The 144,179-nt window shown below is 39.4% G+C and overlaps 3 protein-coding genes and 4 long non-coding RNA genes across 7 annotated transcripts; 3 read left to right on the top strand and 4 right to left on the bottom strand.

Moving 5' to 3' along the window:
- Positions 1 to 2,700: 2,700 nt before the first annotated feature.
- LOC309497350 (tripartite motif-containing protein 16-like protein) lies at positions 2,701 to 11,920 on the top strand. The gene is made up of 6 exons (XM_082167581.1): positions 2,701 to 3,366; positions 4,703 to 4,783; positions 4,871 to 5,104; positions 6,390 to 6,549; positions 6,701 to 6,748; positions 11,066 to 11,920. The coding sequence occupies exons 1-6, from the start codon at positions 2,797 to 2,799 to the stop codon at positions 11,620 to 11,622; spliced, it is 1,650 nt and encodes a 549-aa protein (XP_082023707.1). The 5' UTR covers positions 2,701 to 2,796; the 3' UTR covers positions 11,623 to 11,920.
- Positions 11,921 to 11,981: 61 nt separating this feature from the next.
- On the bottom strand, positions 11,982 to 15,274 carry LOC309497493. The gene is made up of 2 exons (XR_014205568.1): positions 14,639 to 15,274; positions 11,982 to 14,602 (listed from the first exon to the last, which is right to left on the bottom strand). It is a non-coding gene; the product is annotated as an uncharacterized lncRNA (long non-coding RNA).
- Positions 15,275 to 23,237: 7,963 nt separating this feature from the next.
- On the top strand, positions 23,238 to 50,137 carry LOC309497369 (uncharacterized protein). Its single transcript, XM_082167615.1, has 3 exons — positions 23,238 to 23,294; positions 23,940 to 24,112; positions 43,218 to 50,137. Exons 2-3 carry the CDS (start codon positions 23,992 to 23,994, stop codon positions 44,630 to 44,632), a joined length of 1,536 nt encoding a protein of 511 aa, XP_082023741.1. The 5' UTR covers positions 23,238 to 23,294; positions 23,940 to 23,991; the 3' UTR covers positions 44,633 to 50,137.
- A 9,946-nt stretch (positions 50,138 to 60,083) lies between these two features.
- On the bottom strand, positions 60,084 to 64,192 carry LOC309497491. Its single transcript, XR_014205565.1, has 2 exons — positions 64,140 to 64,192; positions 60,084 to 60,950 (listed from the first exon to the last, which is right to left on the bottom strand). It is a non-coding gene; the product is annotated as an uncharacterized lncRNA (long non-coding RNA).
- A 934-nt stretch (positions 64,193 to 65,126) lies between these two features.
- LOC309497527 lies at positions 65,127 to 65,684 on the bottom strand. The gene is made up of 2 exons (XR_014205603.1): positions 65,531 to 65,684; positions 65,127 to 65,498 (listed from the first exon to the last, which is right to left on the bottom strand). It is a non-coding gene; the product is annotated as an uncharacterized lncRNA (long non-coding RNA).
- A 29,501-nt stretch (positions 65,685 to 95,185) lies between these two features.
- On the top strand, positions 95,186 to 104,563 carry LOC309497392 (uncharacterized protein). The gene is made up of 8 exons (XM_082167657.1): positions 95,186 to 95,451; positions 96,807 to 96,896; positions 97,006 to 97,140; positions 97,221 to 97,372; positions 97,478 to 97,614; positions 97,941 to 98,034; positions 98,130 to 98,456; positions 104,088 to 104,563. The coding sequence occupies exons 1-8, from the start codon at positions 95,445 to 95,447 to the stop codon at positions 104,205 to 104,207; spliced, it is 1,062 nt and encodes a 353-aa protein (XP_082023783.1). The 5' UTR covers positions 95,186 to 95,444; the 3' UTR covers positions 104,208 to 104,563.
- Positions 104,564 to 127,400: 22,837 nt separating this feature from the next.
- LOC309497508 lies at positions 127,401 to 128,023 on the bottom strand. The gene is made up of 2 exons (XR_014205584.1): positions 127,851 to 128,023; positions 127,401 to 127,536 (listed from the first exon to the last, which is right to left on the bottom strand). It is a non-coding gene; the product is annotated as an uncharacterized lncRNA (long non-coding RNA).
- Positions 128,024 to 144,179: the final 16,156 nt, after the last annotated feature.

Below are 144,179 nucleotides of genomic sequence, written 5' to 3'. Positions count from 1 at the left end.
GTTAACATAATACAACCGATTTTAGTTCACAAGAACTGTAGTAGTACAGTCTGTATCTGGATCATTGGCTTCCCTGATTACAAAAGAAAATTCAAAGATTTGAAAGCATCAGGAATGTTGAAAACAGGGCTATCTTGTGACAAGTCCAATTTATAGTCTTTTTAGTCATTACTGATTCCGCTGTGAGCTTCATTAAACAATGCTATTTTCAGATGCTACATCGGTTTTTCATCAGCATTGCAAAGATTTATTTTGACACTGATTTCATCAACTCTATTGTGTCTTTTTACAGTAAATGTTTTTGTGTATCACAAATCAAGAACAGTTAATGAATTAGTTTAGCTTTTTACGCATTTGAAAATTAAGACGTTTTTTTAACATGAAAAACAAAAGGATTATAAATGAATACCTTACTTACATCATATGCTCTTTCCCACGACATAATTCCAAGTCTGACTGACTGAGTGACTGAGGTGAGGAGCACATGGTGTTGAAAACATTTTACTTCAATAGTGACAGTTGTAATAGATAATTGTTGATTGTTGTAGGGGATTTTTTTTTTTTTTACCCTTGTCAAATATGCAGTTTTGTCCATTTTGGAGGGAGCAGGGCAATTGTGTCTAGCAATGCATCAAACAGTTCGTTTTTCAGAAGACTTGCAGTGGCAGTGTTTTACCAGAGATGTTAAAGGCTGCAGTTGGCTTGGAAATGTCAGTATGTCTTTTCTTTCACACAAAAAATGTATGGAGTATGTCTTTTCTTTCTTTCTCTCTGTCTTTCTAACTAAATAATCTTTCTTTCTTTCATTCTAACTCCAAACTAAATTCAAATTTTGACAGTTGGAGAGGCTCATAAACTCCATCAGCTGCCATTCTATGTACTATTTCTAATTCATTGCCTCATTTTCCATTCTATCTAATATTTCTAAACTGAAAACCTTCAAACTTTTAAAACTTCTTCAAACTTTAGTACTAACAAACTATCTTTCTTTCATTCTTACTTTATCTATCTATCTATAAACTACTTTAAACTTCAAGTTTTTAAAACTTTCTTTCTTTCTTTCTTTCTTTCATTCTAACTCTAAACTAAATAAAAAATTTGACAGTTGGAGAGACCCATTAGACTCCATCAGCTGCCATTCTATCGAATATTTCTAATCTATCTATCTATCTATCTATCTAAACAACTTTAAACTTCAAGCTTTTAAAACTTTATTTCTCTTTCTTTCTCTCTCTCTCTCTCTCTCTCTCTCTCTCCAAACTAAATTCAAATTCTAACAGTTGGAGAGGCTCATCAGACTTCCTTAGCTGCCATTCTATGTACTATTTCTAATCCATCGAGACTCATTTTCCATTCTATCTAATATTTCTAATCTATCTATCTCATAACAACCACCCAGAACACTATGGCAACCACCTAGCAACCACCCAGAAAAATAATTTGATAATTTGATCGTTTTTCATGTGACGGCAACAAAATATTTTTAATTGTTATAAAAGGATCGAGAAAGACAAAATCAAGTAATAATGTAATACTTCAAACTACAGTACTTTAAACTTCTCGTCCAAACTTTTCCAAGCCCGCTTAAAGTTTGTCTCGACGAACTTTCGCATCTAGTTTCCTATTATCACTGTAAAGCTGCTTTAAAACAATCCATTTTGTTAAAAGCGCTATATAAATAAAGGTGACTTGTCTTGACTTAACATAACTCTGATTGTATTCGTCTGAAAGAAGAAAGTCATTTACACCTAGGATGGCTTGAGGGTGAGTAAATCATGGGCTAATTTTCATTTTAAGGTAAACTTCTCCTTTAATCTAATTCATAATCAATTATTGATATTAGTTTCAGACTAATTGCTTGTCGTTGGAATCTTATCACACATTGTGTCTATTAGGACACATTTTGTGTGAGTCATTCACCGTTATACAGTGGGGACATGGCGTCACACGCTTTCTATATATCTCAACCCTGGCATGATGTACAAACTTAACTCCTGACTTATTTTCACAAACACAGGATTGCAATGCGCATTTCTGAAAAGACTAAATATTTCATGATACTCAAAGTGAAAACATTCATGATATATTAAAGTCAATATGATACGTTACGATACGTCGCTATTGTGATGTATATCTGAGTGAAACGGCCTCTGGAACAAGAACAAATGTAGGGCGGGACTTAATGTTGTCCATGGGGAATTTATTGGATGGTTGTGGTTTGCTATTGGTGGATCTCATGTGAGTGACAGATAGCCCCACCCTCACACCAGTAAACACGTCATCAGAGAACTTCAAATAAAAACAAGATTTGGCAATTTTGATTTCATGGTGACTTTAAGGAACTGGACACAGTTTTCAGTCCTGCAGTACTAGTGTAGTATTTAGGATACAGAATTTCTGAACTTTTAAGGGTGTTGCTTGGCTTCTCTGTAACTTATATTCTTTGAGTGTGTTTATGAGATTGATTAAACACAATGTCTATGGGAACCCACATGAAAACTAAACATTTAGCAGCAATGAGGCTCTTCAGGACCAGGAATGAGGAGAAATATTATTTATTTACTGCAGTTATTAATGGTGTTGTCCTGATTCTCTGTAAGTTATATTCTTTGAGTGTGTGTCTGAGACTGACATCTAGTGGACGTTTTATGATCTGTGACTTTCCAGACTTTCAGAAATTTGCACACGTCACTAAAACACAGAACCAGGAAACAGGAATCACATGCGTTCAGGGAAACTGAAACTGAAGTGTAGTTGAGCTGTTGTGTGTTTGTGTCTCTGTATTCATGCAGTAAAATGGCCGAAGCCAGAATTACTCAGGATGAGTTCATGTGTTCAGTGTGTCTGGATCTCCTGAAGGATCCAGTGGCCATTCCCTGTGGACACAGTTACTGTAAGATCTGTATTACAGACTGCTGGGATCAGGAAGATGAGAAGAGAGTCTACAGCTGTCCTCAGTGCAGACAGACCTTCAGGCCAAGACCTGCTTTAGCTAAAAACACCATTCTGGCTGAAATGGTGGAGAAACTGAAGAAGACTAAACTTGCTGCTGACTGTTACACTGGAGCTGGAGATGTGCAGTGTGACGTCTGTACTGGAATAAAACACAGAGCCGTCAAGTCCTGTCTGGTGTGTCTGAACTCTTACTGTCAGAATCACCTTGAACAACATGAGAGTTTCTTTAAAGGAAAGAGACACAATCTGACTGATACCACTGGACGCCTGCGGGAGATGATCTGCCAGAAACACGACAAGCTCCTCGAGGGTTTCTGCCGCACTGATCAGAAGTGTATGTGTGTGCTGTGTATGGATGAACATACAAACCACGACACTGTACCAGCGGCAGCACAGAGGACAGAGAAACAGGTATGAACTTAAAGAGACGCTCATTTACAGGTTCATAATGTTGTTTATGGGATCTACTAGAATACGTTTTCATAATTTAATGTCTACTTTTTCTTTAAAACTCGCCTACTGAAAATCGCAGTCTTCTCTGATTGGTCAGCCAGTCCCAGTCTGTTGTGATTGGTCTACTGCTTAGAGTGTGTGTCGGAAATGTAACACGACTTACCGTAAACTACGAGAATCAGCTGCGGAGACGCTGCAAACACTACTGTAACTACACTAACTGTAGCTTCAGTTTTTCGGTAACACTTTATAATAACTGCACGCTATTAATCATTAGTTAAGCATTAGTAAATAAGCATTTATAAATACGGCTATAAATAAGCAGTTTATAAATACGGCTATAAATGCTTTATTCTTGATTTATAAGCATATCTATAATGTGTTTAATAATTGTATTTTCATAATTTATTAATGATAAATTTTTCATTTTTAAATGAAGTATTGCATTATTTACAAACCAGTTATTTAGGTGTTGTCATTAATTCATAAGATCACTTAGAAAGTGTAAGTAAATGTTGTAGATTCAGGTAGTTATAAAGCATTTAGTAGTGGTCAGTTAACTATTTTTGTGAGCTCATCTAATGTGAGGACTAGTTATGCCTTGTAAAGCATTTATAAAGGAGATTTAAAGGCTCATTGATCTTCTAAACAGAAAAAGGAAACAAACACAACACAGTGATACAGAACATACAAATATTTAACAGCCTTTAAATCTCCTTTATAAATGTTTTTCCTGATCAAATCTACTCAACTTAAACCAGTAGTTCACCCAAAAAATTAACAGTCATCATTTACTGGTATGACTTTATTTTTTCTAAGGAACACAAAATAAGGTAAGGAATGTTTCATCTGTCCGTATATTGAAAGTCAATAGGTTCCAAAAGTTTCAATCATCAAAAAGGACATTAAAGTGGTTTGTGGTCCACGGTTTGTGGACCTTTCCAATACCGTCCCCCCTCTAGTGAGCTAGTGAGGTTTGATGTTATTGACGTGTCATCATATTTAATTTGGGCTTTAGAAACAGCGACATTCTTTAGAATATCTTCTCTTGTGTTCTGCAAGAGAAGTTTGGAAAGACATGAGGATCAGTAAACAATGAAAGAATTTACATTTCTGAGTAAACTATCCCTATAAAACTAGGCAATGATGAAATAATACTGGCACTTATGAATGAACCTATAATTTTATCATGCAAGATCTTTAACACCACAATCTCACCACTTCACTGATACTGGATTGATATCTGTTTACTTGATTTCTGTGATGTTTCTCCTGTCATTGGTTTGTCCTTTAGCACCAGTGGTCGTTCCAGCAGAGGATCCAGCAGAGAGAGAAAGATCTTCAGCAGCTGAGAGAGGCTGTGGTGTCACATAAGGTGAGTCTGGAGAAGAAGAGAAGTTTGAGAAGTGTCTGTCAGGACTCACTGAAGCTCACTGTGTGATTGTGATGTGTGTCCTAACAGCGCTCTGCACAGACAGCAGTGGAGGACAGTGAGAGGATCTTCACTGAGCTCATCCGCTCCATTGAGAGAAGCCGCTCTGAGGTGACACAGTGGATCAGAGATCAGGAAAAGACTGCAGTGAGTCGAGCTGAAGGACGACTGGAGCGACTGGAGCAGGAGATCAATGATCTGAGGAGGAGAGACGCTGAACTGGAGCAGCTTTCACAGACACAGGATCACATCCATTTCCTACAGGTAACAGAGATCTAGAAGAACAGGGTCATAGTGGACTTGAGCAAGAGACTCACAGAGAAACATTTCATGAGAGCAGAATGAGCCGTTGACTGAAGTGTTGATCTGTGTGTTCGGTTGTTATATAATCATCAGACAGACTCATCTGATCTTCTTCTTTTGAAAGAGATGCACTTACAGTTCAGCTCTGGAAATCTCTTAGAAAAACTCTTTTTTTTCTGAAAGATATATTCAGCTTCCAGACACCAAGAGTTCACACACATTTGAACTTTTTTTCTGACATCATGGTGAAATCAGTGGACTAGTGATGGTAGCAAGTTTAGTAATGTTCACCAAAGTTGCATCAGATGATCTTCAAACTTGACACAATTGACAGTATTTTCATAATTGTTTGCCTTTAACACATGAAATTAACTTGACAGTGAAGTCCTCAAGCAGGAACTGAGGCTGTATATTAGCAATGCTTCAGCGTATTTAAAACCACAAAACCTGACCTTTGGATCGTGTCCTTGTGAATTTCAGAGCCACTAACTGCTCAAAAGTTATAAATAATGTTCAATCTACTCAACTCTGCCATGTGACGGCATTGATGCACTTGATCTGTTACATTTATGTTATTGCCAGATGTTTGATCATCCAAGAGTTTTCCTAAAACGTTCACATATGTGACCCTGGATCACAAAACCAGTCTTATGTTGCACGGATATATTTGTGGCAATAGCCAACAAAACATTGTATGGGTCAAAATTATAGATTTTACTTTTATGCCAAAAATCATTAGGATATTAAGTAAAGATCATGTTCCATGAAGATAGTTTGTAAATTTCCCACCTTAAATATATAAAACATTGATTTTTGTGAGTGGATGAACAAATGAACAACTTTAAAGGCGATTTTCTCAATGTTTCGATTTTTCTGTACCCTCAGATTCCAGATTTTCAAATAGTTGTATCTCGCCCAAATATTGTCCTATCCTAACAAACCATATACAGAACAAATGGAAAGATTATGTATTCAGCTTTCAGAGTATGTATAAATCTCAATTTTTAAAACATTACACATAAGACTGGTTTTGTGGTCCAGGGTCACATATAGTGTAAGTGTCAAAAGCAACAAGTTATAGCTGTAACATGATATAATGAATATTAGAAGAATGAAGCTGATGCTGTGAAAGTGCTGGATTGAGGAGAGTTACTAAAGATCAACAAGAGCCGCACAAATCTGACAGTAGTGCAGGTTATTGATGAAGTGTGGAGGTGATGAGATATTTTATTTCTGTTTTCTGTAGAGTTTCCAGTCTCTCTCAGTTCCTCCTGAATCTACAAACGTAAATGACAATCCCTTCAGTTCTCTCTCCTCTTTTGATGGCGTGAGAGAATCTGTCCGTCAGCTGAAAGACAAACTGGAGGATTTCTGCAAAGAGGAGCTGAAGAAGATCTCTGACAGAGGTAAAGTCCAGGAGCTTCCGCTCTCAGAAATTATCCTCCATCATCTCATAATCATGTAGAAGATCATATTAGAAATGTCTTAGGAACGGATACAGGGATCATTTTCTCTTGACATGATAATCACACTCTTCATGTCTGTTGATTTCCACAGTCACTTTCACCAACATTGTTCCCAGAACCAGGAACGACTTTCTACAATGTAAGTCAAAGCCTACAAATGTCACTAAGAAAACAAGCAGAAAACCTCTGAGCATCCGCACGTCCAGTGTCATTGATTATAATGGAGACTGTGTGCTTTTACTGTCGGTGATTTGGCGTCCAGTGTAGACAGTGTGCGACCTGCCAGTTTACACCAATGTGGCCAGATTATAATAGTCAATAGAATGTCTGTGGTGCCCCAACGACCTCCTAAGAGGGGTTTATGGGACATAATGATAATGATGATGATGATGACATGATGGCCAGAATAGATGGTGTCTCACTTCCATAGCAAAGACTATTTACTTCAGTGTTACTTTCAGCTTTCTGTAGCGTAGCTGCCAAACTTCCTGTGAAAACAACTTCTGCGTTTAGCATTCAGAAACTTTGATATGTTTTTTTTTTCTTGTTCTTGTTTACCATTGGAAAGATTAATATAAATGCTTCTTGTTTGCTGATTGGCTGCAATGTGAGATAATCTACATCATTAAGATTTCAGTGCCAAATTTCTAAAATGTTTATTAACACTCATATAAATATCATTTCTATTCACATGGCTTTTTTTATCCTTGAAATAAATCAAATGATCCTTTATCCTAAAAATAAATCAACAATGAAAGTAAAGGCGGTAGCCCCTCACTGACAACTGCCGCCACATATAAACAAAAGATAACATAAAAGTCCAGGCCTGGTCCTCTCTCGCCCTTTACTAGCTATGTTTCCATCAACACGTTTTTATCCGAATTATGTGATATCGAATGAAAAATGCCTTATGGAAACAGTAAAATTCGATTGAATTTCTTGAATATCGACTAAAATGAAATACGGTCGGTCTCATCGGATTTTATCTTGATCGATGTACGGTTTATGCGATAAACGCTGATGGAAACGTTATTTGCCGAATAAATAATGGATTGCGATTAAGTTTTAGGTCATTTTATGGGTACAACCCGCAACAAAAGAAGAAGTTTTAGTTAATTTCTGCCCAGTTTGTACCCATTATATACTGTCTGGTTTGCACACATGGCCGGTGTCAACAAAGTGGACAAACGAGGAGACGAGATACTTTTTGAATTTAATTTAACAGAAAAATAAAACGGCTATTATAGCAAAAATCTAAGAAATGCCATAGTAGTCAAATAATGTCGCTATCAGCTGTCACATAAGCACCTAGAGTCCTGCAATGGGTTGGGTACCCGCATAAAAGTGGCTAAAACGGGTGGATTGTGACATTCCTAAAATTCACAGGCGGGGATGCGGGCGGATAATGAACTCCTTGCGGGCGGGTAGCGGATGAAAAATATGTGCAATATTTGTATGTCTAAATTGCCATTACACACTCGCAAATATGTGTTTTGGGCATCCTTAAAAATATTCTTGTTTGCCGTTACCCGACCGATCCTGTCAATTTAGGACCGACCCAATACATTTTTTTCCCCCTTTAGTCCGACCGACTGGCCAGTTGTAAACTTGCGTTAAGATCGACCGAATTTTTTTTTTTTTTACTCTTCAAACAACTAATACAAATGCAATAAAATAATATTAATTATATTTTAGTAGGCCTAAGTATTGTGTAGGCTACGCTCTTTCTTTTAAATAAAAACCCGTCAATCAAGCAAAATAATATTCAATGATTGTAGGGCAGGCTAATAAGCCTATGTGTTGTAGCCCAGTCATTAAAAAACGATTTAGTTTCATATTCATGTTTAAATAAAACTATATATATATATATATATATATATATATATATATATTTGTTTAAAATTGCATGTTGATTATGAAGTGAAAAAAGCATGAATAAGATAAGATGATCCCGAATATCGGGAGACAAATGGAGTGGGCAGACATGATTTTGACCACTTTATTAAGTTTGTTTTTGTAGAAAGACTTTCTTTAAAGTGAATTTCGTTTTGTATTAATTGTATCTTAATTTTAACCAATGTTTAATCAACCATTTTCCTTGGATTTAATAAATAAGAGCTAAATATAGCAGGCAATAATCAGGACACGGAGAGGCGCCCGCGCGTGAACTGGAGGTAGCCTAGGCTACTTGAATGGCCCAAAACAAAGCGCACTTTTGCGCTCATTAGCCCATTCATGAGGCTATTGTGATGTTGAGAGAGGTGCGAGATAAAAAATAAAGCACTTTAAATGGAATGATTTTAGCTTGTGTGCGATTTATCGCGGGCACGGGTCTCCAAAAATTGACCCGTGCAGGACTCTGCACTATTACAACTTGTGCAATATTGAACATTTGTTGGTAGATGGCGCGATCCATTTTGTCTAGCAAAACTTTGTTCACAAATGTTTGCTTGAATGTTGTGCGATTCAATGCGAAAATGAATGGAAACACCTTAAAATGTCTCAAATCAATTCAATATACCAATTTGATCGCAAAACAGCATGTGACGTCATTACGCACAGGTTTTTATTCGCTTTAAAGCCGTTTGATGGAAACACACTTTCACGAGCTTTATTCGCATGATTTTTTTTTACCGAACTTCAGATAATTCGATTGACAAGTTGATGGAAACATAGCTACTGTCGTCGCTCCTCATTTTATCCTTCCTTCCGAAGCTCCTCAGTGAGATACGATAAGCTCATCACACCACTCTCACGGCCCTCGGCCTCGTCCTGCTCGCCACAATGTATTATAAATAAAAATATATAATACACATCATCAATCAAAAGTTTGGGGTCAGTAAGGTTGTCAGAAGCGTCTGTGTGTCTCAAAATGAGGGTATGGCAATAAGGATACTGGCAAAGCTCAAACACTCAAACATTTTTTTCTTTTCCAATGTGTACAGTGCCAAAGGTGAAAAGAAATCAATATTTACAAAGGAACAAATAACGATACACTAACAAGGTGGGAAGGAAATAAATAAATAAAACAAAACGCAACTAAGTTGTACCAACTAAATTAACTATCAAAAGAAAATGTAGAAAAGAAAAGTCTTCAGCATTAAAACGCCCTCACTAAACTATGCTGACTAATCAGATTAACAAAACATACAGGGGGTGGCACTCTCTCCTAAATCTACTGTGTTTAAAACAACAGGACGTCCTGGGTGCACAATGTATGTCATGTGACTGACTTGCCTGCTCCCTCCTTCCCAGCCTCACACGCAACATGGCAACTTGAGAAGACAGAACAGTGCAAATGCAACTATACACTTTACAACCACAATCCTAACAAAGAAGGTTTCAGTCAAATATCGAACATACAGTATACAAGACTCTAATAACAATAGGCGCGTTTCTATTACAGATTTGCGCAAAAATTTAGTAAATTTTTTTAAAATTTAGACAAAAAAATATTGCGAAATGGCGGCGTTTTCATTAACCAATGTTATGCGACTAAAACGTCATTTTTTCCTCTTCTGATAAGTCATTCCAAAAATCATGGCGACGGATGTTAGTAGGTTTATGTATATCCCAGCCACTGAACTGGCCATTATTATTAATCGAAGGAGACGTGTGTTATCCAAGCATTAATGGTAAGGAAAGACCCTGACACTCGTGAGCGGCACATATGAGGTGTTTCTGGGTGTTTCTCCCTCATATCTGCTTCGAGGTCTTGATTGTGGCATTTCTTTGAGGTTTAGAATCCATTATTCCTGTAATTCGTTTGTCTTTTATGAAATTAATAAAGAACTCTGTCTCGTATTCTGTCCAAACATATCGCGTAATTTACGTCAGGTGACTGTAAATGCGCAAAAACTGTTTCCATTGCAGTTTTGCTAAATATTTCTTTTTCGAATTGCCTGAAAAACCACCTCATGCAAGTGTAAAAAAAAAATTGCGACAAATGGGAGTTTTTGCAAAATTGACGTGTTTCCATTGGCCGTATCTTTAATTTGCAATTTCAATTTGCGCAGTTTGAAGGGTAATGGAAACGCGGCTAGTGATAATCACAAAACAGAGCAACAAGCAGCAGCAATCGAGCAAACAGCAGAGTGAGCAAACAGCTGGCGACACAGAGGAGATGCGGGTGTTTAAACAGGGTGACATGAGGAGACTGGCAGAGTGAACTTGGGCATCATCTTCCCTGGTGAAAAATGACAGGGTGTGGCTCCAATGAAACCTGAAACACACAAAACAGCCTAACCACACACATACACATATACAACAAGCATTCCTCCGTATAGCGTACGTAACAAAGGTTTTTGATGTTTGTGAAAGAAGTCTCTTCTGCTCACCAAGGCTGCATTTATTTGATCCAAAACATGTCTTGATGGATGATGATAATGATGGTTTGCACAGAATATCAGACAGATGATTCATAATTCCTGATTCTGATGTGTTTTCTCTCCATTAGATTCCCATCAGTTCACTCTGGATCTGAACACAGTGAATAAACGCCTCTGCCTGTCTGAGAGGAACAGAGTGATTACTAACACTTACCCAAAGCTTCAGTCGTATCCTGATCATCCAGGCAGATTTAATGATGTGCCTCAGGTGTTGTGTAGAGAGAGAGTGTGTGGACGCTGCTACTGGGAGATTGAGTGGAGTGGAGAATATGTGTGTATATCAGTGTCATATAAGAGCATCAGCAGGAAGGGGGACAGTGATGAGTGTGTGTTTGGACGTAATGATCAGTCCTGGAGTTTGTTCTGCACTCCCTCCAGATACTCATTCATACACAATAACATAAAGACTGAACTCCCTGTAAAGCCCATCATCAGTAGAATAGGAGTGTGGAGAATAGGAGTGTATGTGGATCACAGTGCAGGAATTCTGGCCTTCTACAGCGTCTCTGACACACTGAGCCTAATACACACAGTCCAGACCACATTCACTCATACACTATATCCTGGGTTTTGGATTGATCCTGGGTTTTGGGATGATTTTGCATCATCAGTGAAACTGTGTTGATAGGGTTGCCACCTTCAGGGCAAAATAAGGGACAACTATCTTTTCGGCAAACTGTGCAGTTCGCCTTAAGCCCTATTCGCACTGGATTAGTATTATCTGGGGACCTTGTGTGATTTAGAAATGACCCCCCCACATCTGAATTTTGTGTTATCGCACGGGATAAGCGAAGCCTGTGATTTTACTCAAATTTACTGACTTATCTCCCGGATATGATGTAAATAGGCTATTGCTTGGAAATGTCTTGTTATTATGGGTCTAACTGTATGAAATATTATAAACAGAAGAATGTTCTTTACCACATGCTGCTATACATGTCATCCATCTCCATCTAATCATTCTTTTTGTTTTCGCTCTTCTGATTTTAATTTTTTATTATACCTTTATTTAACCAGGGAAGAAAATCACATTGAGATACTCATTTACAAGTGAGCCCTGGCCAAGGTAGGAGCACACAGTAAACATAATAAAAACAGACTAAGTAAAATTAAGTACATAAAACAACACACACACACACACACACACACACACACACACACACACACACACACACACACACACACACACACACACACACACACACACACACACACACACACACTCACAACCACACACATACACACTCACACACACAACAATAAAACAAAATTGAAAGTTAAGAACAGGTGCAGACAGTTTGGAATGTTTGATTGAGATATAACTTAAACTTATTGATTGAAATAAATACAGTAAGTTTCAATGATCTTTGAATCTCATTCCAAGTATGAGTTTAATAATTTGTACGAGTTATAAATCTTAGAGCAGAGTTATAAACATTGTCTAATGATTGTAAAAGAGCCTTAGTGGTATTTCTATAAAAAACATCTCCATAATCTAAGACAGGTAAGAAGGTAGCTTCCACCAACTTTCTATTGGCTGACTGTGAAAAACAGGTACTATTCCGAAAATAAAACCCCAGCTGTAACCTTCACTTAATAGCAATTGTTTAACATGTAACTTGAATGATAAGTCCTCCTCCAACACAAAGCCTAGGTATATGTAGGAGGAGACCAGTTCTACAGATTTACCCTGCAGAGTGTAAAGAGGTGGTGGAAAAGATTCACACTTATGTTTCCTAAAAAAAGACCATGCATTTTGTTTTCTTATCATTCAGAACTAGTTTTAAAGAAAGGAGGTTGCGCTGAACTATTACAAATGCTTCCTGCAACTTTGAAATGCAACTATCAATGGAGGATGCAAAACAATAAATGATGGTGTCATCTGCATATAAATGAATACTTGCATCTGATAGGTTATCACCAAGATTGTTAATATATAGTGTAAATAACAGGGGACCCAAAATGGACCCCTGTGGCACACCAGATTCAATACTGAGCCTATCAGAAAGAGACCCCTTGATTTGCACCCTTTGGCACCTATTCTTTAAGTAGTTCCTAATCCAACCTAATGCGGTTTCAGAAAGACCAATACTGTGTAGACGCGATAGAAGAATACCATGAGTGACAATATCAAAAGCTTTAGTCAAATCAATAAACACTGCAACACATGATCTTCCATTATCTAGGGCGCAGGTAATGTCATTTATAACTTTCATAGTGGCAGTTACCGTACTATGATTCTTTCTGAAACCGGACTGAAACCTAGACAAAATGCTGTTACTAACCAAAAATTCCTTTAGCTGTTCGCTGACAATAGATTCTAAAATTTTGGCTATAACTGATAGCTTAGAAATCGGTCTGTAATTATTTAAATTGGTTGGATCACCACCTTTCAACAGGGGTACAACCAGAGCAGATTTCCAGACATCAGGGACAACATTCTGTTCTAATGATAAATTGAAAATATAAGCTAGTGGGCCAGCAATGATCTCAGCAGCTACTTTCAAAAAATATGGCTCAACTTCATCAGGCCCTGCAGACTTCTTAATGTCCAGGTTTTTTAAGGCCTTTAAAACTTCACTTCTTAAGATTGGAGAAAAGCTAAAAGTAGGGCTATCTTCTCTCAGAAGAGGAGATGGATTTGGTATATCACTCACTGAAATTTTGTTAAAAATAGAACCTGAAGAAATGAAATGCTTATTAAAGCTATTTACCATATCAGTCCTGTTAGTAATAAAACTATCTTTTACTAAAATTTGATCAGGAAAATCATTAGATAACGTGGAGGGAGAAAGTGATATCATGGTTTTCCAAAATTGAATAGGATTATTTAGATTTTGTGAGGTTTCATTTAGATAATATTCAGATTTTGATCTGCGTATAAGAGCTGTACATTGTTTCTCAATATTCTAAATGCTACCCAATCTCTTTCTGTATCCGATTTCCTCGCTGTGGCCCAAGCCAAGTTTCTTTCATGAAGGAGTTCAGATAATTAATTTGAGAACCATGGATTATCATGGCCTTTTACTCTGAATATCCTAACAGGTGCATGCCTATTCACAATCTTCAAAAATAAAGTGTGAAAATACTGCCATGCAGTGGTCACATCAGGTATTAAAAACAATCTATCCCAGTCAGATGCAAACAACTCATGCAGAAACCCTTGAGTATCAAACAATTTAAAGCTCCTTTTTGTAATAATTCTAGGTTTTACTTTAGGAATTTTACAATTCCTTATAGCAACTACAGTACAATGATCACTGACATCATCAGGAAAAAAAACCTGTATAGGTGTATTTATGGGGTTTATTTGTTAGTATAATATCTATTAGAGTGGACTTGCTTGGGTTCTTATGATTAGGTCGTGTAGGTGATTCAATAAGTTGAGTAAGATTCATAGAGTCACAATATGCTTTGAACTGATCTGAGTTTGATGTCAACCAATTCCAATTCAAATCACCCAATAATACAAGATCTTTAGAAAGCAGGTCAATTAAAACAGCTGACAGTGAGGTGAGAGCATCACTGATAGCTGCAGGTGGTCTATAGCAGCCAACTATACATAAATGACAATCCTTTCCATATTCCAGGTCGATAGCCAGAAACTCAAACTTTTTAGGGAGAGAAACTGATTTAAGAACAGTTGCATGAAAATTTGATTTAATATACATTGCAACCCCACCCCCCTTACTTTTACGATCAGCTCGAAACACATTATACCCTTCTAATGCAATGCCGTGGCTTGAGATAGATTTTTTAAGCCAGGTCTCAGAGATAACCAAAATATCTGCTTTGGTCGTCTTGGCCCATATTTGTACTTGGTCTAATTTTGGCAGCAGGCTACGAACATTTAAGTGTACCTTGCCAAGGCCTGATCTATTTGAGAAATCCAAAGGAGTTGAAACAATTCCAACTGGACCAGGATTTGGATTAATACCGGCCAATAAGAGCAACAACATTATCAGATATCGCTGCCTTAGATTTTTTGATGGAGGGCTACAATGTTCATTTCGAGAGTCCAATAGAGAGTTCGACAAGAAAAGAGGGTTCTTAGCAATGAGAATAAAGATGAGTGAGTTCTTTGTCCCTGTATCCATTAACACGAAATTACTAACAGCCCGAAATATGAAGATAGTATCCGTACGTTTTGATGGGAGATGCATGTGGAGACGCGACAAATGAATCGCTTTGTCTTCCGTCTTCCTTGGTATGTCCCATAGTCCCAGCATGGAGATTACCGCACAGAAAAGCAGCACCTTCATGATACCAGCGTTCAAGGGCGTAGGTTTGGCCTCAGCTTTGGTGGGGACATCCCCCTCCCCCTGGAATGAGTTTTCTATACGTAATTAAATAATGAACAAATGAATAAAATACACACGTATCATAGTATGCATTCAACACAACAAATCCATTATTATTATCTATTATTATTATCCATGATTACAGTATTCCATTAATACTAAAATTGTATCTACTATTCTATATCAAATTCTATTGATATATTCTATTCTTAAATATTAAATTCTTAGGCTACACTCACTCACAAATACATTACATAAATAGAATGTAGAAACGAAAAATGTCTCAGATCCACTGTTTATGTTGACTGCAAGATTCTAAGTTAAGGTCAGCTAATTAACATTCAGTGACTTGCTAACGCAGCATTCTATCATGATAGCGTGACTTCTATGAGTCTATCAGTGCTGCACAGCCTAATCAATACTCTTAACCTTAGTTGAAAGATTGCTGCTGCTAGGTTTAACTGTAACAACATGGTAACACATACTATCACCAATCAATACTATTTTCCACAGTAGAATCTGCATTTGAAAGCCTGGTCAGTCACTACTACTGCTAGTTTATTTGTGTGGCTAGTTATTTTGCCTACTTACACTCTGCTTTATGAAAAAGCTTCGTATGTCCCCTTTCTTCTTCTTGGGTGGCATAGCTGATCTATCTACAAAGTACAAAAAGTGGCAAAAAACGGAATATTAAAATGTTTTACTCTGGCCTTTGTATATGGCAGAGAGACAGCCCTGGTAACTTACCGTCGGCGTCGTCGACGCGCGCGCGCACACACACACACACACACACCACCCGCTCGCTGCCAGTGCAAGCACAAAAGTAGTCCCGGCCCGCGCGTGTAGCCTGTCAGATACACCGCCGCCAATCAAATTACGGCGTTTCTTGTACTGTCGTTGTTTTGGCCGTTGGAATCGATCCAAATAGCAGCGCAAAGATCCAAATAGCAGTTCAAAGGAGCTTGCTAAATATTGGTGGGGACAAATTTGTCATCTCAAAATATTGATTGGGACTAGTACCTAGCGTCCCCCCCTAAACCTACGCCCATGCCAGCGTTGAAGTGAAAATCGCACAGACAAGCTCCGAGACAAGCTCGCACAGACAGCTCCACGACCCCGACGGAAGAGCAGACAGCAGAGCGATAGTATGGAAGAAATAGGCCTCGTTTACGGGAGAACAACAGCTGGAGAGTTCAGACAAGGCGAGAAAATATCACCGACCTTACCTGCAAGTATCCCCACCGCCACGATGATCTGTAAGCTCCAGTTAGTTTAGTATCCGGGGGGTTCTTCAAGGAACAGCTGTGACTTTCCGATCGCCGTTGTTAACGCAAACGCTTTCCAAAGCGAAAACATAGTGATGGATGGCGACCCGGGGTAGTGCAACAGGCAAGCACGCTTCACCCAACGCAAAACAGGTTGTAGATAACTAAAAGTCCGTTAAAACAGGTCTGACTTTAATCCAGACTCAATGCAAGATAGAGCCCGATTTTAAAACGCCTTCTTGAAATAAAACACGCAACATTTAAACGTACGGGAGAAGACTGCAGATCAAACAAGACAAACACACTGCTGCCATCTTGGAATGTTCTTGGATGGTTTTCAGCTTTCTCTTTCTGCAAATTGTATAGTTGTATGGTGTATAGCGATATGACCCAGCACCCAAAATACTATCAAAACACTCCAACGCAGCCTCCATTCTTCACGAAAGATGGATAAAAGGCGCACAGGAAACAAAAACCTTGAAAAAAAATGATATACGACCCCGCCAAATCACAGAGATGCCGATTCGCACAGGACTAATATTATCACAGAACCTCTGTGTTCGGCGAAATATGGTAGGTCATTTGCGGGGGAATTTTTACTTTACAAATTACAGATAAGGCCGATCCGCACGGGATTAAGATCACAGACAACCTCCGCAATTATTACAAATGACTAGAGGTCACCAGGTAATACTAATCCAGTGCGAATAGGGCTATAGTTATTTGACATTGACAGACCCATTCACATTCACTCACACACTCTATCCTGCATTTTATGTTAGTTGTAAATCATCAGTGAAACTGTGTTGATGAATCAGAACAGACTGTAGAGAGATTCTACCCATAATGCTTTGAGCTGCATGATAAATCAGTAACAGTGAGGTGTAATAGAGTCTCTTATTTTCTCCTCATTACATTAATTCTACAGCTGAACTTCTGTCAGTGAAATAACGTCAGAATAAATGTGTGTAATGAATCCTCATAAAGACAGGAAGATCAGTGTATGTCTGTGAGTCACAATGAGTGACGGTGTGTATCTGTGCTTTTCTCAAGCTCTATTTGTGTTGATGGAAATCAGTCATTCAGTTCTTATTCTAGTGTCACATAAATCATTTATATTATTACTATCAAAATTATCTTTCAATAAAATGTATCATTTTATTAAAAATTGTATTGATAATTGTAAAATTATTAATAAATGTAAAATATATAAACCCATACTGTAAACACTTGATCAGTGAAAGTATGAGCATAATTATTCTAATCTAATCCAGTTTACTGTAAATAAACCTCCTCCTGAACAGAACTAAAATTGCTCCGACAACTCTGAGAAAAGATAAGAGAGTCAGGGCCTCGGTTTAACGCTTCATCCGAAGGACGCTGTTCTTTGACAGTATAGTGTCCCCATCATTATACTGCCCTACAAAGGCTAAGAGCAGTATCTCCAGTTTTTCAAAAAAGAATTTTTTTGCACAAATAAAAAGTGCAGGATCTGCTCTTCAATCTGTTAAAATTTCATATGGCTACCTAATAAATTTCTTATATAAATTTACATTTTTAGTTGCAGTATTGTATAGAAAACTAGAGTGAAACCAAGGCAGAATGCAGTATCTGCCCGTACTGCAGTCTGCCTTGGTTTCACTATGATACTGCAGTTTGCCTTTGTTGCAACTAAGTGGTTAGCAACACTGTTACAGTTATGTATGCTATAAAACCTCTCTCAGAGAAGAAAGGAACTGTCAAAATGTCTTCACTTTTACGTGGAAAAATGCTGGTGAAACTTGCCTTAAACAACAAGGAACCAAAAATTGGTAAGTTTTAAACCTCTTAACCCTTTTTTTGTCAATTTTGTCTGTTTATCTCTTTCTAGCTAGCATTAGCTTTTTTACAGCATTGGGATAGCAACGATGCCTTGAGGAATACCTTAGAGAAATTACCTTAAAGGTCAAAATTAATGTGTAATACTGACAGCTAGTGTTTAAAATAGTTACTGCAGTACAAATTCAAAATACTGGAGAGAGCCGTCTCCCCCGCTCCCTCCTCCCCAGACTCACGGGGTTCACCAGAAGTTCACGGTTGAGACCGCAGCAGCATCCATAACAATGTTGCTAGACGATAGTCTCACATAGCCAGACATTACTTCGCTGCACAGTGGAGCTGCTAACGTTCTGATGCTGGCTATATTAACAGTCATAAAAGCCCAACTGTTACCCAACTGACAGACACACTTCCTCGGCTTAGAATTACAATAGGAACCGCTAAAAATACCACTACTTTGCCGACTGAACACACTTCATTGGCTTAGAATTACGGCAACAATCGCTAAACACACTGCAAACTCACAGTCTTCTCTTCCCGATGTAAAGCCCCCCTCTCATGGCTTAAAATAACTCTGAACTACACTTTGTAAACAAGCTGCTTGCCTGGTAACGTTATCAGGGTTAACGTTAGCATGGCAGCGTTAACCAGGACCAGTCAGGATCACTTTACTGGCTGTGTCTCAATTGTTTTTGCGAGTAACCAACTCGGGTACTCTAGCTATATAATTCAATGTGAGTACACAAATGTTGAAATGACAAAAAATGCCCGTCCCTAGTAGACGTGATAAATTAGCCTGAAGCTAATGCTTGCCTGTTCAGGGGGAAAAAAGCCAACAATGTGCCGTTTTGGGCTCTAAGCTGTCTCCATCTTTCAAATACATCTCCAATATTTACCAGGGGTTTGTCACGTCTCTGGTCACGCAACTGTTAGAAACATGCCGTTTTTATTTTTAGGGCAGGTAGAATCTATCTCCGTTGATCCCGTTTGTTTGGCTGTTGATTTCAAGGCTGTAACGTTACTGATGTTACAGCTGTAGAACGCTGGGTTTACGTTTTTTTTCCCCTGACACCCCATGAAACACGTAGATGAGCGGCCCATTGGTTCTTTTCTTGATTGAAACTGGGCTAGCCCAATCAGATATTTAATGTGAAGTATAGAAATATACTTTTTCAAGTATAGAAATTAGTACAGAACTAATTATGAAAGTTTCCTTTATTTTTCAGTGCATTTGTTTTACAATATATGGCTATTACTATCATGGGATTAATATTATAACTATTATTATGTAGTAGTAATGTAGAAAGACACTGTAACTAAAAGAGTTTTGAATATTTCTTTGTTTAATTTGCACCAGATTGATGAATTTAACATTAAAAAGCACAACATTTTCTAACGGGGGAACATGCCCTCCCAACCCCCCTAGAAGGACAGAGGTCCTGGCTCACCACAGTGATCCAAAAATCCTGTGAGAAACACTGGTATTGCTATGCCAATGCAGCTTACAGGTTTTTTGGGGGGATTTGATTTTTTGCTGCCGCATCCTTCTCACCTTTTTTACCCCTGACCTGTTTTCATGCCTGACAGGTATATCTGGCAACCTGGCCTGGCTGTCAAACTGGGCAGTTGAGAACAACACACAGGCCAAAACATAAACATAAATTCCATCACAGAATGTACATTTCAAAAAGAAAAAATACTAACTAGATGATTAGCATTGTTGTCAGAAAAGATAGTATTTCAGCTTAACATGTTTCCTTAATATCTGATGAGGCATTAGTGTCATTTTTGGATTTATTACAGTATATTAAATACATTAAATATTTGACCTTTTAAGTGTGTTTTTATGTTTAGATTTTTATGTGATTGGACATATTCAAACATTAGTCATAGTTTTGTGAGTTTAGAGAAAAAAAAAATCTAATATGCCATGCATACAGTGTGTGTGTGTGTGTGTGTGTGTGTGTGTGTGTGTGTGTGTGTGTGTGTGTGTGTGTGTGTGTGTGTTAGTGTTGTCACGATACTAGAATTTCTAACTTCGATACGATACCTTGAAAATATCGATATTCGATACCATTTTCGATACCACGGAGAAAAAAACTGCCACAATATTAAGGGGGTATTTTTTTTTACTTAAAGCTAAATATAACAAGTCTAGAACATGACAATGAGGGATATTTTACATGAACAAAAGGTAGTGCACTGGTTCAAAAGCATAAATGCTGGTTAATACATTAACGTTATTTGATGAACAGATTTAAACGCAAACGTGCATCACACGCGAAAACAGTGCTCACTGGATCGACATCAAGTCAAGCACCTTTATTTATATAGTGCTTTTAACAATACAGATTGTGTCAAAGCACTTAACAGTATCAAATTGGAGGATAGCGTGTCAGTAATGTATAATAATAAGATTAAACATTCAATTTTCAGTTAAAGGCATTTCATTATTGAATACAGAGATGTCATTGTCTAGCTCAGTTTAGTTTAATTAGTATCTGTGTAATCAAATGATAATCGCTAATGAAGGCAAATTGCAGAATTAAATAAAAAAATTTTTTTAATAAAGTTAAATAAGCACAAGTCAATTTACATTTGACCACAGTTAAAATATTTACTTGTCTAAGATTCCTCAGTCAGATTATATTAACTTTAAGAATTACGAGACAACACACGAGACAACGAGACAACGAGACAACACACACTCATATCAACAACAATACTAGGCCAACTTGGTTAATGTTTCAGAAATGTTAAAATGAGAAGAGTTACCAACCTCTCGAAATTATTTATATAGATCCGGGTGTCGGTCTTTCAGGTGCTTTGCTGTATTAGGCCCCGATCACACCTAACGCGTTTTTCAGGTTCGAAAACGCGAGGCGCACAGCACTCATCATCACACAGAACGAGCAGTGCGCTGCGTTTGTTATGTTGCTAGGCAACCACTGAAACAGCTGTCCTGTCTGTCAAGTAAACGTCAAATCAGCCTTTTATTTACTTTAATTACTTTCTGTTAACATTGTGGTAGTTACGGTTCGTGAAGTCGTTAAGCTCCTGGTAACCCACGAGTGCACCACAAGTTTATCCTCCATCATCGCACTCTCCGGGCATTCAAGCAACTAGCTTTCATCACTACAGCGGAAGGCCCGCGAGGCGCATAAACAGCACTCAGAACACTCACTGGAAACCAATTGAAAATAGGCGCCTCTCACTGCAAAAAACACGTCAGGTGTGATCGGCCCCATTTACTTCACTTTTGCTATTTAATCAGAGCGAATGAGACGAGTGCGTGTGTGGTGTTTGTCAACGCGCCTTTGGAGAGAAGTGAAAGTGACAGCTCGGCTAGTATCGATACTTCGGGAAATTCGTATTGGTACCGTTCAGATATTTCAGTATCGATATTTATCGAAATATCGATATTTTTGACAACACTAGTCTGGAGTACTACATGCTTCCAAACTGGTGGATATCACGAGCTGGCCTGATGCAGATACATGTGAAGGTTATTAATCAAGCACATTTAACATGATATGTGTTTTACATCTTGAAGTTGAAACTTTTTACTGTTTGTGCAACCTTAAGTTTTCCTTGTGTGTGTCTGCAGATTTTGGAGATGCAGATGTGGAGTGTCTCATAAAGCACTTTGGCCCACTATTGGCCTCCTCTGGGGCCGATTTGGATCTGATTCCAGACCAGTGGACATTCCTCAAGAGCAGTTTGTACCAGCAGCATCCGAACATGGACCAGCTGACCTGGCCAGAGATAAATCAGAGACTTGGAGCTTGTCCTTCAGCTTGTCAATGTTTTACTGTGTATTCCAGCCTCCACAGCAGACTGAGAACGGGGTTTCAATTTAATGAAACAAGTGATGAGTGACTGGAGGTCAGGTCTGAGGTCGGACACACTATCTGACCTGCTCACAGTGCAGCTGTCCAGCCCTGACATTGAAGACTTTGATCCTGACTCAGCCATACATCTGTGGCATCAGGTCAGCGTCAGAGCGAGGAGGCCAGATTTCATGGAAAGACCCAACTTGAAGATGAGAAGGAGACGTCTGAGGAGGAAGATGATGATGACTCTGAAGAAAACTAAAGTGACACTTTAATGCTATGTTACTGAGAGATGAGTCAATATTTTTTTGTTTTGTTCATTAAACATGTAGGCCTACAATTACTGTAGAATATGACCAAACACAATTTTACCATGGTCTCGCAGGATTTTTTCACATCACTTTTTATTTGCCTATAAGCAAATGTATGTATGCAAATATATGCTATGTATGTACATCATTGATAGTACATATAATAATAAAATATGTATTAATTAAAAAGAAAAATAAGGTATAGAAGCAATTCAAAATATGCTAGTGCACTTTCTTTTATAAATCTGAATTCCGGAAAAAGTGGCTGGTAAAAAATATAAGTGGCTGGTAAAATTGGGCATCCACCAGCCACTGTGGCTTTCCCACCCTGATTCAAAGCAGTCAATGTTGTGTGTAATTTCCTTCTTTGTTCTTATTTTTAATAACAAATATTAAATAACCAAAATATCTATTGTGATATATTGTTATTGTTATCGTTATTTGAATTAATGCCTTATCTTGAAATAAGATTTTGGTCAAATATCTCCCACTCCCAAAATGACACATAATATGAACTCTTTTTTATTAAGTCATATACTGTTTTCAATATTTTTTTTACTTGTAAACACCATTTGTAGCTATTTGCATATTAATACTGTAGTATCGGGTATACATTATTTCTGCACACAAACATTACAGTTTTGCCTGTTATATAATATACAGAGAGAGAGAGAGCAGCATGTGAATGGGACTTTTATTTTGGTCTGGTGGTGTGACGTCATAAGGTTGCGCCGCGCTCTTGTGTCTGTTGTGATTCGATTGAAGAAAGGTTTGTGTTTTAACGAATTTAAAGTGTTTAAATCAATGCAAACATTCAGTCAATTAAATCGATTTATAAGCTATGTACAATAAATTAACCATTCTTGAAAGAAACATTGCAATGCTTTATTTAACAATAATGAGCGTTATTTTTGGGAGTAAATCGCATCCACTCACGAGTAACAGAAAAGGTGCGTCTCATTTCGCTCTCCATAACGTGAATCAGTTTTTGGTAAACACGAATTCATGTACTGGAAAGAAGTAGTGAGAGAAAATGAGTTTTTTTAAACCTCGAGTCAGTTGAATCAATTGATTCGTAAAATGATTCAGTGATTCGAATCACCGCACGCTGACGTCACCAGCTGCTCAAACAGTGTAAATAAACGAGAACAAACACTATGTGTGTAATGACAACTTTTACAAATCAACTGCAAATGTTTTCATGAAAGTGTAATCTATTAAATGTGATGTACAATTAATTGAATACGATATCATAAATGTGAACTTTGTATTATTATTTAATCAGGTGATTTAATTAACTCTCTCTGACTGACTCTCTTACCAGTGAACTGAACTACTGAACTAGAGCTGATTGAGACACTCAGAGATTTAGTTAGGATTTATTTTTCTTTCTGTTAATTCTCATCTTAAACAGGACACAAACACACTGAAGCGACTGAGATCCATGTGACACACTATTTAAAAATATGGCTTTTATTAAAGAGGAGATTGAAAACATAAAGATGGAGTTTATTAAAGAGGAGAGTGAAGATGTGAAGATTGAAGAAACATTCAGAGTGAAAGAAGAAGAAACTGAGGAACAAACAGGTTGGTTTCATTCTAATAGATACTACTGTCCAATGGTGAAAATGATCAAAAATGCTTCCACCGACTGGCAACTTAAAAAAATAAAATAAAAATAAAAACTGGCGGGGTGAGAGCTAAAAAAAATAAATAGATGATTGTTCTAAATAGTCAGTAATGTTAAGCATTGAGCTGAAGCTGAAGGGGCTGTTTACACCTGGCCACTTCATGCGTTTATAATATAATGCGGATATAAAGCTGGAGATCGCTCAAACCACTTCAGGAGAGGATCTGGGGCGCATTCCCGATGAAACTGGACAAGTGTAAATGCATCTGGTTGTTGAAACCACATATGGAAATTGTACTCCTCCCAACAATGCTAAATAATAAACATGTGAGAGCGTGTTATAGGCTATATATCATGTTATAGCCAGATTTGACGACGCTACTGCAACACGCATCGCCGCAGATGAGCATCTGAGCATCTGAGCATCTATTCATCAAGCCAATGCGCAAACTATCGCAAATCAAAGTGGAAGTAAATCGCAGACGCTTAAAACAACAATCATCTTCATTAAAAGTAAAGAAACTAAATGATCTTCCCAGTGCTGTTGCCACTCTCTCCTATTGCTGTATTTGATTTTGAAATTATCTGATGATCAATAAAATGCATCTCATATCTGTTGCTTTCGGTGACGTGAAATCCATTAAATCTGCATATGGCGAGGGAATTGAAGATCGGATTTATATCCGTTTTGCGAAAACACAGTTATGTGACCAGGTGTAAATGGAATCGTTTTGATGAATCAGCAATATAGAAAATACAGAAAGCAGAGAGTGTAATAGGCGTGAAGAGAGGATGAACACACTGAAGCGCTTTGGAAAAACTCAACCAAACGCATCCTGTAAGAGATTATATACAACAGAAAAAACATAATATTACAACTGACATCTCCAGAAAAGGACGCAAATGCACAAGTGAACTCAACCTTGGTAGTCAGAATGTGCAGCTCTTCTTAGGGTGGTTTCACACTTGGTCCTTTTCAGGGGTCTGAGTGTGGTTCGCGTGATTTTTGGCCCATATGTGAAATACTCCAAACGATCTCAGACCCCTTTAAAGCGAACCGAACCGAGACCATCTGGGGAGGTGGTTCGAGTGCCTTATGGTACGGTTCGCTAAAAACACACAATCTGAACACAAACCGCTCTGGGCCCATTTTTTTCTCGTTTGCATATTTTGCTCAAACGGGTGAAAAATATCCAACTGTGTCGGATACGGGTGCGGGTCGGGTCGGACACGGGGGAAACACGGGTCTAAACACGGGTTCAAAACAATCACATGCAAACGTAAAAATATATGCATATTTTTAGGAACACATCTACAAAAATATTCCTGTATTTCAAGTTGATAAAATAATTTAAAATCCACATCAGTTTATTTGTGCCGACGCGCCACGCCCTCCCAGGATCTATAACGTTACCTAGGCTACTTTCAGTTTTAAAAATTCCTCATAACCGCGCGCGCGATCTGCTTGCAGTCGTCGAGATGGATGCTGAGGAGTAGAAGAAAAGAATAACTAGTGGAGATTGTAAAGTTGTCGACAATACGTCATCAAAAGGCAAGTCCAGTGTGTGGGAGAAATTTGGAGTTATCTGAAGAAAACAATATTGTGAAAGGCTTTGCTGCATGCATTTCGTGTTGGATAGCCGCAAATGGAACTTCATCGCCGAGGAAGCACGCAGATAACTGTGGTAACAAACCAAGCAGTTCTATCAAACAGTATTTTTCAAATTTAACACTGTTCAGTATGTGTGGTGTGCAGGGCGTGTTTGAACCCAAAATTGTCAGATGTAGGCTAGACGAAATTGCGTGGCAGATATAGTGTTGTAGCCGCGTCTGCTAGGCTACTCAGTTTTGTGGTAACGTTAGACATGTTCTATGTACCGGCCTTTTGACAGTTTCGGCTGAAGTTGTCCTTGTGTTAACTGTCGTTATAAATTCTGTATGACCTGGCAATAAACATTTTTGTAATTGTGTCTATAATGTGATTGGCTAAACTGATTTTATTTCGGGTGCGGGTCGGGTGTCGGTTCTATTTTAGGCGGGTCGGGTCGGGTGCGGATTTTAATTAGTGCTGTTGACGGATAACGGGTCGGATGCGGTTTGAAGCACTGCGGGTACGGGTGGGTGCGGATTTACAAAATCGGACCCGTGCAGGACTCTGCCTCGCACTATTCAACATGGCAGAGGAAGAGGGGTGTTATGGACCGATGAGGAAACAACAATAGGCCTACTTCTCCAAATTTGGAAGGAAGACTATATAAAGCAACAACTATCAACCACTCACAGAAATGCAAAAGTTTTTCTTCAGTTTTCCGTTAAAATGAAAGACAGAGGATATAAAAGAACCACCTTGCAGTGCCGAGTTAAAGTAAAAAAATTACGGCAGAAATATATGGCCATACGAGACTTCGGTGCAGTGGTCAATCAGCAGATGTCAAGTGGCCTTTCTATGATTTGCTGGATGAAATCCTTGGGACAAGCCCCTGCGCAAACCCAACAAATGTCACTGAGGGAGGAAGTTTTGACATGGAGGACGAGGAAGAGAATGGTATGTTCATTTCAGACCTGCTTTACCTATTCATCAGCTCATAGAACCATTTGTCTTCAATTATAAATTTGGCTTAATGACGTTTACAAAGCCAACCCTTAAAATGGGCAATAATCCAATAAATAAACATAATTCTAGGAAAACAAGTTACACAGGTAGATGTTTTTTGATTCAGTTTTGCAACAAAAGTTATTTGTGTGCAAATCTTACTGCAGTATTCATGTTGAAAACAAGTTGAGCTCAATGAACAGCATTTGAAGCATGTTTAAGACATTTTTTGTCGTTGTTTAAGTGTGTTTAAAGTTGTCTTTGTTTACTGGGATAACAGAGTTTACAGTATTAAGAGAGTAATTAGTAATGAAGTACACAGAATTTATTTTCATCTTATGTTTTTTTTTTAAGCTACACTGTGTGATATTTTCCCCCATCTAGCGGTGAAATTGTATATGACTACCCAGTGAATATTAGTTTCTGTTCCTTTCAATTTCGAGGGCGTTTTAACTCCTACGGTGGCCGTATTATTCCAAGATTAACATTGCTTCCAGTTCGACTTCGTCCAATTGCGCCTTTAAAACTATCACCTGTGATCCGTCGCAGCACAGATTTATGTTACAAGGTAAACAATACTTTTTCACCATTGACGTGAGGAAAAGTAACGCAAGTTATACTAGAGGTCGTTCTGGCGTTATGCACAACCATGCTATGGTTAGACAAGCAACTATAAAACTTCGAATTTACACAAATAGGCTGGATTACCTGCCGAGAAGAAAGCAGGCAACTTCGGCGTCCGTTTTAAAATCTTTGCTCCTCATTAGCTCTTTCCATCTGGGAAAAGTTACTCCAGTATTGACTTTGGTATTGCTGATTTGCCTGTCGCGTTGACGTTTTAATTCTCTCTTTCGCTTCCTTGGCGACTCTGCTACATGTCCTCGAGAATAGGCGTGATCCTCCATCAGCAATCTTTCAAATCTGCCGGCAGTCGCGAGTAATCTCCCCCTCGCATTCGTCTCTGTGTCACTGAGTGTAAAGCGCGAAAGGCGAAGCTTGAATTTACAGGTATGTCCCTCTTTGGCTAATGTAGTTTCAAGATGGAGGGGCAACATGGCGACCGGCATTCAAACCCCTCACCCGTATGTACTTTCAATGGCAGATTATAAACTTACGAGAATACTTTATTACTTGAAAGAAGTAAATATACATCAATGAGCACATATATTTTTGAAAAAATACGTGTTTTTTGCTAAGAATCAACAAAAAAAATTACACAGTGTAGCTTTAAGGAAGGACTAATCGAAATGATAATCAACATTATGCCATAAATGCTGTTCAGTAAATGGAACTTTACTTAAACTTTCCTTAGAGCAGCCTTGAATAGATGTGGTATCATTATTTTTTATTACTGACATTTTGTCCTAAATGTTGTGTCTATCATCTTTCATTAGCACCTGATGACAACAACAACAGCAGGAACGCCACCAGAGAGAACTGGAGCTGGAACGAGAGCGTTACAAGTGGAAGAGAGGTGGCACCGTGCACAGAAGGAACATGATCAGGCTATGATGAGGATGCTGTGTCGAGTGATGAGCTCAGCTGTGAACACCTTTCCTCATATGCACACACCTTTGTACCCCACCGAAGAACCATCTTTTCATACTTTGCCCATCATACACCAACCAAGTGCTTCAGTTACTGGTTAAAGGAGTCAGTAGTAGTTGCAGTAGTGAGCAGACAAATAATGAAACAAATAAATAATGAAATTCCAGAAATTCCAAACAGAATTTGTTGATGGAATTGTCCTTGATATTGTTTTTATTTGGTAGTTTAGTTACATTTTAGTTTGGGCTCTGTTGAAGGGTACCTGATTGCTGTAACTTTTAAATGTGTTAAAAACAGCATGTATTGTTGCAGATTGTTGTAGCTGCAATCATTAGCATTTGCTAGTGTGTTCTTTTTGTTTGCTGATTTTTTTGTAATTTAGTAATTTACCACGGTTCTGAATGGTTACAGTTCAAATGTCTCGGCACTTTATCCTGACAGGTAATAAGCTAATATTGTTTTAATAATTTTCAGTTATGTTTTATGAGAGCAGGCCCATTATCGCTGATCGATACTTGCTTTGATTATATTTGCTGTAAAAAAAAAAAGTTTCTTTTAAGTAAAGTTTTTTTCCATATTTTTATTGTATTATGATGAGCAGTATTTTGAAAAATTATTTGTTAATGTTTAACATTTTTACAATGCACTGTCAATAAAGTGCTTTACAAAACTGTTTTGTACCTGTATTTATTTATCTGAAAAAAAAATTCACGTAGCTTTTTTGTCTGTATATTTATTTATATTTCACATTTTGATCAGTAAAAAACAGGTGTATGCTTACAGTATATTATATCTAGCATTTAACTTGGCACAAAACATTGTTTTGCCTAAGAAACTGTAGAACTACATGCATGTGTCCTTGACACACTCAAAAACATTATAGAAAATTAAATTTTAAACAAGTTTCCACCAAACTGCATTATGTAAACTTAACACAAACATTTTGAATCAACAATGAAATATGAAAATCACACACACATATTAGGGGTGTGCATTGGCACTGCCCTCACAATTCGATTCGATTACGATTCACCAGGTAACGATTCGATACAATTTGATTCTGCGATGCATTGCGATGCATCAAAATTCTACTGCACACAACAAGGCACATTTTTCATCAGTCATGAGGCAATACAAGCAGTCAGATATTGAACAACAGATTTTATTGGCTGCTATGTGTGTATTATCACTCTCCTGTATCTTTGACATAAATGTCATTAAATAAAATAAAATTGAATGGTACAGGGTATTGGATATGACATTTTCAAACCTGAAAAAGAAAACATAAATCACTACTTTCAGTGCTTTGAATGAGAAATGTTTCTCTTCTCTCTGCTTGAGAACCTTTTGAAATTAAATTTCAACTGTATTGTCCAACTCGAGGCCAGAAAATAAACAGTGTAGGGGTGTAACGGTTCACAAAATTCACGGTTCGGTTCAATACGATACACTTGTGTCACGATTCGGTACGTTTTCGATACAGCAAAAAGAAAGAAATGCCAGAGAAATTTCCTTGATTTAAAAAAAAAAAAAATTATTTATTAAAACTAACATCATAAAGTATGATATTGTTTACTTTGAGCAATGATGGAGCTATAATTGACTCTTCTTAGGAGCATATAAAACAAAACAGCTCCTTGGAAAAAAATTAAATGTAATATTTTGTGCTTATAAACAATGTTTATTTTAATTCAGATTAACATTTGAGGGCAGCATCAAAATCTTCCAAAGTTGCAGTTATTGTTACTACAGTAAATCCAGGGTGAATGTTGCTGATCTGTGGACACTGGATAGTTCATTCATCATGTCACAATGTTTCTTCCTGGTTTCCACGTCAGCACTGTTTGATCCGTTAATAACGGAGAAATGTGAATGTTTCTCACTAGATCTTGCAGCGAAATTATTACTTTAGTGGCGAGTTCAAATGCTTTCTTTACTGGATCTCTTAGCGCTGTGTAGTATAAGATCGGCTCGCGCTGCTTTGGTCCAAACTGATAAACAGTCCGTCACGAGTAGCTCAGTTTCGTTCCGCTTACATTGCGTTTGCCATTTGATGTTGTGGTGTCACAGGTCGGGGTGGGCCGAGCCAGACTGCACCCACCCCTGGAAACCGGGTACCACCTCGAGGAACGTGTCAAGGACCAGACAGACAAGGGAATAAAGGAATAACAGGTTTCTTTATTAAGTTAAGAGCAGTAATTTGAAAGATCCTAATTAAAATCTTCTTGTCACCAGAGGGAATTCGATGGCCCCCTGGACCGTAGAGGGGAGAACGATCGTAGCGGCCCTGCAACTCGTTGGAGAGGGATCAGAGGGAAACTCACACCGTCTAGGTAGGTCACTGGGTAAGTACTCTTTACAGGACTCAAGAGGAAGTCGTGGTTATACGGACCCCATTCGGACTGGAACCAGGTAAGTACTCATGGAGCGGTTGCCTCTGCCTCGGACGAAGCACAGGGACACAGGTTGCGAGCGGACCGGGCCAGAAGAGGAAACAGGTAAGTATATCCCGGTAGGTGTCCTTTATGCCAGACCAAGTAGAACGGGGGCCTTTAGCCGGGACGTGAGGGAACCTTGGACAACAGGAAGACACTTCGATCGAGGCACGTGCCGCAGCTATTCCTTTTCAACAGGGGCAGCGGCTTGCAACGTAGGCATGGAGGGCTTCTCTCTTTCTGAACAGGGCGGAGGCCTTCACTGGGGCATGTGGGGACCACCAGGCGGACGAACACTTGGAGCGAAACGCTCCCTTCAGCTGTGTACTGCAACAATACAACAGGGTTCAACGGTATACAAGCACTCGACAGTGATACCTTCTCTCTTTCTGAACAGGGCAGAGGCCTTCAATAGGGCATGTGGAGACCACCAGGCGGGGAGGACACTTTGAGCGAGACACTCCACTTCGGCTGTGCGCTGTAACCAGGTAGCAGGATTTAACTATTCAACAGCATATGAAACATTCAGTTGAAATACCTTCTCTCTTTCTGAACAGGGCGGAAGCTTTCAGCGAGACACTTCACTTCAGCTGTACACTGTAACAATGCAACAGGATTTAACCATTCAACAGTAGATGAAACATTCAGCTGCAATATCTCCTCTCGTTCTGAACAGGGCAGCGGCTTTCGATAGGAGCGTGTGGAGACCACCAGGCAGAGAGGATGCTTTAAGCGAGACACTCCGCTTCAGCTGTACACTGTAACAATGTAGCAGGGTTTAACCATTCAACAGTAGATGAAACATTCAGCTGCAATACCTCCTTTCGTTCTGAACAGGGCAGCGGCTTTCGATAGGAGCGTGTGGAGACCACCAGGCAGAGAGGATGCTTTAAGCGAGACACTCCGCTTCAGCTGTACACTGTAACAATGTAGCAGGGTTTAACAGTTCAACAGCATATAAAACATTCAGCATTAACAGAGCCGGGCTGTCTCAAAATGGTAAGTTGGGCACTCGATATATCAAAACCTTCCTTGGAGACAGCGGGTGAAAGACTGTAAGGAGAGAGTGCTCAGCAGACTACTATTACTTCTCCACACGATGAACTTCACTCCATAACACAAACCGTGTGAATCGTCACTTCAGGCACTGCATTCCACTCGCACACCGTGCATTCGGGCCAGCACTCACCCACCGGTCTTTCTCCCACCAGATCAACTCTCGTCTCTCGCAAGGGCTCAACTTCTCTCCGGAGACAGCAGAAGACGGGTGCAGCGATCGTCACATTCAGCGAGGAGCGGACAAAAGTTGGAGACAGATCAACAATTCACTCGGTGTACTAATTCACTCGTGCCGCACACTTTCCAAACTCTCAACACCACTTCAGTGTTAGTGCATATAAACAACGGATCCAATACTCATCACTTTGCGTCTTTCCCACTGCTGACGATATTCCTTGGGTTTTCGCTGACAAATACTTCACTCTCTTCTCTCTACTTCTCAACTTCGATCTTCGCCCGCTTCATAGCCCAGCCTCAATAAAAGAACAACCCGTCGACAAAAACACAGTATCTCACGGGAGGAGAACCCCCAGGCGGGGAGGAGAACCACCAGGCAGTCTGCTTCCTCTCTATTTTTAAAGCCCCATCTCAATACGTGTCCCTCTCACAACACTCTCTGTAATTACTCCACACCTGCTGTCAATCGGGCAATTGGCCTTGCTGCCATGGCAACAGATTCGCAGTGCAATAGAGACGGGTGTCCACTGGAGGTCTCCACAACAACACTGCATCACAAGGACTTTAGTCTTTTCTCTAATTTTTGTCACACCGTGACAGTGGTCGCGCCAGCGTCTACATTATGAGCGCGCTCGCGACGCGCTTACATTTGAAATAACCGTTCGGTTTGAAAATGCGTGCCTTGTACCGAACGGTTTAATACGAATACGCGTACCGTACACCCCTAAAACAGTGACATAATCGATTATGGCACTTTGCCGCATCGATGCTGAATCGTGCATGCCCCGCATTGCGATGCATCGCCAAATCGATTATTGTTGACACCACTAACACACATATATATATATATTAGTGGTGTCAAATCAATTAATTGCATCTAACAAAAGTTTTTGTTTGCATGTGTATATAATTTATATTTACATGTCTGTGTGTCTGTATATATACATACACATATTTATACATATACTGTATGTACATGTGTGCTTATGTTTATATACACAGTCACGCACACACACACATATACACACTCACCTAAAGGATTATTAAGAACAACATACTAAAACTGTGTTTGACCCCCTTTCGCCTTCAGAACTGCCTTAATTCTACGTGGCATTGATTCAACAAGGTGCTGAAAGCATTCTTTAGAAATGTTGGCCCATATTGATAGGATAGCATCTTGCAGTTGATGGAGATTTGTGGGATGTACATCCAGGGCACGAAGCGCCCGTTCCACCACATCCCAAAGATGCTCTATTGGGTTGAGATGTGGTGACTGTGGGGGCCATTTTAGTACAGTGAACTCATTGCCATGTTCAAGAAACCAATTTGAAATGATTCGAGCTTTGTGACATGGTGCATTATCCTGCTGGAAGTAGCCATCAGAGGATGGACATGGTGGTCATAAAGGGATGGACATGGTCAGAAACAATGCTCAGGTAGGCCGTGGCATTTAAACGATGCCCAATTGGCACTAAGGGGCCTAAAGTGTGCCAAGAAAACATCCCCCACACCATTACACCACCACCACCAGCCTGCACAGTGGTAACAAGGCTTGATGGATCCATGTTCTCATTCTGTTTACACCAAATTCTGACTCTACCATCTGAATGTCTCAACAGAAATCGAGACTCATCAGACCAGGCAACATTTTTCCAGTCTTCAACTGTCCAATTTTGGTTAGCTCGTGCAAATTGTAGCCTCTTTTTCCTATTTGTAGTGGAGATGAGTGGTACCCGGTGGGGTCTTCTGCTGTTGTAGCCCATCCGCCTCAAGGTTGTGCGTGTTGTGGCTTCACAAATGCTTTGCTGCATACCTCGGTTGTAACGAGTGATTATTTCAGTCAAAGTTGCTCTTCTATCAGCTTGAATCAGTCGGCCCATTCTCCTCTGACCTCTAGCATCAACAAGGCATTTTCGCCCACAGGACTGCCGCATACTGGATGTTTTTCCCTTTTCACACCATTCTTTGTAAACCCTAGAAATGGTTGTGCGTGAAAATCCCAGTAACTGAGCAGATTGTGAAATACTCAGACCGGCCCGTCTGGCACCAACAACCATGCCACGCTCAAAATTGCTTAAATCACCTTTCTTTCCCATTCTGACATTCAGTTTGGAGTTCAGGAGATTGTCTTGACCAGGACCACACCCCTAAATGCATTGAAGCAACTGCCATGTGATTGGTTGATTAGATAATTGCATAATTGTGTTCACAGTCAGTTACTCCAGTTTTTTGCAAATGCTGAATACAAAGCTAAATCAACCAAATATGAATATACAAATGAGCCCCACCTCCACTTACTCACACCAGCTCAGAATACTTGATCCACTCGGTCTACAGTTTACTGCAGTAAACGCTGCACAATGGCACGTGGGAATATTGGTTTAATTCAGCCATATATGTCTGAACCAGAAACTATTCAGAAGAGGAAGTGGAAGAGTGAATTATACAGGCTCGTCTACAAGTTGATGTATCAGAATGGTAATACGTTTTATGTATCAATCTCTACAACGGCGGACACATAACGGAAAATAATATTATTAGCCTTTTGCTTGACTAAGTTATCAAACAGCTAATAATGTGTTGCTAATGTTACACAAACCATGTTCCCGTTTGCCATCTCAGAGTCAGACAGACGCCTTCTAAAAATAATTAATTTAATTTACTCGCATCAAATTCAAAATACATTTTTATGGACGGGATTTCAATGCCGGGTTTGCCTGCGCTGCTGCTGGATTACATGAGATAAAGTTTATTCCCATTATAATGGCTTTATGAGGGTGCATGTAAACGCACTTATTGACCAGTCTAGGTAGATATTTAATGGCCAAACAATTTAGAAAAATTCTATTATTATTAATTCGGGAAAAACAATTGCCCATAGGTTGATTTAAGAGTTGAAATCAGAATTTTGTTAAAAAAAACTAAATAAACATAATACATAATATGGTAAATGTGGTATCCTAATTATAAAAACATTGCAAATGTTTCACAAGTTTCTGGAAATTACCACTACAAAATCAGTCATTTTGATTGAAAAAAATAAATAATTCACAACAAAATATTGTGAAATCCTGGTGGGACTGCACAATGCACGTTTTTAGTTATAATAATAATAAAAATAATAAAAATTTGATATATTTATATAGAGCTTTTCTGGGTACTCAAAGCCATAACCATACCGTTAGCTTAAAGCAAATTATACTCAGACCACCTTTCGAGACTATCTCTGTTTGCTTTTCTTTAAAGGGGTCTGAGATCGTTTGGGGTTCACTTGTGGGCCAAAATTCACACAAACCCCTGAAAAGGACCAAGGCTGGGTGTCCCGAAACCTTCTTAAGGCTACGTCGTTCTTAAGTTACACCTTAAGCTGTACCTTATCGAGAATACGTGTTTCCCGAAACGTTCTTAGTTAAGTATACCTTCTGTAAGTCATACGTTCGGAAGGTTGGTCTGGACCACTCTTAGCTTTACCTTATAACTGTTGCAGGTCTATATGTATATAATTCTGAAGTTTTAATACACCCAGACAGTGTTCACTTAGGCTAATTCAAGTGTTTTCATGCAAAGAATAAAATTGTCATTATACGGAGTGTTGTTAGATTTTTAATTATATTATCCAAAGGTACATCAGCTGGCGAACCATTAAAGGCTTAATAGTGGTGGGGAGTTTGCTCAAACTATGGCAGCGATACAGCGAATAGTTGTTCTAAAAGATGGTGCCGTCCGCGGAGCGCTTTCAAAGATTGTTTATCATGGGCTCATACGGTATTTTAAACATTTACAGGGGTAAGTGATTTTATTGCCATCCGAATCCATAATGTCAGTGTTTTTTCTCACCCAATCCACGTAAAAATCCCTGGCCAAAGTGTTTTTTGACAAACAGGTCGCGTGGGAATTTAATCGCCGTCTGAATCCACATCTCTGAGTTTCCAAGAAGAGATTCAAAATTCACTGTTTAAATCCTTTTTGATCACTGCCGAGCACCGTACGTAAGATGTGCGCTTTTATTACTGAAATGCTGGAAAGTATTTACAAGAACACTATTTCATCGCAGCGGAAAAAGATGAAAGCACATACAATTTTTTAAATGGTTATTGTGGCAGCAATATATGATACAATTTTTAAAATATGTAGGCTAGGCTATTATAGGCTATTATAGTTTGGATTATTTTTTATAATATCCTAATAAATGCAATTTCAACTATTTCTGAAGTGCGTCTTTTATAAAGAACACCGCTTTCTCACATAATGCAGTGAAGCAGCCCCTGCACGAGAGAATAATTGATTCTCGAGCCATAGATATCAACCAATTCAGCACCATCGCCACGGACAGCACCGGGTAACGTCGCACGTAAGAAGGTAAATCTTAAGCAGCTTTCTAAGATATAGTTCGGGGAACACGCCTTATACCTTAAGAGTCTTCGTAGCGCGCTAAGAGACAACGTTATCGGGAAACCCAGCCCAAGTGTAAAAAAGTACAATCATTTGACTACATGCTATTACAATAGTGTTCTTCTTATAATGTTATGCATTTGACAGATTAGCACTGCACAAAACTAGATGTTGAACCTGGCAGTATTTGCTGTGAGTTTTTCGAACCAAGGTATTTAAAGATGGCTTTAATCATAATCAAAATGTGAAACTTTCACATTTCACAAGCCAAGTCAAGGCTTTCTTTTTTTTTTTTTACATAATTTTTGCAGTGTTGGCTGATGGGAAGCTGCTTTCAAACTGTCCTCTGCTTGTGTTTATGGTCTGAAGAGCAATATGTTGTATTCGGTGGTGGATGAAGCGATGAACCACGTTTTTTTTTTTTATTCTAGCCAGCACTATTCGACAAGTCATTAGCCAGCACTAATAAGAAAGATTAATGCAGACATTTAATATGTATTGATCTGCAAATAAGCTACATTTTTATTACCAGAACGATCTACACTATCAAAACATTACGTTTTGGAAGTGAAGTATTAATCTTGGCCATGTGTTCCTTGAAACTTATTGTAGCAAGTCAACTTTTACCCAGATACGATTGTTTCATTATATATGCAGTCAAAAGAAATCATGTAAGGTTGTAAGAAAAAGTTATTTTCTAAAAAGATTGATAGTAACTGTAATATTATTACTGAAATCTTATTAGTAATTAGTTACACTACTAGTTACTGTGAAAAGTAATAATGCATTACTGCCCAACACTGCTGTTGAGTGTAACTGCTTTTAAGCAGATAATCATTAGTTTTACTCACGTTTATGCAGTTTCTCCTAGCAGAGCCAGGATGTTTTGCCACTCAGTCGGGCTGAGGGGTGTGTCCCAGCAGGAAAGTGATGTCAATTCATACCTTCTATATCAGGGATGTCAAATTGAGTTCCTGGAGGAACTGTCCTGCAGAGTTTAGCTCCAACCCTAATCAAACACACCTGATTCAGCTAATCAAGGTCTTCAGGATTATTAGAAACTTCCAGGCAGGTGTTTTGGAGCAGGTTGGAGCTAAACTCTGTAGGACAGTGGCACTCCAGGACTGGAGTTTGACAGATGTGCTCTTTACACAAGTTTCCTGAAACACTCCTTAATAGTTTTTAAACAGACAAAACCTTCATAGCGTCCAAGCAATATGCATCCTTCTGGGACTATACTAGAGCTTTGTTCCTAACGCCAAGTTCAAACATACTCCGTTTGCAATATTGCAGTGTGTATTTTATGCAGAAGCAGCACAGGCTCATTGTGCTGTCACATGACGCGTTTGCAGTGCATAACTGATCCGCGGCTGTATACGACAAACACAACATTTATTCATTATTTTTATTTCAAAAAGTTGTTACTGAAAATGGTTTGTCAGCATTGTGAATCACTTTGTACATAGTGTACGGTACAGTTAAACAGTCTTTCATAGACGTCACATTTAAATGCTCTACATTTAAACAATGCATTATTCAATTCATTACTTCAACATAGATTTATATATTAAGTTGCTCAGGGTTCTCAAGTTTTATCAAAAGCTTGGAGTGAGATCACATGCGATTAGGGGAGGAGCCTATTGGAGCCCCGCCCCCGCCCGTCCCCGCCCCCCAATTGTTCATAATTAACCAGCACAAATTGAAATTATAACAATTGGTAAATCTGATAAATGACAGATCAATTCATCACATCAAATATACTCTTTAATGTTATATTTCAAAATTACAAATATACAAAAATTACAAAAATCAGGGGATTCTAACATCTAGTCCTAGTAAGCAGAGTATTAAGGTGTGTGTGTGTGTGTGTTTGTGTCTACACTCCAGCTTATGAAATGTGTTTTGTGTTGTAAGTGTTTGTTGCACATTTTGATGCCTTGATAACAGGGGTAGGGGGCTCCCACTTGAAGCACTGTGGCTCGATTCCAGACATTTTCACTGTCATAATGGATGACAGTGTTCCGTCCAGAGCCAACCTGTTTCTAGTTTTGGTCTTGTTCAAACCTACAACAGAGAACACTCTCTCTGCATCTGCATTGGAGTGGGGAAGAATTAAAACCAGTTTGGCGATCTTTGACAGCCGTCCAAATTGGCTCAAACCGGTCACCTTTAAAAAGAAAATGAAGCAATGAGACCTAAATAATTCTTTATTTACCTACATTAAGTTGAATAACTAAATGTCAAAAGGTGTGTAATATCTCTTACCCTGTTCTTCATTGATGACATATTCCCCCAAAAACCCTCAATGTCGAAATTGGCTGGGTCTTGGGGCATGGGGATGTCCATCAATTGATACTCTAGAAACTCTTCGGTGATCTGATCATGCTCTTGGGGTCCCTGATAAGGAAGCAGTTCGGCAAACCTAAAAAAAGAACACAATGTGCACTGAACTGATTAAGATGATGTGGAAGAAACAACAGGATTTGTTTTTTAAACATCATCAAACTTCACAATTTATTAAAAATGTTAAGAAAATGTAGTATTGGAAATAAGGAATAATAAATAAGTAAACCCATACCTGTCGACAAAGTACAAGGCATCTTCAACACTGCACTCAATCCTTTGCTGGACATCAACAAATTTTGAGTGCTTGAGTAAGGCCTCTCTCAGGGGTAGTTTGTCCAGTGCATATTACACTGCTCTCACCAGAAAAGCCTGTGCTGCCTGTTGGAATCTCTGCACCTGTTGAGGTGTTATATCTCCTGCATCAAGGAGCCGATTAAGCGTAGCTCGAGTTGTGAATCCAACATTCAGCTTTTCTCCTACCAAAGAGATAAAGCAGTTCTAATTAATAGTTAATAAGAGTAATATTTTTCTGTTTTTTTTGTTTTGTTTTTTTACTGAGTTTATTAACAACTAAGAATAACCACAGTTGCTAGCTTGAATATCCCACTTTAATATAAGTAAATCACATCACATCAGTGATATCACCAAACTCATAACTGAATTAAAAGGTCTTCTTATAAAAGTATCTGTGTTCAGGGATTGAGTGAAGTATGTGTATCTGCTTATGTGAAACTTGGGAGCATTACCTGGCAGTTGACTTGCTGGATCCTTGTAGTGGATGTCATCCAGTTCTCGACACTGTAGTGCTGCTGGTTTTAGAAATCTTGCGCACAACTTGCGAACAAACTTTGTCATCTACAATGTATATCGTGGGTTAACCTTCCATTTGACCTCTTCATGTAGAAGAAAGATGGATGACCTCTCTCTCTGGAGGAGGAGGTTCAAGGTTGAGAAGGCTGGCAATGTTGCTTGATAAAAGAGGAGGTACACTTCCGTAAGTGGGTTGGAAAATGCATCCACCAGCCTTTTAAACCTTGGTTGTTTCTCATCTGTGAAATAAAAAGTACAGGTTATGCACAGTACAGACATTTATGTTTCTTTTTTTTTCCCAATAATCTTGCAATAGTGTAATGAAATATTCAGCCTACCTAAGGACTTGAAGTAGCTAGTGAGTGGCTCATACCGCTGCAGAATGCGATTCACACAGCTCTCCAGGCTCAACCATCGAACGGAAACATGCTGTAGCATTTCCATGTAGTCACTTCCGTGGAGGTCACAAAATTTTGTGATGAAAATGTATAATCCATAATATCAATTCAAAGAAAATCTTCTGCATTTCCATTGTACTACACAGGTGCATGTTAAGTAACAAACCTGACAGATATCCTTTACGGTTGGTGCTTCCCCTAAACCAGTATCCAACATCCACACTCAGGTCCTCTGGATCAAATCCAGTTACCTGCAATACAGGACAATTTAATCACATTCCAATTAGTTACATATTCATTACAATCCAGCACAGCAACCTATTTTACATGGCATTAAACAGCTACTGTAGGTCATGGAAAGCAGAGATTATCAAACTTACATCCAAAAACCTCTGCCCAGAATGTTTGGCCGTGTTGTGGATGATGTGGCAGGGGCACCCATGAATGTAAATGTTTCCATTTTCATTGAGTGCCCTTGATGAAAGATAATGTTTTGCTCCTGTGTTGACAGGTGCATTGTCAATGGACAAACTTACACAATTACCCCACGTAATAGCATTTTTCTGCAAGACCTCATTCATCTTTTGAAAGATTACTTCAGCTGTGCCACAGCTACGGCCACTGGTGGTGCACATATCTAGAAACCTATGGACAACTTTGTTAGTGTCACTGTCATATATCCGTACAGTGAGTGGATTCATTTTATCTCGACCTGCAAAGACAAGGTACATGTTTTACATAATTAAAGTCACACATCTGTATGAAATTAAGTGTGTGTGTTCTAGGAATGGGTGCCAGAAAATATTTAAAACAAACAAATAGCAATAGCTGTCAAAGTTATACCTGTATCGTTTGACCCATCTGTGATCAATGTAAAAGGATTTTCCCTCATTTTCATCATCAATTCATTTCTAAAATATGGTGCCACTGCTCCATTGATAATGCACGCTGTTTTAGTGCTCGCACACTTAAAATCCTGTGCTGTGGTCGAATCTTTAAAGCACTCCTTTAACAATGGGCTGAAATGGTCTGCTACTGCAAATGGCACATTGTGTTGGACCATTGCAACAGCCACCTTTACCTCAGCTCTCCTTGTCTGCAACAGAAAGCAGAAAGGGTTATATAAAGAACTAAATCAAGCATTCCATGCAACATACATGTTTTTATAATTGTTAATACAACCTACAATGTTTTTAACAAAATTCATGTACCTTGCTCTCTTGTTCTGTTATGCAACCAACAGAAGCTGGAGCATAAAACTTTGCAATACCACTTGCTGACTGAAGTGCCTGTTCTTTGGACTGATGCCCTTTGCTTTTAACATGCCTGTTGACATCAGTCACACCTTGATGGGCACATTAATTCTCCTGTCTGCAAACAGAGCACCAGTAATAGGAGCTGCTTGTGCCTTTGGTGATAAAAGGCCATTTGGTTGTCCACTCATTTTTGAATGTACACCTATAAGTGGCTGCTCCACAAGCTTTTCTCTTCCCTGTCCTGTCCACTGACTCTTCCACTGTCTCCTGTGTGCTCTCTTCCACTGTCTCCTGTGTGCTCTCTTTCACTGTCTCCTGTGTGCTCTCTTCCACTGTCTCCTGTGTGCTCTCTTCCACTGTCTCATGTGTGCTCTCTTCCACTATCTCACATGGTGACTTCTCCACTGTCTCTGCCACCACCTCTTCCACTGTCTCCTCCTCTAATCTGGCAACCTTTTTAGGGGGCTTACCCTTTGGTGCCCAGAATGATAAAATATCTTTTTGCCTTTTTCCTGACATCTTTGAAAAATACAAATGCAATGGCAATGATTAATGTATGTTTTGACAGAATATAAAATATTACACAGAGAAAATATTATATTACTCTGCTTTAATACAGCCTTATTTGTAACTAGAAAGACTATTAATACAGTATAATATATAATTTAAAATACAATGAAGAAATACATCTTCATTCCTTCCCATACCCACTGACATTGGCTATTAAATGTTCTAGCCTAAAATGTTAGAGCTTTCTTCCAACTTACCTTCTCCTTCTCCATCAAGACGTGTGTTCGCGCGATGTTGTTGGTTACCTAGTAACGACCGTACGGTGGCCGAAAATGTCCCGTCAACTTCCGTGTGTTCGCACATCTATGTTGCCTAGTAACGAACGCAATCTGTCTAAGATACGTGCTGGCGGCAGGAAACTTCACTTTGTGTGCCTGCGCGTCGTATACAACGTTATATATAAAGCTTGCAGGACAACTTGGTTGGCATTGCCTTTTCAGCGTGAGAAATACACGGTGTGGCGTGTGAGCGTGTGAACTGGTTGAATTGCGTGTGTCTCACGGCCAATGCGTGAGACTTGAGAACCCTGAAGTTGCTCAAGCAAGTAACAAAACATTTATCGGCCCAACCACGGTTTCTGACAAGCGGGTGAAGGGTTAACTGTGCGTTCTGTCTTTTCTGTGTGGCAAAGTAGTTTAATTCCAATTTACTTTGATCTGACTCCTATTTTGTCCCGACCTTGAAATTAGGTTGGAATGCCTATTGGGTATTGGTAATTTATATAATTTATCTAGACATTTAATCATTCTATTTAACTCTTTACTCTTATTGCACTTGTTCAGTCAGATTGGGGGAACAAGGGGGAAAACAAGTGAGGAAAAACTCCCTGCACAACCATCAGACCAAAAACTCATCACACCATGGAATGATTTACTAAAAGAAAACCGGCAATATTTTTGTCAGGGAGGAAACGGAATGCTTGTTATAACTTTGGAATGACCCATCGCTGGTAGATGGAGTTGTGATATGATTCCCTTCACACCACTGTACAAACTCACAAGCAAGATATTAAGAGATCATGACTGACAAATTGTATCACTCTCTGTGTAAATAATGGAGATGGAAGATAGGAGCCGATGTTCGAACTTGAGGTTAGTGGGCTTACCAGAATCCAAAGATGGATCGGACCCAATTAGGTTTCTCAAGATGTAGTTAGCTGTATGGATACCCTCCCTGACTGGCTGGGAGATCAAAATTGAGCACATTGCCTTTAGTGCAGCAGTGAAACTGAATCCTCATGCTCACCCACTTTGATCTTTAAACTTCTTGATTACGCAGATTGAAAGGTGTAAGGGAGGCTTACTATGAATATAAGAAAATGCACACAGATAGAACATATTCAATTTCTTCCACAGTGGGTATAGGATTTAGTTGTATGTTGGCTTTAATGCTTTACGTGTATAAATGTTTTGATGTCTGTTGCTTTGTGCCATTAAAGTGGGGTTAACTTTTTGTTGTTTTTTTTGTTTTTTTTTCAGACCTGATGGCATTGAAAGAGGAGACTGAAGTACTGAATGAAATTGAAGAGAAAGCTCAATATAACAATCATCCTGATCTCTTAACTGGGGAAAAATATTTTAGTTGCTCACAGCCTGAAAAGACTTCCTCACAAAAAAGAGTTCAGAAGACGAAGACTAGAAGTCACTTCATATGCCAACAGTGTGGAAAAAGTTTCAGTAGAAAAGGATACCTTAAAGACCACATGAGAGTTCACACTGGAGAGAGCCCTTTCATCTGCCGACAGTGTGGAAACAGATTCAATCAAAGAGGAAGCCTTAGTAGGCACATGAGAATTCATACTGGAGAGAAGCAATACACATGTCCTCAATGTGGAAAGAGTTTCAGTAAAGGAAACCTTGAAGTACACATGAGAATTCACACTGGAGAGAAGCCTTACACCTGCCAACAGTGTGGAAACAGATTCACTCAGAAAGAAAGCCTTAACAAGCACATGATGGTACACACTGGAGAGAGTCCTTACAACTGCCATCAGTGTGAAATAAGTTTCACTCTGAAAGATAGCCTTAACAGGCACATGAAAATTCACACTGGAGAGAAGCCATACACATGCCCTCAGTGTGGAGTGGGTTTTGATCAACGTGTAAACCTGAAAGTCCACATGAGAGTTCACACTGGAGAGAAACCCTACATGTGCACTCAGTGTGGAAAGAGTTTCTTTCAAAAAGGACACTTTAAAGAACACATGAGGATTCACACTGGAGAGAGCCCTTTCATCTGCAAACGGTGTGGAAAGGAATTTACTCAAAAAGGAAGCCTTAACAGGCACATGAGGATTCACATTGGAGAGAAGCCTTACACCTGCCCTCAGTGTGGAAAGAGTTTCACTCAACATGGAAATCTTGAAGTCCACATGGTAGTTCACACTGGAGAGAGGCTTTACACCTGCCAACAGTGTGGAAAAAGTTTCAACCGAAAAGGAAACCTTAATACCCACATGAGAATTCACACTGGTCAAAGCCTCTTCACCTGCCAGCAGTGTGAAATAAGTTTCACTCTGAAAGGAAGCCTGAAAAAGCACATGAGAATTCACACCAATAAAGAGACTTATACATGCCCTCAGTGTGGAAGGAGTTTCAATGATAAAGGACACTTTAAAGTCCACTTGAGAATTCACTCCGGAGAGAAACCCTACATGTGCCTTCAGTGTGGAAAGAGTTTCAATCAAATAGGAAACTTTGAAGACCACATAAGAATTCACACTGTGGAGAAGTCTTTCACCTGCAAACAATGTGAAAAAAGTTTCAACCAGAAAGGAAACCTTGACAGGCACATGAGAATTCACACTGGAGACAAGCCGTTTAAATGTGGTCACTGTGAAGAGACTTTCAGATATAAAGAAACCCTTAAGTACCACATGAGGATTCATGTTTGAGAGAAAATTTGTATATCATCAGTATGGAATGAGTTTCACAGACATTAAATCATTCCTGAGTTGATTCATAATAAGCCTTTCATGTGCCATCACTGTGGAAAGACTTGAAGAAATAAAGCAACCTTGAGTTTCACATATGATCCAAAGTGGCGTTTAGATAAATATGTAAATATGTTATTCACATTTTCCTTTCAATAATAAAATAAAACCAATGGAAAAAAAACAGCATTTGTGAAAGCATGATCATAGCAATGAGGATTGTAATTCAGCACTGCAGTCAAGTTGTTTTCCATTTATATAGAAGTTTATATAGCTGATTAAATATTTTTTTCTGGGCTCCACACCAGGGGTCACGCTCAGCACCCCTACTTCCCATGGTACTAACTGTAATTAACAGTTTGCTGACTTAGGGCGCTTTCACACTGGCAGTTTAGTGCGGACCGGGGCACGGTTCGCATGAAAAATCGCTAATGTGAACACTGTCATCGGACCCGGGTGCGCACTAGAGTACCGAACCCGAGACTACCTGGAGGTGGTCTGAGCTCGGTTGCTCCCGAACCGTGGCGCGGTTCGCGTTAATGTGCAAGCAACACGGACTCGGGTGCGCGCTTGTTCAGGAAGTATAGTATCCCGCGCATGCGTATCACTGTCGAATATCATTGTTTCCTCACACGAGTTGTATTCTCCATGCGTTTTCCGTGTGCGTTTGCGATGACGTAAGATCACTGCAAACGCACCTGGGTTCGATTCAACTAATTGAGTGTGAAACCAGACCAACGCTGTGGGGGGCGCCGGGAACTAGCGCACTCGGGTTCGGACCGCAGCAAACGAACCCAGTGGAAAAACGCCCTTAGTTTATATGTAAAATCTTTGGAATTTGAACTTTTCAATTGCTTTTCCTCTAGATCACTTGACAGTGTGATGAAAATAAACTTTTCTTAAAGCGTGTTGTATATCACCACAGATTTATTGGCACCCTTCTATCTGTGTTGTATACTGTAATAGACAATTGTCCTGCAAAATGATGAGGTTTTTGTAAGAAAAATGTTGCGAGCAAATGTCGAATTGTTTTTTGACATTTAAATCAACAACGTAAGAGGCTTTAGGCTGTCTGATGAAATCTGTATGAACAAACACCCAGCTTTGCAGTATAGGTGGCACAGAAGCAGCATCTGACCTGGCATTTAGATGTACATTACACACTGTTTAATGTAGCTCAAAGGAGGCACTGTGAATTTACATATTAATTTTATTAATAGAGGCTATTAAACAGTCCCTCCAGAAAAACGCTGAGTTTTTTTGTGATTGTTGCGGGCAAAAATCCTTGATTATGCGGCACGTTTTCTTAAAAAATGCGATGGAATATGCAGGATATTTATGCAATTTTATGCGATGAAATTGCGGGAACTTGCAAAAACTGCGGTTTGATGAAAAAGAGAAAAAAAAGTGATTCCCCCAACACCCTATTCACTAGGCTACTACTTTAATGTAAAGAGTCATTTCTTATTACTTCCTATGATAAGCAAGCATACTACATCACATAAAGTGCTGGGAATATTTAAGTTCTCATCTTGTTTTATTTCAGACCTTAATAAACACTTGGCTCAAACTTACAAAACATTGATGAGTCGAACAAGTTCTGTAGCTTTACAAAATGAATATGCTACAACTTCTGTAAAAATGAATAAATAAAACATAAAAAAAATTAAATGTGTGCTTCCTGTTTTACAGAGGTAGCTATACAAAACAATTACACAATAATTTGCCCCCACTGTCATGTAACACTGGGAAACTGCTTTGCGCGGTCTTTTGCGCTCATGTTTGTTGGCAAATGAGAATGATTTGCGGGCCTCATCATGGTTTCATCTGCATCGCGGGGTTTGGAGCTTTTCAATGATGTCGCGTAATTACGTCACTTCATAGCGTTCCCATGGCAACAGGGGAAATGGCTGTGCTTGTGTGAAGTAAACGCAACATTTTTCAACTTTCTGCTAAGATATATGTGACTTTTTGCAACGAAAATGCGAGATTATGAAATCATGCAAGCCCGCATATTTTGCGCGCGGAAATCTGCAATTTGTGCGGCGTATTTGAAAAAATGCGTCCCCTGCATAAATATGCGGACTTTGGCTGATTATGCATTGAATCATGCGATCGCATAATCGCGTTTTTCTGGAGGGACTGATTAAATGTGAAGTGACAACATGAAACACTACTTTCAATATATAAAAAACTCCAGTAGTTGGTGGCAAGTCAGCCTGATAATGATTGAATCACCAATTCACTCATTTAGGTTCACAATTAGCAGATTACATAATTATATCATAAAAAAAAATTAAAATAATAATTATATATATATATCTGTAAAGGCAGGATCACCTACTGGGTGGAACCCAAACGGAAGGCCAGTCAAGTCCAGTCCTGGCTGTATAATCAAACAATAAAAACGAGAAACAATGCATGCCATCAAGAACATTTATTGATTCCATCACAGGAACTTGATCCAGTTTCCCACATTTTTACTAATAACTGCTTTAAATGTGTTTATTCAGAGGACAGTAAGGCAAACAATTAAGCATGAGCTCGAACATTTTGGCATTTTTCATATCGAACCTTCAAAGAACAGAATAGGACACTGCATTGAAAATTAAACCATATTTTTAATTGCGTCCAGGGCATTGGAGAGACCCGCAACCTCAGTGATTTTGTACTCTTGGGAGCGGCATTTAGGGCACTGTGTAGATGTTGCCTCCCATTGGTTGACGCACAGCTTGCACCCCACAATGCTTCAGCAGCATGATGTCAAAACTGGGTTTTCCATGATTCCTGGAAGAAAGTGAAATATACAGTGCAAAACATGAGCAACAGACACCAAAACAGCTCACCACAGGTTCAATCGTAGTTAGAAAGTAGAAAACAGTACTATATATTTTAGAAAACCCTCCCTTTTACAAACCAGCCATATATTATGATTTATCATCTGTATCATCTTATAAATATGAGTTATGTCAATGGTTCCCATACACCTGGAATTAACATGCATTTGTGATATCACAATCAGATAGTAATTGACCACATTTTACATGGCCAAAAGTTTTACATTTTTTGTTAAACGGTGTTGTTCACGTTACACGGCAACAGCGTTTTGGGTCCCTGAAAACCGGTTTGAATGTACAAGTTTTTGAAAACAGTCTCTGTGTAAACAAAAACATGAAACTCTAAAAAACAAAAACAAACTCTGGCATCATGCACATTCATGTTCAGTCTAAAGGGTTTCATCATCTATTGGCCTGACAGCAGAAAACAACGTTTTTAGTAGTTTTTGCAGATTGTTTTGACAGTGGTGTCATCTGTACGCGGAAGAAAACTTCTCAGTTTTAAGCATATCATTGTCGTGTAAACGTAACTTAAAAGATCAGTTTAAATACACCCAATACATCGATCCAATTACAATCACTGAAGCACATGTTAGGAGGTTGTCGGGGGTAGATTTAGATCAGATTGGAGAAGCATTCTAATGCAGGGTGTAAAGAATATCCAGACACAAAATGCACATTAATGCCAAAATGAAGCCCAATGTGATATTAAGGATCCACCATATTGTGCAAAGTTATTAGATAAGAATTATAACATTGTGCAGATGTACTGAGGAACTTTATATAAAAGACAAACAAAGGCTGGTGTGTGGAGCCATTAAAATCGATTTGCATACCACTGCAAATTGAACAAGAAAAAGTTTCCTTTGGGGCCATCCCCCAAGACTGCTGAATGTAAATATACCTCTTACCATTGATTGCTGGGTGCTCTCCACTTGTGTTAATTATCTCCCCGAACTTTGTTAATAAAACATAATTTCACGAGTTCACACTTACATACAATTAGAGGGGGGTAAAGTTTAATGCGTATTTGGCATGTTGTCCGGGGGGAGGGCTCCGAGCTCGGAGTTCTGCCCGAACCCAGAGTACTCCCCCCAAAAGGCTAAAAAGCAGAGGACAGCCGCCGGACTAAAGACCCCCCCCCCCCAAATGAGTGCCGAGTTTGGCGGGCTGGCATCTCGAGAAGGGGCCTGGATGCTTGACCAGGAGGGCCCGTGATGGCGGCTCACTGCGCCAGACTGACGGGCCCTGCTGGCCCGTGAACGGGGAGCAGTTGTAATTTGGAACGACCAATAGGGAGAGTTTGCGCCTTTCTTGATGGGAGCAATTCACGGCAGAACACGGACGGCGGTCCGGAGTGACAATTCCGGTCTATGCATACGGGAAAGTTCTCGTTGCGTCCGCTGTGAGACCAATGCTCGCTGGACAGAAAGAGAAAACAGGGAAGAGGAACATGAGTACTCGACCGGGAGATTTTCTCACTGCGTGATTTTTTTATTGGACATCCCCACTGGACATAAAATGCGGGCATGAGCACCGCCACAGAAGCTACAGATGTGCATGAACTAGCAGCGCGCTCTGTTACATTTACCCGAGTTAAAATGGTTACAGGGCTGTCTGCTTTCATCGAAAGAGACCTGGTTTGCGCTGGTGGTTGCTGCACGAGGCACGTAGCTGGTGGATTTAGCAGTGCTTGTTCCCAGGTAGGGAAGAGAGGAAGGGTTAACCTGCGGGCATGATGCAGTTGAGTGCGTCACTGAAATGCACGCAAGAAATGTTTTTGCAGCCTAAAAACACCCTGCTATGGAGATCTGGGTCGAGTGCACCCCAGTATGTGCACTGGTTCCACTGTGCGACTCGCACAGCACTTTTGGCTGAAAAATGTTTATGGTACGTGTAGAAGTTCCCTCCACCATAGGACAGCGCGTGCTCGGCTATGATTGCTAGATAATCATTCAGTTCGTGCCGCCTGTGGGGGAAAGCTGAACAGATAATTTCAGTGAAACGAGAAAAGGCAAAGATTTGTGAAAAGGTTTGTGTTTTTCAGGGTAACGGAGAAATCCCCACAATCTGTTTGGTGGTCTGGATCGGCTGCGGGGAGCAGAGAGAGAAGAGAAGAAAGGTCTACATCCGCACCTGAGAGGATCTGTGTGCGGATGTTTTGAGACACTGGTGGTGGTTCCATGGCGATGGCGTTGGACGGAACGGGCATCGGTGTTGCTGTGAAGAGAGAATGGTGAGATTTAGGTTGTATGAGAGAGCTAGGAAGGGTATAAGCCGGGGCTGTGAATGTCGGCGGCGGCCTCACGCTTGGATTACCCGCTGTGGCTTGGAAAGGAAAGTTATTTGGAGGATAGGAAAGAAAGAAAGGATGATAGTATAAAGTGTGGGCTTTTGCTGCAAGCGGAGGCGGGCTCGTGCTTGTTTGAGCTACTGGAGCTGCAGGCCTCTGGATGTGGGCGGAGTTGTAACCTCTTGGGTAAGACTGTTGAAATGGATGCGCCTGTGTTGCTAGCGGCGATAGCCTCGCGCTAGTGACTGCGACGGGAGCTGGAGGCCACTGAAAAGGAAAAGGGTTATGAACAGCTGGAGTATAGAACTGAGAGACTGTGGGGAGGCCACTCGGCGCTGCGGCCGCAGAAGCCATGGTGGAGGGCTGGGCCTCGTTGAGAGGTGGGAGTGGACCCGTGGGTTCGATGGCCGAAGCGAGCCGGATCTTGTGCGGGAGGACGACGATGGTGTCTAAGGAGGCGACTTTTGGGCCCTGTGGACTTTGCTCTGCCTGTGAGCTGGCTTGGGAGTAGGTGTGGACTTTGGAGAGTGGTTGGCTGACTGTAAGGTAACGTACAGATTATACAGCTCCGCTTTATTCATTTTTCGTGAAGCCTGTACGTCCGAATTACCCAGCACTTTTCTCAATCCTGCTACGGTCCACTTCATGATAGGTGGGATCGTCGGGACAGCCGAGCGGTAGGAGGAGGCCGGGGAGGAAGATGGAAGTCTTGCCGGAGGCGGCCTCGACGTCTTGGCGAGCGCAGGGCTGTTCGAGCAGGTGTGCGGCTGCGCGAAGAAGCCTGGGGCTCAGGTGCGATGTCCGGCGTAGGAGGAGTGGTCCTGGGGCCGGCGGAATGCGAAGGCGGATCCCTGAGGGTGTTTGTTTCTTCGTCAGATGAAGAGCTTTGACGTTGCGACATGGTAGCCGAACGGCGAACCAAGATGCTGCTAAACTGCTGCTAAACTGTCAATGGATTGAGGTGAGACTGCTGAATGTCTATATACCTCTTACCATTGATTGCTGAGTGCTCTTCACTTGTGTTAATTATCTGAACATGCTCCTCCCGAACTTTGTTAATAAAACATCATATTTGGAGTTTCAGGTCTTGCAGTGCAGAGGTGTCCGCATCTCTTTGGCTATTAGGAGGACATACATATATATATATATATATGAAGAGTTCAGATGCAAAAGCCTCTAAATGCCATCTGAAATTTTCTTATAGAATGAACATTTTTATCAAGCTTGTATATTTAAGTTCAGTAATTTCACTTAAATGACAATTAATAGGTAATCTTCATGGCCATTTAAGTGAAATTATTGAATTTAAATATACAAGCTTGATAAAAATGATCATTCTATAAGAAAATTTCAGATGGCATTTAGAGGCTTTTGCATCTGAACTCTTCATATATATATATATTAAATGAATCACATATTTACTTGAGACAGTTAAAAGTGTCAAATTTGTCATCAAATGTGCAATTGCAATTTGCACACACAAGTTGAAAGGCATTTGTTTGTGCATGCATAGTAAAACATATCTGCAACATTTATCAAGTTCACTGATAATTATGCGTGCATTTATTAATTATTATCTTAATGAATAATGTAACAAGGACGAAGCATGTAAACTTCGTTGTTTGTTTAGAATGGAATGGATCGCAAATAGATCCGAATGAAGAAACGTACAAAAACCATGGTAGAAAATGGGTGGGCCCTGACCTAAAATGGGTAGCGCCGCGGCTGGTGACTTGCACCAAGTGATGTCACTTCCTCTGGCGGGAAACTCTGGAAAGCAGTGAGGTATGTCATTATTCTTCTCTCATTAATTTGTACAAAATGTTTAGGATACATCAATAGTAGATTAATTATTTGTCAAATCTGTTATTGTGATATTGCAGTGCATCTCTCATTCACTTTTAAAAAAACGATAATATGGCGAAAACCCATACAATTCTGTTTTTAGACATGCCATGTGGTATCTGGTTTGAGGTTAGCATTTTGAGCTAAAGCACAAAATGGTGGAAAATGTCAACTCTGTTATCATCAAACTCTGTTAGTGGTGGTGGTGGCGCAATGGATAAGACACATGCCTTTGGTGTGAGAGACCCGGGTTCGAATCCACTGTGAGACACCAATGTGTCCCTGAGCAAGACACTTAACCCCTAGTTGCTCCAGAGGCGTGCGACCTCTGACATATATAGCAATTGTAAGTCGCTTTGGATAAAAGCGTCAGCTAAAATGAATAAAAATGAATAAAAAAAATGTTACTGGTTTAAAAAGTTTAACCCTAACAGAGTTGACAATGATTAACAGAGTCAAATGTACCCAATCTCATTTAAGCATTTTGCATTATTTTACATTTATTATGGATTCTAGGTCAATTTACTGTAAATTATACATTTGTTATATATCATTCCAGGTTAAGGAAATTTAATAATAGGCAGATAAAACTGTCAGCAGCAGTAAGGCAACGGCAATACAGGGCACGGCGAGATGCCGACCCTGTAAGGAAGGCAGAAAATGTGCAAAAAGATAGAAATAGATGGCACAAAAGGAAAAATGCAGGGCAGACAAGCAGAGTGGTCAATCTGGGTGAAAGGGAGAAAAGGTACAAACGAGGGTATTGGAAAGAGGCACAGCAGAGGTGCAGAGCAGAAAAGCAGAGACTTGGAGAGATGACACCACCACAAAGTCCTGAACCAGATCCTGAACCACGGATATCCAGGTAACATTAGGTCCAAGAGTATGGGGATGAATTGATGCCAAAACGATTGAAAATGGACAGACTAAAAGTCACAAATAGATATTACAACTTGTAAACACAAAACACAATCTACAAATAGATAAAAAATCCGCAAACAAAAGCCCTATTGGGACGGGACTAGTTTTCCAAACGACGTTTGAGTTACAATTCTTATCAACCTACGTCTGTGATTTCATGTACGGATTCAGACGGGACTAACATTTCCATGTTTATTACCGAGGTAGGAGTGTCTGTGTTTTACATGTGGGCATTGCAGAAGATCACATGTTCAGAATGCGTGGATTGCTTATGGTCATATGTATTTTGAAATTAAGTACTTTTAAAATTAAGTACTTTGAAATATAAAGTAAAACATCCTAACGTATTTAGTGTTTTGTAAACATTTTATAAAAATTGTAGTATAAAAAAAACTAAACATACATTTATCATCATGATTTTATAGAACTGGGTTCTTATAATAAACCCACTGGAATAAAAAGTTTTAACTTATATAATTTACACGTTATGTAATTAAGTGCAGAAATGAAAGTAATCTTACCTGAAACTGATATTACAGTAGCCAGTCTTAACAGTTTACGTGATTTGGCTCTTCTTGTTGATTTAATTTTTTTATTTCTTCCCAGTGTACCGAACACATCTACATCCATTATTGGTGCGCAAAAAGCAGAAACTTGAATACCGGCGCGATAGCGAGAGATTGTATGGTAGTTCACGTTGACCAAAACACACAAGAAAAAGCGTTTTGGAAAAAAAAAAATTCGCCAACCACAGACATTCGCATTCGGACGGGATTAGATTTCTCTGAGGACCGCCGAGTTTGACGAAAAACAGTAGGTAATTTGCTCTGGAATTTTTACTGAGGTCGTGTGAGAAAAAGACAGACATGGCAGATTCGGACAGGATTAAAATCTCAAAGTACGTCTGTGAAACAGAAATTTCTCTAACGTCCCCCTGTGAAACTAGTCCCTTCCGAATAGGGCTAAAGTCCTCATAATCTGCAAATGTAAAACACAATCTGTAAATAGATTCCAAATCTGCAAACAAACTAAAACAAGACCTACAAATAGATAAAAAATCCACAAACAGACTCTTCATGACATACAAATATAAAATGCGATCTACAAACAAACTCTTTATGATTCACAAATAGAAATCAGTGACTTTTACTTGACAACCAGAATTTGAATGAATGCAAAGTGATTTGTCTGCGCATGAGGGTCATTATTTGTTTGTAGATTGTGTTGCATTTGTTTTCAGAATTTTAGCGCAACTGTTTCGCTGTTTTTTCCCATTAAAAAAATCTACAAATGCCCTCCTCACAATTTGCAAACAAACACAGTCTTAACTTGTATTTTCAAACCACTGTAAAAAGACATTCTTACACATTCTGTGCAAAGCTCAGCATGCAAGTGTTGAATCTGTGTTTGCAGATCACAGGGCATTCACAGATCCCTCTGCACACGTCTACAGATCTTTTTGGCACTATCTTTCCACAGAGTGTGTGACTACGATCCACACGTGCCATACAGGCCCATACATACATTGGAGTGTATGGGTGTAAAACACAAAGAAACAAACAGAACAGAATAAGTCAGAAGGCCAGGAGAAGAGAGTCAAATCATCAAGCAGGCTCCTTTATAGCCACCTGAGCCCCGCCTGCTCCACTCACCAATTACCTGGATTAAAGGGACAAAACACAGCAAAATACAAAGAACCAGAGAGGGCCCAAACTTGGGGCCGTCACACTCTGCAACACTCACCTGCCTGTACTGGCATGCGCATCTCAAATGCGAAGACAATCAAGCAATATGAAATCCATTGCAAAACTCTACAGTTGGTCCACATGTTAGGCAGCCACCACCCATTAACCATCAACCATTTCAATGAGTGATTCCACAAATTGCACCGTGCTGATGTAAATGTCCATGCCAAGGGAATCTGAGGGTCCCATAGGGTCAATAGCTGACCTAAGCTGCTCCATCTGCTCAGGATTCAGAGGACTTTGCAGTATTGGAACAGTCACCCCAGTGTGTCCATTGTCTTGACGGCTGATGTCCTCCTCCCAGTCAATAACAGGAACAAATATAAAGACAAATCATAAACTTCACTCATAACACTACTGGTTCATTTCAGTAAATTGTTAGAGCATTTTTATTGTTTTTATACATAATGGGAAGTGACTCATTCAAGAGAAATACAATACAGAACATTTCCAAATAACATGGCCATGGAAAAGTACCTCTGCATTGTCTGGATCTGCAATGGGATTTTGCATTTGGCCAACATCCCACAGCTGGCTTGGCGTCAGGTTTTGCTCTGTCTGGATTGGATGGTTGTCCCATACCTCACGCAAGTTGTCCAGATTGTTTTGCAGACGAGGCAAGAACACATAATGACATGCAAAAATGTGTGTGGTGCTACTGAGGTCCAGATAGCCTTCATTTTCCAGTGTGTGAAGTGCGTGGTAAAACACGTTGGTCACTGCCATCCACACGTCTTGCCACAGCCTCTCAATCCTGAGTTTTGAAATTATAAATAGATAATTAGATTATATGAAATTACATGTGATAACCGAATGTCTTCATGGGCTGCATTACCAATTAAGTAATTAATTGCATTTTTGTGCAATAAAAACATAACCTTCACACAAATTGCAAAACAATTTCAACAAATGTTTAATACCCATAAAAGTCTTTCTATAAACACAAAATGTTCTAAGAGATCTAACAGTTTGCAAGTATCTTACGCTTCAGCACTGATAAAAGCCCTGGCCAGAGGCCTAATTTGATGCCTCATTCTCATAAAAGCGATCAGGAACCCCTTGAGGCAATTTTTTTAAATTGGCACAAATGTTCACTTGGGATACCTCACAATTGTCTTATTGCATCTATTATTCCCTCATTTGCATGTTTTCCTGAATGGCTGCATAAAAAGAGATGCAAGGAAAACATGCGAGGAGAGAAGAAACAAGGAAATGCATATATATATATATATATATATAATATTATTATTATTTGTATTTTATATATATATATATATATATATATATATATATATATATATATATATATATATATATATATATATATTGTATATCTTTGTATATTTGTTCCTTTTTTGATGTCCATGTTGCTTATCTCCACGTTTTGTATTTTATTCCTTTACACCTTTGTTCACGTAGTTCTTTTTCCCCATTGATTTTAATGTATGTTTATAATGCTCTTTGGAATGTTCTTTTTATTTATTTATATTGTTTACTTGGAATATTTAAGTATTTTATATACATTATATGTATATACAGTATTTTTTTTCTATATTTCTTATACATTTATTGTTCTCATTATATATTGTTTACTTTGTATATCCGTTTTTCAGATGCTCAATTATATACACTGTGTACTTTATTCCTTTACATCTCCGTCCTTTGAATACATTTTGTTGCACCCTGGGGTGCCTTCTGGCGAGAGCAGGGGTCCGTGTAAAAACTCCATCAAACATTTAAAAATGGCTAAAATGTGTAAAAAAAAAATAATAATTTACCATCAATCTCGGATTGTCGGAATTCTCTAATAACAACAAACAATGCGCACAAATTTATAATAAAAATGCAAATCATACGTTTTCGGCGTTGAATTGCGGAGGTTGCGCTTGCGCGGGATTTTATTCCCGTGCCTCATTCCCAGTGCGTCCACATAAAGCTGCCTATTTTTCATTGTTGCGCTTACGGTGAAATACACACGAAAACACTGTCACAACGTCCGTCTTGCCGCGTATTCACAAACACATCGGTTATGTCCGTGCTGCTAGTCAACGGTAACGCGTGCGATTAAGGTTTTTCAGTTTAACGTGTAAAAAATATTTAACGCAATTTAAGCGTTTTTTTTTTGCTGTCATCCTTTGGCTAGCGTTACATTATATAATCACGTTCTTCATGCAAATACTTTTAAACCATGCAAGCGAGAAAATACAAAAGAGAATGCGCTGTCTGTGATGCTGACACACACGACGCACAGAACGACGCGCGCCAGAATCGACTTCGCTTTCGCTTTGAGTATCCTCATGAGAGCAGTCTTAAATTAGTTAAATAAAGTCTTAAATGAACGTTAAGAGTTGTGAGAAAATGGGACACGTGTGGGATCCACATGTGCAGCAGTGACATCAGAATCAAATAACACTTCATTCATAAAAAGATGCCATTAAACAATTATTTGAAATATACTGTCTTTGTTGTTTCTACATTAATTTGGAGATTAACTGTGAAATTATTACATAACATAATTAAAAACAAGCTATCTTGTGCAATTATAACAAAATTGTCCCAATATAAAAACACAAATACACTGAGTGAGCAAACATTTAGGTGAGATTTGCAATGGTAATTGAGCAATGTTTATATATGAATAAAAGCCTTAATTGACTATGTCATCATGTAAAGTGATCTCTTCAGAAGAAATTAATGATTTCCTAGACTTTAAATGGATGGGCAAATTTTTTTTATAATATTAAAAATATATATATGACAGTAGGCCTATACGGCAGTTCTTCCCTGTGGTATTGAAAATTTATACATTTCAAGGTATAGTATCAAAGTAGTATCGTGACAACACTAGTGTAGGGTGCCACACATTTTTTTACATTTTCAAAGGGTGCCTTGACTGAAAAAAGTTTGGGAAACACTGCACTAGCCAATTCCCAGAGTGGAGTAGTTTGGCGAAATTATCATTTAAACTCACCTGCAGGTTGCCACATATGGGATAACCAATAATTGTTGTAGGTTATTTAATTTGATTAATAACATTATATTATTGGCAAAATACTTTATACATAAATGTAGATTTTTTTAAATCCCCTCCTTTGTTTATTATATTCAGAAACAAATTAAAATACTTCTCAGATGCCCTCTTTAAAATGGGAAATCGAAGTGCAATAACATTTTATAATCTGTTAGTATTGTATAACCTGTTTTTTAAAAAAGATTCTAATTTTTACTTGTGTTGAGCCTTCCATGCCTGTCTTTTCTTTGTATAATAAATGTTTTGTGCCATTTTGTTGTATTCAGATTTTGTGTATTCAATGATTTTGTATAGTTGAAATGAGACACACCGTTTCTGTTACTCGTGTGGGAATGCGGGTTGCACCAGCCGTTCGTAAGTTCTTTCTTAAATTGAAACATAAAGTCCACACTAGAGGCTTAGTAACTACTAGTTAGTTTGTAACTAACTCTGTACTTTCTTCCGTTGCACCATTTGTTCGTAAGGCAGAATGTAAAGTAATGCGTAGTCACATTTGTCGTTTAGCCTTGATGATCCAATAGCAGCCTTCAAATACGTGAGCAGAAGTGGTTGAAATGCTGTGAATTTCAGTTTATCCTTCATTCTAACTTCTTTTGCCTCACGTTACTAAGTTTCCATTAAAAACGATACTTGATCATGAATAACATAAGTGTTTTTACATGTAAATAACATTCAGAAACCGTATTTGAAATGAAATTAATAAGGGTGAATAAATAAATATTGATACAAAAAACATAAGAAATTACGTTTATTGATTATGACATATTTGACATGCACAACATGGACCGATGCACACAGCGGCGGGCTGTTTAGGACGGGTTCGTGTTAAAGACAGCCGCTAACAAAGTAATCTTTTCACTCTTAAAATTTAAGCGAGTGTAAATGTCAGCATAATCATATATGTCTAAAGAATTGAAGTCTGTCAGGTAAAAGAAGAGCTTATTGATGCAGTTTAGTCTGTCTGATATTTTATTCCAACCGTTACTCCTGATCGGAGACTGCCGTAAATATTTAGTTTATACGTAGAGTTACACTTCAACTAAGTTTAATGGTGCAACGCAAAAATATTTAGAAGAGCGTAAGTCGTAACTTAGTGTCCATTTACGTCAAAACTAGGCTAAGTTGTAACTTGCGCACAGCTGGTGCAACCGGCCCCTGTTCACACGCTGCTGCTGTTTATATGTATCCAATAAAATATTAAGAACTGGCAATGAAAGAGTATGAGATTATGTCTAATAGGCAAAACAGTAATGATAATGTTTGGGTGCTGAAACAATTTATACCAGATATTACAGTATTAATATGCAAATAGCTACAAATGTAGTTAACAAGTTAAAAATACATGTTAAAACAGTATATGAATTAATAAAGAAAAGTTAAAATTATGTGTCATTGTGGGATTGGCAATATAATAATAATAAATACATTTTATTTAAAGGTGCCTTTCATGGCACACAAGGACACCTTACAAAATTCATAAAAAAGACATTAAACAATCAAACCAGTTGTTACGACCCCCTATTGACTCCTACCCGTCTAGGGCTTTTTAAGAGGGGAACACATGTAACCGTCTCAGACACACATCAACATATAGCACTGAACGAGGTGAGAAAATACGAGAGACCACTGAATAACAAGAATATGAATTTAATAAATAATGAATAAATATATACCATAACAAAAACCCAACTACAAAGGAAAAAGGGGAAAACGGATTGTGCCAAACAAACGAAAGTAATATAAGCAAAAAGATTATCTAACACATTTAACTTCTAATACTAAGATAAAAAGAAAATATCAAAGAAAAAGTCTTCAACGTCTAGGACGTCTTAACTAAACTACACTAACTAATAAACATAAATACAACGGGTGGCACAATCCCCTAACTAGTGTTTTAATACAGACAGATTTAACTACGTGTGTACAATGTATGTCACGTGACAATCTTACCTATCCCCTTCCCCTTTGTAGACCGCAACGCTCACAAATGAGAAGGTTTTGGACGCAGCCAAAACAAGGAACAGTGAAACATACATGTGAAGCAAAAATCTCTCACAAAGGTTCTCATTACAAAGGTTATCTCAATACAAAGTGCTCTAAAAACACTGGTAGCAGCATGGTCTTTAAATATCCGCTTCAGCAGGTGTCACTCATCATGGTGATGCAGATCCCGCCTCCCAAGGCGCGGCCACTCATCTCATTGGTCTTGACTGACAAGCAAGACAGCCCGTCAGCCACAACCTAAGAAAACGAAAGTAAGAGAAACAGACAGGACAGAAAAACATAATACACCACACACACACAATACTATAAACGTCCTTACGGACGTAACACCAGTACAGCAACAAACATTAAATCACATAAAAGCCTGCCTGAACAGATACGTTTTGAGACGAGATTTAAAAACTGAGAGACTAGAACAGACTGTAGAGAGATTTTACCAATAATGCTTTGAGCTGCATGATAAATCAGTAACAGTGAGGTGTTATAGAGATGTTATTTTCTCTTCATAATATTAATACTTCAGCTGAATATGATCAAAATCATACTTCAAGATAAGACATTTTAACAATAACACCAGGTCTGTAAATCAGTTCTGTTCAGGAGGAGGTGTATTTAAAGTAAACTGGATCATATTAGAATAACTGATCACGTGTTTACAGTATGATCAGATGATTTGGGTTTATATATTTCACATTTATTAATAAATTGAAATTTATCAATTTTACAACAAATAACATGTTTTATAGAATGATACATTTTATTGAAAGGTAATTTTGTGACACTACAGTAAGAACTGAATGACTGATTTCCATCAACAAAAATAAAGTTTGAGAAAATCACAGATACACACCGTCACTCATCGTGACTCACAAACACACACTTATCTTTCTGTCTATATGAGGATTCATTAAACATTTAGTCTGACATGTTATTTCACTGACAGAAGTTCAGCTGAAGTATTAATGTTATGAAGAGAAAATAACATCTCTATAACACCTCACTGTTACTGTCACTGTTATTTATCATGCAGCTCAAAGCATTATGGGTAGATTCTCTCTACAGTCTGTTCTGATTCATCAACACAGTTTCACTGATGTTTTAAAACTAACATAAAACCCAGGATAGAGCGGATGAGTGAATGTGGTCTGGACTGTGTGGATGAGGCTCATTGTGTCAGAGACGCTGTAGAAGGACAGAGTTCCTGCACTGTGATCCACATACACTCCTATTCTACTGATGATGGGCTTTACAGGGAATTCAGTCTCTTTCTTATTGTGTCTGAATGAGTAACTGAAGGAAGAGCAGATCAAACTCCAGGACTGATCATTATATCCAAACCGACACTCATTACTCCGTCCCTTCCTCCTGATGCTCTTATATGACACTGATATATACACTCCTAACACACCACTCCACTCAATCTCCCAGTAACAGCGTCCTCACACACTCTCTCTACACAACACCTGAGGATACCAATCAAATCGGTCTGGATGATCAGGATACATCTGAACCTCTGGGTAAATGTTAGTAATCACTCTGTTCCTCTCAGACAGACAGAGGTCTTCATTTACTGTGTTCAGATCCAGAGTGAGCTGATGGGAATCTGATGGAGATAAAACACATCAGGGGTTTATTATAGAAACTTTCTATCTTAATTGTTAAATTCAGATCTGACCAGTTGATTTTTCACAAATTCATATTACAGAAGTAAATTTTAACTTGATTTAGGATTCTTATCCATCTTAATCTACTCTGATCTGTAGTGAGGAAATCTTGAATTCTGCAATCAATTCTAATTGGTTGGTGCGAGGCCGGTGGAGTGATTGATAATGAGTGACACCTGCACAATGCACCGGTCTCGTATCTCTCATGGAGGAGCGGAAGCAAAAAGGAGGAGCGACGGCAGTGAAGATCGAGAGAGGGCCAGGCCTGGATTTATGTTGTGTTATACGTGACAGCAGTCGTCCGTGAGGGTCTGCTGTCTTTTACTTTCGTTTTATATTTGTTTTACTTTGTCATATAAGTCTTTGAATGTTCGCCGGTTCCCGCTTGCTTCTTCCTACAACATCTAACCTCATTACACTGGTGCCGAAACCCGGGAAGAAGAAGGAGGCGGGAACCGGCGAACATTCAACACACAATTTAATAATAAAATAACCAAATACAAAACGAAAGTAAAAGACAGCAGCCCCTCACGGACGACTGCTGCCAAGTATAATAAAACAAACACAACACAAGTCCAGGCCTGGCCTCTCTCGATCTTCACCGTCGTCGCTCCACCTCTATGCATCCGCTCATCCGTGAGAGATATGAGACCGGTGCGTCGTGCAGGTGTCGCTCATTATCAATCACGCCACCGGCCTCGTCCTGCTCGCCACAAAGACACTTAAGAAATATCATTCTGTAACAGATTTTGTCCTGAATGAGGTTGCCATGGTTACCAAACAGATACGATAGGATTCTAAAATCTGTAATTAGTTGGGGGCCTTAAGCACATTTTCGCGCAAATTCATCTAAAAGCGCCAGATTTGGCACAGCTGTAGCTCAGGTCATACCGAAATGATTTAGCTAGGGCGCCGGAGCCAGCGACCCTCGGGGCCAAGATGGCGGCCAAATCCAATATGGCCGCCGCCCGAAAAGGGTTCCGGCTTTAACTTTTGAACCACATGAGTTACAAATACAAACTTGATATGTTTTTCAGCTTAATTGATCATGAGAAACACATAGGAATGTTTATATTTATGACCCAGTATATCTGGACCCCTCGATCCTCCAATTCCAATATGGCTGCTGTCCAAAAAAGCAGTTTGGGCTGTAGTATGGGGCCTTACACACCATTGTTCGCGCAAATTCATCTACAAGCACCAAATTTGGCACAGATGTAGCTGAGGGGATACTGAAATGATTTAGCCAGGGCGCCCGAGCCAATGGTCCCTGAGACCAAGATGGCGGCCAAATCCAATATGGCCGCCGCCTGAAAGGGTTTCGGCTATAGCTTTTGAGCCAGATGAGATACAAATACAAACTTGATGTCTATTTTACATTCTTTGACCATGGGAAACCCATAGGAATACTTACATTTATAATTGGGTATATCAGGACCCCCCAAATTCCCTAAATTCAATATGGCCGCTGTCCAAAAAACGGTTTTGACTACAAATTTTGAACCAAATGTGCTACAAATGAGGATGTGGTGTCTATGTTATGTTTATTGACCACAGGAAGTCCATTGGCATATTTATATTTATGCTTGTGTAAGTCTGGAACCTGTATTCTTTTCAAGACTGTGGTTGAAAATCCTTTTTTTTTTTACCACAACTTTGAAGGTTATTCTCAATGTTGATTCATTTCCTTATAGAAGTGAAATGGTTTTCAGTTTACCACAGGTGAATACATTTCAAAGTCTAATCATATAAGAAAGAATAAGACACAATTATTATTGCAAGGCAATATTTATATTATGTTAAATTGTTAAAATAATAATATAGTCAATTTTTCCAAAACTCTTAAAGGTTTGCTTAGCATAACAAAAAAACAGCAATAACATAAAAAACAACAGTGAATTCTTATGGTCTCTCACATGAATTATCATTATCACTCACAATCACCGGATCTCTCATTGTCTTCACCATCATTGTTTGTACAAGCACCCTCACATGCACATATAGAAGTGCAACGAACTCTGGCTTTACAGCACTTACAGTGCCCTCTACATGCTGTCTTGCAGCCACAGTGGAGGAGAATGGTGCAGGCTTTACTGGCGTCTCCGAGATTAGTCCAGTAAGGTTCCCAAGTCTTGCTCGTAGAGTCCCGAAACCATCCCCATGCATTAAACTCTGGGATATCTTGCTGGACAGTGGTTGCCTGATATGCCAATGGACTTCCTGTGGTCAATAAACATAACATAGACACCACATCCTCATTTGTAGCGCATTTGGTTCAAAATTTGTAGTCAAAACCGTTTTTTGGACAGCAGCCATATTGAATTTAGGGAATTTGGGGGGTCCTGATATACCCAATCATAAATGTAAGTATTCCTATGGGTTTCCCATGGTCAAAGAAGGTAAAATAGACATCAAGTTTGTATTTGTATCTCATCTGGCTCAAAAGCTATAGCCGAAACCCTTTCAGGCGGCGGCCATATTGGATTTGGCCGCCATCTTGGTCTCAGGGACCATTGGCTCGGGCGCCCTGGCTAAATCATTTCAGTATCCCCTCAGCTACATCTGTGCCAAATTTGGTGCTTGTAGATGAATTTGCGCGAACAATGGTGTGTAAGGCCCCATACTACAGCCCAAACTGCTTTTTTGGACAGCGGCCATATTGGAATTGGAGGATCGAGGGGTCCAGATATACTGGGTCATAAATATAAACATTCCTATGTGTTTCTCATGATCAATTAAGCTGAAAAACATATCAAGTTTGTATTTGTAACTCATGTGGTTCAAAAGTTAAAGCCGGGACCCTTTTCAGGCGGCGGCCATATTGGATTTGGCCGCCATCTTGGCCCCGAGGGTCGCTGGCTCCGGCGCCCTAGCTAAATCATTTCGGTATGACCTGAGCTACATCTGTGCCAAATTTGGCGCTTTTAGATGAATTTGCGCGAAATTACCTATTTATGTGCTTAAGGCCCCCAACTAAATAGAGAATCAGGAATTATGAATCTGTCTGATGTTTTAATGAAGCTGAACTCTTCATGTTCAATATATCAGCAGAGTCTCAGTACAGTATATACCAGGTGTGTGTGTGTGTGTGTGTGTGTGTGTGTGTGTGTGTGTGTGTGTGTACGTACATTTGTGTAGTCCTGCTGCAATCCTGATCTCTCCTCCATGATCCACACTAAAAAACAGTGTCACAGTTAATTAGTAAACACACTCACTCTCTCTCTCACACACACACACGCATACAATCTCTTACACACACACAATCTCTCACACACACTCTCACATGCACACACACACACACTCACACACTCTCTTGCGTGCACACACACACACACACACACACACACACACACACACACACACACACACACACACACACACATTTTTTATTATTGTGATTCCCTGGGAGTAATCGCCTCTTTGCCTCACATACACTAGATGACATCATCAGCTCTTCAGCATATGATTCTTTCTAACCAATGGGAATCAGGCTTGTGCAAAATTCAGAATTTCAGAATTGGCCTCCATTCAATTCATGAATTGGAATTTGAATTGAATTTACTCCGCCCCACAGGACGTTTAATTGAATTTGAATTGGAATGACAGGAAGTGGAACTAAATTCATGGCAATTCAAAGAAATTCCACACAGTCACACAACAGAAAGAATGTGTTGAGTCTCGCATGCATTCAGTGTTAGGAAGGTTACTTTGGAAATGTTATTGCTTACTGTTATTAGTTACCCATTATAAATGTGGTTTGGATTACTTTATTTGGATAACTTTATCAATGCAAAGCAATTTCGTTTTAAGTCGATTAGTAACTAATTGAATTAAACATTTTACCTCAGTAATACAACTAAATACAATTACATTAATTTTGTAATTTAATAACAGAAAATTCATTTCATGTAACTATTTACTCCTCAACCCTGCATACATTTTGTTCTAAAATAGATATTGATCAAATTCTTGAAATAAATTACCCCCTCAATGTTGTTTAATTAGTTTTGTTCCAATGTAATTTTCATTTCAAAGTAATCACACAAACACAAAGTTGTTGTAAATGCAGTTAGCATTTATTCCAATGCAAAAAAATTACTGAGCAACACTGTTGCATCTAATTCTCAATAGCTCCTCAAATGTTTTTTCATTGAGTCTGCACCGTTCTGGTCTGAATATCTTTCCTGCAACACTAAAGATTCTCTCAACAGGTGCAGAGTGAAGTTGTAAGGGACTTCTGAAACTTAAAAAGTCCAGTGTTGCCCATCAAATTGTGCTTTCAAACAAATGTCCACCTCAAATTGTTTAGCAACCATTTTAAATACTTGGTTAAAGTAAAGCATTCTGGGAAATGGAGTCATGTTCCATCATGTTCCACAAAATTACAATAAATCAAACTTAATTATTTGTTCTGTGACTAGAGCTTTTAACATTCATTGCTGGGGGAAAACATATCATTTTAATGTAATCTGTACAAGTAGTTCAAACTAATATCATTTATAATGCAATCATATCTGACATACAGTATACTGTAAAGCTTCATTGTTAAACACTTCACTTAAAATATGTTTATGAATTTCTTTGAATTTTTATTGAATTGCAATTCTGCTTCCTTTAATTCAAATTCGAATTGTAATTCTAGATCCTGTTTTTGACATCAATTCAAATTCAATTCAAATTCAAGAATTTAATTGGAATTAAGGAGTCATTCTCAATTCTGAATTGTGCACAAGCCTGATGAGAATGCTGGAACTTTGCATGGCTAATGAGCTGTCATTCCGGATTCAACCAGTAACAGGAAAGCTTTTTAAATTTCAGATGTCATTTGTGAAACTCATTGAAATGTGAGACCGAACGATGACTGTCATCATCACATGTCACTCGGGACGAACTGGGGCGTTCCAGGCAAGAGGAAGGGGTTGGTTCAACTGGATGTTATGTAGCTAACCCCTAAGGTCAGTCACCTGACATTGTTAATATTAGGTCTTGAGCAGAGGTGGACAGTTACAAAGTACATTTACTTGAGTACTGTACTTTACTTGAGTATTATTTTTTATGGAAACTTTTTACTTCACTACATTTGAAAGACAAATATCATACTTTTTACTCCATGATATTTCTGTCAAGGTCCTTGAGTAGAAAGTAAGGGGATGATTTTGGTTGGAAATGAAAGTCGGGTTGACGTCAGAACTCGACTGATGTTGGTTTCTGACGTCAACCCGTCTGTCCAACGTTGGAGATTAACGTCAATCTGTCGTTGGATTCTGACATCAACTTGATTTTCATTTTCAACGTTGGGTATGGCCAAGCAGCCATTTGGGTGTCCGAAAACATTGTGGACGTTATTGAGTGCACTTATTCAATCTCACATTCAATCCCACTACTGGAACTGTGTTCTAGAAATAAATGTGATTTTGATATGAGGGCAGGCAGGCATAGATTCAGAGGCATAAGGTACTGTAAGTATTACATACAACAATGCATCAATAATAAATAAAATTCATTGACATTTACTTTTTACTTATAATACTTAAGTAATTTTGAAAAGACAACTTCTGTACTTTTACTTCAGTAAAAATCGATCTTTACAACTTTTACTTGTAACGGAATAATATTTGACCAGTACACTGCAAAAAATGCTTTCTTAGTTAGTATTTTTGTTTTGTTTCCAGTCCAAATATCTAAAAATTCTTAAATCAAGAAGCATTTACTAGAGAAGTAAAATGACATAAGAAATTCTATTTTGTTTTAAGGTAAAAAGTAAGTACTTTAAGTAATTTTTGTTTAAAACAAGCAAAATTATCTGCCAATGGGGTAAGCAAAAAAATCTAGTTTTTTTTTTTAATTCAGATTTTTTTTCTTGTTTTCCATTCTTATTCAGATTTTTTTGCTTACCCCATTGGCAGATAATTTTGCTTGTTTTAAGCCAAAATTACTTAAAGTACTTTCTTTTTACCTTAAAACAAAATAGAATTTCTTATGTCATTTTACTTCTCTAGTAAATGCTTCTTGATTTAAGAATTTTTAGATATTTGGACTGGAAACAAAACAAAAATACTAAGTAAGAAAAGCATTTTTTGCAGTGTAGTATCTGTACTTTCACTCAAGTAAGGAAGTTGTGTACTTTGTCCACCTCTGCCTCTCGAGGATAGGTGGAAGAATGGCGTCATTCAAGGGAAGACCATGGTGACGGTCTGAGTGAGGTCGAAAAAGATCTGCAGTGAACCAAAGACAGTCTCAAAAACGCGGTTTGAAATCGCTGGTGTTTCTGACGTCACAAACTACCTTAAAGACACATCTTACGATGTCGGAAAGATCCGAGAGGCCCTCCCGGAGAGATACCGTAAATACCTGACCTTCCTACACAGCTTCTCTGGCTGTGATACCGTATCAGCAATTTCTGTGTTTAGCAAACCAACTTTGCTCACCAAGCTCTGCAAGACTGACAAAGCAGAGGGGGCCATGGATGTGTTCAATGACATCAGAGCCAAGAAAAGTGACATCATCAAAGCTGGCTGCGAACTGTTCAAGCTCACATTCTGTGGAAATCCACCTGAAGATTTGGAAGACTTAAGATTTGATATCATCAGCAAGCGGGCCGCAGCCGGGAGCATCAAGCCTGAGAAACTGCCTCCGACTACAGGAGCTGCAGCACAGCACTCTCTGCGGGCATATCTCCAGACCAGAGATCGGCTACTGCTACAAAGTCCATCACTGGATGTCCTTGAGTATGGATGGAAACAAGGAGAACAAGGTTATGCACCAGTCCCTACAACAGATCCCATTGCACTGCACTACCTTCTGAAGTTTGTCAGCTGCAACTGTGCAGGGGACTGTGACACTCTCAGATGCTGCTGTAAAAAGCAAGTCGTCAAGCGTATTTCTGTTTGTGGGAATTGTCATGGTAACTCTTACCAGAACATCAACCAGCCAGATGATAACAGGAGTGAGGGAGATGTAGGGGAGTTGGATGAGGTTTGTTAAATTTTAAACTGATTTAGTAAGTTTTGTTTTGTAATTGTTCAATAAAACCATTTTTATGTGGTTTTTGTATGGACTTAGAGTCATTTTTACTCAAAACCAATGGCTGGGATAGATTCAGCACCCATAAAAACCCCTAGTTAGACATCTCAAAAGGTAATATTGGTAAAAAAAAATTAAAAAAAATTCATTTTTACCCAAGCCGTCTGGGCACCCCAACTTTGATTGCCTCTCCAGGCGTTTCCCCGAGGATTTGGCCATGGATACATTTGGAGGTGTTACTAGACACCTATAGGAAAACATGGTAAAAAAAAGCTATTGGTAAGAAACTTTTTTGCACATTGGCAAAAAAAAAGCTAAACTTTCCCTAACTATTCAGACACACACAGACATCAACAATCAGCATTTAAATGTCTTAGAAAAATTAAGAATTAAGATTAATTCATTTTGAATTAAGATTATCTTTCTTGTTTTCCATTTGAATTAAGTTTTTTCCTAACCCCATAGGCAGATAATTTTGCTTATTTTAAGCAAAAACTCAATTTTTATTTTTTATTTATTTATTTATTTTGGAAACAAGATATAATTTATGTTATTTTACTTATCTAGTAAATGCTTCTTGATTTAAGAATGTTTAGACATTTGGACTAGAAACAAGACAAAAGTAGTAAGGAAGAAAAGCAGTGTTTGCAGTGTATACAGAATTGTTTTGATAATAAAAGCCCTTAAAACTTATGAAATGCTTCTCATTGTTTTCCAGTATACCATAGAAACATGTGAAAAAACAATCTACAAATACTGAAGCAGAAACCTTTGTGAAACCTGAACCTGACGATCAGATCGTGCTTTCCCAATGACTTACCTTCAACTGCATCGTGATGTGTGGCAATAGCGGCAACATACACTTCGAGGGTGGAGGGAGACAGCCTTCGCTCCAACCCATCTTGCAGGAAAGAAAGCACCAAACTGACCGAACATCTTCGGGGGTCTTCTTGGCGAGAAGAACACCACTCAACGAAAAGGTTCCACTTCAGGGCGTAAGCATGTCTCGTAGAGGGTGCTCTCGCAGACGTGATGGTGTCTATGACTGACTGTGGTAGATCACCTAGAACCTCCGCATCCCGTCAAGGGACCAGACATGGGAGTTTACAAAAGTCTAAACACGGGTGCCATACGGTGGCAACCAACCTGGGAAATTGGGGAGTCCAGGAACCGAACCTTATCCGCCATCTCAACCAGGCTGAGCCAACGATGGCACTCCTGGACCACTAAGGTGGACATTGCTAGACCGACATGCTATGACACTCGTGCCCCTGAGGGCGAGGTCAGTAGCAGTGTGGAGCTCACTCATGAGCACACGGTCTAGACTACCCTTGTGCATGTCCATGGTAGACCTGCAACAACGCCATGGCATGCAAAGAGCAAGCTTTGTGAGCTCTGACCGTCAGGCCTGCGAGGGGAGACAAGGATGTCACAGGTGTGTCGCAACAGACCACTCCACTGGAGGGATAGCCTTATAACCCTTCACCGCTCCTCTGTCAAGGGTAGCAAGGGGGGAAGAGCCACTCAGGTCGTTTTCGGCAGTAGAAGGTGCCGTCCACGACCCAGTAAGCTCTCCATGCACTTCAGGAAAGAAGGGTACTGGGGCGGCGGGTTGAGAACCAGCACGGCACGCCCAGAGATACCAATCATCCAACCGAGACTGAGCAGGACACGGTAGGGGGTTCCACTCAAGCCCGACAGCCTCTGCGGCCTGTTTCAGCATAGCTGACAATTCTGGCTCGGGCAAGTTACACTCCCAGAGGGAGATAATGCAGTCGAGTTGTCATCTCCAGAGGCCAGCTCGCCCTCCAATGCTGCAATCGACATCCTGTCCTCTAGGGGAGCCCCGGGTGAAACGGTCGGCCCACCCATTACAGATGGACCAGCACGCTCCACGGGGGACTCCTCCGGCTGCGGTGGAAGGGAGGAGTGAGGAGCCCACAGGGAATGATTACCGGGTGAGACATCCAACACTATCCTTCTATCACCCATCCCACGCGGCACCCAAGGGCGGAGCGTGGTAATGGGGACTCGCGCTTCGCGGACAGAGACGAGTCTCGATCTCAACCCCGCGACAGTCATATTCCCGCTATGGGAACATGAACTGTCCACAAAAGCTGCTTCAGCCTGCTGTAAGCCCAAACACGTGATTCAACAATTGTGACCGTCAGAGAGAGACAGGGAACGACTGCATCCAGAAACGCACGGGCAGAATGACATCTTGAAAAAAACGCACCCATGTTGCTCTTTCAGGAAGTGAAAACTCTCACCAGTGCCGGAGCACACAGGGGAATGACCGCGGCAACACTGCTACAGGGATGGTGCAGCCTGTATCAGTGACGCACTCACCTTCGCCGCCCTCAACCGACCGCCAGACAAACAAACACAAAAATAAATTTGGTTGCTGTGAGAACAGCAGTTAAGAGCTCGAAAGCTCGCAATCACCGCTGCACTCGCACTGTAAACACCAACACCGGGAGAGACTTCCAGAAGAAGCGCCAACACACTCGCTCGTTGTATAACAACACACTTCAGAAGACCTAAACATGAAGCTCGGCTCCGAAGTGAAAGGCAAGTGGTGCGTGCATCTACTTCCGCATTTATACCCGCACCGCGTGCACACATCCTGTGCGCTCACAACAGAGGACAAAAAAACGAAACCAAACTAGACAGATGTGCCGGGATCCAAACACCACGCCCTACACATGTAACAAGGCATACAGACAAGAGAGCGCACAGCTCGAGGACGCTCGAAGCCGCACGGCCACACAAAGACATGACAATACAGGAGTGTCAGAGCTCTGTCACAAAACCAAGAAATAACCAAAACACAAACGATTCCAAACAAATCACACACAAAAAAATACTCTGCGCTTCAAAAAACTCTGTGCCATATAACAAAGAAAAAAATTATTATGTGTTAAACAGCATCATCCAACATTTCTAGTTGTATCTAATAACAGCTTTTGTAGGAGCTGAGAGTGAATCACATCGCAATGCTTCCTTCAAACTGGTCAAGAAGCAGAATTCAATAGAAATTACAAATCAACACGTAGGAACCTTAATCAGATGATCTGTCATTTGAGATGCCATTCAGGCTGAAACAGACAAACTCTAATACAGAGAACGCTTGTAAACGTTAGCCAATTTTGTTGTCAACGTTAGGCAATTTTTAAAAGAAGTGTTGGTTTGGAGATGGCACAGCTTGAGCCCCATGATTCAAGTCAAGTCACCTTTATTTATATAGCGCTTTTAAAGCAGCACTCAGTAGCTTCGGGATTTCTTCGCTGTATTCTCGCTTTTTGCTCGCAGGTTTCTCTCTAGAGCTCCCCCCACAGCTTCGGAATAGATATTTGACAACACTGTTGTAAAAACTCGTTGGTGATTCTCAGACACCAGAGGCTATAGATCAACGACATCAAAGCAGATGGGACATTCTTTAAAACGTCTTCTTCATTCGGGTTCGGACAGCGTGAGGGAGCGCAATAATGACAGCATTTTAGCAGATTTCTTTTGGCCGTAAAGCAATTGTTTACATCGCGAGACCTGATATCACGCGAGACTTCCTGATGCAGCGGCCGGCGGCCCGCTGGCTCAAAGTTGCAAGTGCGTATTTTCCGCTCACGGGCACCAGGGGGGTGCGAAAAGACCACCATTCAACCCGAAATAAGTAATATAACCATTCCAATGACTCCGAAGCTGTTCAGTTAAGTAAAGGGGGACAGAACTTGTGTGTCAACAATTTTTGTGTAAACAAATGTATTATAATAGGCTTATATAATTCCTAAAAAGGTGGGTCACGGCTTGATGACCATGGGGAAATGGCCAAACTATTCAAAACATCATTCAATGTTGTGATAATCGTAATTAATAATCACAATTACAAATTCAAGGGAATAATCGACAATTATCATTTTTGTCATAATCGTTCAGTCCTACTTATTAAAATAAAATGTTAATGCATTTGACATTAATTGTTATTTACTTGTTTGTTTATATCCATAATTAATTGATACCTGATTCCCTTACAAGAATTTTTGGCAAAAAATTCACTGAATCGATTTCAGGTCACTGAATCGTTTCGGATCGTATCGTTCTAAATGAACCAATATCGTCCTTGAATCGTATCGACAACCATGAATCGCGAATCGAATCGAATCGAATCGTTGTTAAAACGAATCGTTACACCCCTACAAAATAAACATCTTACTAAAATTTTCTGAACCAATTATTATAATTTTAGCTAAGTTAATATATAAAAAGCACCTTACATTTTTCAGAGAGCAGGAAAAGATCTCCTTACACAGAAATGACCAAACCATGATTTACAAAAATGCAATGAGTAGAAATATAAATGCTCTTGAGTGTTTCTTAGAGAGACAGAGGTTTGTGTTTTCAGCCAAAACGGTGTGAGAGACGGGGGGTTCCATAGACAATGATTTTGTACTGTAACTGTATATTCTACCATGTACACCTAAACACAACCCTCACAGAATTTTTTTTTATTTACATTTACATTTAGTCATTTAGCAGACACTTTTATCCAAAGCGACTTACAAATTAGGACTAAATTAAGCGAGTCATCATGAAGAGGCAAAAACAACGCAAGACATGCTTAAAATACGAAGTTCAGGCATTATTCAGAGTAGCATAAGCCCGATAAGTGAGGTTTTAAAGGTAAAGGGATTTTTTATTTTTATTTATTTTTTTATGAGGTTAAGTGCTCACGGAAGAGATGGGTTTTCAGCTGTCTTTTGAATGTTGTCAGGGATTCTGCATTCCGGATGAGGGTGGGGAGAGCGTTCCACCAGCATGGAACTGTGAATGAGAATGTTCTGGAAAGTGATTTTGTGGCTTTCTGTGATGGAACCTTCTGGTAGGGATGTAGACTCGTAGGAGGGAGCTGAGCCTGTGATAGATCTGTAAGCAAGCGTCAATGCCTTGAACTTGATGCAAACAGCGAGAGGTAGCCAGTGCAGAGAGATGAACAGAGGAGTGACGTGGGCCCTCTTGGGTTCGTTGAAGACAAGACGAGCTGAAGCATTCTGAATCATTTGTAGAGGTTTAGTTGCACATGATGGAAGTCCGGCCAGAAGAGCATTGCACTTCAAGCCTAGAAGTGACCAGGGCCTGGACGAGAAGTTGTGTTGCATGCTCAGTAAGGAAAGGCCTGATCATCCTGATGTTGTGCAGTGCAAACCTGCATGACCGAGCTGTCTTTGAAATGTGATCTGTGAAGGTCAGCTGGTCATCAAACATTACTCCAAGATTTCTGACCGACCTTGATGGGGTGATTGATGATGAATCTAGCTAGATGGTGAAGTCGTGCTGTAGAGACGGATTGGCAGGGAGGACGAGAAGCTCAGTCTTTGCCAGGTTGAGCTGCAGGTGATGTTCCTTCATCCATGTCGAGATGTCCGCCAGACAGCTTGAGACCCGTGCAGCTACTGTGGGATCATCTGGTTGAAATGAGAGGAAGAGCTGTGTGTCATCAGCATAGCAGTGGTAGGAGAAACCGTGTGCCTGTATGATGTGTCCCAGTGATGTGGTGTAGATGGAGAAGAGGGGTCCCAGCACTGAGCCCTGAGGAACCCCTGTGGTCAGTTGATGTACTCTGGATACCTCGCCTCTCCATGCGACCCTGAAGGACCTACCTGTGAGATAGGACTCGAACCAGTGGAGTGAAGTTCCTGTGATGCCCAGTGATGAGAGGCTGGACATAAGGATCTGATGATTCACAGTGTCGAAGGCAGCAGACAGATCCAGGAGAATGAGGACTGAAGATTTGGAAGCAACTTTTGCGATCCGTAGGGCTTCTGTGACCGACAGTAATGCAGTCTCAGTTGAATGTCCTTTCTTGAAGCCAGATTGGTTGACATCCAGCTGGTTGTTTAGAGACAAGAAGGATGTTACTTGGTTGAAAACAGCTCTTTCAAGTGTTTTCGCAATGAATGGTAGGAGAGAGATAGGTCTGTAATTCTCTACAGATGATGTGTTTAGTGTTGGTTTTTTAAGCAGTGGAGTAACCCGAGCCTGCTTGAATGCTGTAGGGAAAGTGCCAGTATGTAGGGATGAGTTGATGATGTGTGTGAGTGCTGGTAGAAGTGTGGGAGAGATGGCTTGTAGAAGGTGTGAGGGGATGGGGTCTAGAGGGCAGGTGGTAGGATGACTGGAGAGGAGAAGTGTAGATACTTCTTCCTCGGTTAGCGGAGAAAAGGAGGACAGAGGGATATTGGCTGTGGAAGGGGTCAGACTGGGTTCCTGTGTGTGTGGAGCTGAGAACTGACTGCTGATAGTTGTTGTTTTGTTGGTGAAGAAGTTCGCAAAATCGTCGGCAGTTAAAGAGGAGGTGGGTGGTGGTGGAGGTGGACAGAGGAGAGAGTTGAATGTCTTGAAGAGTGATCGTGTGTTGGAGGAGCTGTTGATCTTGTTGTGGAAGTATGAAGATTTTGCAGCATGAACATCAACAGAAAAGGAAGAGAGGAGAGATTTATACATACTCAGGTCAGATGTGTCTTTTGATTTGCGCCATTTCCTCTCCGCTGCCCTGAGTTCGGTCCGGTGTTCACGAAGAGCCTCAGATAACCAGGGGTTGGAGGGAGTAGCGTGTGCTGGCCTGGAGGAGAGAGGGCAGATATTGTCTAGAGAAGAGGTTAGAGTGGAGCATAAGGTATCCGTTGCGGTATTCACATCCAGAGATGAGAATTGTGAGGGTGGGGGAAGAGAAGATGACACGGCAGAGGAAAGATGGGAGGGAGAAAGTGAGCACAGGTTTCGTCTGAAAGTGACTGGTGGTGCAGGGGTAGAGAGTTGTAGACTGAAAGTAATGAGGAAATGATCTGAAACATGGAGAGGTCTCACCAAAATGTTGTTTGTGATGCAGTTGCGTGTGTAAACCAGGTCCAGTTGGTTGCCTGATTTGTGAGTTCCTGTGGTGATGAGTCGTTTGAGATCGAAAGAGGCTAGGAGAGAGATGAAGTCTGTTGCATGCGGCTTTTCGAGATGAATGTTGAAGTCACCAAAGACTAGAAGTGGGGTGCCGTCCTCAGGGAAAGAGGACAGCAGCACATCCAGCTCCTCTACGAAGTTACCCAGCTGACCTGGGGGGTGATAAATGACTACAATATGGATCTTATTGGGAGTTGTAAGTGTAATAGCATGATATTCAAATGAGTTGTTGTTGCATAGAGAAGAGAGCGCTGAGTATTTCCAATTGTTAGAAATGAGAAGCCCTGTACCCCCACCCCTCCCAGACTGGCGAGGGGAGTGAGAGAAGGAGAAATTGCTAGAGAGAGCAGCGGGGGTTGCTGAGTCTTCTGGACGAATCCAGGTCTCAGTCAAGCCCAGGATACTAAGAGTAGAATGAGATGCAAAGGCTGGAATAAAGTCAGCTTTATTGACTGCTGACTGACAATTCCATAGACCCACGGAAAGAGAGAGAGGTGTGTGTGAGGATGAGAGAATGGGACACAGATTAGCAGTATTGCGCTGCATTTTGCGCGTGATGAAAGGACGTTGCCGAGAGATAACAGGAATGTATTGAAAGCACATGTTGAGTAAGGTGAAAAATAAGATAAAAAGTGGGAAGGGAAAGTGAAAAGGAGATACTTAAGTGCCTTTCTGGTGTCCTTGCTCGGTGAGTCGCGCAGGTAGAGTCGCTGGTCTTTACCCGAGTCGGTCTTCACACGAGGAGGCTGAACACGAGAGCTGGCCGCGCGCAAATTACATAGATATAGATATAATGCTATCACCGCTTGAGTGAGGACAGCTGTCTCGGTCCGGCAATTAAGTCAATAAAGCGAAAATGGGCCGAATCAAAACTAGCTGGGAGCCAGTATTTAAGTGCAATTAAACTGCAATAATAATTTTCACACGCGGCTGTTTATTAATGTAGCAACGCGTCTAAATACAATACAGAATAATGTGAAGTTAAAAATGAAAAATAAGCAGAGAATCGAAGATAGGCTTACCTTAAGTTCAATACAACACTGAAATAACAGGAGAACTGAGTATTCTGAAAAACCACTTGCGCGCTCTTGCCGTGCGTCCTCTATGCTGACCGCTGGTCCTGCATTTATAAGGGGTTTTGCTCATGGGACACATTTTGCTCAGGTCAAAAATTACCTGAACCACACACACACACTAGTTCTATAAAAAGAAACTTATCTATATTTTAAATTAAATGATTATAAATAAAATTTATAATTCAATGAATAATAACAAATGGTAAAATGTTTTACTTAAACGGTTTTAGTTAGTAAATAAGTTGTTAAATTTAGGTTGCACAAACTATGTTATTATTTTTATAGTAAAAAGATGATTTATTTGATGATACATAAATGATACATTTATTATGAAGATCATACAACTTTGTTTTGTTTTTTAAACTTTTTTACAAATATTTTTTTCATTTTGGAATAACCACATTTTTTTAATTAAATCCAAATATAGTTTTTTGAATAAACTAATTACAAACAGAAATCTAATTTTGATAAAGACAATATGATTAACTTATCTCAGGTAAAATTTCTGATCTGTACAGTGTAGTTGGATTATTGGATTTATGTTTCAACAAACTGATTGAAGTAGGTCACAACAATAACATTAGAATTTGTATGTAGAATCAGGTATAAATACCTCCTTAAAGCAACCAGATTTAAGAACCACTGCTCTAGAGGTCCAAGATTGTATGTAATAAACTTCTTAAACTGTAAGTAGCTGTTGTGCTAGTCTAATATTTTTCCTTTTTTTTCCTTTTAAATAAACAGAATCACACAATTGAAAGAATATGGCCTGAAGTAAACAACAGGGTGAATTATCCAATGAAAGGGGCACTGATGTAATTAGTGAACCAGGAGGAACTGGACATTCATAGTCGTTATTGCGTGTCTGCACTATCTTGTCAGGTTGCTACTGTTGGTCTTGACCGTGTGGTGCAGTCCTGGAATTAGGGGCAGAACGGCCATCTGGCAGACCGGGCACTTTCCCAGTGGGCCGACATGCTTTTTGGGCCGATACATCTAAAAAAAACATACATCTTTTTTTTTTTTTTTGTCTGCATTGGTCAAAAAAAGTCATCGTAGTTATTTTTTTTTCTTTCTCGCAAACCGGACCAAGAAACCCATAGATCAGCGGCCCATTGGTTATTTTATTGATTGACACTGGGTCGGCCCAATCACATCTTTAAACACCTCCTTCTTTGGGCTCTACGTGCACGTGCCATGTCAGTGTGTATCTGTCAAAATAGTCAGAGAGATGGAGAATAAAACGCTAGGAATGTGCAGAGAAATAGCGTGGAAAAAAAGAAACAGGCCCTTCAAGCAGACGCTGTAAAATGTGTCAAAATAACAGATATGTTTTCTACAGCAGCAGGACCTTCATCAGCTCCTGTGGCAGATAATGATAGTGAGGAGGATTAAGGTGAAGAAATTGGGTAGATAAGTCAGACACTTGAGCCACTAAACTCTCCACAGCGTTTCTGGAGGCAGACAACTCCTCCTCATGTCTACCGAGCATGGCCCCCTGCAACTCGATCGCCGAGCGGAAAGGTTCTTCCTTAGCTGGATCCATAGTTTGGTTGGATTATTCTGTCAGAGGAAACAGAGGATCCAAGTGCAAAGGCAAGTTCTTGCAAAAGTCTTTAATGAAGAATAAACTTAGACAGTCTGTCGAGCAACAACACAGAACTGGAATAAACAAAGATACTTTACAGAAGATCAGCAAAAAAACGGAAGACTCCTGTCTTGATAATAGTTTGCAGAGCTGGTAATTCTCGTGGTAGTAACAGTCCTTGTAATGGCCACAAAGCCGCAGAGAGATGACTGTAGAAGGCCACCAGCAGCAGGATGACAGGGCAGAGAAAGCACACAAGACGTGGGAAAATAGAAAGGCAGGGTCAGAGCGAGAGAGAAATAAAGATGGTAACACTTATTTTAAGGATCAGAAATTAGACACTAATTAATTAAACTGCATTTGTACGTAACTAGTTATGTACTTGTGTGCCATTACAAGCTATATGTATAAGGCCTTTATTGGCTGTTGTCTTATTTTTGTCTTATAGCCCATTTATACTTGTTTCTGTCCTAACAATGTACTAATTAGCTAAAAAATAAAACAAACTAATAGCTTGTAGTGCCAATTACACACTTTATAAGTTCCCAGTACACTGTGTGAATGTGTAGCTTATAAGTATGAAATAAATATAGAATGGGCATTTCAACACAGACATTTAAATTTGCCGAGAAACAGTGTCTTTCTAGCAGTTGTTCTATACTAACAAATGATTTATAACTGAAATATTCCCTTTATTAATAGGTAACAAGCACATTTATCACTAATAAATGCAATATTACTTCAGATAATGTTCCCTATTCTAAAGTAAACCTTTGCTGTTTTCCAATAAGAAAAGAGACATGTAATATTGCAGTGAACAACTCAGTGTTTATTGTTTTTATGGGTCAAGAGAACAAACTGATGAGACACATCTTGAATAATTACAATCAACACAGTATATAAAAACATATGAATGAATGAATAATAATAATATTAAAAAAAATCAATAAAAACACTGTTTTAATTGTAACAATCTTAAATAGAAATTTAAAGTTAAAGGGCCCTTTCAGGTCCTTTTCAACACTGCTCAAAAAGTTACTAGCCAACACACCAATTTAACATGTAGATTATTAATATTTGTAGAATATAACAAAAAGAAAACAAGAAAAAAAATAAGCAGAGAGTAACGTAACGTAGACTCACTGTATTCCGGACATCACGGTATTCCGGACACTTGACCTTTTCCCGCAAATTCTATAAATAAACACTGCCAGGTCACAGCATCTATATATATCTGCACTGTTAGACCTTACCGGGTTTTTTTACAGTAAAATACTGGCAACACTGTTGCCAGTAATTTACTGTTAATTGTGCAGTTCTTTACTGTAATCTACAGTATGTTACTGTGAAATGCACTAAAACTCGAGTTAACTAATTTCACTTGCAGAAACCTTAAATTGACCAACTGTCATTTAAATGTATTAAACTAAAATGTATAATGCATTAATAACGTGAGCAAAGTATTACTGTGAACTTATTTCATTTGAAACCACAACAAAACTTTTGTAAATAAAGAGATTTCCACTGGACCAGCAACTACACAGTCACCGCCTGTTAAATAAAGCAACATGCAGCATTTCATCAATATTTGTAGATCTTCTCCTGGACTGAAACACAGGCTCTACTCTTCTGCACAATGGTGACCCAAAAAACTAAATTTTACAGTAAACTACTGGCAACAGTGTTGCCAGTATAAACCTGTTTTATAACTTACAGTTTATTACTGTTAAAATACATTTTGTGGGTGTGTCTTTTTATCTTACACTGTTAACCCTTTCAACCCCACAGGGAAATCCACACTACAAAGAGTAAAAAGTAACATTGAGACAGTGTTGCAGTGAGATAATTAAGAGAATATGTAAGTGATTGTTGAGCATTAGTGATGAACACCTGCTGTTAATAAGCAGAATCATTGAAGAAAAGAGAAACACAAGAACAGAAAATAGAGAAACACAATAACTACGACTGACTTCCAGCCATTACACATTATTACACTTATTATTAACCAGTATGACTTTATTTCTGTCATACAGAAGTTGTTATTGAAAATGTTTGTTTGAAGTTACCATTATAGAGATCAGTGCTTGCTTTAGTTGGGATGCTGATGCTAAAACATTTGTTTTTCTTTTGCTGCTTGAGCTGTGTTTTTGCAAGTCACACTTGTGCGCACACAGTTTATGAATGATTGCGGTTGTAATGCTTATGATGACAAAATCATCATATTGCCTGTTCATTCACTAAGGAATTAATTCTTATTCATTCAGTGTTTTATCCTCGATCAAAAGTGTTACATTAGCAACACTGTGAAACCACAGCAATAAATTACTATGACTAATTTTTTTTAACACATCATGCATAAACCAAAAAAAAAACAGCGCTACACTATGTTCTAGAAACACAGAGATATCACAATTTAGCACATTAATCTCAACAATGGTGGCAATATTTTTTTTATATTTTTATTATTATTCATGCAGCAGTGCATGCTGGGAGCTTTATATTATCCTGGAACCCAGCATACATTGCGACATGAAACTTTTCACCATTGTTGAGATCCATGTGCTGATTGTTGATATCTGTGTGTCTGAACAAAGCAGGAGTAAAATAAAATTGAATACACTATATGATTGTTATTTTTCAGAAGACCTGATTACAGAAATATTGATTTCATTTTGTAGATACACAGATTTATGCTAAATATGACATACCCATAATTTCAATGAATATATACAGGAAAAATCTGAAAATCAGATAGTCCAAGATGATTGTGACATCATCACAAAAGAATAAAAACACCTGATCATTTTACTCTTGGCTCTGTCTTGCCATAACAAATGTGTTTTATAAACTCACTGTTACAGCAGCCAGAGAGAGATAAAAGGTAAGAAGTCAAGGGACAAGAGACCAACTAAAGCAAATACTGATCTCCATCATGGTGACAACAAACTTTATTATTAACTAAATCTCTGTTAATTCTCAACAAGAACTTTTGTACATGTATGAAATAAATAATCGTAAACTGGTTTGTAAACTGGTTTCACACTCAGTGTTACTGGAAGTCAGTTGTAGTTCTTGTGTTTCTCTTTTTTCTGTTCTTTTTTCTCTGTCCTTCAGTGATTCTGCTTATCAGGTGTTCATCAGTGTCTCAATTCACTCTCTTCTTTTCATTCACTCTGTCAACGGGACTATATTAGTGAACTAATGTAGGGAATAGTGAATGAGGGTATAGGGTGTGATTGGGAAAACAGCCTCTGAGTGTCGATTTTGAGCACTGTTCATTTACAGTATATTCCTGTAGGCTATTTTTGTTTTCTACGGTATATTACTGTTTTAATGGAAAATAGTATGATACTGTCAGAATTACGCCTTTTTTTACAGCAAGGGTTAACAGTGTGTGTCTTCTTTGCCTCCTCCTCTTTCGACTCAGACCAACCTTGTGTTTCCAGAGCCAGTCATTTCAGAGAAATCAACGTGAGTTTCTAACGTACACCAATGACTGTTCAGAAAATGGCGGGGGGAGGGTTTTCCGGCTGGACAAAAGGAAGAGGGGAGAATACCTCGGCTCTTAAAACATGATCACCCACCAAAAAATGTCAAACAAAAACATTCTTATGGTCTTCTAAAATAATTAAAGAGTTACAATATGCAAATATTTGTACTTTTAAGGTATATGGGTCATTATACGAAAACGTGCCATTTCCCACTTTTAATATTTGATTTTCAAAGTACTGTTTTGGAAATCTTTAAGCCCCTTTTTGGATGAAGTAGATCCTTACCTCTCAGGAAAATGTGCCGTGCCATCTCAGGCTATCTTATTTTTTATTTTATTTTCATATAACCAACATAAATGTGTGTATTTGGTCAACCCTGTTACCAACATATTAATTACTTTTTGAAAAGGTTTTAAATACATATATAGAACAATTCTGATATACTGTGAAAGATAAACCCCCCCTTGTTACATTAAGAGTGTTTGTGAATTGAGAATATTGAAAGTTTTATTTATTTTTTGTGGATGAATACGTTCATTTCCAAATTACACTCTCCCAGCATCTTCTGTTTTAAGAAAATGTATGGAAACAAAAATAAAACACCTCAATTCAATTTTGAGTGGATTATTAGCCTCTCTTACTAAACATTTACAATTAGTTGATTACATTTTTATTTTCATTTTTTAAATGATATTAGAATATTATACAAGTAACAGGGTTGACACATCAGTAACAGGGTTGACAACAGTTACCGTATTGGTTATACTGCTTGTTTGAGTTACAGTTATGGGTGTAATGGAGTCTTAATTGGACATTCATAAACCTTTAATTCAACATGACTAATCAGCATATTTTGTAGACAGCTCTATTGAGATATTTTAGCATAAAAATTATGAAAAATTATGATGATTCTGCAGATGTAAATGTAAACCAATTGTTTTAATAAAACATTAACATTACATTGCAATTAAATGACCAATTGAACATGTTTGGCATTAACAGTATAACCCTTTATGACCTACCATAGGCAGTTCTGCCAGAGTATATCTTTGTATTTTTACATGCTGTGCTGTCATTCTTTTGAGCATTTTCATATGCCATACATCAAAATAATCCTTACTCTCCCAATTTGAAGGCTATATTTGTAATAAATCAATAGTAACTAGATAAATATCTCAAAAGTGCAATAAACAAAAGGAAAAAAAAAAAAAAAAAAAAAAAATTCTACATATTTTATTCAATACAGAAATTTGATAAATGCCAACCTCAAACTTGTCAATGTGAAAAACGTGCATAAAATAATTTAAAACTATACAGAATTGATTTGAACTGTTTACATAAATTAGTTTCTAAGATACACTCATTTATAGGTCTGTACAAATTGCGTAATATGCGTTTACAAATACAAAAGTAAAACAAACAAACAAACAAACAAAAAACACAAAAATGCATTGCACATCATTTCTTTCTTTAGCTGCATACCTGGCTTTCTTCCTGATAAAACAATTTAAAACTATACAGAATTTATTTGAACTGTTTACATAAATTAGTTTCTAAGATACACTCATTTGAGTCTGTACAAATTGCGTAATATGCGTTTACAAAAAAAAAAAAAAGAAAAAAAAAAAAAAAAAAAAAAATGCACTGCACGTCATTTCTTTCTTTGGCTGCACACCTGGCTTTCTTCCTGGGACGGATCTATTCCTTCAAGGAATCTGGAGCCGATGAGCAAACGGAGAGTTCATCTTCATCGGACGCAATTAGTATTGCCAAAACATCCGCGTCCGTGTACTTTCGTTTAGACTAGACATAATGTTACGTAAGTGTGTGTGTGTGAATGTGCTTGCATTTGTAAAAGTGTATTTGTGAGTGTGTAAAGGAGAAATAAATGATAAAATGAAGCAATGATAAAAAGACAATAACGAAAAGAAAGAAACATACCGGTACAGCAAATGGGAGTCAAACGCATGGTCAAATGACGCAGCTTGTGACGTCACAACATGTGACAACCTTTGGGGTCATAGTGCACAGAACGTGATACGTCAATGAGCATCGGAAAATGTAACTATCAATCGCAGATCTACAGAACATGTGTGCAAAGACGTGCAATGCATTTTTTTTTTTTTTTTTTGTAAACGCATATTACGCAATTTGTACAGACTCATTAGAGGGTGAAAACAACGCAACAGGAGATTGTTGGAGGCTTGATCTGAACATGTTACATCTCTGGTTTTGTATGCAAAAAGAGTTATTGAGCTAGCGATTTGGTTTCAGTTTCTATAGGCTCTTAAACAGACACACGTCGGTCTTAAAGGGATAAGCAAAAACCACTAACGATCACTTACAAAAGGTCACTATAAAAAAGTATAAAAAACAAAATGCAGATCTACGTCATAATACATAACTACATCCACAACAACGTTTTAAGTACTGGTGCTCAGGACCGGAGCAAAAGGAGTCGGTAAAGGAAAGCTAACTGTTGAACATGTTTGGCCTTAACAGAATAAACAAAAGTCAATGATCACTAATGATCACTTAATGTAACATTCCTGTCTGCCTACCCAACAAGTTTTGACCAGATGTCTTTCCTTATTTCTACGTGCCGTGCTGTCACATTAAGAGGAGCAGGAATCAATCTTAAAATGTCATCAAGTATGTACCAGATGCTGTCCTCACGGGCTGGCCAGAAATATCTATTCGGGCCAACACAGTGCATGCACTTCACTTGGGCATATCCTTCATCTTTTGCTACGAGGATTCCTGGGTAGATCTCCTTGTCATATGTCAGGACACACCATTTTCCGATAATCTGGTCGTCATTCCAGTCGATCTCCTGGGGTCCCTGAAGTTCTTCTGTCAGGTGCTCCTCTGACTGGATTGGTTGAGGTCTGACTGGTGTGCTTGAGGTAGCTGACAGTGGAGGGAAGGTGAAGTGGTGAGTGTTGAAACATGTGCAGGACAGGTTATTCAGTGTAGCACACAGACAGCTGACGTCCCTGGAGATCAAGTGGCCTTTTCTGTTGGTGACCACTTGGTGTATTCGCATTGTCCCAGGAACCGATGGGATGTTTGCTGGAATGTTACGGTATGCATCCACAATATTCTCGGTTTCCACATAAAAGAGCTTCACTGTGGTGCCAGTGGTCAGTAGAGCTCGGTAGAGTGTGATGGCATCAGGGATGTCACGCCCTTGACTCACAAGCTGATCTGCCAATCTTTTTAACACTCCCCCAACACCATCAGGAGCACCCTTGCCGTGGCTCGCTTCAAAGAAATTCCAGGTGCCACTCTCAAAGCCCCTCTTGCTCAACTCAGTACTGAACAGGAAGAAATTACCTTTCTGCCTGTACTGAGTACAAGGGCCATCACTGAAGAAGTGGACCACAGACACAGATGGATGATGGGCTTGTATGTAGTCCAGTACTGGTTCAAGATGTTGCCAGATTGCCGGGGGACCTTTTTGCTTGGATTGAGAGATGGTGCAGAAGCAGAGAGGGCTAGCATTGTCACCAACATATAACACACCTGTGTGCATTGTTGCCTGTTGGTGTGAGGCACCGAAATGTATAGCCTGGATCTCAGCACTGTATTTGCACGAGTAGTTTTCCGAGAAGTCCACATGTATAATGCATTCATGTGAGGACAGACTTCTCTTTAGTTCTCTGGAGAATGAGAACTGCTGCTTGATGTTGAACACATGCTTCTTGAACTTATGCAGCAGGCACGTGAAATGCTCAATGAGTTCCTCTAAAGAGCTTTCGATTTGTTTTTTTTTGCTGTCACTTTGAATGATACAGCCTCATTTTCTTGTGGCATTCTGTTATTCTCTTTCTCCTCCAGTAACCCACTGTGTGTATGTTATACGCATTGATGCATTGGTAACAGTATCCAGTGGGAAGCTTTTAAGTTTGAATTTGGAACACTCTCCATACATGCACTCCTTACTGCTGGTGCTGCAAGATACCTCCTCTATTACCCCTTTTCCACCAACAAGAACCGGGTGCTGGTTCAGAGCTAGAGCTATTGCCAGTTCGGAGTTGGTTCGACTGACGAACCGGTTTGCGTTTCCACCGGCCAGAGAGCCACAACAGAGCTATATCTTACGTCACTGCATTCGTATCATGTTGCCCAGCAACGCTAGTGCGGCAGGCAGCGCCAAACACAAACACACCAGACTTTTTCGAGATGCATCGGCTTCTCGCAGAACGATCAGCACATGAAATCAAAGCACTGCGAAAGCGATCAAAAAGCACAAGGAGTCGTATGATCTCCAAACACTCCCGCAGCTCTGATCGGTCCACGTTGCTCCGATGCATCTCGAACAAGGCATCAACAATAATAGACGTTGCGTTACTATGGATGCTCATGGGTTTGCGAAAATAAATCGGCATCCAAACACGGCGAATCCAACGCGTTCGTGCAGCTCGCCGTAACTTACATAGACGGATATTATAATCGAGCTGCTATTAGCTCGACTAGCTGCTATTTAAAAATGGCGGTCACAAGTTTCTCTTCAGTCTTGTTGGCCACGGTAACCCCGCCCCCAGCCTCTGACGCAAGCGGTTCTTTCTTGGCTCCGATCTAGACCCTGCAATGATTTGGTGCTACTTAAGAACCAGTTTTACTGGTTCGGAGCTGGTGCTTTGGCGGTGGAAAAACAAAGAACCGATTTGAAACTAGGCTCTGGCTCCGAACCAGCACTAGCTCTGTCTTGGTGGAAAAGGGGTATATTAGCTTCTCAAGGTTTGAGTTGGGAAGCAAATTTAGTTGCTTCAACTTGTCAACCACAAAGCCGAGGTTCTCATGGATTTTGCACATGCAAGTATCTCTGTCTTGAATGGTTGGATGTACAACCCAGAAGGGACGAAGTCTGCAAAAGAGAGTGTAGGACAAAGCTCTGTTTGCATTTTCAGACAGAAACTTTCTGTGAAGGTTTAACAGCGTATCAACAAGAAATCTCTTCTGTTTTTTTACTTTGTTTCTGTTTTGTCTGTTTTCTGTTGTCTGTTTTCTCCCAGTGGTGACCCGACTGACATCATCCCGGTCAAAGAAGGCTCTGATACTTGATTTTATATGTGTTGGAATGCGGAGCTTTTCTTTACGAGAGAAAGAAAGTGCATTTCCATCTAAAGTCTTCCACCTTCTTCTTGGAAGACCAATGGCACTCTGTCCATATTTCTGCATGCGGTATTTTTTCACAATCTGCCCAGATACCAATTTGGAGATAATCTGCCTCTCTCGTTCATCATATGAAGTTGTATATTTGCTTTTTATGTCCCTCAACAGTGCAGAATGAAATTTGAGGGTTTTTCGAGCTTGCAACTGCACAGCTGCGGTGCTCAATTTATGTTTGACTTTAGAAGAAGGGGATGCTGTTTTATTCTTTAGGCGGAAGTATCTTTTTTTGTACTTATTTGTCTTTTGTTTTTCTTTTTCTAGGCTTTGCCTCAATTTCCCCAGGTCATGGTGGAGCCTCTTTCTCTCCTTCTTTGACCTTAAACGCCCCTGATCACGTTGCCTGCAACACAATGAAGCACTGATTAATGAAATACTTGTACTGACAATCAAATTTTCATAAATAAATAGGGAGATGCATGTACATGAACATGCATACATGCATGCATGAACACACCCGCGCGCGCGCGCACACACACACACACACACACACACACACACACACACACACACACACACACACACACACACACACACACACACACACACACACACCTTAAATTGAAATGTACTAATTTGAAACATTGAACAAAAGCCTTAACTTCTATTTACTCTAACTCTAACCTTGAGGGCCCTGGTGCTGGCTCTACACCTGGTTCTGGACTTAGAGGTGGCGTCACGCACTGATCTATGATTGCTGCACTTGCTGCTTTGGCTGTTCTGCTTTTCACTTGTGCTGCTCTCCAGTTCCGCCGCTTGGCTCTCCTTTCTCTGTCATTTAGTTCACTAACTGACCGCTTTTTCCCTGTGTCTCTGTCCTTTCTCCATTTTGCCCTCTCTTTTGCTAAATATGCTTCTCTTCTCTCAGGATCAGCATCTCTACGTTGTCTGTATCTGCGCTGTTTCTCAGCTGCAGAAAGAGGCATCCTAACAAAATCAAAGCAAATAAAAATACACTTTAACAGCAACCTTGTTCATTTATTGACTTCTCATAATAAAAATAATAATGACTTTTGGTTTATAAAGCACATTTATAAAACCCAATGCACTTGTGTGTATCAGTATAGATCAGTAACCTCAACACATTTTAGCCTACCTATCAGTAGAATAAATAAAAAACATGATTTGTAGGGATGAAAACTGTAAAAACATGTATATTATGTAAATACTATTAGTAAGAAAAGATTCTCAGTCATCATAGTTATCCAAGAAGGGTTGGCTCAGGGGTGACAACCCCACAGAGGTTAAATACCTGGCACTCCCCATCAGTCATTTAGAACTGAAGAAACCCCTTGGATGAGAGGCAAAACATCTTCAAATATGGAAGTACCAAGTCCAGTTGCCCTTGATTTAACCCTTCTTGGGTATACAACATGGGTAAGACACAAAAGCATACTTTCGTCAACCCTGTTACCCTGGAATGGTAACAGGGTTGACGGTAACAGGGTTGACGAAAAATGTTATTGGCGGCCATTACTAGCCATGAGGTATAGGTAATGACACCACATTATGTGCTTTAATGAGAGGTTTAAATGTTGTTATGCACATTTTTAAATATGTACAAATAACTTTTTAACGTATGCTTTTCTGGTAACGGCTGACAAAATGAGCGTGTCCCTGTCTTTCAGACATTACATAAACTCAAAGAAAATTAATTAAAAGAAGAGAACACTTACTTGTCTTCTACCATCAACTTCATGAAAGGCAGATGATGTCACTTCCTGGAACTGATGCAACTTTTGGAACAGTCCATTATCTTTAAAGAGGTGTTTTCATAAAAAGTAACAGGGTTGACGAGAACCTAGGGACCCGACTAAATTGTGTATTTTTATTTAATTTGACACATGTTAAGAATAAAATCCATTCATGACTAATGAACTGACACTTAAGGCTTTATACAAGTATATGTTTATTTATGATAGTTTGACTTTTTTGGCCTCGATAGCAAGTAGAAGTAGAAAAATCATACTGAGGGACAGGCCATTTTCAACATTTCTGCAAGATGCTTTGCACAAAAATGTGATTAAAATCCTTTAAAAACAAAAGAAACAGAAATTAATTTATTCTTATATTATGAGACATATTATGGAAACTAAATTATAAATTATTTTATTTGTTTTATGGTTTATTAAGATTTACAGAGCTTTTTTTTTTCGGAGGGACACAAAATGGCACGTTTTCGTATAATGACCCATATACACGTTCAATGGAGCACTTTGTCCTACATGAATTTGAGCGGCAGCGGCGCATCACTGCACCATCATTAAATCACCTCAAGTTAAAACGTCAACGTTCATGTTAAATGTTGTTTTAAAAGTCATTTCCACACATCTGTGTAATTTCATGTTATCTGGTTAACGTTAGGACAGCACGCATTGTAATAGCATGCAATTTAACATTTCATTAAGTTAATATAAGCCATAAAAGTAAATAAATGATTAACTTAACGTTAACGTTATTAACTTTACTTTTATTTACTAAATACAATTATTCATAAATAAAAGTAAAGTTAATAACGTTAAGTTAATCATAATTTCTATAACATTAACGTTAAGTTATTTGAGGACCCAATAAAAATGAATGAATCTAGACTTAATTTTATAAAAGGAACTTTTAATAACATGGAAAAAGATGATCAACAAAAAACTATATACATATAACGTTAATAACATAACATGGAAAAGATGAACATCAAACAACTATAACATAGGGCTGGGCGATATGGGCAAAAAAAAAAATCCCAGATTTTTTCACAAAAAATCCGATTTACGATTTAAATCGATTTTTTTTATAATTTTTTTTTACTTAAAATCAATCTGCAGATGACAAAGAAATTGTTCAAAACAATTTTTAACTTTATTTTGTTTTGATTTTCCCTTCTGGGATTTGATTTGGATTTTCCCCTTGGGGTTAAAGTGCAATCAGAAACAACAAGCCAAAAAGACAAGATGGCAGGCCCTGCCTTTGTAAACAGTGAAAATGTAACATAAAATAACGTAACATAACATGAAATTGGTGGATTGGGATTGGTGGGGAACGTGAAAAAAAAATTTTTACATCACAATAAAGTGTATTGTGATTGTCAAAACATTTGGTAACTAAACAGAATTGTATTAAGTTTAGTGACAACACAATGTTTACATGGTACATTGACTGGTATGCTACTGTTTTTATTATTGCTTTCACAATTTCAATTCAATTCTTGTGATTTGATTCTGATCTTGATTCAATATCGATTCCTTTGGATAAATACTAGGTACAGTAGATACATGTTAATTTAAAGCCCTGTCAGCTGGTATTATTATTAAAGGTTAAAAATAACATCTCAAATTAAATATTATGCGTTTTTTTATAATAACAAGTTCAACATTATAATATTTTAATGATATAGGTAAAAATATAATAAATATGTAATATAGTTATCATATTTAGCAAAATACTCCTCTCTACAGCAATTATTTTAAAGTCCAACTAACGTGCTATGGTCATTAATGGGCTTTCCAGAGGTAAAAGTAACTTTACGTGACGTATTGTCCTCTAGCTGTTATTATAGACCTCTTTCCGCAGTTGAAAAACACAGATCGATCGATTTTATTTCATTTCGGTAAGTTGAACTGTATCTTTCAAATTACCTATTGATCATTCGTGTTTATTTAGCCTACTATTAACTAGTAGTAAAGAGTAACAGATGATCGGTTCACGTGCCGCTTGAACTCTGTCAGCGATCTGTCAAGCGCCAAAACGGTGTTTATTGTTTGAATTTCGTAATTAAATCGACAGAATCTGAGAGCTGAGAATTTGTTTCATAGCAATAGTAACCTTCTCTCGTCTTGTCTGTCGGTGTCAGTGTCCTCTTTACTTCGCAACTTTTCTCTGCGTGAGAAAATGGATGTGTGGCGTGAGAGCGTTTAAAAAGTGACGATTGCGTGAGTCTCACGGTGAATTCGTGAGAGTTGGCAGCTCTGCGGATTCAGTTTGTAAGACTGTAGGTTGTTTTTTGGCGGGTGTGTTTGTGCTGCCGCGGTCTTGCCGTGTTGTTTGTGTATCTCTATGCCAAACGCGCGGGGGAAGAGCTGAGCCCGTTCGGAGCTACTGGAGCCCAGAGGGGAGCGTCGGCGAATGTTAAAGAGAAAACCGATTTTCATTCAAAAAAATCGATGTAAACTGCACATTCGATTTAATCGATAAAATCGATTTATCGCCCAGCCCTACTATAACATTATACATTTAATAACACGGAAAAGATGACCATCAACAAAAAACTATTTACATTTAATATAATATACATTTAAATCAGGGGTGTCCAAACTCAGTCCTGGAGGGCCACTGTCTTGCAGAGTTTAGCTCCAACCCCAATTAAACACACCTGAACCAGATAATCAAGGTCTGATTATCTGGTTCAGGTGTGTTTAATTGGGGTTGGAGCTAAACCAGAGCCCGTCTACGGAGAGCCTTGGCACTCCCTATTTAGCCCCATTGTATTGATTTTGGTTGCAGTACCATTAGAATTCCACTGGGGGTGATCGCGGGCGAGTGCAGATTGAATGGGAGTCAATGGGGCTAGATGGCTAAATGTGTCTCTTTCACCCGATTGCCGTTGAGAAATCTCAGATTTTATTGTAGGTTTTGCAAGTTCAACATAGGTTATAGGTCGAAAGTTGAATGAACCAGTACTTATGTCCTTTCGATTTCTTACAGGTTGGGCCGTTGTTGGCCGGAACAAGCTAGCATTCTGCTAATGAATGACGTCATCACATTTTTGAACGCTTTTTTAGAGCAGATAAGTGAACTTAAAAATGCAATTTTCAGCTGAGTGTATTATCTTAGTCCCCCCTTTCGAATACAACATTTAAATTACTAGAAAAAAATTTATATCCTGAGAAAAGTGGGTTTTGAGGGGTATTTCGCCATAGACCTCCATTCATTCTGCACTCGCCCGCGAGCGCCCTCGCATGGATAGAGACGTGTTACTGCAACCAGTCCAGAACCCGGAAGTAAGCAGAGAGTGCCAATTCTCTTTATATTAGACATTCTCTGGCTAAACTCTGCAGGACAGTGGCCCTCCAGGACTGAGTTTGGACACCCCTGATTTAAAGGGATAGTTCACCCAAAAATGAAAATGCTGTCCTCATTTACTCACCCTCATGTTGTTCCAAACCTGTATGACTTTCTGCTGAACACAAAAGAAGATATTTTGAAGAAAGTCAGTAACGTTAACCAAACGACTGATGGACCCTATTGACTTCCATAGTAGGAAAAAATACTATGGAAGTCAATGGGGACCAGCAACTGTTTAATTACCAACCTTCTTTAAAATATCTTCTTTTGTGTTCAGCAGAAGAAAGGAAATCATACAGGTTTGGAACAACATGAGGGTGAGTAAATGACAGCATTTTCATTTTTGGGTGAACTATCCCTTTAATGTTAGGTTTCCCTTTCCCTGGTGTGTCCTGGCCTGGTGTGTCCTCTCCCCGCCTGTTAAAAAAAACGTTAAAGCCATAAGTATAAGAACTCATAACAGTATTAACATTACAGAAAAGCTTACAAATGCATGTCTTCTTTTGGTAACGTTATGTTAGGGAAGAATGTCAGGGAAAAAGAAATACAGCAGGGAAATGCTAGACACAGCATTAAATGCTTTAAAGTCAGGAGAAAGTGTGAGGAGTGTCTCACAGAAATTCGGGATACCGAAGTCTACCCTGTCAGACCACAAGCTGGGGAAATCTGAATGTGGTCCTCATCCAAATAGGGCCCTTACCCTGGAGGAAGAGGAATCATTAGTCAACTATATTGTTTGGATGGCAGATCATGGTTTTCCCCTAACAAGAACCATTGTCAAGTGTCTTTCCCTAGAGATAATTAAAGAGAGCAGTCGGAAGACTCTGGTCAACCTGGAGACGGGGTTGAGTGACAACTGGTGGGTCCGCTTCAAAGCTCGCCACCCAGAGCTGACCACCCGGACACTGGACTCCCTCGATAGGGCCAGGGTCCTTGCCGCAACACCTGAGGGAATAGATAATTTTTTCAATTTGCTTGTTAAAATTATCAACCTCCACAGTCTCCATGACAAACCTCATCAGCTGTGGAACTGCGATGAGACGGGCTTCGGAGACAAGCCAAAGTCGAAGGAGAAGGTGATCTGCCAGAAGGGAAAGCACCACATCTACCGGCAGCAGACCACCACCAGGGACCACATCACTGTGCACGTAGCAGTAAGTGCAGCTGGTGAAAGTGTCCCTCCCTTCATTATATATCCCCGCTGCCTTCCCAGTGTGGCGTATGCCTCGGGTGGGCCAGAAAATAGCCTTTACGGTTATGCGGACAAAGGCTACATGACGGCAGAGCTGTTTTTTAAATGGTTGGACCATTTCATCAAGTATGCCCCTCCTGCACGCCCTCTAGTCCTTATAATGGACCAGCATGAAACCCACTGTGGCCGTCAAATAATAGACGTCTGCAGGGAAAACCAAATTGAAATTCTCCTCCTACCCCCCCACACAACTCACATGCTGCAGCCACTGGACATTAGCGTTTTCAACCCCCTGAAGGGAGTGTTCAGCACTCTGGCCAGTCGCATGGGCCTGGTGAGAGGAGACATGGTGATTGGCAAGAAGCACTTCTCCTCTGTGCTGAAGCATGCCTATGAAAAGGCCGTCACTCCAGCCAACATCAAATCAGGATTCCGGAAGGCTGGCATCTATCCTCTGTCAAGAGAAGCAGTGGACATGACACAGGTTAGGTTCTTCATTGTATTTCCTAAAAATATTCCTATTAATTGTGTTATGCAACTTAAATCTAACATAATGTGAAGAATACCAGTTTTTAACTTGAGCACTCTCTATCTAGATTGTAAAGCTTGTGCCCAGTGCAGCTGCTGTGCACACCTCCTCCACGGCAGCCACTGCTTCCTCCTCCTCCACGGCAGCCGATGCGCTCTCCTCCTCCACGGCAGCTCCTGCTCCCTCATCTGCTGTGCCCAGCTCCACCACAGCAGTAGCTTCTTCCTCCTCTGCTGTGCCCACCTGTTCCACTTCCGCTTCACCTTTCTGTCCTACTTGCAACAAGAGCACGAAAAATCACTTGGTGGAAACTGGCCTCATTCCACAATATTTAGCGGACATCCTGGTCACACCCACCTTTGGCCAGAGAGCGGAAGGGATACGGCGTCGGGTGCCACTGCAAGCCCAGGTCATAACAAGTGACGATTATGTGGCACACCTTGACAACCTAGAGGCCAAAGAAAAAGAAAAAGAAGAACAGAAGAAGAAAAGGAAGGAGGAACAGGAGAGGAGCAGGGAAGCAAAAAGGGCTAGACAGGCTAAGGCAGCAAGAAGAGGAGCGCCTGTGATGGATGATGGCAGCTACTGTTCTGTTTGCAAAAGCACCTTGCCACCAGGGTCCAACGCAGAGGTGGACGAGTGGATCCAGTGTGACCTCTGCCAGCTGTGGTTCCACATGGCGTGTGTGGACACAGACACTGTCCCTGATGGAGAGTGGCTGTGTCACAAGTGTGGTGTCACTATGTAAATAGATAAGTTAGCCTATAGATAGATAAACAGATAGAATAGATAGATATTGTTAGATATAGACATATATATAGACATTATATAGATAAACAGATAGAATATTGTTAAATATAGACATATATATATATATATATATATATATATCATTATAAATTGTTATTGTTAAAATTAAGTTATTTTTGTTATATTTGTGTTTATTCTGTTTTTGTTTTGATCAATTGTATGTGTTAATTAGTTCTCTTTTGTAATAATTAAATGCGTTCAATAATTCACCAAATTGGCAGAATTGTTTATTTACGGTAAATAAATCCTCCACATGGCTTTACATGAGCAGTATTTCTAGCTATAACAATATACTGAGATGATTTAAAATTCTTAAATATAACGTTAACGTTAGAATATAATGTTACTGCCATGTGCTTCACATTTGCAACCGTCGATGCCATGTGCTTTCACATGAGCAATCGTCGATTAAAAGAGTGTATAGACGCTTATAAATAATAAATATACAACATATGAAGATTAATATCATTATTTTACCAATTTATAGTTGTTAAAATGTATGTGTTTTATATTAGAAATGACTCCTCCTTACCTGTCCGAAACACGGTGAGTAAAAAATTTCAGCCGTCCGGAACACAGTGAGTCCTCACGGTAATACGGACACTGCGTCTCCCGGCGGTTTTTTCAAGATTTCTCCAAAATGATTGGTCCAAAATGTGTCAATCAAACTTAGGAACGTGTGGAAGGCATGTCCCCAGAGAGAGACAGACGAGCCAATCAGGTTTCTCTTTCCGCAGATTGATATCTTACGGGACTTTTTACTGTGCAAAGTGTCCGGAATACAGTGAGTCTACGTTAAGTGACTTCATTTTATTTGTGCTAATTTTAATCGTTTTGTTAAATAAATGCTGCAGCTTTAGCATTTTCTGTGTGATACCGCCATTATGCGTTATTTTGGAACTGACAGGATTTAGATGGTGAAACTTATATATTTTTTTTTATAATGTGGCGAAAGTATCGTTAATAGGGTTCCCAACCTTTATAAGACCGAATATATCTTTCATCCAGTAACTACGGGTTAGTTCTGGTGTTTTGAAATGTCATGCAAACGAGAAAGCAGACATTAATCGAATTGATTGCTATTGAAATAATATTTTCTTGTGTAACTTAGCGCCCCGGGGCTCGAGCACTAACGGATTTGGCCGAGCACCGAAGGAAATGGCGGCGCTGCGCGTGTGTGAGGCCTATAGACTATCTTAAGAACGGAACGCTCTGTATGTTCTATCTAGCATCGTTCTCGTGGTAACGTACTTTGATAACATACGCGTATGTGGTCGACCGATATATCGGCCGATATTTGGCATTTTTTAAATATCGGCATCGGCCGATATTTTTTTCTGATTGGCCGATGTGTTGGAAGCGGGACTTTTATTTTGACGGGCGGCACTGAGAACACACCAGCGCCAGAAGAGAATGGCAACGGCAGCTCCTCAGAGATTACACAGCGCTCACTCACATTCTCCGTCTTCATTCATTTACGATCTCTGTCAGTCATATCTAATACTTTGTTTGACAGAACTGATAAACAAAGAAAGTAAATGGTATGCGAAGTAAGTAAAGTAAAGCGTTTGCTTTTATATTATTTGTAACAGAAAAGGCAAACAATCAGGCTAAAATACTTTCTCATTTGCTGTCAACATTCAGCAAACGCGCATCTACGTCATTTAAACAAATCTCGTAAATAAACATTTACATTTCACAAACCTTGCAGATTTAATCGAATCCAGCTGTGATATCTTGTGAAGTGTGCATTACTGTCTGCGAGTGACGGTCGGTCCGTGCGAAGTGAGTGAATGCGAACAGAAGATCAGCTTCACAGGAGACGCGATCGAAAACCTTTAAATCCTTCATTTTAAAATATGCTGATATATAACCAGTTGCCAACTGTGTCATATTCATATCTGTGATATATCGAGTTGCCAACTGTGTCATATTCATATTGTTTTCACTGTGCTGTATGTAAAATTAACGTTACATTGTCTTTATTTGAAAAAATATGATTACCAGCACGAAATTACCAGATTACTGAGTGACCTGTTACAGTGTTTACCTTCTTTTTATTCACATATTTCTAAACAATTACTTTGTGAAAAATACTGTAATAGGATTTCAGATTTAAGAAGTTGCCATCTAAAGTATAAAAGCATGTTTATTTTAAAGATTTGTTTTATAATTTATTTATAATTTATTAAATATATATTTAAAATAAATGTATATAAAAATATCGGCTTTATATCGGCCATCGGCCATACTGCTCTCTAAGATATCGGCATCGGCCATTAAAAAACCAATATCGGTCGACCACTAGTACAGTGCCCCAAAACGTCTCTTCGTGAGACACGCAAAAACGTCTCGATACGGGAGGGAAACGCTGCATCAGCCGACAGATAGCAACTCAAGCCCGGCTAAACAGATTTTGTTTCTCCCGACGCCGACGAAGCATTTCTTTTTTTTTTATTATTATTTTGTAATTTGTATAATTAGTTGAGCAGATGTGCATTAGTGAGTGACCTGAAGTTAGAGAGTATTTCTGTACAACTTAGTTCTAGCTTTATAGTTGTATTTAGTGCTTATGTGTGAATATAAAGTTTTAATTCTTTTGACAATTGGCATAGGCAAGTGGTAGTTCTTGTGTGTGGGTATTAACCAGAATCTGTAGTAAAACAAAGTGACCTATAGTGAATATTTTGAGTCTGTTAGTTAGCTTTTTCCTATGGAGGACAAGCACCCACTGGCAAACACATAAACCAACGCCTGTGCCCACGCTGTAATGTTGTCATATGCATTTGGTGACTAATTAAATTCTTATTAGTTTTCTGTTTGAATTTGTATCTTATGTATTTTTATCTTTCTGTGTCATTTTTGTTTGTATAAAATGACATTCAAGTTTGCTTAACTTTTACAGGTTGGACAGTAAAGGCAAGAACACAGTACATGGACACTAGAAAATATGTAAAACTCAAAGAGCCATGCTTTTTGGAGTTTGTCACTGAAGGTAAGTCTGTAAATGAAGCTATATTATACAGTAAATGTATACTTTGTACTTTGATGTCTTAATGATAAATAAATTTTTTTTGGTTAGTAATGAAGTTATTGTTTTACAGCAAAAAAAGCATTTGCCATTCGAGAACAGACACCTGTTAAGGTAACGGATGACACCTCTACAGAAGTGGACGTGGATGTATTTCCTGAACTTGTTGCTGAAAGGGGCATGTGCTTTAGTTTACATACTAATGATGGTAATTATGTTTATACTTTTCTGGTCTTATTTTAAAATTGTGGTGATGTTGCTAGTAATATTTGTATATACTGTATACAGATTCCACTTCTGCACATGAGTTGTCCCCTCTTCTGACTGATGGGAACTCTGTCAGCAAGTCTTCAACTTTTACTGGATGCAATGAAGGCAACAAAATGTCTGCATTCCCTTCTAAAAGACCCAGGTTGGATGATTCCAAGCTTGCAAAAGAGGTTGGTAAGACAAGGGATCTAACCCAGCTTAAAGAAAATTTTCTCCAGTTTATCAAAAAATGCTGTTCTATAGACAATGTGTACATTTTGGTGTTGTCTGTTTAGACCATTGAAGACATCCTAAAGTGCAAACCTGGTGGTGTAGAAGTGATGCAGCACTATAAAGACACTGGTAATATGTCAACATCCAAAAGAAAGGAGATGATTAATATATTGGTTGCACACATGACTGAACAAGAAGGGTAAGCTTTGTTCATTTAATGTGTTCAGATCACTGTACTTCCAACTTATTCAAATGTGACCCTGCCTGTGAAACACTATTAAATATTGAATAATATTTATTATTAAATAAATACATAATCTAGTTGCTTAACCCATGTTTTCTAAAGTGATCCAATCCGTTTGTGCTGAGAAACAGACATAAAGTTTGTAATATTTGTAACATTAATATTGCTTTTACGCCAAGTGTACCAAGAACAGTTTTTATAGATGCTATTGTTTTTACCCCAAGTAAACAGAGCAGAATAGACTAGGTTTTGGTTTCATGGTATATTATTTATTATTGCAGAAGGATACCACTTAAGGCCACAAGAGAGATGTATGCCCTTGGGATTATTACTCTCTTTCCAAACCTAAAAGATCCTGAAGCGAAGACGGGCTATGTAAGTATCTCTGCTTGTTGTTCAAGATGTTTGAAACTTAAAATCTTAGCATTTTTTTTATGTGTTTGTTTTACCCAAATTTGTCTCTTTAACAGGAACAATACTATGACGCACAGAGAGGCACAGGTTTTATTATGAATCGCCTAAAGACGGTTCAGAGAAACACTAGTTGTAAAATGCCCTCTCGATCAAAAGAGAAAACTTATGGCCCTAGAATGGAGGAAAATATCTGCCTTACAGATCAGCTAACAGGTGATGATTACCAAGAAGCAATCTCACTGCTTAAACACAGCACTGATCGTGATATCATCTTCTGGAAGATGAAAGAAACTTTTCAGTACCGTCAGGAGATTGTAAAGGACCCAAAGAAGTCCACTTCCATCTTTCACATTTTTCCTCGATTCCGGGACACCAAGGGTCTGGTGAGTATTCATGCTAGCTGACTTAACAATCCAAAGTATTAGATTTTAGCTTCTCTGCTGCAACCTTCACCTAATATGGACTGCTTATAATTATGGATGTTAACAATTAATCGATGATCGATTAATTGTCGATTAATACATTTGCAAGTGACCTTGAGTTTAAAAAAAATCAACGAAGCATGCGCCAATGAGCAGTTATAAACTGCCGCTCACTTAAGATACAACACCTTTGGCGAGAAAGGCAGCAGCAGAGAAATTCTATGTATAATAGGAAGTAAAGAGGACAGATTTACTTAAAACAGACTCGATAATCGCCCAGCACTTGTATATTTGCATCCACCTAAATCATTTACTAACCACAACTTTAAGTGTTAAAACCACTGCAAACCTGTGCAATATGCACATTTCTGAAAATGTCAATGTATTGTACTGCTCTAATCTTCAGTATAGCCTGAATACGAGCCCATGTTGATGATTGGCTTCCCTTTATCAGGACTTAATCTGTTGACTTCTTCACTGCAACTTTAAACTAAAATATTTAACACAACTACAGTGAGCATTGACTCACTGTTTAGTTATGAATGGGGCATTTCTTTAAGTAAAAACCACCCCTTGTTTTCAAGTCACAGATTTGCTCTACAAATTCAACTTTATTACGACGATTTTGAAGCCGCTAAACCCTTAGGATCAAAAAAAGGCATTCATAAACTTGGTTGTCTGTACTTCATTCTCCGTAACCTTCCACCAAAAGTAAATTAAACTCTAATGAACATTCATCTGGTGTCATTGTTCCATTCACAAGATGCCAAAAAGTATGGAATAGATTCAATATTGAAGCCTTTTGTGGATGATATGAAAGTTTTAGAGACGGAAGGAATAAAGGTCCCTTTCTGCGAGATGCCTGTAAAGGGTACGCTTGCACAAATCACCGGTGATAACTTGGACATTCACTCAATTCTCGGTTTTATGGAGTCGTTCAGTGCAAACTATTTCTGCCGCTTATGCTTGATTGACAAAGTTTTGTCTCAAGAAGTTTTTTCAGAGGATGATCCACGGCTGATATTGAGAACAAAGATTCTTAATGAGGAACACTATGCTGATCTTTCAAAGGAACCAACTCTTAAATCTTCACATGGAATTAAGCGCAACAGCTTACTCAATACACTCTCATACTTCAATGTATCTGAAAACTTTGCTTTTGATATAATGCACGATATTTTAGAGGGTGTGGGTCAGTATGAGATGAGACTTCTCTTTGATTATATGGTTGAGAACAAATTCATTTCAAAAGAAAGCCTGCTTTAGAATGAAGAAGAACTTTGTAAGTATACAGACAGTTTAATAAGAAGATACTTTATAAAGACAGTACATTACGCGTTTACATGCAGGATCCATCTTGGAAAACAGTCTCGACTAGTCGAGCAACGAACGCCGCGCTAAGTAAGCTGGTCGATAGGAATTACGCATAGTGAAATCTAACGTAGCACGGCGTTCGTGACTCGATTAGTCGAGACTGTTTTCCAAAATGGATCCTGCATGTAAACGCATAATGTACTGTCTTTATAAAGTATCTTCTTATTAAACTGTCTGTACACTTACAAAGTTCTCAATGTTTCGGTTTGCATGTATGGACCCTCATTATGCTACCGTGTTAGTGTGAGGCTATTTTGAGCCTTGTTAGTGGTATTAACTAGCGATTTACTTTCACTTACTCTGTGCCCCATATTGTTATGTTATGTTGCATTTGTTATGAGCTAATCTGTTTTTAAAGATAAAACACTTTATATTCGATTATCATGAAAACGCATCTCAGGGAACGATCGACTCGGTGACCATGTGTTAATTACCCCTAGGTTCATTTTTCACTGGATTTGTCCTTTAAAGATGACATGTTAAATTGTTGATGTATTTTCAATTTAAAGATGTTATTGCAGTGTATGTTTACTTGTTAAAAAACTTTGAGTCAATTTCTATTGAAAATGTCCGTGCAGATTATTTGACATAGTATATCAACATGTACAGATGTCCTATGGTGCTGACTCATTTTTCTACATTTTTACAAAAAAAATGAATTTGTTTGAATTGAAACTCAGTAGAGATTTATATTTAAGAAATATTTCTCATAATGAATGCTGAACAGAGTCTATTCCTTTAACTATGGCCACATGGAAAGAGCAAATCGGCCAACTAAAATAATCTTGGACTGTGAAGGTAATGGCATTGGATTAAATGCTGCACAGACTCTTTGTTTAATAACAAACATACCGTTGATTTTTGGTGATGTTATTCCTCAGGGAAACCTGCATTGGTATTTGTTACTGTTGCTTTTGCAGGTCATCAACATTGTGTTCTCCCCCTCAGTCACAGAGGGTATGACTGTGTTTTTGAAACACCTCATTAAAGACCATCATCAGCTGTTTAAGGAGTTCTACCCATCCAAAAACTTAATTCCTAAGCATCATTTTATGTTGCATTATCCTCGCTGTATTCAGAGAATTGGTCCATTGTTGCGTGTTTGGTCAATGAGGTTCGAGGCCAAACATAAGTTCTTTAAGAACTGCATAAAGAACTTTAAGAATTTAACTGTTTCTTTGGCAAAAAAACACCAATTTGCTGTAGCCTATCACTGGAAATGTATGAATTACAATTCTCTGCAATCAAGACCAGTGAAGGTACATAAACTTCTGTGTTTGGATAATTCTGAAGAGATTTCTGAACATCTTTGCATTGATTCTCAAACTGAAATTCGACATACAAAGTGGGTAAAATGCTCTGGAGCAGAGTACAGAGTTGGCCTTTTCGTGTGTTCTGATATTGTTGACGAAATGCCTGTTTTCAGCAAAATACTAAATATATTATTGTTCAGAGAACAAGTTTTCTTGTTGTTAAAAGACTATGAGTCTACGTTTATTGAACAGGTCCATGCCTACAGATTATTTGACAAAGCATCTCAACATGTATGGATAGTGAACAAAGACAACTTTCTTTGTTTGATGCACAGATCTCCTATGGTGCTGACTCATTTTTCTACATAATTGCAAAAAAATGAACTTGTTTGAAACACTCAGTGATTTATGTGATTATTTAGCCTATAAAGGAATAGTATATTTTATCAGAATGAATGTATATTTTTAAACCAGAGATGGTTAATAATAATAATAATAATTATAATAATAATAATTCATTACATTTATATAGCGCTTTTCTCGGCACTCAAAGCGCTTTACATGGAAGGGGGGAATCTCCTCAACCACCACCAATGTGCAGCATCCACTTGGATGATGCGACGGCAGCCATATTGCGCCAGAACGCCCACCACACACCAGCTTACTGGTGGAGAGGAGACAGTGATGAAGCCAATCAGTATATGAGGATGATTAGGAGGCCATGATGGACAGAGGCCAAGAGGCAAATTTGGCCAGGATGCCGGGGTTACACCCCTACTCTTTCGAAAGACATCCTGGGATTTTTAATGACCACAGAGAGTCAGGACCTCGGTTTAACGTCTCATCCGAAGGACGGTGCTCTTTTGGCAGTATAGTGTCCCCATCACTACACTGGGGTGTTAGGACCCACACAGACCACAGGGTGAGCACCCCCTGCTGGCCTCACTAACACCTCTTCCAGCAGCAACCTGGTTTTCTCAGGAGGTCTCCCATCCAGGTACTAACCAGGCTCAGCCCTGCTTAGCTTCAGTGGGCAACCAGTCTTGGGCTACAGGGTGACATGGCTGCTGGCCTATCAGCTAGGATGATGCTGAGGGGTCTGGTTCTGTTTCATTCTATTGAAAATGTTAACATTGATGAGTTAAAGATGACATGTTAAATTGTTGTTGTATTTTCAATTTACAGATGTTATTGCAGTGTATGCTTACTTGTTAAAAGACTTTGAGTCAATTTCTATTGAAAATGTCCGTGCAGATTATTTGACATAGTATATCAACATGTACAGATGTCCTATGGTGCTGACTCATTTTTCTACATTTAAAAAAAAAAATAATAATTTGTTTGAATTGAAACTCAGTAGAGATTTATATTTAAGAAATATTTCTCATAATGAATGTGTATTTTCATGCCATTGTTAAGTTGCTATTGCATTGGAGACTAACCAGTCCCTCCAGAAAAACGCGATTATGCGATCGCATGATTCCATGCATAATCAGCCAAAGTCCGCATATTTATGCGGGGGACGCATTTTTTTAAATACGCCGCACTTTCGCCGCATAAATTGCAGATTTCCGCGTGCAAAATATGCGGGCTTGCATGATTTCATAATCCCCGCATTTTCGTTGCAAAAAGTCACATATATCTTAGCAGAAAGTTGACAAATGTTGCGTTTACTTCACACAAGCGCAGCCATTTCCCCTGTTGCCATGGGAACGTTATGAAGTGACGTATTTACGCGACATCATTGAAAAGCTGCAAAGTTGTGCAAACCCCGCGATAGGCCTATTTCACAAAAATCCGGTCGTATATATCTTACGCCGCAGGCCGTGCTTTGCAGGTTTTCATGGAACAACTGGGGAGAAGTTATCACGTCAGACACAGAAGGCTAAAAGACGTGTCTGTGGTGTGAATGAGTAAGCAGATGTTGAAAATGGAGTGTTGATGCTGGTTCGGGAGTGATGCCCTGACAAAACATGTTTATATTGCACTTGATTGTTATCTGATTTGCACGTCATGCACTTTTATTAATTATTATTAACTGTTGGCAAATTAAAATTGTTTGTAGAAGTTGTTTTCTGTAACTTTCTTAAAAATGAGTGAACACGGAGCAGTTTTTCCGTGAGCGGGACTGGAAAACCCGGAGTGGATCAGGAGCGGAGTGATAACAGAACGCTTAGAGTGGAGAGAGGAACATGCTTTTGCTCCACTCCAGGCTTTGATCACATCCCCCTAAGCAGGGTGAATAGCTTACACCTCTTCTTTCTCATTCAAACTAAAATGAAGACATTTATTACACTATTAATGTAATTGGTGTTGGGGGAATCACTTTTTTTTCTCTTTTTCATCAAACCGCAGTTTTTGCAAGTTTCCGCAATTTTTGCAAGTTCCCGCAATTTCATCGCATAAAATTGCATTTTATCCCGCATATTCCATCGCATTTTTTAAGAAAACGTGCCGCATAATCAAGGATTTTTGCCCGCAACAATCACAAAAAAACTCCGCGTTTTTCTGGGGGGACTGACTAACAGAGCTGTTTTATTCAATTGTATGTTTGATATATTAAAATATATTAAAAGTTTATGTTCAAATAAATTCATAGTCACTTGGTTTTTGGAAAAATATCTACAGGTTTATTTTTTATATTTCATCTGCATTACCATTTTAAAATAAGTATTTACATTATTTACATTAAATCAACATAAAACAAATACACTGGGGTTGTGTGATTAATCACCATAAAGTGTTAAATGTATACTTCAGAGTGATAATTTCTCAACACCTTGAGTGTTAAATGATACACTAACGCAGTGTTTAATCTAACATACTGTTGTTATGCTATAGTATGTGTTTATGCTAACCCATTTACAGGGTTATTGTTATTAGTAAAAAATATATATATATATCTCTCCCTCTCTCTGCACAAAATCAGGTCGGTGTATCCAGTTCTAACTCTGTCCACCTGCAGGGCACCTTCAGCCAGGACTCTGCTGAGGGGTCCGGTTCTGTCAACGCCACCTTCAGCCAGGGGTCCGGTTCTGTCAACGCCACCTTCAGCCAGGACTCTCCTGAAGGGGTCCGGTTCTGACAACACCACCTTCAGCCAGGACTCTCCTGAAGGGGTCCGGTTCTGTCAATACCACCTTCAGTCAGGACTCTCCTGAGGGGTCTGGTTCTGTCAACACCACCTTCAGCCAGGACTCTCCTGAAGGGGTCCGGTTCTGTCAACACCTCCTTCAGCCAGGACTCTCCTGAAGGGTTCCGGTTCTGTCAACACCACCTTCAGTCAGGACTCTCCTGAAGGGGTCCGGTTCTGTCAACGCCACCTTCAGCCAGGACTCTCCTGAAGGGGTCCGGTTCTGTCAACGCCACCTTCAGCTAGGATGATGCTGAGGGGTCTGGTTCTGTTTCAGCCCTTGTCTATTTAACTTGTCATGAGTCAAGATTGTGTGTGACAAAATAAATGATGTCTTTTGGAATGGGTTTCATGATTTGGTTTGTCAACTCCTTTCTTTTAGATTTGCTAAGGTTTTACAGCCACTTGGACTAGTTTGTGATAGCTTTGTCAACTGGATAACAGGAGGACTGTCTATTGAGGTCTGGTTTTTCAAACTGTTAAGTACAGTGAACATTGATTCTTCCCAGTTTAATTTCTTTGAAGACTATGATTGGAAAAGGTGTCTGCAATATTTTGTAGATATTGCGATATTCATGGATAAGTGAATGATCAAGGAGTCCTATTTGCGGAAGGAGTAGTTTACCCAAAATTAATCTAGTTTACTTGCCATGATATTACTCTAAACCCTTGTCTTTTCATCCATGAAACAAGGCTGAAGGGGATGTTTGTGACTAACTGTCACATTAAAAGATAATGATCCATGAGTAGTCTGAGATTCATGTGTTTATCAATTTTAAGTTGTTTCATTGTGTGACAAACAGTCAAATTTCTGAGCCCCCCTTCTACACTGATATAGAGTTGCCTGTAGCTATATTAAGAAGTCAGCTGTATGTCTGGCAGATGTGTCTTCAGTCTAGGTTTAGACTGTTTCTGGAGGAAACATACCATGAGAAAATCTATCATTTTTAGATGCATATTTGGTACTAAACGTTTTTCCCAATGAGAAAACTTTACTTTTTCTGTTCCCTTTATTTGGTGCTTTCTCACCAGTTGATGAATGAATGAATGAATGAATGAATGAATGAATGAATGAATAGCTTTATTGGTCACTAGTCACAAGTACCAGCGAAATTCCGCCATCAACCTGTCCATACAAACATACATACAATATGACAAGGGGGTAGACAGGACAGGAAGACAGAGCATTTTAGGAAAGAATACAGCATAACATGAGGAGAGGTGAGGAGAAAAAAAAGGCCACCCCCAGACTACGCTCCTGTAAGGAGTCCAGTTTGGGAACAGTAAAAAACACCTCAGCAACATTGGCACATAATCAGTACACAACATGAACACACAAGACTTGCAAAAGGGGAGGATAGTTGGGGATGGAGGTAACCCAGCACAGACAAGCAGCCATCCGGTTCCTGCAGCCATTCTTCGGCGCTGGTCGGACCCGCCTGCCAGACTGGTGGTATGTAGCGTCGAAGGCGAGGGATGAGGGTATGGGGTGGTGATTGCATATCTGTATATATGTAGTGCGTGTATGTGTAGGCCTGGAGAGCCGCTGCGTCTGGCATCCTAATCTAGCCTCAGTCCGCAGGATTTCATTGCGAAACACAGCAATTGCTATGGAGACAGCCTTGATCAGGTCCCAGACAGAGTCAACAATCAGCAGGTGTCTGTGGTGGATGGGGGAAGGAACGCAAGAGCGTCACGCTGCAGTGCTCCACGGGGGGAGTTGTAGTTCCAGCAGCAGCCTCGGCCAAGGCCAGTGCTGGTTGAGGGGGGCCGAAAGCAGATAAGATTGGGGTTGTTTGGTCTTGGGACGAGTAGCTGCATTCCAATTTACGCAGCCCCTGGTCCATTTTGGTCTCCGAAACGATCCATTTGCCTTTGCAAAGCTGTAAGCTTCTCCAAGATGTTATCCATATTTTGGTTCAAAGTCACCAAAGTCACAGTCTGAGTGCTGACAGCTCTGCCCACTGCTTCAATCATGACGGGCAGCCTTATGGGGTTTTGGACAGCTGTCACCGTCTTCTTAATTCCTCGATAAACCAGGGCAATGCCTAATCCAAACAGCAGAAAACCTGTTATCATGGTTCCGAATAGGTAGATGTCTTCAATGTCCTCCACGGAAAGAGCCGCCAGACACACGACCCGCCACTTCCCCCACGCGTCCATCGTGTAGCCAGCTGCAAACGTTCCGGCAGGGCAGTCAGGTTCCCCCGAACCCAAGCTTCTCGTCGAGAAGATGGTGTCAATTGCGCTGAGAGACCAGTTGATCAATTCCATAATTTCTTAGTTTGGAGAGCAGTGCGGAGAGAGTCTCTCAAAGTACAAGTAGACTAGACGAGACGAGAGGAGCAAAGCAGGGGAGATAAGGGAGAGGAGGGTAAGAAAATGCGACCGCCTTCGTTGAGAGCAAAAGATGAGGAATAATATAGTATTGCCTGGTTTCACAGACAAGTCTTAAGCCTAGTCCCAGACTAAAATGCATGACTTGCGTTGTTTTAACTGAAAGCCTATTAAAATATGTCAGTGCTATTATTTTCTCAAGATGCAGACCAGTAATGTTTTTTTGTAAGTCACGTTAATAAAAGCTCCTCAAATTTCCTAATTGAACTAAGGCCTAATCCTGGCTTAATCTAAGCCCTTTCTACTAGTTTTATTAATACTAAAAAAATCACATCTTTTGAAAATCATTTAACTTTCTACTAGTTAAAAAATACTAGTTTTATTTGATCTTAGTGCTGCGTTCGATACTATAGATCATACATTACTCTTAGATCGACTACAAAATTATACTGGTGTTCAAGGACAAGCATTAAGCTGGTTCAAATCATACCTATCTGACCGCTACCATTTTGTCTATTTAAATGGAGAAAAATCGATCATAACTCCAGTAAACTATGGAGTGCCGCAGGGATCTGTGTTGGGCCCTCTGTTATTCTCAATATATATGATGCCACTTGGAAATATTATAAGGAAACATGGAATTAGTTTCCATTGTTATGCTGATGACACTCAAATATATATTTCATCACGGCCGGATGAAAACGCAAAATTTTCCAAATTGACAGAGTGTGTTAAAGATATCACAGATTGGATGACGCGTAATTTTCTTTTATTAAATCCAGACAAGACAGAGGTAATACTTATCGGTTCAAAAAAACGCCCACAAAACCTCGCACAATACAACTTTAACATCATAGGATGTCCTGTTACTTTATCCTCTACAGTAAAAGACCTGGGTGTTATACTCGATTGCAACCTGTCTTTTGAAAATCATATTTCATATGTTACAAAAACAGCCTTTTTCCACCTTAGAAACATTGCTAAGCTAAGTAATATGCTATCAGTTTCTGATGCAGAAAAGTTAGTTCATGCATTCATGACCTTGAGACTGGATTACTGTAATGCTTTATTAGCTGGTTGTCCTGCATCCTCAATAAACAAGCTACAGTTAGTCCAAAATGCCGCCGCTAGAGTTCTCACGAGATCAAGAAAATATGATCATATAACACCGATTTTATCATCACTGCATTGGTTACCTATAAAGTTCCGTATTAATTACAAGGTATTGCTACTGACTTATAAAGCCCTAAACGGCTTAGCTCCAGTCTATTTAACGGATCTTCTATCGCCCTATAATCCATCGCGCTCTTTAAGCGCTCTTTAAGCAAAACACATCTGTTTAACTATGCATTTACTGAATGAGCACTGTGCCAATGTTCGTCCGACTGTTTGTACTGTATTTTATTTTTTATTTTTCTAAACTGTTTTAATTATTCTTATTTCTTTTTATTATTTTAATTTCTTCTATGTAAAGCACTTTGAATTGCCATTGTGTATGAAATGTGCTATATAAATAAACTTGCCTTGCCTTGCCTTGCCTTGCCTTTAAGATCACTAAATTCAAGGCTTTTGGTCATACCTAGGATATACAGAACCACCAAAGGAGGGAGAGCATTTTCACATTTGGCTCCAAAACTCTGGAATAGTCTTCCTGATACTGTTCGTTGCTCAGACTCGCTCTCCCAGTTTAAAACTAGATTAAAGACGCATCTCTTCAGCCAGGCATTCATATAATCGTACAGTTCAAACTACAATCCGGCCTCTATCTCATAAATGCCAGAGGAGAACTGGCCCCCGACTGAGCCTGGGTTCTCCCGAGGTTTTTTTTTCTCCATTAGGTCACCTGATGGAGTTTTAGGACACCATTAGGTCACTTGATGGAGTTTTTCGGTTCCTTGCCACTGTTGCCTTTGTCTTGCTCAGTTGGGGATATTTTGGGGATATTTAATTTAATTTTATCAATCAATAAATTCCTCTTGAAACAAACTTTGTTGTATTATTTTAATTTAATACTGTGAAGCTGCTTTGATACAATCTGTATTGTGAAAAGCGCTATACAAATAAACTTGACTTGACTTTCTGTGATACCAGGCTTAAGTATTTGTGTTGTTGGACCTTCTTTCAGTGGAGGTCAATGAATCACAAGAGATAAACCTTGAAACTTTTGCAAACATATTTTTGATTGAATTTTACAACACATTTAACAAAAGAACATAACATATACACTTAAATACAAACATACCTTACTCAAATCCCTCCCCCTCCACAATAACCCTGGCAGTCAGTAAAAATAATAAAAATAATAAAATAAATACATACGTAAGCTTCTCAAGAGCCAAACTGGATATCAAGTTTTTCAGCCAAAGTCCAAGGGAAGGACAACTTGTATTCTTCCAGCAAAGGGCAATTGAATGCCTGGCTTGTAGTAGGCACAAATCCACCAGTTTTTTTTTTCTTTGACGGGTAGAGAGCAATTGTCCACATAGATACCCAATACACATATTCCTCCAAAACTTTTGCACCTCACCACATTCCCACACACAGTGAAAAATGTGCCTTGGAACTTATTGCATTTAAAACATAAGTCAGGAATACTTGGGTTAAATTGATTTAATCTCACGGGAGTGATATAATACAATACAATTATATTGTAAGAGTCTCAAACGAGTATTTATAGTTTGAGTTTGTGCTTTTAAATATATTGTACCCCACTCATCTAATGAAATGTCTTTATTTAAATCCTGCATCCATGCTCGTCTTTTATTTTCAGAATTTTCTTTATGATTCTGTACCAGTATATTATATAATTGGGTAATTCGCCCTTTACTGAAACAGTCTTGTGTGGAAAAGGTTTCCAGTGTGGATAATGAAGGGAGTTGCACTGAATTCTTTAGTTTCGAAAAAATTTAACTTCTAAGCTGCAGGTATTTAAAAAAAATTTCCGGGGTATAGGAAACTTTGATACCAGATTGTCAAAAGACACTAAAATATTGTCTTCATACAAGTCCATCAATCTAACTATTCCCTTACTCAACCATAGTTTAAACCCCATATAATTTTTAGCTGGAGTGAAATATTCATTCCCCCAAATCGGGGAGAAGCAAGACAACAATGGGGCCTCTCCGAGAAATTTATGAACTTCGTACTAGGTCATAATGGTATTCTTCACAAATGGATTGTCTGTTTTTCTTTTTAGTTATTTAAGGGGTGCTGATTGTAAAAAGCTGTCAAGTGTCAAGCCTTTTGCAGTCAACATTTCAACCTGTAACCAAGGCATATTGATTGGTATCTCTAGAGAACCAGAACAATGCAGCCCTCATTTGAGCAGCCCAATAATACCACAATAAATTTAGTAATTGTAGCCTTGACGATTCTTAACATAGCCATTCTAGTCTGAATGTACCAGCAGAGGCAGGACCTTCTCAAGTCTCATCCCCAAGGCTTTAACAATAATTTTTGCATCCATATTCAAAGTGAAATTGGTCTATATGACCCACATTCTACAGATGACTTTCCTGGCTTCAAAATAAGAGTGATCAGGGCACTTTTCAACGAGGGAGGAAGAGATCCTTGCCGAAAAGCTTCTACATACATATCCAGTAACGGACCTATTCATTTATCTTTGAATTCCTTATACATTTCAATTGGGAGCCCATCCGGACCCGCTGTTTTACCGCCCCTCATTTTAAGAATAGCATTAGAAACCTCTTCTAATTCCAATTCCCTATCTAGCTCATGTTTTGTCACTTCAAAAATAGAGGTAATATCCAACCCATCCAAAAAGCGCTTATAGGAAAATTGGTTTAAACATTGAAACTTTAGTTAAATGGGATATAACATCAGCTAGTATGCTGGGTAATTAATCTCATTAATTAGCAGATTGCCCCAATAATGAGTTAACGAGTCATCCAGGTGGTACAAATGGTTTTCTCTTTGGCTTTAAAAGACCTGGTTGGTTTGAAACTTTAGCTTGTGTTGTTGAATTGGCTGTCTTAGTGGCTCAGTTCATATTATAGAATGGGTTTGATTAAAGTGACTGTTTTGGTAGTTCTTTATCACCTGTTAGTATGGCATGGTGAGTTTAATTTTAGTTTGCTTTTAATAAGTTTACTTGTCTGTTTTATAATTTTTTTTATTAAATGTCAGATGTGTTTCTCAGTTTTCAGCTGCGCAGGTGAAGATGGATCCTTAAATTTCTCCTTGAGTGATGTTGGGAGAGTAGTTGGAGAGAAAGGTTTGTAGACCGGTTTCATAATTAGTATGAACTCATTACTTTAGTACAAGAGTATGTCAAACACATTTACTTTTTAAAAAAAAAATATTAATTCACATTTACAGTTTGTTTTTGCTATTAGGAACAACAACAAAATTCTCTTTCTCCCTCTCTCCAGACTATTCTGTGAATGCCACCTTTAGCCACGATGATGCCGAGGCCTCTGGTTCTGTCAACGCCACCTTTAGCCACGATGATGCCGAGGGGTCTGGTTCTGTCAACGCCACCTTTAGCCACGATGATGCAGAGGGGTCCGGTTCTGTCAACGCCACCTTTAGCCACGATGATGCAGAGGGATCCAGTTCTGTCAACGCCACCTTTAGCCACGATGATGCCGAGGCCTCTGGTTCTGTCAATGCCACCTTTAGCCACGATGATGCCGAGGGGTCTGGTTCTGTCAACGCCACCTTTAGCCACGATGATGCCGAGGGCTCTGGTTCTGTCAACGCCACCTTTAGCCACGATGATGCAGAGGGGTCCGGTTCTGTCAACGCCACCTTTAGCCACGATGATGCCGAGGCCTGTGGTTCTGTCAACGCCACCTTTAGCCACGATGATGCCGAGGGATCCGGTTCTGTCAACGCCACCTTCAGCCACGATGATGCCGAGGGGTCTGGTTCTGTCAACGCCACCTTTAGCCACGATGATGCCGAGGGGTCTGGTTCTGTCAACGCCACCTTTAGCCACGATGATGCCGAGGCCTCTGGTTCTGTCAACGCCACCTTTAGCCACGATGATGCCGAGGGGTCTGGTTCTGTCAACGCCACCTTCAGCCACGATGATGCCGAGGGGTCCGGTTCTGTCAACGCCACCTTCAGCCACGATGATGCAGAGGGCTCTGGTTCTGTCAACGCCACCTTTAGCCACGATGATGCAGAGGGGTCCGGTTCTGTCAACGCCACCTTTAGCCACGATGATGCCGAGGCCTCTGGTTCTGTCAACGCCACCTTTAGCCACGATGATGCCGAGGGCTCTGGTTCTGTCAACGCCACCTTTAGCCACGATGATGCAGAGGGGTCCGGTTCTGTCAACGCCACCTTTAGCCACGATGATGCCGAGGCCTGTGGTTCTGTCAACGCCACCTTTAGCCACGATGATGCCGAGGGATCCGGTTCTGTCAACGCCACCTTCAGCCACGATGATGCCGAGGGGTCTGGTTCTGTCAACGCCACCTTTAGCCACGATGATGCCGAGGGGTCTGGTTCTGTCAACGCCACCTTTAGCCACGATGATGCCGAGGCCTCTGGTTCTGTCAACGCCACCTTTAGCCACGATGATGCCGAGGGGTCTGGTTCTGTCAACGCCACCTTCAGCCACGATGATGCCGAGGGGTCCGGTTCTGTCAACGCCACCTTCAGCCACGATGATGCAGAGGGCTCTGGTTCTGTCAACGCCACCTTTAGCCACGATGATGCAGAGGGGTCCGGTTCTGTCAACGCCACCTTTAGCCACGATGATGCCGAGGCCTCTGGTTCTGTCAACGCCACCTTTAGCCACGATGATGCCGAGGGATCCGGTTCTGTCAACGCCACCTTCAGCCACGATGATGCCGAGGGGTCTGGTTCTGTCAACGCCACCTTTAGCCACGATGATGCCGAGGGGTCTGGTTCTGTCAACGCCACCTTCAGCCACGATGATGCCGAGGGATCTGGTTCTGTCAACGCCACCTTCAGCCACGATGATGCAGAGGGGTCCGGTTCTGTCAACGCCACCTTCAGCCACGATGATGCCGAGGGGTCCGGTTCTGTCAACGCCACCTTTAGCCACGATGATGCAGAGGGGTCCGGTTCTGTCAACGCCACCTTTAGCCACGATGATGCTGAGGGCTCTGGTTCTGTCAACGCCACCTTTAGCCACGATGATGCCGAGGGGTCTGGTTCTGTCAACGCCACCTTCAGCCACGATGATGCCGAGGGGTCCGGTTCTGTCAACGCCACCTTCAGCCACGATGATGCCGAGGGGTCCGGTTCTGTCAACGCCACCTTTAGCCACGATGATGCCGAGGGGTCAGGTTCTGTCAACGCCACCTTTAGCCACGATGATGCAGAGGGCTCTGGTTCTGTCAACGCCACCTTCAGCCACGATGATGCCGAGGGGTCCGGTTCTGTCAACGCCACCTTTAGCCACGATGATGCAGAGGGGTCCGTTTCTGTCAACGCCACCTTTAGCCACGATGATGCTGAGGGCTCTGGTTCTGTCAATGCCACCTTTAGCCACGATGATGCAGAGGGCTCTGGTTCTGTCAACGCCACCTTTAGCCACGATGATGCAGAGGGGTCTGGTTCTGTCAACGCCACCTTTAGCCACGATGATGCTGAGGGCTCTGGTTCTGTCAACGCCACCTTTAGCCACGATGCCGAGTGGTCCGGTTCTGTCAACGCCACCTTCAGCCACGATGATGCAGAGGGCTCTGGTTCTGTCAACACCACCTTCAGCCACGATGATGCCGAGGGCTCTGTTTGACTTAACGCATGTCAAGTTTTGTAACAATAAAATTGATTTTGAACGGATTGCTTGGATGTTTTTTGTTTACCCCACTTTGCTTGTAGTTTGGAAAGAGCATTTTACAGTTAAAATTTTTTTTTGGCCTGTCTTTTGAGGTCAGGTTTTGCCCCAAAAGTCTTGTGCTGTTAATACTGATTCTTCCAATTTATCTGGAGCATGTATGCTCCCTGTAGGTTGCTTAATGGAAATATATTAAAGCGCAAATGCATCTAGCCTTTCCCTGGAGTTGGTTCACTCACAGCCTATGGTCTGCTGTCTATCTGGCAGATATTTCTTCAGTCAAGGTTTAGACTGAATGTGTCAGAAGGCATACCATGAGAATTATATCATGATAGATTCATTTGTACAAAACAGTGAGTCAACATTTTCTGTCCTCTTTATTTGGTGCTTTCACCAGTTGATGTGGAATAATACGGCATGTGTAGCCAATGTTGTGTCTTGATTCAGTGGAGCTCAATGAATAACGAGATTAACATTGAAACCTAAGTTCAATGGGATATAACATCAGCTTATATGCTGAGTGATCAATTATCGATCTCATTAATTAGCAGATTTGGCCCAATAATGAGTTAATGAGTCATCCATGTGATACAAATGGCTTGCTGTTTGGCTTTAAAAAGATCTGGTTTGAAACTTCAGTTTGCATGAAGATTCATAGATTGGCTTTCTTAATGGCTTGTTTGTTATAGAATGTTTCTTTTTTTTTTGTCATGGTTTCCGGAAAATCACTGGCAGTGTGAATGAACCAAAATCAAATGAACCCGGGTCAAGTCCCGGGTCACTTTATCCGTTTTTCACCCTTGAACGGGGTCTGAAAACTTGGTCCATAGATCAAACACGCTTGCATGAATTTATATGAAACTCCGTACACGTACAGATCTCATCGGGCCGAACAACTTTCCCCATGTCAAGTTTTATGCCAGCCCAACAGGAAGTCGGCTATTATGGGTTGTTTGGAGAACGCTTGCTCTGGTATTTGAAATAATCCTCCAAGGCAATTCTTTCAATTGCCACCAAACTCGGTCAGCATAAAGTTAAGACATTGAGGATGCTAAATTGTGGACGGATTTTTGATATCTCGAACGGTTTGGCTGTGGCGAGGAAACAAATTTATGGCGAGAAAAGAGAAAAACGAAGTGTTATAACTTCTGCATACATTAAATGATCTTGATGAAACTTCAGCAGTGTGTTCGTGGTAAGAGGCCGGTCACATGTATGTAACTATTGTGAGTCAAAGTTATAGCGCCACCAACTGGCAGCAGGAAGTGTGTCACCTTCTAAATGCTTTTGACAAAAGTGAGGGGGTTAATTTTATGTACAGTCACAAAAATCAGTACACATATTGGTCTCATCGAGCCGGACAATTTTCTAATTTACAGTAATTAGCTCCGAGCAACAGGAAGTCAGATATTTGGGTTTGAATGTGGATTTCTTTGCAAAATCAGCCTCTGAATTTTTACCCACTCCTCTTAAGCATGGCCTTGGGAAGTAGGGGTGCTGCATGTGCTGCAGCACCCCCGTTGGAAAATTTAGACATTACAGCACTCTCTGACAGATGCAAAAAAATATAATAAATAAACGTATTAAAACGTATAATTTTTTTTTTTTTAATGCTCCTGTTTGTTATTAACCTAAGAAGTTTATGCACGAGGAAGTTTTGAGCAAAACTAAATAATTATTAATTATTAAAATAACGCAAAGCATCATTGTCAACTGACGTTGAACGTCAAGGCGAAGACGTTTTCAAAAAAAAAAACTGTGAAGGTATCTAGATATCATAATTGCACAGAAAAGAATTTTGGATTTCTTCGGTACACCAGCATCTAAAAAGAGCACGACGGAAGTCCAGAGAATACAGGAAAGCATCCCGATACCGACCAGCTCTTCGTCAGAGCCTAGTAGGCCTGCTAGTTTTGCCTCAGAGACCGCCAAGACCTGCGGTAACAACCCCCACGAGCCCGCCGCTCCTCCATGCAATGCTGCTAGCACTGGTGGTGGATTTAGCACGCTAGCTGCATTTGAGGAGCCTTTTCAGCCATCTAACTTTGTTTTTCCTAATAGACATTTTGGAACAGAAACTTTCAATCGTGCATTCACACCAGCTTGGTTTAACAAATGGAAGTGGCTGCATTACGTGACTGAGACCAATCGAGTTTTGTGTTTTGCTTGTCTGAAAGCAATAGAAAAAAAACGTATCAATGCAGACAGTTTTAGGGTAGACAACCCATTCGTGTCAGGCGGCTTTGGAAACTGGCGTAAAGCCACTGCAAAATTCAAGGAACATGAACGATCCAAGTTACACATGGATTCAGTTCAAAGACACGCTGCTTTGGGTAATGTGCCTATCAATGCCCTCCTGTCTGATGCTCTTGCCGAACAGCAGAGGACCGCTCGACATGTTTTGGAACTACTGTTTAGATCCATCAGATTCCTGGGCAGCAAGGGGATGCCGTTCAGGGGTGACACCACACGTGATGGAATCCTTTACGAACTGATGTTGGAACGCTCCTATGATCTCCCTAAAGAACGAGAGTGGGTGATGAGAAGAGACAACTGGATGTCCAACACCATACAAAGTGAAATTATCCAACAGTTTGCCCATGCTATTCAGAGGGATATTGTCGCCCGTTCATCGGAATCCAGATTTTATGGGTTAACAGCTGATGGGACTACTGACGTGAGCACAACAGAGCAGTTCTCGTGTAATTTGCAATTAGTTGACGGCAGCCTGGAGTCTCACTGTTTATTTTTGGGATTTTATAATGCACAGGACAGCACTGGACAAACTCTTTTCTCCTGCATCAAGGATGTGTTTTTGAGACTGAACATTCCAATCGAACGCCTTGTAGCATACTGCTTTGATGGAGCCAGTAATATGTCCGGGTGCTTTTCAGGAGTGCAGGCTCGCCTCAAAGAATTGTGCCCTCAGTCAATGTTTGTACACTGTAACAACCACGCGCTGGACTTGGTGCTCCAAGAAGTTGCTTGTGAAGTGAGCCTTGTGGCCGACACTTTGAACTTTGTACGGGGTGTTGCTACTGTAATTGGAGAATCGCCAAAGCGCAAACAGCTTTTTGAGTCGCTTTTCGGTTGCGATGAGGTTGCGGTTAACATCCTAGGCCTTTGCCCGACGAGATGGTGCGTCCGCGCCACAGCCATCAAACGTGTCTGTTTCTCTTACGGTACTCTTCTGGCTACACTCCATTTTCTGAAAGATGACAAGAAGATTCTCAGAGGGGACAGCAGATCAAAGATTGGGGGACTGTGGAACCAAGCCCGAAAAGGGAGAACGTTTTTCGGTCTTCTCTGTTGCCAAGCACTGTTCGAACCCTGCGAGGCAGTGGCCCGGGGCCTACAGAGCTCCAAAGCAAGTGCTCTTGGTGCACTTGAATGCGCAAATGTGCTCAAAGATCGCATAGCGTCACTTTGTGATGATGACATTGTGGAGGAGATGGTCCACAAGGTTGAAGCATGTGCCTCAGAGATGGACCTGAAAATGCCAGACACCACCGCAAGAGTGAGCAGAACACCGGGCCGCTTTCGCCAAACCACGGAACCAGAGGCAGTGGCGCACAACGCAGCAACAGTGATTTGGCGACATCAGTTTTACCAGGCTGTTGACTTGGTGTCAGCGGAGCTGAAGAGACGGTTTGACCAAGAGAGTATGACACTAGCAGCGAGCCGAGAGAGGGCAGTAATAGTGGCAGCAGGAGGAGGAACTGTTGATTTGGAGCCCCTTCAGCTTCCCACAGACCGCCTTAATCTCCAGCTCAAAATGCTTTGCGATGTCACCAGAGAATGTCAATGTAGCACAGTGAGAGATGTAGCATCATGCCTATCTAAGCTCCATCCTCAAACGAGAGCTCTATTTACTGAGGCTGAAAAACTCATACAATTGTGTCTGTGTTTACCTATATCAGTGGCCTCATCCGAGCGATCATTCTCCAACTTGCGCCGATTAAAAACATGGTTACGGTCCACCATGACACAGAAGAGACTCACACACTTGTCCCTGATGAATGTCCACACAGACATTTTGAATGCTTTGGACATCCATTCCCTCATGAGAGACTTTATCTACTCAGCTCCTGAGCGCCAAGCCACATTTGGAGTAATTTAACAGGAGCACCCTGCTCAAGGTAAAACGTTTGGTTTATTATGAGCTGCCGCTGAGCAGTTTAACATAACATACGCATTAATTTCACACTGATAATTTTGCTGCAAAAATGTATTTGGTTATATTATTGTGTGCTGTGCAAATTGGGCTTTTGAAACGGTGAAAATGTGCCTATATTTGGATATGTTCTTGTCCGCTGTGCGCTGTGGACCGTTTTGAAAATGCGTATTATTCGTAGGCTATTTTTACGTTCTTATTAGCTGCGTTCTGTGAGTGTGTGTGCGCCCTGACAGAGCCAGAAGTTTAAATAACGTAGGCTAATGTATAGGCCCTATGTGCTGTTAAAAATATTTGCTTTTGTGGATTTGTTCTTGTCCGCTGTGCACGACAACCTTTTGGACCTGTTTAACTATGTCTTCGCTATTTGTACGTGTCTGCTGTGTGCAACGGAGTCTGGTTACAAGATTGGTATAAATATGTTTGATTCTTATTGGTGTGTGTTTACTTTGTTATTAGACTTAGACATTATTATTAAGAGGTGTCCACCTGACACACAAAAAATGCACCTCCCACTACAGCACCCCCAACTTCAAACCTCTTCCCACGGCCCTGCTCTTAAGTGGTTTATTTTATTCCCACCAAACTTTTTCAACATGATGAAAATACATTAAAGATGCTAAATTGTAAACAGATAATAAATATCTCAAACGGTTTTGCTATGGGATTAACCCCCTGAGGTTGGCGGTATCGCCGGCGATACCAGCTCGCTTTTTTTATCAGTGTAAAAGAAACTCATAAATACTCTGTTGACTTTGATTTTCCATAGGAGTTTCATACATCAATCGATTCTGTTTAATGTGTATTATTTTTGTGTATACTCACAATAAAAACAAAGTGTTGTGCTTTTTGCCAAATAAAGAAAAATAAACACGAAGCGAGTTCTGCCTTCTCTCTGCCAGTGAAGTCCATTCTGAAACGCGTCCGAAAATGAACAATAACTCAGCGAATACTCAGTCAAATAGGCATACAGACACACAGGCATGAAGCTTGAATTCTCTTCTTTTAAATGAAGTAATTTGTATAAAAAACAAATATTCTCATCTTGTGAAATCTGTATTAAAAGAGAGCGATTCCAGTCGAGCTCATTACAGCTCATTCAAATGTAATGTGACTCCGCCCACGGAGAGCGCGCGCTATTCAAACGCAAATGATTGAGGCAATCCACGCAAACCTGTGAACGCCCCCATATCAGCTTGAGAAAACACAAGTTTATTCAGATCATTACTTGTTTACACCGTCTCGCAGCGCTGTGAGGAATAATAATAATGGAAAATGTACCTCAGAAGTGCGGGTATATCGAGGAGCGAGCTGAGTAATACTGTAGTACGTTTTTTTCCTTCTCACTTGAATCGGGTTTCTGTTTATGAATGAATGAACGGCAGAGATGCGCGCTGTTTACCACAGCTGGCAAAAAGACGGTTTAAATTTAAATCGCGTGTGTGAATGAATGATCTGCTTTTAGCAAACTATTTTGCTATACTGAGTAAAAATCGACTGAAATATGTTGAAATAAAATGTATTTGTATAAGCAAATGCAAATTAACATTTATATTCCTTATAATAAAAACGAAAGACCTATGTTACAGACAAATGAAAGACAACATTACGTTGATTAGTTTTGGATAGATTACAAATTTTTACTGTAAAATATCTGCCACCTCAAATAAGCTTTTGTTTGCCAATTTTTGCTAATATGTTAAATATAGTATGTTTTGTCAATGTAGGCTATATTCGAAGTAATGAATCCTTAACTTTGAAATATGTATGATAAAATGTATTCTTTAGTTTTTACAAAGAAAGATTACACTTCAATTGTTGTTGTAATTGTAACCTTTTTAAAATTAAAAAAAAAATATTTACAAGGTAGATGTAAACAAATTTTAAAAGGTAAATATAAGCCTTTTCTTTAAATAATTTTTATTGTGTTTTATTATTGACAAATTTGGGGAGAGGATACATATTCCAAAACTAAAAATACAGTATGTGAATTAACTGCACAATTACTAGACATGTTTTCCTTGGATATTATACAATTTGCAAGCAAAATTTGTGAAAAATAAAAAAATAAAAAATTGACATGCTTCCAACTGTGAACCAATTTGGTAGAATATATATATATATATATACTGTATATATATATATATATATATATATATATATATATATATATATATTGCTCTTGCATTCTTTCTTGTGGCTATAGGTGACACACCTGAATGAATGGCTCATTAAGTATGCGGGCCACATTGTCTCCTCAGGTGTGAATCACTAAATATGCATGATGCTGTTGAATTGTTGACGCCCCTTGCGCATATTGTCTTTACAAACAAAAAGTGTTTTACAAGATTTAAATCAATGTATTGTGTTATGTGAATGATAAGGGCAGGATGATTTTCACATCATTTTGAAGAAAAAACTCTAGGCAATGACATCCATTAGTCAAAAGTCTTATTGTCACATATTTAGTATGTGTTTTGTGGCCTTATTTCAGAAACTTTAGTTTTTTGTTTTTTCAATAACCATGCATAAACATTATTCTCTCAAAAATACAAAAATATACATGCATGGTGATCACAATATTAATGGCAAAGGTGTAAATTCACTCTATATAGCACAAACAGGGCTACCAAAATATGTGATCACCATGCATGTATATTTTTAAATTTTTAAGAGAATAATGTTTATGCGTGGTTATTGAAAAAAATAAAAATGAAAGTTGCTGAAATATGACCACAAAACTCATAATAAATATGTGTCAATAAGACTTTTGACTAATGGATGTTGTTCCTTCGAGGTCTGGCTTCAAACTTATGTGAAAATAGTCTTGCTTTATCGTTCACATAAAACTATACGTTGATTTAAATTGATGTAAAACAGGTTTTGCTTGGAAAGCCAATATGCGAGGGGGGCGTGAACGAGGAGTGGTTTACACCTGAAAATACAATGTCCCACCCACTCTGCATAATTAGCCATTCATTCAGGTGTGACACTGACTGAGCCACAATGCAAGGACAAAAGATATATTTAGAAGAAGACTTATATTGACCATTTAAGATTTTGCTTACATCTATCTTGTAAATATGTTTTGCTATTTTATTAAAAAGGTTACAATTACAACAATAATTACAATTTCAACAATATTTCAAGTGTACTCTTTCTTTGTGAAAAAAATGATTATAGGCCTACATTTTATCTATGTATTCATTAGTTTTAATATAGCCAACATTGGAACAGCTAACATCTTAGTTGATGACTTTATTTTTGACAAAAATAGTATTTTATATATATAGAAATTGCTAAACAAAAGCTTATTTGATGTGGCAGTATATTCTACAGTAAAAACTGTACCCAAATCTAGTCAACAAAATGTTGTCTTTCATATTTCGCCTGACTGTAACGTTGTTTTTATGAAATATTAGGGCATAAATGTTAATTTGCAGTTTAATACGTTGCTTATACAAATAGCCTACATTTTATTTCAACATATTTCAGTCGATTTTTACTCATCTCAGTATAGCAATACAGTTTGCTAAAACATCATCATTCATTCACACACGCGATTTAAATTTAAACTGTCTTTTTGTGAGCTGTGGTAAACAGCGCGCATCTCTGCCGTTCATTCATTCACAAAACAGAAACGCAATTCACGTGAGAAGGAAAAAAACGTACTACAGTTTTCCTCAGCTCAGTCGGATCCTTGCTCCTCGATATACCCGCACTTCTGAGGGACATTTTCCATTATTATTATTCCTCACAGCGCTGCGAGACGGTGTAAACAAGTAATGATCTGAATAAACTTGTGTTTTCTCGAGCTGATATGGGGGCGTTCACAGGTTTGCATGGATTGCCTCATTCATTTGCGTTTGAATAGCGCGCGCTCTCCGTGGGCGGGGTCACATTACATTTGAATGAGCTGTAATGAGCTCGACTTGAATCGCTCTCTTTTAATACAGATTTCACAAGATGAGAATATTTGTTTTTTATATAAATTACTTCATTTAAAAGAAGAGAATTCAAGCTTCATGCCTGTGTGTCTGTATGCCTGTTTGACTGAGTATTCGCTGAGTTATTGTTCATTTTCGGACGCGTTTCAGAATGGACTTCATTGGCAGAGAGAAGGCAGAACTCGCTTCGTGTTTATTTTTCTTTATTTGGCAAAAAGCACAACACTTTGTTTTTATTGTGAGTATACACAAAAATAATACACATTTAACAGAATCGATTGATGTATGAAACTCCTATGGAAAATCAAAGTCAACAGAGTATTTATGAGTTTCTTTTACACTGATAAAAAAAAAGCGAGCTGGTATCGCCGGCGATACAGCCGACCTCAGGGGGTTAATAATAAACACTTTCGTCAGTGTTGTTTTAACACTAGCAAAGATGGACCTGTATGTTCACCCGGAAAGTGATCATTTTAACACCCATGGTGACAAATCTCCCAACATATTTTTGCTGTGTAGTAGGCCGCTGTACGTGAGCTGTATCGTTCAGTTTCGTTCCGACAAACGGGGCACTAATTTTTCTTTTGCTCAATATGTTCAACGTTAATAAAAGGTATCCAAGCAAAAAGTTCTCCACGCATTATCCTGCAGTTAATGAGAAATTGTAATTTATTGGCGCACTATATTGACTGCGTATTGAGACATGTAAAACTGTTGAGCTAGATTTTCAACCAATCAGCATCGAAAATGTAAGTAGGTCACAGCCGAAATCAAGCCAATATCACTACGCACATGTAAACATGGAGGAGGACGTAAGCAGCGCATCTTCATCTGATAGCGGCGATCAAGCTCGATTAACACCCGTAAAGTGTATTCTTCAGGTCGGAAAAGATGGTGGGAAAGGTCCGCAGCCCTTTACTGAAGTCAGATGGGGGGAAAATCAAGCATAGGAATGGCACAAAACGTCGGACACTACGGAGCTAACGTTAGCTATTGCTAATAAACATGTTGCCCTCCTGGACAAACCGGTCTCTGATGTCCCAACAACTACGGGTTTCACCTAGCCTGCTATCGGCGTTTTATAGACGCTTGACTTGTGTGTATGTGTGTGATGGGTAGGTTTAGGGGTCGGGTTAGTGTCAAGTCAAGTCAAGTCAAGTTTATTTGTATAGCGCTTTTCACAATACAGATTGCATCAAAGCAGCTTCACAGTATTAAATTAAAATAATACAACAAAGTTTGTTTCAAGAGGAATTTATTGATTGATAAAATTAAATTAGATATCCCCAAAATATCCCCAACTGAGCAAGCCAAAGGCAACAGTGGCAAGGAACCGAAAAACTCCATCAAGTGACCTAATGGTGTCCTAAAACTCCATCAGGTGCCTTAATGGAGAAAAAAAACCTTGGGAGAACCCAGGCTCAGTCGGGGGCCAGTTCTCCTCTGGCTTTGGATAGAGGCCGGATTGTAGTTTGAACTGTAGGATTATATGAATGCCTGGCTGAAGAGATGCGACTTTAATCTAGTTTTAAACTGGGAGAGCGAGTCTGAGCAACGAACAGTATCAGGAAGACTATTCCAGAGTTTTGGAGCCAAATGTGAAAATGCTCTCCCTCCTTTGGTGGTTCTGGATATCCTAGGTATGACCAAAAGCCTTGAATTTAGTGATCTCAAAGAGCGCGATGGATTATAGGGCGATAGAAGATCCGTTAAATAGACTGGAGCTAAGCCGTTTAGGGCTTTATAAGTCAGTAGCAATACCTTGTAATTAATACGGAACTTTATAGGTAACCAATGCAGTGATGATAAAATCGGTGTTATATGATCATATTTTCTTGATCTCGTAAGAACTCTAGCGGCGGCATTTTGGACTAACTGTAGCTTGTTTATTGAGGATGCAGGACAACCAGCTAATAAAGCATTACAGTAATCCAGTCTCGAGGTCATGAATGCATGAACTAACTTTTCTGCATCAGAAACTGATAGCATATTACGTAGCTTAGCAATGTTTCTAAGGTGGAAAAAGGCTGTTTTTGTAACATAAGAAATATGATTTTCAAAAGACAGGTTGCAATCGAGTATAACACCCAGGTCTTTTACTGTAGAGGATAAAGTAACAGGACATCCTATGATGTTAAAGTTGTATTGTGCGAGGTTTTGTGGGCGGTTTTTTGAACCGATAAGTATTACCTCTGTCTTGTCTGGATTTAATAAAAGAAAATTACGCGTCATCCAATCTTTTATATCTTTAACACACTCTGTCAATTTGGAAAATGTAGCGTTTTCATCCGGCCGTGATGAAATATATATTTGAGTGTCATCAGCATAACAATGGAAACTAATTCCATGTTTCCTTATAATATTTCCAAGTGGCATCATATATATTGAAAATAACAGAGGGCCTAATACAGATCCCTGCGGCACTCCATAGTTTACTGGAGTTATGATCGATTTTTCTCCATTTAAATAGACAAAATGGTAGCGGTCAGATAGGTATGATTTGAACCAGCTTAGTGCTTGTCCTTGAACACCAGTATAATTTTGTAGTCGATCTAAGAGTATTGTGTGATCTATAGTATCGAACGCAGCACTAAGATCAAGTAAAACTAGTATTGAGATACAGCCTTGGTCAGAAGCTAAAAGTAAATCATTTGTGATTTTAACGAGCGCAGTTTCAGTGCTATGATGCGGTCTGAATCCAGACTGAAACTTTTCATAGATATCATTTTGTTGCAAGAAAGAGCCCAGTTGAGCGGACACCACTTTTTCTAATATTTTAGACATAAATGGAAGATTTGAAATGGGTCTATAATTTGCTAGATTATTATGATCTAATTGTGGTTTCTTAATGAGAGGTTTTATAACTGCCAGTTTAAATGTTCTTGGAACATGACCTAAAGATAAAGACGAGTTAATAATATTGAGGAGAGGCTCTTCCACTACAGATAACACTTCTTTCAGTAGTTTAGTTGGTATAGGATCTAATAAACATGTTGTTGTTTTAGATGAAGTGATAAGTTTATTTAACTCTTTTTGTTCTATAGTTGTAAAGCACTGTAATTGTTCTTTCGGGGTGATAATTGAAGCTGAATTGTAAGGCGCGATTGAAGATTGAACGTTTATAATTGTGGTTCTGATGCTTTCTATTTTCTCAGTGAAGAAGTTCATGAAATCATTACTACTGAACTGTAACGGGATATTTTGTTCGGGTGACGTCTGTTTATTTGTTAGTCTAGCCACGGTGTTAAATAGAAACCTTGGATTGTTTTGGTTGTTTTCTATTAGTTTGCGGAGGTGCTCAGCCCTGGCAGCTTTTAGGGCCTTTTTATAACGTGACATACTGTCTTTCCACGCGATTCTAAAGACCTCTAAATTAGTTTGTTTCCATTTACGCTCTAAAATACGGGTTTCTCTCTTTAAAACATGCGTAGTATTGTTATACCATGGTGCTTTATTTTTCTCTCTGACCTTTTTTAATTTAATAGGTGCAACCACATCCAATGTTCTAGAGAGAATGGTGCTCATAGTGCTAGTTAGTTCTTCTAGTTCATCTGTTTGTTTGGGTTCAGGCAGCAGCTGAGACAGATTAGATAAGCAATTTGAGAAATTATCTATGGTGGATGGGAGGATTGTTCTGCCTGGTTGATAACGCGACGCCGCATGACATATTACAGCAGTACGTAATATGCAAGTTACCATGTAGTGATCAGTGACTTCATCACTTTGTGGAATGATATCTATATCGGTTGGATCGGTTCCGTGTGATATAATTAAATCGAGTGTATGATTAAGACGATGAGTTGGTCCGGTGACGTTTTGCTTGACCCCAAATGAATTTAATAAATCTGTAAACGCAGCTCCTAACGCATCATTTGGATTATCTACGTGTATGTTAAAATCTCCAACAATTAATGCTTTATCGACATTGACTAATAGGTCTGAGAGAAAATCTGCAAACTCTTTTAGGAAATCAGCGTAAGGCCCTGGCGGTCTATATACGGTAGCCAAGGCTAGAGATAATAGGGATGTTTTTCTAACATCTAAGAGCGTAACATTTAGTACAAGTACTTCAAATGAAATAAACTTATAACCCGTTTTCTGAGTAACATTTAGAATATCTTTATAAATGGTTGCAACACCTCCGCCACGGCCAATCAGACGGGGCTCATGCTTATAACAGTATCCAGGAGGAGTAGACTCATTAATACCGAAATAATCATTTGGTTTAAGCCAGGTTTCAGTAAGGCAAAGTACATCGAAGCTATTATCTGTGACTATTTCATTTACAATAACTGCCTTAGGTGTGAGTGATCTAATGTTTAGAAGACCTAGCTTTAGAAATAGTTTTTGTTTACTAATAGCAACATTTTCTGTTTTAATAACAATTAGATTTTTCCTAGATCCTGCATTAGATTTATTATTTGATCTCACTAAACGAGGAATAGACACGGTTTCTATGCAATGTTCTACACTAGTATTTATATCAGTTGAATTGGTGCAGCAGAGACTATGATTTGGACTTTTGGTTACTAGTCAAAGGGTATTTAACATTTTGGAGATGTTATCTGACAGAAGATCCGCTCCGAATCTGCTTGGGTGTAAGCCATCAGCACAGTGTGTGTGTGTGTGTGTGTGTGTGTGTGTGTGTGTGTGTGTGTGTGTGTGTGTGTGTGTGTGTGTGTGTGTGTGTGAGTGTGTGTGTGTGAGAGAGATAGGCCGCTGTCGGTAGCCTAAAAGAGGCCTAGAAATAGGGTTTCGTCCCACCAAGTGGGGCACTACCTACTTTTTTAACATCAGAAATATATAGAGATTCCTTAGGAAAAAGTTCTCCACACACAACCTTGCAGTTTTTGATAAAAATGATGCTAAAGGTGCCCATTTAAAAAAAAGGGGAAAACATAGGGATATGTTTATCATATAATCCCAAAAATGCCGAATTACCACTTGAAGTACAAAATAAACCAGTTTGAAATGTGTGATACCTGAAGTTGCTATCTAGGGACAGTAAACATGATAAGATTATCAAGAAAACCTCTACTGTAGCATAACATCCCAATTACTTCTCATGTTCCAATTCAAAGGTAATATTTGAGGTAAAGTCTGAATAACAAATAGAATTAAGTCAAAATATAATAACAGAGCTGCCAACTCTCACGCATTCACCGTGAGACTCGCGCAATTGACACTTTTCACACGCTCTCACGCCACATCCATTTTCTCACGCACAGAAAAATCGCGAAGCAAAGAGGACATGGAGACCGACAGACTTGACAGAGCAGGTTAGTTATGATATGAAAAAAATCTCAGCTCTCAGATTCTGTCAATTTTATTACGAAATTCAAACAATAAATACCGTTTTGGTGTTTGTAATTGATCCCTAGCGGCACGTGACCCGATCATCTCTACTAGCTAATAGTAAATAAACACGAATGAACAATGTTGAAAGAAACAGTACAGCTTACCGAAATGTATATTCTTCATACATAATATCGATCAATCAATCAAACAAAGGGGTCAATAAAACAGCTGGAGAACAATTATGTCACATAACATTTACCTCAGGAAAGCCATTTAATGACCATAGGCACGTTAGTTGGCTAGAAAAAGTATTTTGCTAAATATGTGTACTATATTACATATTTATTATATTTGTACTTATATCATTAAATAAAGTTGTTATTATAATAAAAAACGCATTATATTTAATCTGAGTTATTTTTTACCTTAAATAATACTACCAGCTGATAGGGCTGTCTGTATGTTTTTTTTTTTTTCTTGAGAAAAATTAACGCCTATCTTGTGTACCTAATATTTATTCAAATGAGTCAATATTAAATCAAATCACAAGAATTGAAATGAAATTGTGAAATTTGTTTCAAGAAATTTGTAAAAAAAAATAAAATAAAAAAAACCCTAGCTTACCAGAAATTGTACCATATAAACATTGTAACATGTTTTCACTAAACCTAATACAATTCAGTTTAGTTACTAAAATGTTTTGACAATCACAATACACTTATTGTGATGCAAGTTTTTTTTGCCTCACTCCAAGTTAAACTCAAAAGTATACAAAAAAAACACACTTTTAAAAATAACACATTTAATGGTGAATTGTTAATTTGCATACACAAGCAGTAACTGCACTACATGTACATATTCACAGGAATGATTATTGTAAACAAGATTTAATTTTGATTTATTTATTTACCTACCCACCTCTCTCTCTCACACACACACACACACACACACACACTAACCCGACCCCTAAACCTACCCATCACACACATACACAAGTCAAGCGTCTATAAAACGCCGATAGCAGGCCGGGTGAAACCCGTAGTTGTTGGGACATCAGAGACCGGTTTGTCCAGGAGGGCAACATGTTTATTAGCAATAGCTAACGTTAGCTCCGTAGTGTCCGACGTTTTGAGCCATTCCTATGCTTGATTTTCCCCCCATCTGACTTCAGTAAAGGGCTGCGGACCTTTCCCACCATCTTTTCCGACCTGAAGAATACACTTTACGGGTGTTAATCGAGCTTGATCGCCGCTATCAGATGAAGATGCGCTGCTTACGTCCTCCTCCATGTTTACATGTGCGTAGTGATATTGGCTTGATTTCGGCTGTGACCTACTTACATTTTCGATGCTGATTGGTTGAAAATCTAGCTCAATAGTTTTACATGTCTCAATACGCAGTCAATATAGTGCGCCAATAAATTACAATTTCTCATTAACTGCAGGATAATGCGTGGAGAACTTTTTGCTTGGATATTTTTTATTAACGTTGAATATATTGAGCAAAAGAAAAATTAGTGCCCCGTTTGTCGGAACGAAACCCTATTTCTAGGCCTCTTTTAGGCTACCGACAGCGGCCTATAGGACTAGTTTTATTTATTTGGAATTAATTTAAAAATGTGGATGCAAAAACACACCCCTGTTTTATATGTAATATAATTTCTAATTTTTTTGTTTTAAAATCATATATTTCAGAGATAATTTTAGTCAAAAGAATACTTCAAAAATAGATATTAATGATTTACCCAATTATCGTAGTTATTATGTCTTCGATTCTTTTTGCTAAAATCTTACAAAGTATTTTCAAATCTGCATTTAGCAGGCTAACAGGTCTCCAGTTTTCACATTTATTAGATGGTTTACCTGCCTTCGGGAGCAGGGTAATTAATGCTCCTCTTAAAGACGGCGGCAAGGTACCGTTTCGGAAGGACTCTGTAAACATTTCTAAAATTGGAGTCAACAATTTATTTTTTAATTTTTTTTATAGATTTCAATTGGGAGACCATCAGGTCTGGGCAATTAGGTCCGGCTAATTGACATTAATCATTTCGGAACTATAAAGACCCTCATAAAATTTCTTGAAGGTTTCATTCATTTCTGTTGGATCTGCAATGGTTTCTCCTTGATCGCTCTACAGTGAGGTTATAACTTTTTCGCTCTGTAGCTGCTTAAGACGCCATGCAAGAACTTTCCCAGGTTTTTCACCCTGATCATAGAAGGACTGTTTAAGTCGCAACAGACTGGCCACCACTTTTGATGCAGATAATTTGTTGTATTGTGCTCTAAGCAGCAATAGATTTTGATGAGATTCTGTTGACCTTGTTCGATAATACTCATTTTCCATTTCTGTTATTTTCGTCTCAAAATGTTTAGCCTTTTCAAAAGTCAATCTAGCTTTAGAGCTTGTGATGCTGATTATTTGGCCTCTAATATAAGCCTTGAAGGCCTCCCATCTCGTGCCTGCTGAAGTTTCTGTTGTATTAGTTTCAAAATAGAACCTGATTTGTTCATCCAGAAAAGAGACAAAACCGGGGTCAGTCAGCCTCTTTTGTTTGCAACGCCAAATCTTAGCGTCTTTCACTAGCTTTGAGTCCTGATATACCAATGAGTTGGGAGCATGATCCGAAATTAGCATAGCATCATAAGTACATTCCTTGACTTTGTGCCTTAGCTCTGCAGACATCAAAAATAAGTCAATTCTTGAATAGGACTTGTGTATACCGGAATAACACGAAAACTTTAAATCGGCAGGATTTTCTTCCCTCCAGATATCTATTAGGTTCAATTCTTTCGGAATAACACGAAAACTTTAAATCGGCAGGATTTTCTTCCCTCCAGATATCTATTAGGCTCAATTCTTTCATGAAGTGATGTATAGTTACCCTACTACAAATGTGAGACTCTACAGCTCCAGAGCTCCTATCCTTCACCGGATCTAATGCACAGTTAAAATCGCCCGCCACCACACATTTACCAGGAAGAGTGGACAAAATAAGAAATACGTTTTGAAAAAAGTTGGGGTCATCTGTATTTGGTGCATAGATGTTCGCCAAGATAATTTGCTCTTTTTGTAATTTTTCTTGAATGATAAGGTATCGTCCAAATTTGTCTTTGATAACCTTATTCACCTGGAGTGGTATTGACTCATGCACCAAAGTAGTGACACCTCTAGCCTGAGAGTTAAACGATGCAGAAAAGACCTTGCCTCTCCACCTCCTCCTAATTTTCAGATCCTCGTTGTACATCAGGTGTGTTTCTTGAAGAAACACAATATTAGACTGCATTGATTTTATCATGTTCATGACTTGTTTGGTTTTCTTAAGTTTTCGTAACCCCCTGCAGTTCCATGATGTAATTTTAATTTTTATCTCACTAGACATTTTGCATAGTTTGTATAGTTGTACTCCCCAAACATTTAAGGTGCTTGTAAAAAGTAAAAAATGAAACAAACAAAAGACTAAAGTAAATAATACTACTGATGAACACTATACCCAAACCAACACCCATATTCAGGACACTTAGCCTGAATTCTTCCCCTTGTAATCTTAAAACTTCCAGATAGCTGTTAACTGTTAACCTAAGGTTAAGACAGTATCACTGAGCTAACAAAAGATAAACAACTAATAACACTAACGTTACACTCCCATACTACCATAATTGAACATTACAGATTTTCTTTCATAAACCTCCTTTTACCATGAAATAAATTAAATTTCACTCTCTGAAGGCACTATATTGTTCTAAGAGAATCCGAACACAAATGAAGAACTGCGGTAGTATAATCCCAATTACTTTAAAGTTAACGAAGTGACAATTGCCAAAGATACATTTTGCCTCTTAACTATTGTTTATAAAGAGAGGAGAAAAAATTAAATAAAAAGGGAAATATCTAAAGAGCTTAGACTTAGAGTGAGTGGAGAAAGGAGAGTAACATAGTTTTAACAGTTACTATAAACTCTGAGAAAAAGCCTTGAACATATAATAAACACTACTAAACAAATTGCGCCTTTTATTTTCTCATCTTCTGATACCTTCCACTTTGTAAACCGCGACACTCCAAGTCGTTTTCTAATAATTCAGTCCGGTCCCTCTTCTGACCTGATCAAATATTAGAATTTTATAATAAAAATGAATGAATGAATGAATGAATGAATGAATGAATGAATGAATGAATAGCTTTATTGGTCACTAGTCACAAGTAAACACAGCAATTGCTATGGAGACAGCCTTGATCAGGTCCCAGACAGAGTCAACAATCAGCAGGTGTCTGTGGTGGATGGGGGAAGGAACGCAAGAGCGTCACGCTGCAGTGCTCCACCGGGGGAGTTGTAGTTCCAGCAGCAGCCTCGGCCAAGGCCAGTGCTGGTTGAGGGGGGCCGAAAGCAGATAAGATTGGGGTTGTTTGGTCTTGGGACGAGTAGCTGCATTCCAATTTACGCAGCCCCTGGTCCATTTTGGTCTCCGAAACGATCCATTTGCCTTTGCAAAGCTGTAAGCTTCTCCAAGATGTTATCCATATTTTGGTTCAAAGTCACCAAAGTCACAGTCTGAGTGCTGACAGCTCTGCCCACTGCTTCAATCATGACGGGCAGCCTTATGGGGTTTTGGACAGCTGTCACCGTCTTCTTAATTCCTCGATAAACCAGGGCAATGCCTAATCCAAACAGCAGAAAACCTGTTATCATGGTTCCGAATAGGTAGATGTCTTCAATGTCCTCCACGGAAAGAGCCGCCAGACACACGACCCGCCACTTCCCCCACGCGTCCATCGTGTAGCCAGCTGCAAACGTTCCGGCAGGGCAGTCAGGTTCCCCCGAACCCAAGCTTCTCGTCGAGAAGATGGTGTCAATTGCGCTGAGAGACCAGTTGATCAATTCCATAATTTCTTAGTTTGGAGAGCAGTGCGGAGAGAGTCTCTCAAAGTACAAGTAGACTAGACGAGACGAGAGGAGCAAAGCAGGGGAGATAAGGGAGAGGAGGGTAAGAAAATGCGACCGCCTTCGTTGAGAGCAAAAGAAGAAGAAAGTTAAATTATTATTATTTAAAAAAATGAGTGTTTTTTATTAATATCATCTGTCTTTAAACTATGCATTTGCTTTGAAAGTATTACATTTTTAAATATTTTTGGTGTTGTGAAGCTTGTATACTTATTTTAATTATTTTATCCTCTGCTAGGGTGTGTCGAGATAAATGCCACAGTAAATCATACACCAAGAGCATCCGAAGTGGCTCAATATTTCCCAAGTCTCATCTAAGCCTCCAGACATGGATGCCTTTTTTTTACTGGTAAGAATATATCATTGTGTGTTTGTTACATAATGAGGATTGTTTTAATAGTGTTATAATAACTATTTGTTATTATGTAAGAATTATTTGTGTTAAGAGGAAAATCTTTTGTAGTATATTATTCAAGCAGATAATATCAGAACTTATACTTGTTAGCAATGTTAATAATATAACATTGACAGTGAACTGAGTATTAAGATATGTGTTATGATCCTGATGTTTTTTTTTCTTCTTCTGTGTTTGCTTTTAAACTGTATATTTTCACAAGGACTCAGGTTGCGGCAAGTGGACATGCTACAGGAAGGCATCACTGGAAGCTCTTCTACACTGACTAAACTTTCTTATCGTCTGCGAGGAGTCTGCAAATATGCAATTAAAAGAATGAAGAGAAGAGGTGACCTGAAAATTGGAAAAAGACATGAAATTGTTTTTATGGATGAGAGCAAATTTGGCCACAAAAGAAAGGTAATATATTTTCAGTTACATCTGTTCACACTTTATAGTAAAGATGAATGATACAATAAATTCTTAAATTCTGTAATTTTTAGTACAACCGAGGAAGACAGAGCAACAGGGCATCATGGGTGTTTGGAATGCTTGGGGTCAAAGAGGAGTTCAGAAGACCCATTCTGAAAGTTGTCAATCAGCGTTCAGCTCAATACCTCATGACATTTCTCCAGAAGCATGTGAGACAAGGAAGCACTGTTGTGTCAGATGGGTGGAGAGCCTATAACTGTCTCAGAGATGCTGGATATAACCATCTAACTGTGAACCATAAAGGGGTTTTTGTTGATCCTCAGACAGATTGTGGGGAGTTTGCAAGGCGACAGTGTGGAGATTTAGGGGGAACCGCACAGAAAGCAGGCTCAAAGACCACTTAAAAGTAATTGAGGCGTAGTGACATACATAAAAATGGCCCCCTGGGAATGACTTTGCATGACATCAGAAGGAAGTATCCTGTGTGAAAAGATCCTGTGACCATCATCATCTTTTGTGTTAAAAACAAATTTGTCAATAAACTGTTTGGCAATTGATTGTGATTATTCAAGATGTGTCTCATCAGTTTGTTCTCTTGACCCATAAAAACAATAAACACTGAGTTGTTCACTGCAATATTACATGTCTCTTTTCTTATTGGAAAACAGCAAATGTTTACTTTAGAATAGGGAACATAATCTGAAGTAATATTGCATTTATTAGTGATAAATGTGCTTGTTACCTATTAATAAAGGGAATATTTCAGTTATAAATCATTTGTTAGTATAGAACAACTGCTAGAAAGACAGTGTTTCTCGGCAAATTTAAATGTCTGTGTTGAAATGCCCATTCTATATTTATTTCATACTTATAAGCTACACATTCACACAGTGTACTGGGAACTTATAAAGTGTGTAATTGGCACAATACAAGCTATTAGTTTGATTTATTTTTAGCTAATTAGTACATTGTTAGGACAGAAACAAGTATAAAGGGGCTATAAGACAAAAATAATACAACAGCAAATAAAGGCCTTATAAATATAGCTTGTAATGGCATACAAGTACATAACTAGTTACTTACAAATGCAGTTATTAGTCATTAATTAGTGTCTAATTTCTGATCCTTAAAATAAAGTGTTACCATAAAGAGATAGAGAGAGAGAGAGAGAGAGAGAGAGAGAGATAGAGACAGAGAGAGAGAGAACAAACCCAGCTCATGACAGATAAGGAGAGATGAGTGAGTGTAGAGTCTGCGGTAAGCAGAACTACTTTCAAAACACTTAGGCTATGTCATGAGTGTATATATGAACCCATTGTCCAGTTGTGCATTATTTCCACATCTGCATAGTTGACGATTACCGCATTTTACTAGAATTGTAATAAGACGTGTTTGTAAACCATGTTTTCCGCCAAAATAAAAGCTTGATGTAGTTTCCGTCAAAATGAAAGATCGTGTGTTTCTCTTTCAAGTATAGAAGTTAGTACAAAACTAATTATGAAAGTTTCCTTTATTTTTCAGTGCATTTGTTTTACAATATATGGCTATTACTGTCATGGGATTAATTTTATAACTATTATTATGTAGTAGGTGTAATGTAGACTGAGACTAATAGTTTGAGTTTTTCTTTGTTCAATTTGCACACTGAATATGGGTTGGAACTCGTTAACTCTCAAAGTGCTCCAGATTGATGAATTCTACATTAAAATGCACAAAATTTTCTTTCGTGAGGGCACACCCCCGAACCCCTCCAGAAGGCCCCAGGTCCACCCACTACAGTTTTACTAAATATCCTCTGGGAAACACTGGTATTGCTATGCCAATGCAGCTTATATCTTATTTTAGGATTCATCACGGTGGAGGAATAGTTCAATTGTTTTATTACATTTCATTTTGGAGTTATTTCATCAGTTAACTCTCACTCATTCCTACTCACTCGTTACATGGCCAGTGGCGGTTCTAGACCATTTCAACTGGGGGGGCCAAGCTGGGGCCAGTTGTACTGTTAGAGGGGCCAGTTACATTTAGACCTTATTGTTGTCATATCATTTTCTGCACTGCACTATAGGCATTAACAGGCAAAATACCATGTTAACAATCATTCAACAATGTATTTGCATTTCCATTATATTTTTTAGATTTGCATTACATATTCAGAATCAGTCACATTAACTGTATTCTGCGATTTTTGTGTTTTTTTGCAAAAAGATCAGCAAATTCATCTAGATTTAAGTCCTTTGCCCTCCTTGACTCAATACTTAGAACACCTAAATTGCTTAATCTGTCATCTGACATTGTGGACCTGAGATAGGTTTTCACCAGCTTTAGTGCATACAGTATAATATACAATTAAATTATGCTTATTTTAAATGTATTCTACAGGCTAGGTATAAAAAAATATAGGAAAAACCATGATAATATGAAACGCTTCAAAACAGAGCGCACAAAGCGCGTATGCGCATCGCGGGTGCAGAATGATGTGCTCAAAGCAACATGGAGTCACAGTGTTCAGCGCTGCACAAGTGCACATTTAAAAGTTCACGGCACAAAGCGAAGAAATGTTGCGCGCACAAATCCTAGTGTAGCCTATATCTGTCCAACAGTTTATTGATAATTTGTTTCTTCACATAGTGAAGTTTAAAATTCCAGTTATTGTGCGTTTGATGCCGATTCATAGTCCTTGTGGTGTGAACAGGCACACGGTAGCGAGTCGTTTTAAAACAGCAACAAACATAAAATACAAAGATACAAAATAAAGTCATTTTATGCAAATCCACAGCCTTTTTATCTACAGATCAAGCATTATACCAGAGTACATTACTGAACTCTGGTGGATGACTGCACACCTATGGAACTGGTGGAGAATTGAGCTCTTGTGGGGGACTGAACTCTGGTGGATGACTGCGCACCTATGGAACTGGTGGAGAATTGAGCTCTTGTGGGGGACTGAACTCTGGTGGATGACTGCGCACCTATGGAACTGGTGGAGAATTGAGCTCTTGTGGGGGACTGAACTCTGGTGGATGACTGCGCACCTATGGAACTGGTGTAGAATTGAGCTCTTGTGGGGGACTGAACTCTGTCAGAAGACTGCGCACCGATGGAACTGGTGGAGAATTGAGCTCTTGTGGGGGACTGAACTCTGGCGGAGGACTGCGCACCGATGGAACTGGTGGAGAATTGAGCTCTTGTGGGGGACTGAACTCTGGCGGAGGACTGCGCACCGATGGAACTGGTGGAGAATTGAGCTCTTGTGGGGGACTGAACTCTGGCGGAGGACTGCGCACCGATGGAACTGGTGGAGAATTGAGCTCTTGTGGGGGACTGAACTCTGTCAGAAGACTGCGCACCGATGGAACTGGTGGAGAATTGAGCTCTTGTGGGGGACTGAACTCTGGCGGAGGACTGCGCACCGATGGAACTGGTGGAGAATTGAGCTCTTGTGGGGGACTGAACTCTGGCGGAGGACTGCGCACCGATGGAACTGGTGGAGAATTGAGCTCTTGTGGGGGACTGAACTCTGGCGGAGGACTGCGCACCGATGGAACTGGTGGAGAATTGAGCTCTTGTGGGGGACTGAACTCTGTCAGAAGACTGCGCACCGATGGAACTGGTGGAGAATTGAGCTCTTGTGGGGGACTGAACTCTGGCGGAGGACTGCGCACCGATGGAACTGGCGGAGGACTGAAAAGTAATGCTGTGAACTGAAAACTAAGAGGAAATGAAGGAATGTACATTAGACAAAGACTAAAAGTGCTAGAAAATTATTGAACCATGTCAAAGAAGGCATTCACCGAGTTTTGTGTGGAAGACTGGTCATTCAAATCAATGGTCATATTCTCTCCAGAAGCAGACCCTGATGACTGGTAGACCCTTTCGCCAGGCATGTCAACTTCAAAGCAGCTGTCATCAGAGCTGTCTGTTTCAGCCTTGGAAAATAATACAGCACAGATGAGATCTCTAGTTAAACAATGTATCTTGCATAGTTTGTAGTATTGTTGCCACTTTACGAGAGTTTTCAACAGTGACTGCAAATGTGAAAATGAATTAAAAAAACAGAAAGCTAAAAGTAAATTATGAAGTATAAAACAAGTTAACATTGCATAACATACATTTATACACTACAGTTGTGCTCATAAGTCTACATACCCCTTGCAGAATGTGCAAAATGTTAATAATTCAAATAAAATAAGAGGGATCGTGAAAATTGCATGTTGTTTTTTATTTAGTACTGGCCTAAATAAACTATATCACATAACAGATATTTACATATACTCCACAAGACAACATAATAACTGAATTTATAAAAATGACCCCATTCAAACGTTTACATTCTCCTATGTGTCATTTCCTGGATGATCCATGACTGTTTTTATATTTTGTGATAGTTGTTCATAAGTCCCTTGTTGGTCCTGAGCAGTTCAACTGCCTGTTATTCTTCAGAAAAATCCTCCATTTTTCTTTTGCTTTACAACAGCATTATCGTCAGGAGAGGTCAACAGTATAACATCCTTATTTAAAGTCCGATGGTATTGGCCCTCATTTATCAAAAGTGCGTTCACCAAATTCCAGCGTACACCTGGCGTACACCCAAAACCACGGTGACTTTGAGATTTATCAATATGGACGTTGGCGTACGGCACGCTCAAATCCTACGCCAGCTCAGGAGGTGGTGTACATGTACGCACGTTTTGAGTTAGTGCGGAAATGCGCAGAAAAACAATTCCTAACACCACAAAACGCACTGACAAACTAAAAGATATGATATATTATGACCCACTGTAAAAAAAACAACAACATAGGGATGTTAACCGATGACCGTTTGACCGATGGTTGACCGTATCAACGTTAACCGATTAAAGTTGTAGGTAGTCGGGTAAAAAAAAAAAAAGTGATCTCTAAATTAGGCTATTATAGACAGTGGACTGAACGCTAGTAAGCCATCTCATTCCATGATCTTTTTGTGTGAAGTGAACAAATCCCTCACACTCAATTTTTCATAACTCGCCTGTTTGTACTTAATAAACCAATAAAAACATTTGGTTTTCTGTGTCGGCTGCAAAGATTAAGGCCCCGTTTACACGAGGGGAAAACGCAGATATTTCCCTGCGTTTTGGCCTGTCATTTACACGAAAACGCCGTTTTTATCCCAGAAAACGATTATTTCTAAAAACTCCGGCCAAAGTGGAGATTTCTGAAAACGCCGGTTATGTGTTGCCGTGTCAACTGGGAGAAACGGGGTTTTAGGTTCTCAAACGTCACATTATGCGCCAGAAAATGCTTACGTCATGTGAGCGCCCTATGTTTAGAGTTTGTTCCATACTGTCTATGAGTTTGTTTGGCTACTATTTTATCATGGATGCTGTTAAAGTGGTACTCATTTTTACTTTTGTGAAAACGCTTTTGGCCTGTTTGCATTTGCTTCGCTGTCTGTCCACACGAACGAACCTCGCGCCATGTCTATTGTTTTGAAAGGAACAGGAAGTCGCTCGTGCTATTCGTCGTTGTCGATTTTGAGGATTCGGATTGGCTTGCATGGCTTTATCCTTCTCCTTACACTGCCGCCCCTTTGTATTTATGCGGGTTGATGTAAACGACAACTTTTTTTGAAAACGATGTTGTGTGCACGATGTTATTTTTGAAAACGGAGGGGGAGAAATATTCGTTTCTCTAAATACCCGGCTATGTGTAAATGTGGCCTAAGGGCCCTATCTTGCACCCAGCGCAAGTGACTTTGTACACCGACGCATGTATCATTCCTATTTTGCACCCGCGCAAAGCGGACTTTTCCCTCCACAGAAGCACGTCGGTAAGTTAGGAAATACACTTGCGCTCCCGGGGGCGGTTCAGCGCAAAGAGGAGGCGTGTTCCGGCGCAAACGTTCCTTCTTGTTATTTTGCAGGTTTAGAAAACAATTGCGCCACTAACCAGGAAAAAATTGTTTAAAATCAGTGGCGCGTTGCGATTGTTATTCATATGCTATTTTAAGGGCGCATGCTTGGCCATAATCAATGTAGCATGTGCACAACGCGCATACACTTTGATTCTCTCATCTACACAGAAGCAGCAGTTTTCATTTTTGCAAATCATACATTATTACGATAGATAGATAGATAGATAGATAGATAAATAGATAGACAATTTATTATAAAAGCATACATCTAGCTTACACATTTACCCAAATTATAATACGCCTGTTTAACCGAAGTTAATTTGGGTGGGTTTCTCCATTTCAATGTAACTTCTCTCTTTTACGGCCGTGACGAGAGCGTTGCTCTCCTTGGCTGTGAAGCGCTCCTGGCGCGTCTGGCAAATCCGCCGTTACAATAGCAATCCGCTATGGAAAAAGCGCATCTGCTCTTAAAGGGAATGTGAGATGACGCTCTGATTGGTTTATTTCACGTTACGCCCAAACCACACCTATGAATAATGAAGCTACTTCAGACCAACCCATTTTAGATTTGCGCCTGGCGCAAGAGTCATTTATCCCGCCGGGAAAATAGCAACAGCGCAGAGACCCGCCCACAAAGTTACTTGCGCTTTGCGCTTGACACTTGCGTTTCAGATCGTTAAAATAGGGCCCTAAGTCTGACTCGCGATCTTCGCAGTAGTGAACGCGCCGGAGAGAAATAGGCACATTTCATACGGATTACATCGTTTTATTTTGTTTTGAATGGTTCTGTTTAAAAGTAGAGATTTCTGTAGATAATAGATATTGTTCAATTTTTTTGTAGGTGTGTGAGGTGAGTAGGCTACCTTATACGTTGAGTTTCGGTTCATGGATGATAGCTTAACGTTAGCTCCAGTTCAGGCGCTGGCGCCTCCGTGTTGTGATTATCTTATTAATGTGAATGAATGGTACTCCACATCACATCATCATCACTATTGTACACCCCAATACATGTGACGTGATACGAAATTAAATGCTAATCGTTTTAAAACACGTGCTGTAAAATAATGCATTGTGATAGGTCATTTGCTCATCCAAGTTTCTCTTCTTTGCCGTCTTCCGTGTGTCCATGGCGTAAAATGAGGGCGTGGGGGAAGCGGAGACTTGAATATATAGGGGCGTGTTATTCTAATGACGATCGTTTTCAGCCGCGGCATTTATCAAGGGCAGGTATTGCGTACACCTGGATTTCAAAGGTACGTACAGCTTCATAAATCAGGCGATGAGAGGAGTGTAAGCATAATCTTAGGCCAATGTATACGCCCGTTTCTACGCAAGAATGATAAATGAGGGCCATTGTGTCTTGGGCCTGTAAAAACAACCACAGCTTAAAAAAAGCAAACTTCAACAGCATTTATCACAAATTACTTGACACCATTAGTTAAAGCTGCAGTCCATAACTTTTTTGGGTTAAAAATGATCTGAAATCAATATTTGGAAAAGTACATATTCACCAGTGTTCAAAACTATTGCCTTACTTTAGACCGATTCAATATCTTGCAATAATGTTTTCTAATTTGAGTGGTAAGGGTAGGTTTTCGCGGGAGATTCCAGAAAGGATTATGTGTTTATGAAACACATGTGAATGAAATTATATTCAAGTTTTAAATGTGCTTCTGATTACAGATAGCCTGGGATTACACAAGATTTGTATATGAAAGAAAACCAGTTCGAAGGGAGCATAGTTTGCTTTTTGGGTTAAAATAAATTTTTATATGAAAATCGAATGGTATGACAATTAGATATTAGACTGTACAGAAATTGAAATCTACACGATAATACACACTATACTCATAGTCACGCAATGTTGTTAACATTAATAATATGAGAATAAAGTATAACGCGTGTAATTTGCATAGCGTCTGGAAGCTATGACGCTATTCTGAAAATAAGATATTTTGAACATTCTGTCCAGACAAGCAGGGACATTTAAGCAGGATGTAACAGTTTTGTCTAAACTCAGTCCATCATTTTTGGTGTAAGTGTATTGTGATTGTCAAAACATTTGGTTTAGTGTTTAGTGACAACAACATGTTACAACATGGTACAATAACTTATTGGCTACTTGACACAAATTTCACAATTTCAATTCAAATCTTGTGATTTCATTCCGATCTTAATTCAATATTGATTCATTTGTATAAATATCAGGTAGCCTAATAGTAGACGCATGTTCATTTTTCTCAAAAAAAAATAAAAAAATGAAGTGTCTTCCAGTTACACATTTTTCTGGTGTATTCAGCAAAAATGCCAAAGGTAAAAAATAAAAATAAAAAAAATTGTCCAGAGAAGCTAGAGCCAGGAAGGGGCCGATTGTTTTTGGAGGAAAACTTCAGTCAGCTGCCATCTACACATGATCAACTAAAGAAGGGACATCTGCAGTTACTTTATCATGTCGGCGACAAGTCTCCAGCCCAAACTGTGAAAGCTATCCAAGAAATGCTCCACTGTACACTCAATCCCCATCACATAAGACATTTGGCAAAGAGAGTGCAGAAATATGAGCACCACCTCACTCGTCAGTCAGACATGGACAGCTACACAAAGGTAAGCATGACCCCATATACTGTTTTTTCTTCAATAACTGTAGCTGTATATGTAACTGTTAATTGCCTGAAGTCTCTAATAATATTAATCATATAAATTGAGTACTATATTAAATCATACTTGCTGGTGATTCTGGAATATGACAGTGTTATCAGCAATGCATTATAATAAAAATAATTGCCTCCATTTGATTTTTTTACAGATATGCCTTGAAGATTTTGTAAAATTCACAGCAGTCCCTGACATGCCTGATGTTCAAGCTGATGTAGTGATGTCTGAGGATCCCAGTCCTACTACGCCTTCCACTGAGTTCTCTTATCAAGCAAGAAGCCTTCCTTCCATCCATCACTGATGTTGTTCCCAGTCCAGCCTTAGGACCCTTTGATCTGAACAATGGTCAGCCTCCCCATGGTGTTGATATGCATGATGACCCAAGTCTGCCTTCCACTGGAGATGTTGGACCCACTGATTCGGATTACACATTACTCACACCAGATGTTCAATCAACATCAAGTGAAAGTCCAACAACACTGATGAAAACAACGAAGTCCAAGGTCCCTGGCACCCCGACACACCACTATCTATTCGTTCTGTAGCGTTTATACGCCCACGTATAAATCTAATTAATTATTATTCATAACGAATTATGATCAATAATTAATTATTTAATTATTTTCAGAATTTACTGTAGCAGAATCAATAGTATGATTAGTCTATCAGTTCATCCAATGAACAGAAAGCATAAACAGTTATTAAATATAATATCTTCCTGGCCAAGAAAGAAGAACACATAAAACTAATATCTAACGCAAACACACACACACACACACACACACACATTCATACGAGTTGCAGAAGGAAAAAGAGTAAGGAAAGATTAAGTTTTAAGAGTGAGATGATGAAATCCTGGAACGAACCATCAATCATTAATTTAACCCTTCTATCGTTTCTTAGACAGGTTATTAAATTTATATCAATACACCAGTTCAGCTTTTAGTCTGGAGGTACTTGCTTGTCTTTGCGTTCCTTTTTGGGAATTCCCTTTCGTTGCGTAAAATGGTGGCTCATACCAACATTGTATTAACAAAAACTAGTTTGGGACTACTATTTAATACCTTTAGCATAGGCCTAATGTTTATTAGTACTAGTCTTTACTATTAGTCATATTCTTACAATTTATGTTAAGTAAAGGGGGACAGTACTTGTGTGTGTGTTAACAAATTTTGAAAAAAATAAAACATGAAAAATAAAAAATATCAGGATATATATATATCGTACATCGAAATTCAGCCTAAATATATCGGGATATGACTTTTGGTCCATATCACCCAGCCCTAGTTGAGATGAAAACTCTTGTTCATTACATTTTACTTCATAATTGCAACCGCATGTGTTGTATTCATTGTTGTAAAACTTGTTCTGTATATAGTTTGTTTGTTATCGTGATCAAAACCATTGATCTGAAGCTCAATGCTGATGCTGTCATGTAAATAGTTTTCTAATCAGCAATAAATATAACAATTTCTGATCAACCCATATCAATTGCATGCTTAAAATAACATACCGGTTAAAGCCCCGCCCATTTCAAGACAACCCGACCCACTTCCGGGTTAAATCCCGCCCACTTCCGGGTTAGGCCCCGCCCAGTCTGAGTACAGATACAGATAATTCATATGGTTAACAGATACAGATAATGCTGTACTCGCTCATCCCTAGGTTGTACCCATAAAATGACCTAAAACTTAATCGCAATCCATTTATTCGGCAAATAACGTTTCCATCAGCGTTTATCGCACAAACCGTATATCGATCAAGATGAAATCCGATGAGACCGACCGTATTTCATTTTAGTCGATATTCAAGAAATTCAATCGAATTTTACTGTTTCCATAAGGCATTTTTCATTCGATATCACATAATTCGGATAAAAACGTGTTGATGGAAACATAGCTAGTGTCTCCATTCCTCGAGAGCTCATTTAATGGCCAACAGGTCACAATTGCCAATATCATAGTTCTGCTCTGTCTGTGACAGTTTCTTGGAGAAAAGGGCACATGGATGGAGTTTTGGTAGATTCTTCTGCTGTTGGGATAGCACTGCCCCTACTCCCATGGTGAAAGTATCAACTTCGACAAGGAAGGATAAGTCGGGGTCAGGATGGACTAGGATTGGGGCAGTGCAAAAGGCATCCTTGAGATGTTGGAAAGCTTCTGTTAGCAGATGGATCCCAGGATAGAGACTTGGGCTGGTTCTTTAGCAGAGATGTGAGAGGAGAGGCAATCTAGCTGTAAGATGGCAATGAATCGACGACAGAAGTTTGCAAAGCTGAGGAATCTTTGAATTTATTTAATGGTGGTTGGGATTGGCCAGTTCTGGATGGCTTTCATCTTCCTCTGGTCCATTTCAATACCTTATTCATTGATGATGTAACCCAGGTTACCAGTGGGTACTGGCAGAGACAGAAGGAACTTCAAATTAAATAACAGATTAAAAAGTATGAAAACTGCTGACAGAGAAAATATAAGACTGCAAACAAATTAATTAATGATATAAAATAGAGAAATATAAAATATTGAATATTATAAATATATCCAATAGCGTTATCTACCTGTGCAAAGCCTCCAGTGAGATCGCATTTTGAGTGACATCAGATAAACGTCCGCTATCGCGGCACTTTTAGAGAGCAGCGCATTCTAGATCTTTCTTTTCTCCATGAACCTCTGATGCGAGCGGATGCTTGTTGCTGCTCCGGGAGATTTAAAGCTCCAAATTGAGTGAGAACTGATGTAAGAGTTGTTTAAATTGTCACTATATCATTTATATGACGATGATGTAGAAATAAGTAGCAGTTAAAACGAGTTGAGGTGATGTGATTGTTCACATTGTGTGTTGACCGTATGTTAATGACGCAATATTAGCGCTAGCTTAAAGCTAATATGACCTGTGTGTATATATATCTCTAACGAAGGGTTCAGAGAGAAGCAGTGCATGTTTGAGAGTGACATTTTGGAATGTGTATCATCTGGAACTTCCCTGGTTTTTCCGATGTACATGTAAACGAGTTCCTTGGTGAGTTAATATAGTTCTCATTAATTTTCATTTCAGTTTGGTTCAATAAGATTCAAGGTCAT

This window comes from Leuciscus leuciscus (assembly GCF_965113295.1).
Source record: "Leuciscus leuciscus genome assembly, chromosome: 4".
In the NCBI taxonomy this organism is placed as follows: domain Eukaryota; kingdom Metazoa; phylum Chordata; class Actinopteri; order Cypriniformes; family Leuciscidae; genus Leuciscus; species Leuciscus leuciscus.
The sequence above is the reverse complement of the archived record's forward strand: the minus strand, read 5'-3'. Positions and strand labels throughout refer to the sequence as shown.

Excerpts from the sequence above, each read along its gene's own strand:
- LOC309497350 (XM_082167581.1), top strand. The coding sequence starts at position 2,797 with ATGGCCGAAGCCAGAATTACTCAGGATGAGTTCATGTGTTCAGTGTGT. Across the intron at positions 4,784-4,870 it reads AGGCTGTGGTGTCACATAAG|CGCTCTGCACAGACAGCAGT; the intron begins GTGAGTCTGGAG and ends GTGTCCTAACAG. Across the intron at positions 6,749-11,065 it reads CAGGAACGACTTTCTACAAT|ATTCCCATCAGTTCACTCTG; the intron begins GTAAGTCAAAGC and ends TCTCTCCATTAG.
- LOC309497369 (XM_082167615.1), top strand. The coding sequence starts at position 23,992 with ATGGCTTTTATTAAAGAGGAGATTGAAAACATAAAGATGGAGTTTATT. Across the intron at positions 24,113-43,217 it reads AGAAACTGAGGAACAAACAG|ACCTGATGGCATTGAAAGAG; the intron begins GTTGGTTTCATT and ends TTTTTTTTTCAG.
- LOC309497392 (XM_082167657.1), top strand. Across the intron at positions 96,897-97,005 it reads TTTGGAGTTTGTCACTGAAG|CAAAAAAAGCATTTGCCATT; the intron begins GTAAGTCTGTAA and ends ATTGTTTTACAG. Across the intron at positions 97,373-97,477 it reads ATTCCAAGCTTGCAAAAGAG|ACCATTGAAGACATCCTAAA; the intron begins GTTGGTAAGACA and ends TTGTCTGTTTAG.